The 144,179-nt window shown below is 37.8% G+C and overlaps 5 protein-coding genes across 7 annotated transcripts; 4 read left to right on the forward strand and 1 right to left on the reverse strand.

Moving 5' to 3' along the window:
- The first annotated feature begins 13,611 nt into the window (after positions 1-13,611).
- On the forward strand, positions 13,612-32,388 carry LOC134577213 (uncharacterized). 3 transcript variants are annotated; one of them, XM_063435888.1, is made up of 8 exons: positions 13,612-13,846; positions 18,003-18,226; positions 19,161-19,322; positions 21,050-21,232; positions 22,334-22,454; positions 23,851-23,943; positions 25,630-25,750; positions 32,079-32,388. In XM_063435888.1, the coding sequence occupies exons 1-8, from the start codon at positions 13,702-13,704 to the stop codon at positions 32,161-32,163; spliced, it is 1,134 nt and encodes a 377-aa protein (XP_063291958.1). In that variant the 5' UTR covers positions 13,612-13,701; the 3' UTR covers positions 32,164-32,388. The 3 variants fall into 3 exon arrangements, with proteins under 3 accessions (XP_063291958.1, XP_063291959.1, XP_063291960.1); XM_063435889.1 differs by having other exon boundaries at positions 22,352-22,454; XM_063435890.1 differs by lacking the exon at positions 32,079-32,388 and adding an exon at positions 31,772-31,883 and having other exon boundaries at positions 25,630-25,795.
- Positions 32,389-32,515: 127 nt separating this feature from the next.
- Positions 32,516-93,703, forward strand: LOC134576981 (uncharacterized). The gene is made up of 35 exons (XM_063435634.1): positions 32,516-32,783; positions 35,071-35,249; positions 35,708-35,906; positions 38,186-38,322; positions 39,312-39,449; positions 41,274-41,494; positions 43,079-43,236; positions 44,468-44,695; positions 46,407-46,742; positions 48,987-49,397; positions 50,183-50,353; positions 50,583-50,734; positions 51,256-51,396; positions 51,523-51,661; positions 53,444-53,631; positions 53,866-53,991; positions 54,591-54,771; positions 55,051-55,201; positions 56,343-56,541; positions 59,055-59,315; positions 59,604-59,753; positions 61,528-61,764; positions 62,015-62,215; positions 62,328-62,483; positions 63,303-63,434; positions 72,339-72,506; positions 74,264-74,462; positions 76,212-76,301; positions 77,405-77,539; positions 87,303-87,508; positions 89,204-89,290; positions 89,459-89,605; positions 90,030-90,197; positions 91,247-91,362; positions 93,432-93,703. The coding sequence occupies exons 2-35, from the start codon at positions 35,073-35,075 to the stop codon at positions 93,673-93,675; spliced, it is 6,150 nt and encodes a 2,049-aa protein (XP_063291704.1). The 5' UTR covers positions 32,516-32,783; positions 35,071-35,072; the 3' UTR covers positions 93,676-93,703.
- Positions 93,704-97,846: 4,143 nt separating this feature from the next.
- On the reverse strand, positions 97,847-114,538 carry LOC134576695 (zona pellucida-like domain-containing protein 1). The gene is made up of 11 exons (XM_063435405.1): positions 114,468-114,538; positions 112,512-112,613; positions 111,580-111,806; positions 109,230-109,417; positions 106,727-106,799; positions 104,483-104,580; positions 103,681-103,767; positions 102,083-102,251; positions 101,591-101,705; positions 101,277-101,312; positions 97,847-98,163 (listed from the first exon to the last, which is right to left on the reverse strand). The coding sequence occupies exons 1-11, from the start codon at positions 114,481-114,483 to the stop codon at positions 97,982-97,984; spliced, it is 1,293 nt and encodes a 430-aa protein (XP_063291475.1). The 5' UTR covers positions 114,484-114,538; the 3' UTR covers positions 97,847-97,981.
- A 2,450-nt stretch (positions 114,539-116,988) lies between these two features.
- Positions 116,989-120,474, forward strand: BTG4 (BTG anti-proliferation factor 4). Its single transcript, XM_063435992.1, has 5 exons — positions 116,989-117,010; positions 117,906-118,108; positions 119,634-119,771; positions 119,861-120,053; positions 120,240-120,474. Exons 2-5 carry the CDS (start codon positions 117,936-117,938, stop codon positions 120,432-120,434), a joined length of 699 nt encoding a protein of 232 aa, XP_063292062.1. The 5' UTR covers positions 116,989-117,010; positions 117,906-117,935; the 3' UTR covers positions 120,435-120,474.
- A 9,950-nt stretch (positions 120,475-130,424) lies between these two features.
- On the forward strand, positions 130,425-143,185 carry LOC134577156 (zona pellucida-like domain-containing protein 1). Its single transcript, XM_063435826.1, has 11 exons — positions 130,425-130,487; positions 131,779-131,920; positions 132,092-132,318; positions 134,371-134,558; positions 134,802-134,874; positions 136,233-136,330; positions 137,611-137,703; positions 138,673-138,844; positions 140,017-140,110; positions 141,627-141,662; positions 142,871-143,185. Exons 2-11 carry the CDS (start codon positions 131,833-131,835, stop codon positions 142,999-143,001), a joined length of 1,200 nt encoding a protein of 399 aa, XP_063291896.1. The 5' UTR covers positions 130,425-130,487; positions 131,779-131,832; the 3' UTR covers positions 143,002-143,185.
- Positions 143,186-144,179: the final 994 nt, after the last annotated feature.

Raw genomic sequence — 144,179 nt, forward strand, 5'->3', positions numbered from 1 at the left:
TTTTAAATTTTTTTATATTTTTTATCAATATATTATATCAATGTATATATTTTCTATATTGGTATATTTATATATGATATATTTTTTTATATATAAGTAATTTGAAAAGCTTATCCACAAATATTAAATCTGGGTCATAGTCAATTAAAAACGATATTTGGACTGCGTTTGTAATTATTTAAGTGCACATATTCTGTAACATTTTATTCTATAAATTATGATCCTCCAATTGCAGTATATTTTATTAAACATTTTGTCTTGTTAATATTCTTGCAGTGACCAAGAATATGGAATCTAAAACTGTCACATTAGCCAAGGACGACTTTAAATACCCATGTCAAATGAATTGCTTTAACCAACACAGGATCTGCTGATAACACAAACAGTACATACAAAACAATAGTGTGTATATTTTTATTGTGTGAATCTATTACAACTTTTTTGTAGCCTGAAGGTCTATCATGTCAATTATAAAATAATTTAGGAAGGGCTTACTTATATTTTAATATGCTAAATACTATAACAAACTTTACAAAAGCATTTTCATTACACCTTTCTGATGGGGGCAGGGGGGAGGCATTCTACTAAGAAATGCAGTATTGATCCAATAAGACAATTTGCTTTGAGCAGTAACCAGGACCCGGAGGAATATGGTGTTGTTTGATCCCAGTATTGTGAGACTCTAAAACTGTATGGAACCCAACTTTGAGTCCAGACTCAGGAGTTAACATTCACTGTTTTAGATTACCAGTTTCTGGAGCTTTCAGACACAAGACATCAGCTTAGATTTAGAAATCATGAACTTAGAAGAAAATCATGAACTGGTTTGCAGTTACATAAACAGAAAATGCAAATGTTTTTGGATTTTGGTACCCTGTAAGAGCTCGTCCCCAGAAATGTACTTGAAAGACCAAGTATTGTTTTAATAATTTAAGTAATATCTCTGCTCTCCTTCATGAACTTATCTTGGCACATAATGGAACTAATTCTAGAGCTAGACTATCAGCAACTTAAAAACCACTTATGCGTCCATCTATGTCCTTAATTTAATAAGCTTTCCACATGATTCAATACTGTTGGAAAAAAATTACAAATGGTTTATCTACAAATATTCCCATAGACTCTAATTGTTACTTCTGTAGATAAATCATTTGGAGAGTTTTCTAACAGTATTTAATAATTTGGAAAGCTTATTAAATGGAGGGAATTATAGCTGAGGGAAGGAGATTCTCACCCAAAATTTGACGGTACATGGCCCTGTCCATCATCCCTTTGATGCGGTGCAGTTGTCCTGTCCTGTTAGCAGGAGAAAACTCCCAAAGCATAATGTTTCCAACTCCATGTTTGACGGTGGGGATGGTGTTCTTGGAGTCATAGCAGCATTCCTCCTCCTCTAAACAAGTTGAGTTGATGCCAAAGAGCTAAATTTTGGTCTCATCTGACCACAATACTTCCTCTGAATCATTCAGATGTTCATTGGCAAACTTCAAACGGGCCTGTACATGTGCTTTCTTGAGCAGGGGACCTTGAGGGCACTGCAGTATTTCAGTCCTTCACGCCATAGTGTGTTACCAATTGTTTTCTTAGGGACTATGGTCCCAGCTGCCTTGAGATCATTAACAAGATCCTCCCGTATAGTTCTGGACTGATTCCTCCCCGTTGTCATTATCATTGAAACTCCACGAGGTGAGATCTTGCATGGAGCACCAGACTGAGGGAGACTGACAGTTATATATTTTGTGTTTCTTCCATTTGCGAATAATCACACCAACTGTTATCACCTTCTCACCAAGCTGCTTTGCCATCGCATCGCTGCTTTGCCTTCTTGTAGCCCATTCCAGCCTTGTGTATGTCTACAATCTTATCCCTGACATCTTTGGACAGATATTTGGTCTTGGCCATGGTGAGAGTTTGGAATCTGATTGATTGATTGATTGATTGTTTCTGTGGACAGGTGTCTTTTATACAGGTAAGAGTGTTCCTAATCTCAGCTCGTTACCTGTATAAAATACACCTGGGAGCCAGAAATCTTGCTGATTGATAGGGGATCAAATACTTATTTTACTCATTGACATTCAAATAAATGTATAACTTTTTTGACATGCGTTTTTCTGTTTCTTTTTTTTTTTTTGTCTCTTACTTGTTAAAAACACCTACCATTAAAATTATAGACTGGCCATTTCTTTGTCAGTGGGCAAACATTCAAAATCAGCAAGGGATCATATACATTTTTTCCCTCAATGTATATTTTATTATTAATTATGTTGCATGGATGTGCAGGTTAATTTCTGAATTGTGCATTGTATAATTATTTGACCAAATGTCACTCTCCTTAACTTGAATGCAATTCAGATAACATGTGGCTTTAGTTAATGGATTGGAATAAAATTGTACATTTTCACTATGTTTTGTTGCTGCAATGCATGTCATTCTCTCATATTAAATGTTTGAATTATGAATGCTGTTGTAGCTAAATTTATCATAAACTCATACACTAATATTATTCAATTGCATTACGGCAGATGCTCAACCTAAACTCCAGCAATATAAAGTGATATGGAGTAACATGGACCTCTTCTAATACCTGTGATGTTATTTGTAAAATAGAGAAGGGGGTTGGGAAGAAGTGGGCTGATGAATGGGATCAACGGGTGGCAGTAAATGACACAGCGCTTTGAAAATAACACTTTGTACTATAAAAACCGGCAGCTCATTATCACAGCAAATAATGGGATGAGATTATACGGATAACTAAAGAACCATGCCATAACCAAACGTAGCCAGGATTTACATTTATACTCTTTTCAAGTCGTGTGATTAAATATTGTTTGCATATTTAATATAGAATGTGGTTACAATAAGATATGATGGTTGACACCAAGCTACCATGTCACCCATTTTTAAAGCATTCAATCAAAATGATCTTTGATGCTGACTCTGGATCACAATACTGATAAAGCATTTAGCAGAGTGAGATGGGTAAATCATCCAAGCAGTGTATCAATATGTTTAATGTATTAAAGACAAGCAGGGATTGAGGACGGCTCTATACTTTTATTCCAACTTTTATCTGTGGAATACATTGAATATAAAGTTGATACTCCGCTTTTATCCAATCTCTGGTGATTGTTCATTTGTTAGTGATAGGAACTGAATTTGTTAAAATGATTAATTATGAAGTGAGCAGGTGGCAAGTGTCACTCTACAAAACTGGGTAAGGGATCATACAATGCCCTTTATAGGAAGAAGGACTTGCTGAGCTTACAAAACTTGTATTTCAATATGTGTATTAAATGTGAATCCGTGTACTCACAATGTATGCGTTTTCAATAACAAATGTCATCACTTTAAGCATTTTTAAATGAAATCTACTAATACAGAATGGTGCTATTGTATATCTCCATATCAACTCAAAAGCTTTGCAATGTATGTTAAAGGGAGTTTCCCTGGCACTATAGCTAAAAAGTTAAAACCCCTTAGTATAGTTAAAACCCCTTTTGTCACTTATTTGATTCCAGTACCGATGTCCCTTGACGCTGATTCAGACTCTGCCTCTGCCCCTCCTGCGCCGTCAGCCGGCGGGGGACCTAATGCGCATGTGCGGTGAGAGCCACGCTCACAATAGTTCTTTGATCAAAAACTGCAATAATTACCATTGCATTGTTAGGGGACCTGGGACAATGCACCCAGACCACTTCAATTATGTTTTTTTCCGACAGAAAAGTGTCTGCAAACTTTTTTGCCACAAATATTTGTCAGACTTCTAAATTGGAAAATTGTGTGATAACTGACAGATTTTCCCATTAAGAATATAGCCACATTTTAGATCACCTTAATACATTTGATCAAAATAATTGCAGAATGTAACTGCCATTTTTCAGAATACTTTGATAAGCTTCCCTCTATGTTTCTATGTTACTCATTTTTAGAACGTAAATGGTTAAACTGTTGCCATTCTTACAAAACTGGACTTGTGGCCATAAAATGTTATATATTGTGAAACATTTTTTTTTTTGGCACACATCTCAGTAACTGGTAGCTCTAGACTGGGAATTAGCCGTAACTATGTAAACATTGGTCTAGCTCAAGTGCAATGTTATGAGAAATTAACTTGAAAGTATTTAATGTGATTATGTACATTTAGGGAAGGGCTCCTCATACATATTGGTATTCCAACTTTTCATCATGTTTTTGACAATCTGTGAAAATGTGTTCCTCAAAAAGAAAAGAATTTACCATATGAACACAAGTGAGTATCTAGGACTTAAACATTCTCACGGACACACCTGGGTAATTGAGGACATAAAGATTGCCATTTTTCTTAATTCTGTAAATGATATTGTGTACACCCTCTGATAAAGTTCAATACTCAGCATGTTGCATGCCAGAACCCAGTTTCATGCCGAACACTCTTTAACCTTTCCACTGTCAAGTAAATAGTTGTAGAATTTAATAACATTTTATGATCTGTTAGCAATTTGTTTAACCTTTAACATTTGTATGCTGCTTTGTTGGTTACCATCTGTACCATTTTTATACTTACTGTGTTGTACGCTTTATTTGTGTTTTCTGTTTTAGAAAGTACACGTTACAAGCTTTGCCTAAAACTGTTCAAGACAAAAAAAAAATATCTAAGGTTATATTGCATGATGGAAAGTAATGTGTATGTATTTTTATTCCGGTATGCATAAACAGCACATTTTAAATGACGGGGAAAAAAATATGCGTCGATTTTTTTAGGGGGTCAATAAAAAAAGAAATTCAAAATACAATTGCAGAAAAATTAAGTTGGAAACATTATATTGACATCGATATCCCTGCATCAGTGTGTATCTTTCTTTCATGCACTGTCACTCCCCCCACCTTACAGAAAGGAACCTGATCAAGAATCATTCTCAAAAGATCTTCACAATTCAGGAAAAACTTTCCAAAAATCATAAAATCTCCCAACAACCTGAGCTTTCTAAAATAAAAAGTGTTTTTTTTTTTCTTCATTTTAGCAGGTAAAACAAAGACAACATAAAGGCACATACATACAAATTGCCACAGTGGGAATAATACATATAGATATTTTCATAAGCATGTAATTTCACAAACCCAATATTTATTTAGGGAGCACGAGTGATAACAATACATGAACTGGGACCCCGAGATGCAGCTATCATAATTGGAGTAATAAAGCACAGTGAGAGTAAAAGGCGCAAACAAGAATATTCGGCCCTGTTATCCATCCATATCCAGACGTGGGGTTCTATAAAGATGAGAATTACCTATAACCATGGGGGCAGAAATGGGGTAGGGGTAGGAAAGATAAACGCTTTAATGAGCTGCAATATTTAACTGGTGTCAGGTTGCAATAACTACCTAGCGAACACTAGCTAATTAATTTTAAAAAGTAAACGCCGAAATTGGCCATGCAGTAGAGTCGTATGGCTTTAAATGCTGCTTGAGGACATTTCCTGCCAATTAGGCTAGGACTAAAAAGTAAAGTAAACGTGTAAACCCACAACCTAAATCCACTGAGATCAACACAAATACAAAGGTTTGATAATATGTGCTGTGCTTGAGTTAGGTTACTGAGCTTGTGTTATCTCCAGACAGTGGTAGGAATAGTACTACTGTGTTCGGATCACATGTGTGCATAGAGGCTAGGCCTATGGGCCAAGTGGAAGTCCCCTCCAGTCCCAAGACTGTAAAAAAGAGCAGAACTTCTTCCAGAGAGGCGAGAGTATGAACAGTTTGTCTCTGGATACTGATAAGGTCCAAGGTGCTGTCCGTCTGTAGACAATGCCAGCTTTGTGCAGTCGCTGCATAACAAAATCTTCTCCATTGAAGGGTTTATTGTGGTAGAACCTGATGGAACGTAAGGTTGTTATTTTCAAGTGGATATGGTGTTCTGCCTTGTATCGCTGTCATGATACGGCTGTTGGTCTTGGAAAAGTTGTCAGCAAAGTATAACGTCTTGAGTAGTCACTGTAGGAGCATTTGGGGACACCTCATCTAATGCCATTTTCTTAGAGAGATTGGGAGAAGGTATACATGCTATGAATTGTCTAGTATAGTGTGAGAGTTCGTCAATGGAGATGTCATCAGAAATGCAACAAACTTTTATATTTTTCCGCCTGCTATGTTCCTCTAGATTGTCAAAGCGAAATGCCTTCTGAGTGGATTGTAGTTGTTGCATGGTTTCTTTGACCGAGGCCCCATTCTGACGAATATCAAGTAAATCTACTTCTATGGCCTGAAGTTGGTCCCTCATCAACATGAGGGCATGTCTGCCTTCATCAGCCCAAAATCTGCTTAAGATAGCTTCTGTAAGTCAGCAAGTAAGTTTTTAATGCTTTGTTTTGTTGCTGGAATTGTCGCTGCAGTGAACTCTGGTAGAGCAGGGCATGGTGAGTGGTCTGAGGGGAATGACATTTGAACATGCCCATTTGGGCTCTGAGCCCCATTAATCACACTTTTTTTGTGTGTCTGACATTTTGAGAGCAGAGCGGTGGTGAAAGTGCCAATATCTTGATTTTCAGCTTGGACACCTGTGTTTGGCTTCTTGTGGCCCATCTCTGCAAACCGTATCAAGTTTATTTGGTGCTGCCAACAGTGAGAATGACTCACCACTAGGTGCTCCTGCAGCCAGACACAAGGCTCCTCTTAGCTTATATGTGAGGTAGGTGCAGGGACTTCTTTGCGTTTTTTTGCATGCCGGGCCGAAGAGAAATGGCATCGGGTCAGAATTGGATGCCGCGGGGTAAGTATCCAGTCGATTTGGTGCTGTAAAGGGTGTAATGAGTTAGTGACTGAAATTTGGAGAAAAATGCAGGAGCTGTTCAGTTTGGCATCCTTTTTGCTCCGACACTAGGTCTCGCCTCAGTATATATTTTTTAATTTGTGACGCTGTATTGATACTTCATTATTAGTGATTAGTGACTAACACCTGGACTGTGGCATGCCGGAGGGGGATCCATGGCAAAACTCCCATGGAAAATTACATAGTTGATGCAGAGTCTGGTTTTAATCCATAAAGGGCATAAATCACCTAACATTCCTAAATTGTTTGGAATAACATGCTTTAAAACATCAGGTATGATGTTGTATCGATCAGGTAGTGTAAGGGTTACGCCCGCTTCACAGTGACAGACCAAACTCCCCGTTTAACGCACCGCAAACATCCGCAAACAGTCCATTTGCACAACCGCAAACTCCCCATTTGCACAAGGTTGGATACCAAGCTAGCCATGTCCCGTTCCTTGTCCTCACTGATGTCATTGAAGGTCTCTTCCTCCACCCAGCCAGTACAACACCAAGGGTCCCCGAAAGGTGACAACAAGCCCCCTGTATTTTTTTTTTTAAAATGTACACTACTGTTACACCAGATATGAGTTGCACTGGTGTGATACTGTGCCCTGGCAGGCCCTGAAACGCACACATGTGAAGGAAACTGACTGCTATTATTTCACAGTCAAATTTCTAGTTTTTTTTTTTTATGTACACTACTGTTACACCAGATATGAGCTGCACTGGTGTGACACTGTGCCCTGGCAGGCCCTGAAACGCACACGCGTGAAGGAAACTGACTGCTATTATATTACAATCAAAAAAGTTGTGTTTTTTTTTTAAATGCAAACTATTGTGACACCGGATATGAGTGGTGGCACTGGGCAAGTGGGCACAGTATACGCTGTGAGCCTGACACACACGCTGGCAGGCAGGCAACTGCAATTAGATTACACAGGAAAAAAAAAAGCAGACTGATGTTCTAGCCCTAAAAAGGGCTTTTTGGGGTGCTGTCCTTACAGCAGAGATCAGATGAGTCCTTCAGGACTGTAGTGGACACTGAATACATTAGCCTAGCTATCGATTTCCCTATTAAATCAGCAGCAGCTACACTGTCCCTCCTCTCACTAAGAATGCAGCTTCCGGGGGGCGGAGCCTAGCTGTCATGGAGGAAAGACGCACTTCGTGTGAGCTCCCTCAATATCTCCCTCAATATCTCACTTTAAGCAGCTATCAACAAGCGAATTTCACCCCAGAAGGGGATGGCCCAGCAATGTTGCTCCTACCTGACCGACCCGACATGCTTAATAGCGGTAAGGTAGATGGTAATCAGTCACACGGGCAAACAAGACAGGAAAGGGTTAAAGATAAATTCAAGAACAAAGCCATGGTCAATATCAAAATAAACAAAATAGATCAAGGAACGCATTAAAGGGTACTGACACAGAAACCACGATAGGACAAAGTTTAAATATCCTTTAACATTTGATTGGCCCACGTCATGCCTACGCCCCCAAAACGTTCGTGTGTTGGGGTGCTGGAATGACGTGGGCCAATGGGAGCCTGAATCAACTTTTGGCTCCCACTGCCCCTTTAAGAGCGAGCTTGTAACTCGAGCCGTGCTCCTAGTACCAGGTGGGCCACGTGACCGATCACTGCGGTCAGTGCACACGGCTAAGTCAGAAGAGGATATCAAGCCGCATGCGGCTCGTTTGGAGGCAGGAGTGATCCAGCCACGCGCGGCTCAAGCTTAGGAGCCAGGTCGGTCCCAGGATAAGGTAAATACAGCCACAACCACTTATCCCAATCACACACCTTTCCTAACGTCCTATCCCATTAAAAGCATATTACCGCATATTTAATAAAACAGATAGACCTCCTACTTCTTCCAGGTTACCGATCGCTGGTTCGATATTCTGAGCCCTCTCTGATTTACTGTACACGACTATTCGATATTCCCACAAATTTTATATAGCATTTTATGTTTGTTTGACACGACCTTAAAAATATTGGATATCGCTAAAAATCATGATCACTATATACTTTCTCTACAAACCTCTAAAACGAACCAAACTACTCATCCATCTGCTATACCACTTTATCCCACCTAGAACTAGTGCCCAGTTAAAATACTTGACTCTTACTTACCCACACTCAGTCATGCCACACACATTTCACAACTACTCTCACTGAATCCCTCTGACTACGGCTAAATTCATCTTCTACATCAGAACACTACTCCTAAGATTGGGTTGTATCCATGTCTCGGGTCTTTCATTTAGAATAGGGGCAGCTTCGATCTCCTTCAACACTGACACTCCAGTGCATAATAGTAAAAGATTGGGCAGATGGAAATCCTCAGTCTACAACCGATATATTCCTCATCCCGAGAAAGAAATGAGGAAAGCTTTTAAGAGTTTGGCTTTGTAAATTTGATGCAATAAGTGTGTTTTTCTTTAATACCTTTTCACCCTCTTTGCATGAGCCCGATTTACATATATTACTAATATGTTTCTGAACATATATATTATATTATTCACTCACTCACTCTCTGGGCCGGCCTAAGACATCATGCTGCCTAGGTCCAACGATAAATGACTATGGGGATAATGTATAATAAACACAGGTTACTGGCTATGGGGGGGGGGGGGGGTAATGTATAATAAACACAGGTTACTGGCTATGGGAGGGATAACGTATAATAAACACAGGTTACTGGTTGTGGGGGGGGTAATGTATAATAAACACAGGTTACTGGCTATGGGGGGGATAATGTATAATAAACACAGGTTACTGGCTATGGGAGGGATAATGTATAATAAACACAGGTTACCGGCTATGGGGGGATAATGTATAATAAACACAGGTCACTGGCTATGGGGGGATAATGTATAATAAACACAGGTCACTGGCTATGGGGGATAATGTATAATAAACACAGGTTACTGGCTATGGAGGATAATGTATAATAAACACAAACACACACAAAAAAAAAATAATAATACAAAAAAAAATGAATGCAGCTTCAGAATTAATCTAAATTGTATGCTGTCTAGGAGGTGGGAGGGTATGGGAGGGAGGGTCTGCTGCTGATTGGCTGGAATGTGTCTGCTGACTGTTAGGTACAGGGTCAAAGTTTACTCAATGATGATGAATAGGAGGCGGGCCGAACATCGCATATGTTCGCCATCCGTGACGAACGCGAACAAGCGATGTTCGCCAGGAACTATTTGCCAGCGAACCGTTCGGGACATCACTTTTCATTAATAATGCTTTCTGGTATATGTATGAAAAAAATGAACTAAATTCTCTATGTATTCTTCCTGGTAACACTTTTGTATTTATTCACGAAACTATAAATTGTAGAGAATTGATTAAGTAATTGTGCACATGTTAGGCCAAATCCCCAATCTAATATTATTATTGCGTTGGAGAATGTTTTGGGGTTTTTTTGGGTTTCAACTTGCCTTTTGTGCCTAAATTTACATTTCTCTTGTCAATTCTCTGCAACCATCTTTCCATCTCTATTTTCCATTCTATCATCTCTTCACTTTTACCATCTCTCTTGGTTTTCTTTTAGACTCATGTCTGACAGATCTTTGGCTTCGGCACAGCCCTCTTGATCTCTCCCTCAAGGGATATCATTTTCACTCCTACCAGCGAGTGGACATGCCAACTTCATGTTAAGTGTACCGTTGCCTTTTTATGTATGCTTGATTGGTGGCCGGCTGATTAATGTTGCAGAATTGTAAGGATTGTATGGCAGGGGATTGAATATATTTTATGGCATCAAACATTCAAACATGTCACGTTTCCTTTATATCAATAACGTGTTTCATTCACAATTCCTGGTTAAGCAAACAGTGCCATATCTAAATACAAAAATATGAAATAAAAATTTGATATCTAAAATTAATGTGTTTTTTGTTTGTTTTTTAAATTGCAGTACATTTACACCAGTACAGCTCTTTTACAATTTGGTAAAGCAATAAAAATTAATGGTGGGATTTAATTTTTGTGCCAAGGACATAATTGGTTTTCACAAAGGAAATTATTGAATGTCTGTGAGACCCATCTCTAAATAACACTTAGGGATAACTGCTCATTGTGAATTAACCTAGTTATAAGGTATTGCTTTTTCTATCCATCGGTTTTATCGCCTCATAAAGGTTCATTAAACTGTTTATTAGCGTTGCCAATAAATCATAATAACTGCATTATATATTTTTTATAATTCTTGATAATAGTTTCATTACTATGAGATGGGAAGTTCTGTTTAATAAAATAACTATAAAAACAAATAAAACCGACATCAGCCACAACACAGAATAAAACTATAACCCCCATAAAAGTTGTACCCTAAATTGTGTAATTGAGTGCCTTTTGAGATACCAGTATGGTTTTATTTTCTTCCTGGTTCCTGTATAAATATATGGTCAGAATAATATTAACACAATTAGACAAAAATACAAAGACAAATATTGGATTTAATTTAGTGGTACATGTTGATTCTTATTTTCTTTATCATATGTAACTAGCCCAAGGACAGTTACATAGTTACATAGTTAAATAACTGAAAAGAGACTTGCGTCCATCAAGTTCAGCCTTCCTCACATATGTTTTTGCTGTTGAACCAAAAGAAGACAAAAAACCCAGTCTGAAGCGCTTCCAATTTTGCTACAAACTAGGGGGAAAAAATAATTCTTGACCCCAAAATGGCAGTCAGGGATCAAGCAGCTATTACCCCACTAATTAGAAATTCTATCCCTGTATGTTGTGTTTTTGCAAGAATAATCCAATTTCTGTTTAAACATCTGTATGGACTCTGATAAAATCACCTCTTCAGGCAGAGAATTCCATATCCTTATAGTTCTTACGGTAAAAAAACCTTTTCTTTGCCTTAGACTAAATCTCCTTTCTCCCAGACTAAATCCGTAACCTCATGTCCTTTGTAAAGCCCTGTTAATGAATAGATTTCCAGATACTGGGACAATAGTTTCCATGTCGCATACTCCAGTGGCACATAAGCTAAAATGGAATAAAGGTTATTACAGACTCCTTATGCTGTGACCGCTCCATGCATTCGCAGTAGGAGAATTCAGCTCAGCCATATCACGAATGAAAAACAAAGGAAGGACACCATATATAAACCCCATAAACCTTGGTACTGTGGCCTATTTTGGTTCTAGTGCTATTTACCGTTTAATAATGGATTTTTGTTTCTGACAATATTCCTCTTTGGTTTTTCCAGACCCAGAACACATTTTGACTTTTGGGTATCTCTGACCTTAGGCCTGTTTCTCAAGTATACTTTTCTCTTCCTTACATTTTGCCTCTTCTGAGCTTTTTACATCAAGTCTGACCATTCTAAAGTCCATTAATATGTCTCGCTATTCTTCGGCTTTATGTTTTGTTATCATTGGTGTTAGATCTGGTTTTGGAGAGTAAGACCTTATACGAGTCAATGCAGCTTGCAGGATAAAACTAGGGTACAGAGATCCCAGAGGACAGAAAACTTTGCGTATTTGAATATTCATGCCAAATCACAGGCAATGCGAGAACGCGCATTGCCTAGTAGTATCATTTTTATAATGATACTAGGATATGTTAGGTACTTTCTGACTATTTTAGTGTTTATTCAAAACTATACACAGAGTCATTAAAATATTCATCAGTTCTTAACTTTTAATTCCATCGTTGTTTCTTTTATCATAAAAACATTAACATTTTATTGGTAGTTTTGAAATCACTATTTATTTTTATCCTTTCGGGATTTTAAGGGATTTATATATAATAAACAGATGACTTTGTTTTGTACAGTAAAACAATGAGGAATGAGAGAGAAAAATTGAAACTGAGGAAATATACAATGTTTTCCTGGCTACCCATCCACTTCATCAACTCTTTTTTTTTCTAATCAAATTCTAATTTAGCATGTTTACAAAATTACCAACCTCTTAACTCTGATTTGTGTTGGCATGTACCCAATGTGAATATCAAACATGTCCCTTTCTCTGTATAAACTCACAAATTATCACACTTGTTCTAGAGCCTAAATTAATATTCTGTCCTCAAAAATACATTATTTCAATCTTTTTGACTGCATTCCTAGAAACCATTATTATTGCAATTATTGCAATATTATTGCAATGTCTAATAAATATTTTTTCATCCTGTCTATCAGTAATCTGTAATCTGTATTATCCATCATATAAATGAATGTCATATGTTATCCTGGCTACAGAAGAGAAAAATAGTTTACCAGATTCAATATATTTTCAGCATTTACCCCTCTTTTAACAAGAGATGTATTTTATATAGTCAGTAAAGAAAAGTCTGGTGCATCTGTAGACTGGAAAGCTATTGGTCTGTGAAAGCTATTGGGGAAAATGAGTTGAACATTCAAAAAAAGCCATGAATCACATTTTTTCCATCAACCATCTTTTTAGGCGACATGGGCAGAAGTCAGAATACCGAAACAAATAGAAATGTTCACACATTACGTTGTTTGTTCGGTTATACATCCGTTTGGTGGAATTCGTCCGAACAGCCATTCGCACTAAATTCGGATAAATTGCAATTGGGCCGAAACCAAATGCACAAATCTACTGAAAAGTAAATGACATGTCTAATGCCAGTGGATCGGTAGGTTTGATCTAAATCTAATCAGTATGGCAACTGTACTTAGAGTTTATTTTATCCATTATTCATTTGCTTGCCTACTCATCTATTCTGCAGATATAGCACACAAAGAATTATTTACAAAACAATGTCTTCATCAAATGTAAACAGACAGATGAAACATCTTGGTATTCATTTCATGTCATACATATTTAAACGGGGAATATTAACTTTCACTCCCAGTTAATTATTAAGAGGAGTTTTCAGCGGACTACGTACGGTGATATTCTTCAGTGCCAGAGGAAAATGGCTCAGTTATACTACTTAGTTTCTATTTATTTAGCAATAATTTGCAACATCAGGTCTTTGCAAGCACTTCCTCGGAATTCAAGTTGCGAACATGCAGGAAATTGTGCCCGAGCTCAGGTTATCCCAACAATATGTCCAGCAGGTAGGTACTACAAGTAAATAAATGACTAACATCAATTTAATTCACATTTGTTTTCCAAAAACCCTGGAATTTATATAGCTCAGACTTTTAATTTTAATAGAGTTATTCCTTTATCAACAGGATATCTACAATATATTAACTTGGAGTTTTGAGTATAGGAGGAGGTGACTGAGACTAGAACATAGTGAAGCAACAGAGGACAATAGGATTTAGAATACTATACTTTGTTATTGTAACTTTTTTGTGATAAATATACTAAACTAATTAATGCTGCAGCTTCCAAAATCAGACAGTTATTATGATTATTATTTATATAGTCCATTTTTTTTCCAATTAATTGATCATTGTCATAAAACACTGCACATATCTTTACTGTTCTACCTTATCTCAGTATTAGGAAGGATAATTTCTATAATTTCTCTAAAGTTGGTCAAAAATGATGTGTATAATGCTGGTGCATAAGAACTGGACTTACTAATTATGGCTATTCAGTAACTTTCTAAATTTTGTAAGTTAATTCAAAACAGTTAAACTGGGGAAAAAATAACCAAGCTGTAACTCTAGTTGAGTTGGAGAATTTTCCCAGATTTTTGCCTTAGTTTTGGCTTAGTTTTGCCATTCAGAATTAATTTGCAAGGGTTTAATGAATAGCCCTCTTTGGCATAAAGAAACCAGTTCTACTAATTCTCTGCAATGTGTGTCTATTGTGTTACGGAAATGTCCATTGAAAGTTCATCTATATTAAGTCTTCAAAAATATATATTTCCTTAAATGTAGATAAATGTAATCTAGGGGCCTGGTTTAAAGGGACACTGTCGCTCATTGCAGTAGTTATGGTCAGATTTACATGTAAGGTGTCTGTAGGCACAACACTTTTAGGTGCCCCCAGATTCCCCCCCACCCCCACCCACCCCCACCCACCCCCACAAACACATACACAAAAAAGGCAGTTGAAGTGAGTTTAATGAATGTGTTAACGGTATATTGCAGGAATGCAAATGTCTAAAAACAAATATACATTTTTTTGGCAACGACATATGTCTACATATTTCTACTCCCTTTGTAATGAATTGTCTTTGAATCTGTCAGTATAGTGAGTGTGTGCAGCTGTGTAAACGCATGAAGGGTTCAAGATAATATTAGAAGTGGGATGGGTACAGGGGGTTACAGAGTTACATAGAGAGTTTACTGTTAAGAGGATTAAAAGTTTGAGAGGGCGTACAATTGTGGTATAAGTGAATGTTTATGATTATTGTGGTTATAGTAGGGTTACATTTAGTATCTGGGTACAGGGGTGTTTATGTTCTGAGTGCCGGAATTTTTAACTAAGAAAGAGGTTTCTTTAGGCCGTGGGAAGAGTTACATTTAGGTTAGGGGACAGGGTTTCTTTATGGCACATGTATGTTGATTTTAGGGGTTATTCACAAAGTACTCACCCTTTTATGATTGAAAGTACAGCTCAATTAGGTTTTATACATTATGCATCACTCAGTGCTGTCTCTACTCTTCCTGCAAGGCATTTCCTGTTTGAGAGAGTACTAGTGGGCAGCTAGGAAGAGATTCCGTCCACTTCCTGTCCAGCCTCACATACAGACACTGGAGGAGCTGGACAGCTCTATAACTGATTACACCCTCTATAACTGATTCTGCGGCTCTGTTATCAAGCATACAAGTCTGACTAAACTACTGAGGACCAAGGTCAAGGCTTCTGGTACTTATTTTTTATTTGCCCACTAGCACAATGAAGATAAAAAAGACACATTTTAAATGCTGAAAAGAGTGCCTCCTACAGGATATGCACCTGTAAGCAGATGCCTACTCTAACTAATGGGAAATAGGGACTGGTTATGGTATAAGGAGTCTGCGGACAACCACTCCTCTCCACCACTGATTTGTGACAAACCATTTTAGAGTGAAGCTTCCTAATGCCTACAATGTGGTCTTTCAACTGCTAGGTGTCCAAGGCAGGAATGAGCTTCCAGGTTAATCCATGGGATGTCTGGTAGCAATTGTAGGCTGAGAGTGTTAAGCTGATAACATTGCGCTAAGCAAAATACATCATCAGCCTTTTTAAGAATAGTTGGAAATTTAGGACACTCCTGGGCTATAATTGGATGATAATATAACATATGGTAGACAAGGTGGTGTGTTGGTCCCTATAATATATAACAAATCAAATTTCCACTGTGCATAAAGATAACGTTTTGTTCCATAAGCCAACCCATTCTGATCTTCCAATTCTTTCAAATACAGTGAACCAGTACTAGAATAAAATTGTAAATAGATCAAAGGTAAACAAACACAACCCTAGACTATATGATTATTAGCAGGTAGATCATGCAAGCATAAGCCATATGATAAAATATTAATATCTTATTATATGAGGCTCAGTGTATAAAGGACACCAATAAAGATACGTGTTAGCACACAGTTGCTTAAAGGACCATTATAGTGCCAGGTAAACAAACTCGTTTTCATGGCACTATAGGGTAATTTGGTCCCCACCACCCTCAGGGCCCCCCTCCTTCTGAGCTCCCTCAGTGCTGGGGAACTCTCCTCCCTCTGCCAACGTCAGCTCCGAACGCGCATGCGCAGCAAGAGCCGCGTGCGCATTCAAACAGCCCATACGAAAGCATTACTCAATGCTTTGCTATGGACAGCCAGCGTCTTTTCACTGTGATTTTCACAGTGAGAATCGCGGAAGTGCCTCTAGCGGCTGTCAGTGAGACAGCCACTAGAGGCTGAATTAACCCTTAGTATAAATATAGCAGTTTCTCTGAAACTGCTATGTTTTCAGCTGCAGGGTTAAAACTAGAGGGACCTGGCACCCAGACCACTTCATTGAGCCGAAGTGGTCTGGGTGCCTATAGTGGTCCTTTAAGATTATTACTCTAAAGTCTAAGGAAAGAAGAAAGTTGTACTTGGTCCCTATAGACTAAAGGCAGTTTGCTATAGACTTGGCCACTGTGTTAATGTTAAAAACTAGTCAGAAATTAGCTAGCTCACTTTGTTGATGCTCTTCACATCCCTCTTTAGTCCAGAAACCCCAACCAGGGTAGTTCATCTTTGCAGCCTCATATTTATAATAGTGCTCCAGACTAGAAAACTAACACGTTGGCGACCGGTTTTTATCCCTTGCAATATAATAAAGCAGATTATCAATACCATCAGTATTAAAAAGAAAAAAAGCTTAGCTTTTATTCAAGCAATTATGGGCCTGTCATAGGACATGAGCCTAGAAATGCTGCTGAGCCCCTATGTTGATTCAGCCCTGACTAGATCCCCTATGTACGATTTGTAATTTAATGCTACTTATACACGGACATAACCACCATCACTCAATGAAGTTTTACATTTTTCAACATAGAAAAATGGACCGAAAATGCCAATGCTATAAAACATGCTGTACTGCCATCTAGTGGGAGTAAAAAGTAACTAAACAAACATTAAATTACTACATATCTTTAATAAATTCTCACCTGCTCTTTGCTTCTCCCTTGCATTTTATATCCATCTTTTTTCATTTTTTTATTTATTTTTGGCAATAGGTGTTGCACTACACATAGGTAGCTACAGTTGTAAAAGATAATGTACATCGAGGTATGTTAAATATAATATCACAAACACGTTAAGACTTCTTACATTAAACATGTGGTAATACACTGGGAGTACAAAGAGTGTGGACCAGTAGGTGTTTTCACTCCCGTTAAGTGGGAGTTGTGTGTAGGGGTCAACGACGTCTTTGGGGTGGTGGTATGTTCTAACATTTATAATGACCAAGATATTGTGCAATTGATAGTAGGCTGTGAAGAGTTTAGAGTTGTGTATGTGGTCCAGGAAGAAATGTGTACATCCTATGTGGGGTGTGTGGTACCTTCATCCTTGCTAAAGTAGAAATAAAGTTAAACATAAAATATAATGTTATATACAAAACAAAAGAAAATAGATAACATAACAAATGGTGGAAGCTGTCCGGGATGGAACACCTTTCGGGGGATAATTATATCCATATTTTGATACAATAGGATGGAGATGTATAATATAGCACTGGGCCAGGGAAAGTTCTGTTCCCTTTACTAAACAATCACCCAATTCCATGCTTCTGAGAGCCACATCTGCTTCCCCAATATTATCTTAACTATTCTTTCTGCTACAGGTCACTTCTGCTCTGAGGATGGTGGGAAGGTTACTCCTTGCCCAGCAGGATCCTACAGGTCTGGGGAAGAATTAGGAGCACTAGACCATTGCACAAAGTGTCCTGTGAACTTCTTTAACCATCTTGTTGGACAAAAGGCTTGCTTGCCATGTGGGTCTGAAGCAATGCAACCTAAGGAGGGCCAGATCACCTGCCTCTGCCATGGTGAAGGCCGGATTTTCCAGGTAACATGCAATGGCTTTAGACCTTTTGTAACAAACTCTTACTCTTATATTTTGTACATTGTAAGGTTTTTGTGTAGTCAGTGAGGGAATTTGGCAATATAACAATTTGACTGAGAGCATATAGATTATTCGTGGATTGTATAAAACTTCCATTTCAAGTTTGCAGATATATTTCAAAATAAAGTTTCGTTCTCTACATTCTTTGTGTGTAAGGACAGCTTCTGGAAACACTTCAGCAAAAGCATCAGGTACTCCATTCTCTCGACGGTGCAGCTCTGATCAAGGTGTACATTGATTGATAGTCGCTTACTACTATGGCTACTGCCTATACAGGGTGCGGAAAAGGGCTATGGCTTTGTGGCTATGGTGTGATGAGCTATTTAGAATGACGAGGAATGGACTTTGGGCTAGTGGTAAACAGCCTAAAGTGTTACATTCAAGGAGAGATTTATAATATCTTTTTTATTAAGTTTCAAATATCACAAAAATACATATAAATACATAAATACAAAATACAAAAAAATAAGAAATGGAAGTAGATCAAACACATCTCTCCCAGATTGTACAACGTCCATACATAGATAACAAGCTTTTTTATATATATATACAAAATAATTTTTTTTTAAAAACCTAGCGCTATTCAGAAATCCCAAATATCTACTTTGCTACACTACAAGAGATTATTAGTACATGAGCTTTAGATCACAACGTACAGAACAAGACAAACATTATTGGTCTAATTAACATGTTAGTATATTATATTATCATTCAAGGAGAGATTTAAATACAGTACACCTCTTTTTCATAGAGACAGACCTACTATATACAAATATATCCTTGCATTCACGCACACTTAAACTCCACACACACCTACACACCTGCATTCAAAAAGCTATTATTTTTAAAAAATTTATATAAATATATTGTATTTTAGCCCAATGATGGTCGCTGCCCATGTGCTCCTGGATATCGACTGGCTGGTGACACAAATAACTGTGTACAAATTGTATACGACATATGTAGAGATGGAAATGCTCGCAACCAAGAGGGACAATGCCTGAGTGAAGGCGAATGGTCTGACTACTGTTCAAATCAGGTACAATAGCAGTATTAGTTGTGTTTTATGCACATGTAGGGTAGTTTTATAACTGTTTTATAAGGCGTAGTGTGGTTTTGTATATCCTTACTTGTATAAGCCCTTCACAGTTCGAACAGGGAAACTTTATGAAATATATCTCATAGACTAGAGTTTTCTTTCGGTCTCAAATGCAATTCATCTGAATTTGGAATGATCGGCTGACCATGTAAATTGCCAACTCCAAGCTGAAGTTCAGCCGAGTCACCAACCACACAAGCAATGGCCGAGTGCATTCCGCTTGATCCGTGATTCAGAATTCTGTCCACGATGTAAAAAAAAAAGCGATAATTGATGGGGAAAAAGATTATTGATGGCTAGAGGATAATAACTAAATGCTACTTTTTTCACAGATCAAGTGAAAAATAACCAAAATAGGGAAAAACAGAGGATCAGTAAAAATGATCTATCTTTCTAATATATATATATATATATAGTTAATAAGTATATGATATGTGAATATAGATAGTTTACTGGCCCTCCTGTTTTCCCTCTATTGGTTCATTTTTCTCAATTCAAATTTTCTTGATCTGTGAACCAAATTGCGGGAAAATGCTCCTATGAGTGTACTTAAAGATTTATACATATTATATGTATTTATTTTGCAGTACACTGATTGGCCCATTTCCATGCCCTTTTGGTCTGACTGGTTCAATGACCGAGTCGGTTTTCTGTTACTAAAATTTTGCCAGAATTTGGGCAAAACAAATTTGGGGGGGAAAAAATTATTTGGCAAGACCGAATTTTCTACTTATTAGTAGCAAACTGAAAATAAATTGAATGGTAAAATTACTGCTAAAATAGCCAAGCTATGTGTTGGAGAAATTTCCCAAATTTGAAATGTTTGGCCAATTGCTGTTTCGGATTTCAATTCACAATAATTCAAAGTTACGTGAACAACCACGTAAGTGTTTCTTAAAAACCTCTGACAATTGCAGTTACCTGTATTTTAGATAAACCTTGCTTCTGTTGTTCTGGGTAGTATATGTTATAAAGATTCATTAGCGCAGGGCAGTGCTTTTACTACAACCTTGACAGGGAGCATTGAAAGAACTATTGTTTGTTCTTTATATTTTCTTATTATTAGGTCAAATAAAAATTTAGAAGTGAGAATTCAAAGTGGATTCCAAATTTAATCTCAAAGTAGCAGCAAGCATAGCTGAATTTCCAGTTCAACTATTTTGTTCTTAAATTTAAGTCACTTAGATAGAATTAACTTTGAATTCTCCCTTTAGCGATTACCCCTGCTAAAAACATAATTCCTTTAGTGTCTAATTTCTAAGAGCTAATGATGGGAAATGCAATGTAGAGAAGATTACTCTATACCAGTCTCTACATTGCAACCACATGCACCTGTCCTACAGGGTTTAAGAGAGCCCAGGTGCCAGTCTTGATACCCACAGGACACCAATTGAATAGCTGTATACTATACTCTGTGCCAGGCTTTGAAGAATCTTGTGTATAATTGTGAGCCTTCCATTCCAAAGTAAGGATGTAAACATGGGGTTGTGAAATGTATTGTCTTTAGACTTGTTTTGGAAGTGTAAATTAACACCATTATTAATGCAAAACCCAAGTAAATCTTCTGAATCAGATTCTATATTAATAAATAATTACATACTGCATTTGGATATAAAGGAATTGGTAGATATTATTTATTGACACACTACAAATTTGTCCCATTGCAGATCTGTGTGCAACCAAAATATTTCCAAGGTTATGATAAGGTTCTAGGACTCTGCATTTGTCAGACAGAACATCTTGATAACCTTTGCAATGCTGAATGCCGAAGGAGGCAAAAACGCATACTGCAAATATTGTGTGTGGAAGAAACTCCTAAGATCCGTGCCATTGACTCATCGGGGGAACAGGTATACCCACTTGCACTACCAAGAATGAATATACTTGTTTGAGTCAAATTTAATTACAGGACCTGAAGGACCCTTTTAACATGGTGAAGAACATGAAATAATAGTGATATTGAGATACAAGAACTCAAATATCCCAACCACAAAAAAGAGAGAGAAGGTGACAGATTCCACATCCATACCATTATCAGCATGTTTTGATGGTACATTAGCAGTATCCTTCTGAAAATTGGTAAATCAAAGAAAGCTTGCTAATTCCTTAACGCAACTGGCATTTGAGGGTTTAGAGTTTCTCATTTGATGGAAATTCGTTTATAAAAAAAAAATATATTCCAAAATCTCTCAAACTGAACTAAAAAGTTATGTGGTTACATAGGCTGAAATAAGAGTTGTTCCTATTTCCGCTGTTGACCCAAAAGAATGAAAAGAACAGTTTTGAAGACCTTTTAAATTTTGAAACAAACTAGGAACAACATCCCCAGAATGGCAGCCATCCATATGTTATCCCATATATTAATTATTATATCCCTGTATATTGTGTTTTTGCAAGAATTCATCTAGTTGCTGTTTAAACATATGTACAGACTTTGATAAAAAATTACCGCTACCGCTCTGTAAAGAGCCCTTTCCTTTGCCTTAGACTAAATCTCTTTTTTTCCAGTCTCAATGTGTGACCTCATGGCTAGTCCTATTTATGAATAGATTTTCAGACAATGGTTTGAATTGTCCCCAAATATATTTGAATAATGCTATCATATTCCCTCGTAGATAGTTTTTCTTTACTAAACAGATTTAAATTTGTTACCTTTCTTCATAACAAAAATGTTCCTTATTCATTTTGTAGCCCGCCTCTGCACTCTTTCATAATATCCTTCTATAGAACATGTACCAAAATTGCACAGCTTATTCGTGGTGTTGTCTTGCCATTGATTTATCAAATGGAAAAATTATATTTTCCTCCTGAATGAAATGTGCATGAAAATAGCTTACTCCCCCTAGCAACTGATAATTGAATGCTATTAATATATATATATATATATATATATATACATATATATATATATATATATATATTATTTATTGTTATTATTGGTGATTTTACAGGCACTTTTCCCAACGCAGGATGTATTTGGACCTCTTGTAGTTGACCACCCTGTTGATAAGATGATATGCTCGTCCTCACAGAGAACTAGTGTCCATTCTGTCTATGTAGTTGCATCCACTGGTAAGTTTCAATCTTCCAGAAATCAGATTGTGAATTAAAGTGCTCTTTTTATTCACAGGGTTATTGAAAATTCAAGGTTAATTCCAAATTCATTTCCAATTAAGTTGCGAGTAGATGAATTGAGAACAAAGCTGACTCTGAAAAATATTCCAGTTTGGCTACTTTGACCTTAAATTTTAAAAAATACACTTTAAATTCACCTAGAATTCTCACTTTTAAAATGATCACTTCTGAATGTTATCAAAAATTAATTTATATGCTCAATGTTGAGTTTGTGTTGCCAATAGTCTCAGAGTTCATTCTCTTGTTGGGACAGGTTTGACCAATTTGGACAGCAGTGAATGGCCATGAGTGTCAGGAGCAGGTTGGCTAAGAGTGATAGTCATATTGTGGAAGTATAAATAATCAATGCAGCCAAGAAGATGATATCTCTACATAATGCTGCTCCCACCTATCTATCCTCCCTAATACACAAGTATGTCCCGTCTAGGCCCTTACGCTTTAATGAAGACTTACGTCTATCTTCTGTCCGTACTCCCACCTCTGATGCTCGCCTCGAGGGCTGCACTGTTCCTGTAGAACTTACTTTATCCTCCCTCCACCCAGTCTCCACTCCTTCAAAAAAATCATTAAAAACCCACTTCTTCATAAAAGTGTATCAATTAAACTGTTAATAGCTCCCGACTGATTCCTCTGTTGCAACTGTCACTAGTCTAATACTATCCTTACCTTTTGTGTCATTTTACCCCACTCCCTCTAGCATGTAAGCTTACTGATCAGGGCCCTCAATCCCTCTGTTCCTGTTTGTCCAACTTGTCTGGTTACAACTACAAGTCTGTTCATCCACCCACTGTAAAGCGCTGCGGAATTTGTTGGCGCTATATAAATAATAACATAATAATAATAATAATACACACACTGCACCCTTGTGGACGGACTTGGGGTGGGCCCTGTGGGCAAACTCGAGAGCAGACGTCAGTGCCCCAGATCTTGAGATGTGTAAAGGGCCCCAAAACTGCTGAAGGCAGCCCTGGTGACATCTCTTCCAAACTGTTTGACAAAAAAAAAACAGGTAAAAGAACTACACTGAGCTGTAGTTTTATGATTTTGTTCAGTGTCTCTTTAACAAAGTAAATAATCATCATATTGGAGATAATCTGTCAGGGAAGGAGGTTGCATTCCTACAAGTAGTTCCGAGTAAATTATGAATCACTGTGAATTCTGTTTTATGTTAGAACTTGATGATAATGTATATTCCCAGCAAGTTCAAAATATATATTTTTTTAATTTGTTATCTTTCTTAATAGACCAGAAATTTTCTTAGAACTCTCTTGTGTACTTGGCGTTGTCAATCACCCATGACTATATAGATTTTATCCATTTTTTTGTATTACAGGGCAAGGCTTTTTGGGAGTATATAATGCAAACCCACAATTAATTAAACAAATGAGCGAAGGTCATTTCAATATCACATTATCTAAACTCTCAGGTAAGGTGGTTTTATTGAATATTTTTTTTTAAAATACTTTATTTGTGGATAAAGCGTTTGACAAATACATAAATACAGAGTTGACGAGGTACAATGTAACAATCATGTTAATACAGTCGGAATAATAGGTATTGGTATTTGTTCAGAGTGTCCTCTGTCCTACTTGGTCTTATGTTCCGGTTTGTCTAAGTGCTCTTAGTTTGCTGTATATTTAAATTTCTATTTGTTGTAATACATCACAATATCAATAATGTTGAAACTATGTAACAAAGCTTTTCGACAATGTTTATGGAACCTTATATTGTCGTCTACCTCTCTGGTCGGGCTCTTGGCTCTCGAGGCCCCCCTCCCCCGGCTACTGCCGGGCTGGGACAGGTCCCGTCTTGCGTATATTCCCGACTTTTGGTGTCGGCCCATGGGCTTAATCCTTACCAAAAAGGCAGAGAAGAGAGAGAGAAAAAGGATAGGAAAAGGAGGAGAGAAGTCAAGAGGGGGTAGGGAGGGTTCACTGAGCCGAAGGGCGGTGCTGCCTCTGTGTGAATTGTGTGTGGTTCCTTTGGAATTGGGACCCTATATGTGCCTATCACTTGGTGGGGTGGTGTGGGGTCAGTTGCTGCCCATCTGTAAAGATGCTTCTCAGGCTAGATCGCTAGAGGTCCAGGGTTCCCATAGTTTCTCAAACCGTGACATAGTCCCCCTCACCCTTGCCGTTAGGTTGTCCATAAGGCATACGTCTTTTATGTTGGATAAAACGGCGCTCACTGGGGGCACTTCTACTTTCAGCCAGGTTTGGGCTAATGCTCTCCTAGCGGCTAATGTCACTTTGTGTACTAGTTTTTGTTCTCTTTTCGTCCAGTTCTCTAGGGGTCTATTAAGTATGTATGTCCATGGGCTTAAGTCTGGTGCTCTATGGAAGATGTGTGTGATCAGGCCGTGTATCTCCTTCCAAAATTTTGGTACCTTTGGGGCATTCCCACCACATGTGGAGGTATGTGCCTTTAAGGCCACATCCCCTCCAACAATCGTCAGTAGGGGTTTTCCCCATTTGGCGCAATCTAACTGGTGTGATGTACCACCTGAATAGTGTCTTGTAAGCCTGTTCTTGTAGAGACACACATATTGATACTGAAGTGTTCACCTCCCAAATCTCCCGCCATTCTACTCCCTCCAATACCTCTCCCAGTTCCCTCTCCCATGTATCCGTGTAGGTGAGTGTGCCCCATTCATCTGTTTCCGAGCTAATGTGTGCATATAGTTGTGATATGAGGCCTGGTGGCATGCGTTCGTTCAGGCACATTCTTTCAAAGAAGGACATATGCCCTGTTGCTGCCTGTTGTATGTGTGGGTGTTTCATGTAGTCTTTGATTTGTAGGTATCGGAAGAAGTCAGTTGGGGTAAGGTTTGTCTCCTGTCGCAGGTGGTCGAAGGTAACCAAGGAGTTGTCCTTGTACATATGGCATAACCTTTGGATACCCGCTTTTTCGAGGTTAGCGAAGTCTCTTGCTGTCATCCCGGGGGGGGGAATGCTCTGTTTCTCAATAGGGGGTGAGCGGTGATGGGCCATTGAATATTTTTTTTATTTCAAAATAGCATGGTTGTCTATGACTGTTGAGTATTGCTCTTAATGAACTTTGTATGTATTGAATTACACTGTAACATTTTGCTTTATTGTCTAATATTTTACAGGGGAAGACAGAATGTTCACGTTTTATCCCGTTTCTGGTATCCTGAACCCAACCACATGTATACATGTTAATGAAGTCATCATGTTTATTGCTTCCAAACACGACTACCCCATGTATGATGTGTAAGTATATACTATGAATAAAGTATGAGAAAGTTTGGATTATAGGTAGAGATGTCCCAAATAGTTCGCTGGCAAATAGTTCCCGGCGAACATAGCTTGTTCGCGTTCGCCACGGCGGGCGAACATATGTGATCTTCGGTCCGCCCCCTATTCGTCATCATTGAGTAAACTTTGACCCTGTACCTCACAGTCAGCAGACACATTCCAGCCAATCAGCAGCAGACCCTCCCTCCTTTTTTTTTTTTTTTTTAGACAGAAGTGCGTATATCATGGCTAGTTGCACTGAGGGTATGAGTATATAGCAGTACATTGTTGTGAAAGATGGCTGTCATGTTTAGGGTGTAGCTTGCACGTTATCAACTGTGTATTTATATCAGCAGCTCCACCACTAGTTATAAATCAAGTGTGAGTCGCCCCATGAGATGAGATAAGTGAATAACATAATACATGAACGGTTAAGGTAAAGGCATGTAAGGAACTACGACAATAAACTCTTTAGGAGGTGAAATAATGACATGTTTAAACGCTTGCTTCTTTACGATTGGTTAATGTGCAGAGAGCAGTTCATGTGATCAAAGGCATGGTGTGGAGGATCGGCTATAGTGGGACATGCTTGGCAGGCTGCTGTTTACTGCTTGTGCTCATCCGATCCCTTCTGGGTGCCAGGTGCAGACCCTGGGAGTCCCTAATACCTAGAACAACAAAGGCAAGTCTCTGGATGAATGCCGGGTTCGCGGCTTGAGGTGGTGGAAGCTTGTTTTGTCGGGTGGTCGGATCTGTCCCGGTGGTGCTTCACGTCCGGTGCGGGATTGTGGTGGCTTAAGGTGGAGGCGAGTGCTTGACGTGGGGCAGGCTCTGCATTTCTGTTTTTGCCTCTGGTCCCGTCTTTGACGCCTTTTGCGTTGGTGGATTTTAATGGGGACTGCTTTGCTTAGCTGTGGTGGAGCTTGTTGGGGCTGTGGTGGAGCTTGTTGGGGCTTCCTGCTTGTTATTTGCTTCCAGCTTAGACTCAATATCCTGCCATGCTTTTCTGGTACCAGGAGGACACGCGGCTGCCGCCATATTGGGAGAGTCGCAGATTAGTATGTCAGCCTGGGCGGCTGTGCTCTGTGTGTCCATTAGCTCCAGACAGCCTCTCAGGGGTGGACCGGGATAACCCCCACCGGTCCGAGGGGGGGTAACGGAGCTCCTGCCGGGAAGAAGCTGCTCCTGGGCATCCCAGGATCAGGAGATCGTCTGCCTCTCCCGCCCGGTGAGCACCAGGCCACACTTCCCACGCGGAGGTAAGTAAGACTCTGTCGAGTTGCTGACCGCTATTAAGCATGTCGGGTCGGTCAGGTAGGAGCAACATTGCTGGGTCATCCCCTTCTGGGGTGAAATTCGCTTGTTGATAGCTGCTTAAAGTGAGATATTGAGGGAGCTCACACGAAGTGCGTCTTTCCTCCATGACAGCTAGGCCCCGCTCCCCGGAAGCTGCATTCTTAGTGAGAGCAGGGACAGTCTAGCTGCTGCTGATTTAATAGGGAAATCGATAGCTAGGCTAGTGTATTCAGTGTCCACTACAGTCCTGAAGGACTCATCTGATCTCTGCTGTAAGGACAGCACCCCAAAAAGTCCTTTTTAGGGCTAGAACATCAGTCTGCTTTTTTTTTTTTTCTGTGTAATCTAATTGCAGTTGCCTGCCTGCCAGCGTGTGTGTCAGGCTCACAGCGTATACTGTGCCCACTTGCCCAGTGCCACCACTCATATCTGGTGTCACAATAACTTGCATTTAAAAAAAAAAAAACTTTTTTGACTGTAATATAATAGCAGTCACTTTCCTTCACACGTGTGCATTTCAGGACCTGCCAGGGCACAGTGTCACACCAGTGCAACTCATATCTGGTGTAACAGTAGTGTACATTTAAAAAAATATATATATAATTTTGACTGTCATAGATTGAATAGCAGTTAGTTGTCTGCAAGCGTGTGTGTCAGGCCTACAGCGTTAACTCTGCCAACTTCTGCCAGTGCACAGTGGCACTCATATCTGTTGTCACAGTAGCTTGCACGCATAGTACCACTAATCGAAAAAAAAAATTACAGGCAGAGGCAGGCCTCCCCGCAGGGGCTGTCGTGGTCGTGGTGCTGTGATTCCCTTTGGCCCTAGAATAATGCCCAGTGTTCAGAAGCCACGTACCCTGAACTCGAAAAGTTCTGAGGACATAGTTGACTGGCTAACACAGGACACCCAATCTTCTACAGCTTCTGCTCGGAACCTTGATGCACCATCCTCCTCCAGCTTAGCTTCGGGCACCTCTCAAGTTACCACTCGCCCGCCTGCCACCACCACCAACACTAGCACCACAGCCGCTTCACTTGATCTGTCAGAGGAGTTATTTACACATCAGTTGGAAGAAATGAGTGATGCGCAACCATTATTGCCAGAGGATGTAGATAACAGGGATATGTCTCAGTCAGGCAGCATTACACACATGGACGTACGGTGTGATGATGATGATGTTGTACCCGCTGCTGCTTCCTTTGCTGAGTTGTCAGATACAAGTGAAGCGGTTGATGATGACGATGCATCCGTGGATGTCACGTGGGTGCCCGCTAGAAGAGAAGAAGAACAGGGGGAAAGTTCAGATGGGGAGACAGAGAGGAGGAGGAGACGAGTTGGAAGCAGGGGGAGGTCGTCGCAAGGAGCTAGTGGCACAGTCAGACAGCATGCATCAGCACCCTGTGTCAGACAGACAGCACGACAATCAACGCATGCTGTTGCCACCACCAGAATGCCGTCATTGCAGAGCTCAGCAGTGTGGCATTTTTTTTTTGGTGTGTCTGCCCCTGACAACAGCGATGCCATTTGCAACCTGTGCCAAAAGAAACTGAGTCGTGGGAAGTCCAACATCCACCTAGGTACAACTGCTTTGCGAAGGCACATGATCGCACATCACAAACACCTATGGGATCAACACATGAGTACAAGCAGCACACAAACACAAAGCCGCCATCCTCCTCCTGGTCCAGCATCTTCAGCCACATCAACCACTGCTGTCCTTCTTGCCCCCTCTCAACCATCCGCCACTCGTCTCTCGCCTTGAGCAGTTCCTGCTCATCTGCCCACAGTCAGGTGTCTGTCAAGGACATGTTTGAGCATAAGAAGCCAATGTCACAAAGTCACCCCCTTGCCCAGCATCTGACAGCTGGCTTGTCTGAACTCTTAGCCCGCCAGTTTTTACCATACAAGCTGGTGGAGTCTGAGGCGTTCCAAAAATTTTTAGCTACTGGGACACCGCAGTGGAAGGTACCCGGACGAAATGTCTTTGCACAAAAGGCAATCCCCAACCTGTACTCGATTGTGCAAAAGGAAGTAATGGCATGTCTGGCACACAGTGTTGGGGCAAGGGTCCATCTGACCACTGATACCTGGTCTGCAAAGCATGGTCAGGGCAGGTATATCACCTACACCTCGCATTGGGTAAACCTGCTGACGGCTGCCAAGCATGAAATGCGTGGCTCTGCAGAGGAGTTGGTGACACCGCCACGACTTGCAGGCAGGCCTGCTGCCACCTCCTCTACTCCTCCTACTCCATCCTCTTCCATAACCTCCTCGGCTGAGTCCTCTTCTGCTGCTGCGTCTTGCTCCACATCAACGGCACCCCCCAGCTCCTCAGGTACAATTCCACATCCTGGATACGGCAGTGTCACGCCGTCTTGGGGTTGACTTGCCTGAAAGCATAGAGTCACACCGGTCCAGCACTCCTGTCTGCCCTGAACGCACAGGTGGATCAGTGGCTGACTCCGCACCAACTGGAGATCAGCAAAGTGGTTTGTGACAACGGAAGAAATTTGTTGGCAGCATTGAATTTGGGCAAGTTGACACATGTGCCGTGCATGGCACATGTGTGTAATCTAATCGTACAACGCTTTGTGCATAAGTACCCAGGCTTACAGGACGTCCTGAAACAGGCCAGGAAGGTGTGTGGCCATTTCAGGGATTCCTACATGGCCATGGCACACTTTTTAGATATCCAGCGGCGAAACAACATGCCAGTGAGGCGCTTGATTTGCGACAGCTCAACACGTTGGAATTCAACACTCCTAATGTTCGACAGCCTGCTCCAACAAGAAAAAGCTGTTTCTTGTTTCTTGTTTCGACTATTTGTATGACCGGGGTGCTAGGACAGCCTCTGCGGAGCTGAGAATTTTTTTGCCACGTTACTGGACGCTCATGCGCAATGCCTGTAGGCGCATGCGTCCTTTTGAGGAGGTGACAAACCAAGTCAGTCGCACTGAAGGCACCATCAGCGACATCATACCATTTGTTTTCTTCCTGGAGCGTGCCATGCGAAGAGTGCTGGATCAGGCCGTAGATGAGCGTGAAGAGGAAGAGTTGTGGTCACCATCACCACCAGAAACAGCCTTATCAGCATCACTAGCTGGACCTGCGGCATCCCAGGGTGCTCGTTGTCACTTATCTGGTACCCGTGGTGTTGTACGTGGCTGGGGGGAAGAACATACCTTCGTTGAGATCACTGAGGAGGAGGAACGGGAAATGAGTAGCTCGGCATCCAACCTTGTGCAAATGGGGTCTTTCATGCTGTCGTGCCTGTTGAGGGACCCTCTTATAAAAAGGCTGAAGGAGAACGACCTGTACTGGGTGTCCACGCTACTAGACCCCCGGTATAAGCAGAAAGTGCCTGAAATGTTACCGAATTACCGCAAGTCGGAAAGGATGCAGCAGTTCCAAAATAAATTAAAAAGTATGCTTTACACAGCGTATAAGGGTGATGTCACAGCACAACGGGAATCTAACAGGGGAAGAGGTGAAAGTAATACTCCTCCTTCCCACGACCACGCCGTCAAGGACAAGACGCTTTACAGACGTATTGTTGACGGAGGACATGCAGAGCTTTTTAAGTCCTACGCATCGCCACAGCCCTTCGGGATCCACCCTCAGAGAACAACTCGACCGACAGGTAGCAGACTACCTCGCCTTAACTGCAGATATCGACACTCTGAGGAGCGATGAACCCCTTGACTACTGGGTGTGCAGGCTTGACCTGTGGCCTGGGCTATCCCAATTTGCAATAGAACTTCTGGCCTGCCCCACTTCAAGTGTCCTGTCAGAAAGGACCTTCAGTGCAGCAGGAGGTATTGTCACTGAGAAGAGAAGTCGCCTAGGTCAAAAAAGTCTAGATTACCTCACCTTTATTAAGATGAATGAGGGATGGATCCCGAAGGGACTGACAGTGGGAGATACATTCGACTAAAAAAGGCCTGATGAGGGGGACGTAACAGGGATTAAACTGATAGGAATAGTACTACTTAACACACCTTATAATAACGCAGAGAGAGGCAACGCAGAGAGGAGTCTGAAGAAGAGGAGTCAGAGGAGGAAGGTGGCTTTGAGGAGGTGGAAGACCAAACACAGCAGGCGTCCCAGGGGGCTTGTTGTCACCTTTCGGGGACCCTTGGTGTTGTACGTGGCTGGGTGGAGGAAGAGACCTTCAATGACATCAGTGAGGACAAGGAACGGGACATGGCTAGCTTGGTATCCAACCTTGTGCAAATGGGGAGTTTGCGGTTGTGCAAATGGACTGTTTGCGGTTGTTTGTGGTGCGTTAAACAGGGAGTTTGGTCTGTCACTGTGAATCGGGTGTAACCCTTACACTACCTGATCGATACAACATCATACCTGATGTTTTAAAGCACGTTATTGCAAACAATTTAGGAATGTTCGGTGATTTATGCCCTTTATGGATTAAAACCAGACTCTGCATCAACTATGTAATTTTCCATGGGAGTTTTGCCATGGATCCCCCTCCGGCATGCCACAGTCTAGGTGTTAGTCCCCTTGAAACAACTTTTCCATCACTATTGTGGCCAGAAAGAGTCCCTGCGGGTTTTAAAATTTACCTGCCTATTAAAGTCAATGGCGGTTCGCCCGGTTCGCCCGTTCACGATCATTTGCGGAAATTCACGTTCGCCGTTCGCGAACGGAAAATGTTATGTTCGTGACATCTCTATTTATAGGTGATGCAAAACACGTTTTAAAGGTAGTGGAAGTGCTCAAGTTTTAATAAACCATTGAAATTTTGAAGTTTGCTTCAAACGGAAACTCAAGTGTTAATGGGGCAACATCTATGAAAGAAGACAAAGTAATGTAAACCATGTATCACTGTTAGATTCACCATGTATCACTGTTAGATTCACCAGTCACTCTGCTCTTATAGCTGAAGATTTTGTTTGTACACAGACAATTTAATGTTGCTTTCGTTTGTATTGGCTTGATTATTCTTTTTAAAGTTTTCTGGATTTTTGTTTATGTTTATTCCAACAGGGAAAAGCTGAGATGGGATTCCTCTGAATCAGAAAGATGGACTATGAGTGCTAGATTCACTTCCTGCTCTGTCACTTTGTTTTGATACTTCATTAGCACGATGCACTTGCTGGAATAATAACCACAGAAACTACAGTTCTTGTTGTTGTTGCTGTGCCAGAGAGCACGAGAGGCTCATGTAGGAGGGCTCTCTTGCTCTCCCCTGCGGCTCAGTTGATAGCATAGCCAATGCAGAGAACTGACTAACAGGAAGAGCAGGGACTACATTTCTAAACAGATTATTTTAAATGTGTATAATTTATAGCATCTCTGCTACCTCAATAAACAGATGAAGCCCAAACTTACATCTTGTTACCTGCATGTTGTATCCATCTTGCACACAATACAATCTGTCTTGCATATATTTATGTACACGAATGAATATTAGCATGGTTATTTATCTTCGTATGCTTTATCCAATTATAATTTCCTGTTAGTTTTTGTGACAATACACAAAGTACATTAATTTCCCTGTTCTTTCAATACCCCCAGGAACAATTTATACAATTCTAATCCTGGATTCGACTGGGGCAAATTCCGAAATCTAGCGGAGGAAATATGGCTTTCCTCAAGACCTTATTTTGTGTTCTTGTACCAGTTCCAAGAGCCAGGAGTTTATGTCTTTAAGCTAAGTAGTAACCATTACAAAAAAATGGTAAGTACATTGTAGATGATCCCGCTGCTAACCTATGTCTTTTGCTCCCCATGTGAGTTGCCAAATTCAATATTTGTTCAGGAAAGAATGGCAGAACATAATTCAACAAGTAAACTTGAACATTTTGTTGAGGTTCTCCAATGGTCGGCAATCTGCAATGTGTTCAGCAGTCTGCAATTTGGCCAAAATTCAGTTGGGAAACCTAAATCCAGCTGCATTGGACACCTTGCCACCACAAAGATTAATTGTGTGGTGCAACATTAAAAAAAAAAAGTAATAATAATGAAACAAGTCTGTGGGGGTCATTTTGACCCCCAACTAGTACAAGGGGGGTTTTAAACAGCCAGTGGCTGATCACAGTAATAACACACTAGTCAATAGTAACATACAGGGATGACCTGGTACCAGTCCTCCCTGTTCTTCCACCCATGGACATTGTTTTTTTTTTTTTTTTTTTTAATATTAATAGAGTCCCTCTCCAGCCTCCACCCATGGGCGATGGATGGAGGTTCTAATAATATTTCTGGGAGGGGGGCTAATGTCTGCCATTGTCCAATCCCTCAAAACAATTCTGTCTATAGCCCCTCAGTTGGCTAGGGTACCCAAGACCCTAGGCCAGGGATAGGCAACCTTCGTTACCCCAGATGTTGTGGACTACCTCTCCCTTGATGCTTTGCCAGCATTATAACTACAAAAGCATTATGGGAGATGTAGTTCGAAACATCTAGAGTGCTGAAGGCTGCCTACCCCTGCCCTAATTAAAAGTAACCTGCCTACTACCCCTCACAGTACTAATTGTAGAAAGAAAAATAAATCGCTGTAAAAAAATGATACCATCAGACACCTTTTTTCTACAAAAAAAGCCAAATGAAAAAAAACAAAGTCCCATCGCAACTAAACTAAACAATGCATTACAATTTTAATAAATAAAAATAAAAAGGTACAAATAGAAAAGAAAAAAAATACACCAGAAAAAAAAACCCACAGCATTAAAAATAGATCCTTTCTTTTATCTCCTTTTTTTCATGTGATCTATTAACGGTAAAAGACAGCAGATCTGGCAATATTATCTTCCCATCCACTTACACCTGCCGGCCGACTGATCTATTTACTAATAATGTTACATATGGATTACGGCAACTATGGTTTAACTGATCGCTCTGTCTTCCACCTGTCCATTTATTTACACTTCTAAAAAATGTATGTTTTTCTCACCTGCTCTTCATCTTACTTTTCAGGCTTCATCTTACTATTATGGCTTTATTTTCACCTCCAGAATAAAATTTAAAGTTGGGTCCCAAATTGATCAATTCCTTAATAACAATGTACCTGCTCTCTCAATGTTTTTACTAATAATAAGAAAAATAAAAAAAATACTCTAGATTGTAAGCAATCAGTCAGCAGTTACTGTCACTTTTATGTTTGTTATTAATTAAAAGTGATGCTGGTGAGCTGAAAACTGATGTGAAAATTAAAGGGACTCTCCAGGAACCAATACAAATTTAACATTTGATTTTGGCCTTGTTAATATTCTGTCATTTTCACACATGTATTAGTCCCTTGAGTATCCTTTTAAGGCAATATATCTAAACGTGAAAATTCATCTGATATTTGCTCCAACTCCAGTATTTTGGTTTATATTACACAGGTCAGCAGTCAACTTACCATTTGATGAATAAACTACTTACATAATATAATGAAGGGTTGTGTTGGATTGTTGATCCAAGGAGACATCTGACTGCTATTTTGGGGTCAAGAAGGAATTTTTTCCTAGTTTGTTGCAAAATTGGAAACGCTTCAGACTAGGTTTTTTTCCTTCTTTTGGATCAACAGCAAAAACATATGTGAGGAAGGCTGAACATGATGGACACAAGTCTCTTTTCAGCTATGTAACTATGTAACTATGTAACTATATTGTAGAAACCCTACAACAGTATACAGCATAACCATTTCAGGCCAGTTTATATTCAATCCCAGAATGCTACAGAGTATCTTTGCCCACCAAAGGAGTGAACTGCAGTTTAAATCGCAGGTAACCATAACATTGCACTAATTGTTCACTCATATCTCCTTAAAATTCTGAAATTATTCTAAACACATGATAAAATAAAGTTAAACACTTGCGTGTTCATCAATAGTTTCGTTTTTCCATCACGATTGTAATCTGCTATTGTTTTGTCTCTTCACGTTGCAACAGATATTACATTCATCAGATAACATAATCTTTAATTTATATCTCAACCCACATATTTTTCCCAGTGTTCATAATGAAAACATTTATTTTCTAGTATCTAAGAGTCATGGTAAGAGGAGGGCAATGTTATGAAGATGGTCCGTTTTTTCCTACGGCCCCTAGATATGTCGTCCGTAACGGAATTGCAAAGACTCCTCAGCTTCTTTTAAAGCCGGATTGGCCAGCCATTACTGGGATTGTAACAAGCCTTCTGTTAATTTTAATAACCTGCATCTTACTTCTTGTAAGTTAAATTTCAGTTTTTTTAGTAACATTAATTATAAATTTATAAAACTGTTATATTTGTCAGTAATGATTTCATGTAGGGCACTGTTTTGACACTGTTTATATTTGCTGGGGGTTAGTACAGAACAGAATACAGTTTACTGATGGAAGTTCTGATTTGGAACACTGCGCTAAATACTGACAGCTGTCCAGGGTTCAACCACTGCCAGAAGCCATAGATAGCACTTTTACCTGCTGCTTGGGTAAAATGACTTTTCACATAAAACTTGGGGAGCGTTGGTTATTAAACGAATATCGTGAGTTCTTTGACAGTAATCCCATAAAACTAAACAGAATTTATAAATTATTATACACTATGTGCAAGGTGTGTCATGATAAAATGTAGTATTGTGGATGATTCTGAAGATGTAGCACTTTAATAATACGATGATACTATGAATATCTTGTGTTTGCCAGGTTTGGTTTAAAGACTTGGGCTGGACTCAGAAGACTGCAGGTTTTCCAAAGTTCAGAAAACGTCATCTCAAATATAACTTTAATAGCTATTCATCCAAAGGGGCTGCTGTGTCAACAGTGAAGAAACTTCATCCGAAAACGAGGATCAAAACTCATGCTGATAAAAAGTGGGATGAGTCTGATAAAAAGAAATGTCGTAGTAAGTAGCATTAACGATTATTTTCTTCATTCTTTACAGTCAATGTGTGGGATGTCAGTCTCAATGAAGGAAAATGGCCAGAATGGATTAGAGTATATATGCATGCCCTGGCTGTCACCCTCCTCATGCACCATTAAAGGGACATTATAATCACTACAGCTTGGTGCAGTGGTTATGGTGCAACAAGTCTGTTTGGGAGAGAATGCATGCCTTACTTTCTATACTTATGGACTCATTTTAGAAAAAATGCGATTTAACATTGATTTTAAACAGTTGCAGCTTCTTGAGAAAAGAGATCTGATTCTGAGGTCGAGAAGGAATTTTTTCCCAGTTTGTTGAAAAATTGGAAAGCGCTTCAAACTAAAAACTAATGCACATGAAAGCCATTTTAGTTTAACCCCTTAAGGACATATGACATGTGTGACATGTCATGATTCCCTTTTATTCCAGAAGTTTGGTCCTTAAGGGGTTAAAGGGAAATTATAGTGCTTAGAATACAAAGTAGTATTCCTAGCACTATAGTACCCTATAGTGCCCCCTTGCGTCTGTCCCCCGACCCTGCAATGCAGAAACCCTTCTGTCACTTACCAGAATCTAGCACCGATGTCCCTTGGCTCCGGGTCAGGCTCCACCCCCATGTGCATGCGCTGCAAGCACCAGGCTAGCTTTAGGGCTACCCCAAAGGAAAGCATTGAATCAATGCTTTCCTATAGGGTTTTAGCTGACACTGGATGTCCTGGATATCCTCAGTGAGGATGTTCAGCATTAGTTAGGTGTGCAGAAGTCACATAATAACACAGACGTACCTCTAGTGGCTGTCTACCAGACCTTGCAATGTAATTAATGCAGATTATCAATTAGAGAATTATAATTGCAAGATTAAAGGGACAGGGGCACTTCGGGTGCTTACAGTGTCCGTTAGTGAAGTGGTTTGTGTGCCCAATTTGTTTATGAAGAACTAACTACACCACTCCTTGCTGTGTCTCACCCAGTCTCCATACAGACTTCTTGAAAAGAAACATTCATTCTTAGCAGAGTTTGTTTACTTTAGAAGTTTTTACATCCTGCTATTTTAATTGCTAGTGCAAAGCAAGCTCCTGCATGAGATTGGATAAAGTTAGATAAAGAAAGAAGAATTCAAAACAATAAGTCTTCTAAGCCTTTAGACTTGTCTACACTTCTAAAAAAAAACCTATTCCAGCGCATTTGAGCATTTAATTTTTCACCATATATTTTGAAAAACATCCAGTATTTAATTAACTTTATTTAATTTAATTTTTTTTACTAAAATCCATTTCCACTTAAGATTTATGGCTTGCAAATTTTAGTCTGTCCACAGCCAAGGATGAATAAGAAAGTTAGTGCTGGGCAAAACGTTTAGCGGCAGAGCTTGCAGGAAAGAATTTTAAGAGTATATAAAAAAAAAATGGAAAAAAAATTCAATTTTTTTATTTGAACAGTTTTGTTCATGCTCATTAAAATTGGATTTTTTTTTTACCTAGATGTCCCCTTTAATAATACCATTAGTGTGCTATTTATAGTAATGTGTCAGCAGGTACACTGTTACACTGTTACACTCAATGTTATAATGATGCAAGGTACCGCAGTCTAAGCCATGATAAAGGCTTAGGGTAGTTAGTGTTGGGAGGTCTTAGGGTTTGTGATATTTAGATCTGGGAGAATTTAGGATAAGAGAAGATTAAGATTAAGCTGGGCTCGGAATTAGGGAATAACTGTCTCCCTATGATTTCCAACAAGACCTTTCCATAAGATTAAGATTATGACCCAACAGTTTCCATTTTTACCCCAAACTAAAATTCTAACTTATTATGTCTCCAAAGTAGTTGGGTTAGACTGCTATACAGGTACGTATTCAGAAAATTTCCCAAATAGTTTGTTTAATATTATTTTCTCTTATTTTATGGAATGTATATTGCTTAGCTCTGCAGCCTCCGTCACAACAATTAGATAATCTGTCTAATCTGTAATAGACATAAAAATATTTAATGGTTGTAGCAGTTTAGCAGAACATTGCCTTGTCAATCCTTTTAATTATACAATCAAAACTTAAACTGTATTGATGTTTAAGGTGTTAAAATTAATTAAAATGGAAAGGTTGGAAGATGTTTACAGCAAACGTCCATGTGTTCTCCTCTAGATGACAGCTTATTCATGTTTGTAAATCTAATAGACTTCCCAAAAACTGAAATTTAAAGGGCATTTTCAGATGTGTGCTATCTTGTGACTTTCGCAAACAACCGTGTTTTGTCCTCTTTTAGGTTTCCTTGTGAATGATGAATTTTGGGACTATGATCAGCAGGTTGACATGGAATGTTTCAACACACACGTATTCTATGATATTTTATTAAAGCAATCTCTTCTAGTCACAGCTAAACTTGGCCATCTAAAAGAAGAAGTAAGTGAGTTACTTTGTTTATATTAGATTGATTCCAGGTGTACCTCCCACTACCTTATTCTTTAAAGGACCTCTATAGTTCCAGGAAAACAAACTTGTTTTCTTGGCACTATGTAGTCCTTAGGTCCCCTCTCTCCTTAGGTCACCCTCATGGCTCCCTCCCGCTGGGCTGAAGGGGTTAAAACCCCTTCTGCCACTTACCTTTCTCCCGCTTCGGGCTCCCTCTGCGCTGGTGACCTCTCCTCCTCCTGCCGACAAGAGCTGCATGCACATTCAAACAGCCCATAGGAAAGCATTACTCAATGCTTTGCTATGGACGTCCAGCATCTTCTCACTGTGATTTTTACAGTGAGAATCTCGGAAGCGGCCTCTAGCGGTTGTCAGTGAGACAGCCACTAGAGGCCGGATTAACCCTCAATGTAAACATAGAAGTGTCTCTGAAACTGCTATGTTTTCAGTTGCAGGGTTAAAACTAGAGGGACCTGGCACCTAGACCACTTCATTGAGCTGAAGTGGTCTGGGTGCCTATAGTGGTCCTTTAAATAAAAAATCTTGCATGGAAGAAAAGAAGCATCTGAATATAAGGCATCTATCATTAGACTTGTATGCTACCAGTCATGAGCCTTCTAATGAATCCCATGGACATTACACACAGATCAACTGGGACTTAAACAAGAATTTGTGGTAGCAGACTGCAGGCACTATAACATCTTCAATAAAATGAAGTTGTTAACGTGCTTACAGTGTCTGTTTAGATTTATGGATGTCTGTATGACTAAATATTTCAAAATATATTCTTATTCAACTAAGTATTGATTAAACTAATAGCAGTTTAAACAAGACCACATTGTGAGACCTAATAGAGGGGTGCAGAAATATGTTGATTAAATACGTCTTTGGGAAGTTAGAAACAGAAAATGAAAACAACGATTTTCCAAGTCATTTTGTTACCAGTGATAACAATGAACATGCTATGTTTTGCCTTTTAGGTAAAGATTTACTATGATAAACTTGTACATGAAGTGAGCACTCTGAAAGACGTTTTTGCGAAATGTCTAAGTATTTCTTACAAACAGAAGCGTTACAGCAGTTCCATATTAGAAAGCTACAAAAGAAAAAAGAAAGAGGTACTATGTTACCGAAGTATTTTCTTATATCTGTGACTTCCAAAGACACCTACTTTGTAACACATCGTCAGTAGTGCACATGATACTTTAAAAAATAGGTTTCCGTAGAGGATTTTGCTAAATTATTCTCCATTCATCTTGAAAAATGACGCTATTAAATGGGAACACTAATTACCATAACCACTATAGATCAGTGTAGTGGATATAGCGCACAGAGGATATGCTGCTCGTCCTACAGTTGTTTGCCAAAAAAAATAGGTTTTCCCTGGTACCTACAACCCGCAGCCTCTCCACCATCATTGATCATTTGGAATTACCAATATGAATTTTGTCCAAATTGGATGGTGTGGTGGGTGAGTTATTGCAGTGCATTCAGGCTATCACTGACATCCAGGTTGGGTGAAATTATTAATTACAGTGCGGAAGTGTGAGTTTCACATTTCCAATACAGCTGCAGAGAGGCACTGGGAAAACCTTAGTTCTTGTCAAACTACTCACAAAAAGGTTTGCCAACAAATCATGGCATGGAACTCATAACCTCTTTGCACCATGGGCACTACATTGATCTGTACTGTTTTTAATGTGTTTTAATCACATCTCAGCAATGTACAAAGGAGAGTTTCTGTTGTCCTTTAAATTCAACAGTCACTGACAACTGGCTGTTATGCGCACTCCAATTTAACCCTCTAATATGCTTTATAGACACATATTATCATCATCATTCTTCTGTCACCACAACCCTTAGTAAATATACCATGTCTGGTGACAGATCTCCATGACATCTTGAAATACATGTATTTTAGTTAAGTTATAAATATGAACTCATTAATTAGGTGCTTATAGCAGAGTAGCTTTGGGTGTAATGCAGTCCTTCACTATATATTTACTGGAAACAAATATCTGGTAGATACAATAGAAGATACATTTATTGCATGAATTGGTTCATTTCTGTCATTATTTTATTGTGGATTGATTAAAGGAGCACTATTCTGTCAGAAATAGAAACATGTATTCCTTACACTATTGCTATTTAGTCCCCTGGCATCCCCTTAAATAGGTGATATACTTACCTTTCTCCAGCTTAATACAGATTTGGTTGTGGCTGGTCCTACCCATGCTCCACCCCCTTGGCTGAGAGCATCAGTCTTGATGATCTCAGCCAATCCAATGCTTTCCCACAGGAGGCTATTGCACATGTGCAGCAAAACGCTGCTCTGCACCAATCTGCAACCCCTCATAAAGATGCATTAACTCAATGCATCTCTATGGGGAAAGTTCTGGGCCTCCATACGGAGTGACTGCTACTGGAGATGTCCCTAGGCAGTAACATAAACACTACATTTTCTATGAAAACATGACAATGCCTGCAGGGACATGCTATAGATACAAGAACAGCCACCTAAGCTGTAGTTGTTCTGGTGACTATATTGTCCCTTGAAGGTCACCATCTAATACAAAATATGCCTTAAAAAAAGGAAATAGTTCAATGTTGAATGGCTGTAAAAAGGTATAGCTTGTATGCATGATATGGTTTGTATTATTTAGTAATAATAATGATTATTTGGCATTTGTTAATGATAACATATTTTTCAGCACTGTATACTCTACGAGTATAATACATAATGATCCCTGAAGGAATACTTCAAGTACCATAATCACTATCACTAAAGGACACTTGTGGGAACATAACGACCGCAGTGAGCTGTAGTGATTATGGTGCTTAGCGTGATCCTTTAATAGTCAATATTCCACTGATAAAGGGTGCAGAATTTACATCCAGATTATTCATTATATTTGAACTTGTTTTCTTATTCTGTGCTTCAGGCTGAACTGGAAATCGCAAAGAGAAAGCTGTTGGCAGCGGAATACGAGGAGATTCTAAATAAGCAGCTGGGCAATTTAGAGCAGGATTCGAAGAGTTTGGAAGATCATTGCGTTGTTTTTAATGGCGCTCTGAGAGAATGTCTGAGATTGCTTGAGATGCTGAAAACAAAAAACAGTATCGGAGAGTCTGCCAGCAAGCTCTGTGTATATAATAGCCAATCGTGAGTGTTTAATTGGAATAGCTTTTTCCAGCATTCTGCTAATGTATTTAAAGACGCGGCCAAGCACTTAACTTTGTACTTTGACATTTCTTTCACTGACATTTTAAAAAAGCTTGTAAGAACACAAATACAGAAATACTAAAACAGAGAATAAACACAACAGACAAGAATTAACAGAGTAAGACGTGGGATTGGGGACGGGGAAGAAGGATAGCAGAAAATGAATAAGCAGAGAAGGATAAAAATATCAATTTACTAATCTATAACTATATTATAGCAAGTCATAGCTTTTTATGGAACAGCTATAGACCTCACTGCATATTTGTACATTAACAATAATATTAATAATAACAAAGTGTTTAACCAGGAAAGGTACATTCAGATTACTCTGGTTTCTAAGTTTATATTATATATAATTCAGCAGATGTAGAAGAATTATCAAGTTTAGGCATCGCATTAATTGCTTACAGCATCCCTGTACTTCACATGCGTCTCCAAGATCTCTGCTTCCTCTGGTCAGTCATTAGTACACCTGTTTTGTTTTTTTATACATTGGTAGGAAAATAAAAATAAAACGCCAATCACATAACGACTACTCTCTATACTGCAGGCATTGGACATGTGAGGGATACTGTGATAGGATTTCAAATAAACCAAAGACACGGGTAATGCTACTGGGAAAGGATAGGGAGATACTGAAAAAATGCAGAATAGTGATAACTATAAGGACAGAATAATATAATAAAATAGAGAGGATGGGGGAAATGTGCAGGAAATACTTTAAGGGGCACTTTGTTTCACTTTTCCTTTTCTTATGCCCCTTGTATTTGAATGATTATATTCCCTACCTTGCTACTGGCCTTTATTTATATTTATTATGTTTTTTATCCACTTCCTGGATCTCAGTATCTGGGAGCAGCCATTTTGTTCCCCTCTGTCCATGATGTCTGCCGTTTGCCCTTCTGTGCGATTTATTTTTTAACTGACGGATTGTGGGTAAATTAGTTTAGCAACTGAAATGAAACTTTGCTTGAGCTCAGCCAAGTGTCAAAAAATGGCAAAGACAATGTTCCCTATTAAAAAAGTACATCTTACGTTTTTGTTTTTTTTAATCTGTAACTGAAACAAACTATAATATATTTAAAAATAAAGAAATAAAACCAGGACTCAAGGACAGAAAATTAATTGTTTAAAAATAAAACCTGCAAAGTGACAGCTCCCCCTTAAATATTGGGTACCATTGATGATTAGAAGATAAATGTATGGCATGCGGATTTAGAATAATGGGGAATTAGAGTGGGGACATGGCTTGTGTTATAGAAGCATGGGTGAAGAAGTGAAGGTGTGTATGTTTGAGAGATAGAAGATGAATGAGACGATGATACGGAATTTCCACTATAGAAAATATATTTTGATAACAATTTTTGCAAGGTTAAATGTTGCTAGAGCCTGAGGAATTCAATGTTTATTTTAGAGAGTAATATACCATTTCAGAACCATAAAACAGGCTCAGATACCGTGATATTACTGTGTTTACACTATTTTCCTATATTTACTGAAACATGATTCGTTTACTTATTTCAGACTCATGTTACAGCTAGAAGATGCATGCAGCAGAATGCATACAGCGGTGATGAAGGAGTGTGAGAGGCTCAAAGCGTGGGGTGTTCTGGGTGAAGGAACAGGCGCCTACCTTATTAACAAGGACAGAACATGCGCTCTTACCAAAAGGGATCTTATAGGTAATATTATGTATGTCTTTATTTTTAACCAGTAACAGATTATTGAAGTTAAATAAAGAGACACGAAGCAGAGAGCTATTGGTGACAAAACCATAACGAAATATAAAGAAATCCTAACAACAACTTAATCTGGACACAAGCCCTAGTTGTCATAAGATTTGTACATTGCGAGACAATTCAGTTTGGCCAAACCTTTTTTTTCTGAAATATTTTTTTCCTTATGGGCGAATTACAGCTGTGCGTCGGTTCAACTGAGCAGAATTTCCATACCGAAAAACTGATTCGGGAAATGTAAAAATGCAAAAATGAACCAATCAGTGTACTGCAAAACATATACATAATAACACAATATAAATATTATGCATATATTTTGCAGTATATTGAAATAAAGACATATCAGTGATTGTGAAAATATAGTAAAACATATTTATTTTTGTTCCTCCTTTTTTCCCTCGATTGCTCACTCTTGCTTTGTGAATAAAGACAACATTTCGTAACAGTCCCCTAGCCATGAATCATCTTTTTTCTATCATTCTGTTTCACTTGGTTTGTGATTCAGATAAATGTTGTCTCTGAGTTTGGGAATTCAAATGATTACAGCAAAATGTAATCCGTGGAAAAGTTGTATTTGTTTGACTCTTATGATGGCCTAAGAAGGACATGAGATCAATTTTTAAAGGCAATTCTGTCTCTTCTGAGTATTTTATAACGATAAAATCTTTATGAAATACTCATACTGACTGAGCAATCAATTCATATAAAACAATCTAAGAACTAAGAAATAAAATCTTAGCTGGACAAAACTTTCGAAAAGGGTGAGCTTCCACCATCAAGTTTTGTCGCTATCGCTAGTGGAGGCTGTGAGATGAGGCCCCTTCTCAAACATCGAGGACCTTTTAAGGTGAGTCAAACGGGATACTAAAGGATTAAGCACCAGTGAGAAACATGGAGAACTTCAAGTAACTATATCTTCCTTTCACTTCTCCTGCCAACTACCATACATCATCAGGCATTTTGTCTTCCCTCTTATTATTTTGATAAACACTGCTTTAAGCTCTTATATCTGTCTCATTTAAAAAATGACTGAATGATAGATTAAACAAACATGCATTTGTGTTTGTATCATTTATATGCACGGTTCTGACAGATTATGTGGTATTATACATTTTCACCTTATTTTGATGTTTATGGTTTTTATTTTTTTTTATGTTTTTTGTTGTATCTATTGCAGCGTTAGATGGCTCGGTACGGGACGGCAATCTTGTAAGTGTGAATAGCACACATGGGCTTCTAAGTCCAGCTTCACATTCTGTTATGCTTCTATCCAGTCATTATTTAATGCCAGCTCCAGATGACTATTTTGTGCACAGTGAAACTGGCAAAGTCCTTCCAATTGCTGGGAATGTTGTGTATGATCCCACTACCTCCCAGCTAATTACTACTGTGGACTCAGCGTTCGGTAAGTAAAGAAACCATTTAAAAAAAATCAAATAGGTCTTTGGAGCCATTCTCATCAATAGGGTCACTTAGGCTATTGCACTTCAGGAGAAAATGCAAGTACAAGCTTTCATTTTCAATAGCATTAAAAAAAAACAACTATATTTCCCATGTCATCAAAACCAATATTTTCCTCTCTTGAGCACAATTAGACCTCTTTTATAGCTTAATTTAATGTTCTTTCACAGAGGAATGACCTGACATGAATTATTTGGAAAGAGGAATGCACATTTAGATCATTGTTTTATTTGAACCCAACACTAATGTAACTGAGGTCAATGTTAATAAAACTAACAAGATTGCCAAGTCTATTTGGGTTTATAAATAAATCATTGTACACAATAATCCTTGTATTTAAACCTCGTTTAGCCCAGAGTGCTGAAACATTTATTTTGATGCAATCTACGTATCAAACATTATCTTTGATTTAATGTATTTATGTATATATCGAAAGAAAAAAGAATAAAAGAAAGGGCTGCGCCAAAGAAAGTCAATAGTCCAAATAAAAAAGAGTCTTATCTAAAAGTGGACTTATGGGAGACGCAGAGTTTGTAGGTATTTGGTCAGGACTGGTATCCTCGCTGTTCTCCTTCTTGTAAATTCACTTGTATGTAGGAAGTATAATAACGTATCTAATAAGTGGGGTCGTTGTTTTATGGCCAATTCATGTGTTTTATTCTCAGCAATTAAAATATGTCCTATAATTATTTTGTCGATTTTATTTATGGAGCGAGGAAACTTTTTAAACAAGCCTAATTCTGAAGTAAAATAAATAAAAGATAGGTTAATGTTTTGAATGAATGCAAATATATTTCTCCAAAATGCTTTTAATTTGGATACTCATTCATTTCATTTGACTTTTCTTCTTTTTCATTTATTCTCTGGTCTTATTCTTACACTACTACTGGCATGCCCAAACTAAGGTCTGGTCCCTTTTTTATTTATCTGTTGGCTCCTTTATTTAGTTAATTAAAGGAACACTATAGGGTCAGGAACACAAACATGCCCCCATAGCCCTGTTAGAAAAGGTGAAAACTTTCCTTATTTCTAGCGCAGCGCGGGTCAGCGCTACACTCCTGTGCAGCACTGCGCCAGGAAGCACCTCCAGTGGCCATCTGAGGAGTGGCCCCTTGGAGGTGTACCTATGGAAAGACAGTGTGAAAATGCCTGAAGGTAATGATAATACTCACCAGAACAACTATATTAAGCTGTAGTTGTTCTTTTGACTATAGTGTCCCTTTAAATTATGTCATACTCAACTGATCACATATACATTTCTTGAAAGGCTTTGAACTGTACTCGCTTTTTAAAGTAGACATGGACAATTAATTTTGTTCTGAATCAAATTTTTCCTGAATTTGGTGATTCAGCAATTTGGAAGCGTCCAAATTCCAGAATCAACTTAAACCATAAACAAATTAAAATAAATAGATCTCTGAAAAATCTAATCGATAACTCAATTCTCCCAATAATTAATCAAATCAATAACTCACTACATTGATACTTTGTAACTTTGTGACTGACACCTTCTTTCATTCCCCATAGGGAATAATGGGCATTAGTATTTTAGAAATTAGCAACATTTTTCGGATTAATTTTGGTTCACCCAAATCCATATCTGTTTACTTGAGTTTTATGTATTTTATTTATTTATTTGTTTTGTAAATAACAAGGAGAAATTACGACAACAGAAACACTTCTATTCCCATTTATTCCTTATCCCCTGTGTCCGAGATCTGGGCTACCAGTGGAATGCAATCTTCCAAGTATTAATCATCACAAAAAATATGAGGGGCTGATACTAATGTTGGATCATGCATCTGGAATGGAAGTGCCAATTCTTGCTGTAACTATTCATCCACAAACACGGCAATGGATGGCACTGGGGGGTACATATGCCCATCCTCTCACTGGCATGATTTCACCAATTGAAATAGGAGGCCCTATGATTGACCCCAAAACAGGAAAGATTTTTCCGATTCTAGGCATTGAATTGGACAGCAACACAGGTCAGTGGCGTGTATGTTTGTCTTTATGGGTTTTACATGTGTTGTGTTTGTGTGTGACACAGAATTGCTTTACATAACTGTATATACTAAATGTATAAAAAATATTGTAAAATACTGTAAAATCAATTTGTAAGGATTAGGAAAACAGAGACGCACACCACATGTAGAGGAAGAGGTTCTAATAAACCAAAATAAATAACATAACATATAATGGATTTTTTTTTTTTTTTAGAAAAACATAAGTCGATACTGAGATCATTGTGGAAAGTCAGTGCAAAACACACTCATATCACAAATATGTTAAAAGAAAAGATGTTTTGTGTTGCAGTTTATGTTAGGTAGATCAAAACTCCTGTCTAACGGATGTACAAAATTGTACCCAACTTAGGTAAAGCAACTTGTTTTCATAGTTGATACAGCATGAGACAAAAACATAGCATGCAATGTTAAAGAGATAAAAGATAAACGTTAAAGGCACCGTCTAAGCACCAAAATATATTTAGCTTAATAAAGCAGCTTTAGTGTATAGATCAGGGGTAGGCAACCTTTGGCAGTCCAGATGTTGTGGACTACATCTCCCCTGATGCCTTGCCAGCATTATGGTTTTAAGAGCATTATGGGGGATGTAGTCCACAACATCTGGATTGCCCAAGGTTGCTTACTCGTGGGGTGGATCATATCTCTGCAGTCTTAATACTCAATTCTCTGCCATTGAGGGGTTAAACCACTTTTGTTTTTGTTTATGCAGCCCTAGCCACACCTCCCCTGGCTGGGACTCACACAGCCAGCATGAAAAAAAATAATAATTTTCAAACAGATCGTGCAGCACAGTGGCTACTTTATACGTTTTTTGCTCCTGTTCTGTCCATTGGTCTTTAATCACACATGGGAGTCTTCTGCGGGATCTAGCAGGCATCGAACAGAGAAGAAGGCAAGAACTGCTACATTAAACACAATGTGCAAAAAAGTAAAATTGAAAACATTGAGCTCTATTTCAGAATGCTTGTAGTGACGCTGCATACATACAGCCAGGAGAGGTGTTAATAAAACGGAATTACTCCTAATTTAACTCCTAAATGGCAGAAAATTGTCCAGTGAGGCTGCAGGGTTTAATCTACATATCAAAACCACTTAATTCAGCTAAAGTTATTTTGGTGCTTAAAGTGTCGAGTTATCTTTATATGTAATATGCATAAGTAATGTTTGATATCATTATTATGATTCATTGTTAGAGATAATGACTAACATGACATATGACATTAATGTATTTGGCAAGGTTTCATTTCTTCTATTAATATAATTAGCTTTTCAGGAATTTTGTAATGTTATCGTAGAAGTTATTATTGATTTTCCAAAGCAGAGTTCAGTATGAATTTTGTCTGCTCAGTAAATCTGCAGATATAAAATTTCTGGTTCCAAAATGTGAATACTTTTTTTTTTTTTTGCAATATGAATGTATCACTGTTTGAAATCATGTGCAGCAGGTACGATTTCTGGATCTGAGCATCTCTAAAACCCAATACATTTAGGATTGAGTTCTTTAGAGTCAGAACATTTAACTCCTAAATGGCAGAGAATTGAGCAGTGAGACTTAGGAGACATGATCCGTGCACCAAAACTGCTTCATTAAGCTAAAGTTGCTTTCATGCCTATAATGTCCCTTGAAGCATTTTTGGAGATGTGCAAATAATAAAAAATTGCTAATCATTCTGACCCTAAGATTTAGTCGCTTTTGTGATTTATTTTAACATTATTTCCCATACAAGCACAAGTGAAATATGAAATTTGTTCAATAAATTTGGGGGGATTTTCATAAAAAAACAGTATTTCAAAAAATCCTGGAATAATTAATAATCGAGATCAGGAAGGAGGTTCAGGGCTGATAGGAAAACAGGGAATATGACAACAAGGCAGCACACCTATAGAAAAGGGGAATCCCCTCTGAACCCCTTAGAATACAATGGAGAGAAAAGAAGGAATAAGGGTGCGCCTAAAACAAGTGGAAAATAAAATAAAATAGAAAATGTTGAAAAATACTAGAGAGTAATAGCAGCGGTACCTAATAGTCCAAATATAAATAGTCCAAATATACAGGTGGTAGTCCTAGTAGTACATAAAATGGTATGTAAAATGTGTTTTCATCTGTAGTACTTGAATAACAGTACTCAAAATAACCTAGATATATATTTTTTTTCAAAAGTTCTTAATTATTAATTTTACTTTGTTGAATCTCTTTCTTCATAGGTCACGTTATTCCAGTCGGAGGGTTAATGTCTACATCTGGTGAGATTTCTGTGTTTGGAGATGAATTCTGTGAGCCATTGAGTGGGAAAAAAGTCCGACTTCAAGGTGCTGTTTTCAATCAAGGAAAAGTGGTGCCCCATTCTGGAGGTTACCAAGCGCTCTTAGAGTCCAATTTACTGATGGCTGAGATCAATGTGATTGACGCTCTGAAAGCCCTTAAAGACACAATCCCTGGAGATGATTTTATAGTGAAAGATGACTTTGAACAAGTTTACAGAGCTTTGGATAAAGCCATGGAAAATATGAAGAGATCCATTGCAATAAGGCAGCAACACTTAATGTATAGAACGCACAATTTGAAGTGGCAAAAGTCAATGGCTATGGATTTTAAATGCTATGGTGGAAATTTAGGTGAGTGGGCCTTTAAATCCATATATATGGAGTTATTCTACACATTAACCACCCTTATTTTATGGTCAGTTTTGTTTATCATGGTCAATTTCGTACTTTATGCTAATTACAGTAGACGATATAGTTCAATGAACAAAAAATAAAAATAATAAAAAAATAAACACGTGAGAATATTAGTTTATTTTTTACTTATCTGTTTTATATTGTAATTAAAAACTTGCTATTAGCTTCAATATAATAATAATAATAATAATAATAATAATAATAATCTATTTTATTACAATAATTTATATTAAAATCTCAAACACAACTCTTTTATTTCTTTTTTTTGTTTTTTGTTTTGTTGTTCTGACATTTTTTTCTCATTTCCTAGGGCATGGTGTTACTCTACTTTTTAAATTAATTTATAAAGATTGTTTACCGTCTTAAAATGTAATAGCATTTTTATTGTCCACCTCACAGCATTTTTTGATGTAAGGGGTACTTTACCAAATTTGAAAATCAGTATAGTTTACGTTACTGTGTTTATGTGTTATTATCGGATCATGATAATATGACTACTTTAGGCACGTCAGTTCATGAGTTGTTCTTGTTAAAAAAATCAACATTAACGAAGGACGAAAAACAACAATACAAACCGTATTAAGCTGACTACATTACTACATAAAATAATAATATTCATGATCTCAGTTGTTTAATATATAGAGACATACTCATATCCGATATGTTTTGTATATTTGCCATATTGAAGTCAAAGCAATATTTTATCTTAAAAAATGCACCAGGTATGATATTCTATCCCAGGACAGAGCTGTGGCTTCCTGCAGTATTAGGAATGGAAATCCATGACCCCGGACCTTCAGATATAATGGTGCCAATTCTTGGAGTAGAATATGATTTTATTAAAGGCCATTTAATTCCGCTGGCAGGAACAATGGAGGATGCCGAAGGGAAAGGTATAGTTACCATTGATTACAAAATAAATCTGCCATACGTTCAAAACTGTACATGTGTGTGTGTATGCGTGTATCTACAGTACTGTTACTGCATATTTTTATTATAAGTACTTGGACTCCAAAAAAAACACATTTTCGCCCTCCGTCCCAACCTGATGTGTTCTCTTTTTGCTCCAAAAACAAATATCTAAGTGAATATAGGTAACATTTATTTCTACATTTCCTTAAGGACTTATTCCAATCGAATTGGGAGCTAGAACAATTGATCCAATCACAGGTGACAGTGGATCAGTGGTAGGTGCTCAAACCAGCCCATTAACAGGAATTATTATGCCAGTTGTACAGTCAGGCACATCGTCGAAAGGAAAGGATTATTATCTGGTAAGTATTATATTTTGTGGTCAGTACATTCATTTTGCAAATGTTTTCTACGACCAACGTCATTTTGTAAATAGACAAAATATAATGATGCGTTCAGATACAGTGTATCTAAGAAGATATTTTGCTTAGTTCCAAGGGAACACTGCATCCCTAATATTCTGGCCATCCAATAAGGAGATTTACAATAAAAAGACGATTCCAGGGAGACAATGTAATTGTATTTTTAAATTGTAAAATGGTCTAGTGGAAAAGCATTTTAAACTATGCCTTCGATGGCACTATACAATCTGTCGTCCTCACAGCCATACTTACCTCTGGAGGCCAATATTTTCTTCCCCTTCTAGGTCAGCTTGGCTTGTATTAGTAACTTACAATCTTACTCAACCAAATTAATGCTGATGTGTAATGAAAGATGAGATGATCAGTTATGGAATATGGTGCCCCTTCATTTCATTACTGTGAACTGGTAATTACGCATATTGATGTCTACGTAAATGTATCACAAATATTTATGGTTTTAGTTGGAATCACTTGGAAGAGAATTAAAATCAAGAGAGCGATTTTGGCAAAACCAAAAGAACAAGGAAGGAGAACTTTTGAAAGATTTGAAACTTCTTCTACTTTATATCGCTGATGCCGCGAGAGAAGACAAGATACACAAGGTCCGATGATCTCTGCCAGATTTGATATAAATGTTTGGTTAAGTATTTACATGGCTCCTTTTGATGATGTTTTGTAAAATGAACTAAATTAATGATGTTGCTGTTTAATTTTGTATTTAACTTTAGAGTAGATTCAAAGACAAGATTGTATCACTAGAGGAACTTTGTCAATCGGTCGAAGAATCAACCCTTCGTGAAACTCAAAGAAGATCCAAACAGAATTTAAACAGCTTATCCATCAAGATCAGTCAACTGCCTTTTATGAGTAAGATGTATTTCTATTCTACAAATAAAACAATAAACATGCCAAACAAAACTATAACATGCCTTCTAACTAAAGAGGAATGTATTGATTTGTTTTAAGTTTGTGGCTTTGAATTAAAATAGACATTTGACATATATAAATATATTACGGTTATATATATATATATGACGGTTTAATAATAAGTATATGACGGTTTAATAATATTCAATGATTAGGTAAAGGTGTTGGTATTACATTTCCAGTAGCTAAGTAATAAATCAGGCACATTGTTGTTATTTATTCAGTTATCATTTACAGAAATGTTGGATCAGTAAATAATTTTTTAATTATTTAGAACAAATTTCAAACAGTACAAATTTTCAAAAAGGGCATGAAAGGGACACTTGTATTCCTTAGTTTTGTTCAAGTCTGCAGCTGCTGGGTCTGCCCGTGATTTGTCTGTTTGGCTGACATCATCAGAAGTGTTGTTCTCAGCCAATCACAATGCTTTCCCATAGGATTAGCTGAGACTGGCAACAGAGCCAAACACAGCCCTGGCCAATCAGCATCTCCTCATAGAGATGTATTGAATCAATCAAGTTCAGTGTCTCCATGCAGAGGGTGGAGACACTGAATGGCAGTGCTGCACAGTGTGCAGCACTGCCCCAGGAAGCACCACTAGCAGCCATTTGATGAGTGACCAGTGGAGTTATCCCTAGGCTGTGATGTAAACACTGCATTTTCTCTGAAAACACAGTGTTAACTACTAAAAGCCGTAAGGGGATGATTATATGCACCAGAACAAATACAATAAGCTGTAGCTGTTCTGGTGACTATATAGTGTCTCTTCAAATAATATAATCATTAGTATTTGAAAATAATCTGAAATTAGCTTGGGAGTTTTTGAGGTTCTCAAAATAATAGAATTGAAATATACTGGATATTTAATTCCTAAATTTCTGCAAAAAGAGCTGATTTTGAAACAATCTCCAACTATGACTTTAGCTATTTAAGTTCACTTCTAATGTGTTGTTTAGTAAATAAACCACACCATACATTTTTATTATTACTATTTATAAAGAGGCAACTTATTCAGCAGTGCTTTACAATATTATAAAAGGGGGGAAATATTACAATAAATGAGACAATTACAAAATGTTACAGGAATAAAATGTTGATGATGACCCTGCTCAAACAAGCTTACAATCTAGAGTACACCAACAAATGGCATTGTGGACTGCTATTGCAGCCTGTCAATATGCCCTGATATATTCAATGAGCTACTCCTCATTTTTTATGTAAAGACATTTGGTCCTTGGCCACCTGCGTTCCTGTCTCCCATGGCTGCTTAACACCTCCCTGCTTTAAGCTTGTTTGACAAAAGCCATTCAACCTACACATCAATTATTAACATGAACATGATTCCGTACTCCTCTCTGCACGTTCCAATGTAGCTGCTCCTGTTCAATGGCACAAGCCACTGATAAATTGTCTTGGCTTTTCAACTGCCTCTCATTTTTACACAAGGAAAGGGCCTCTTATAGCATGTCTTCCATCTACACTGCGCTGTTTTGTGGTTTATTTCTGTATAAGTGTGCCATTTCATAATTAAAATTCAGTTCAAATGTGCATGTTTTTTTTCTATTTCCCTTTCGTTATAAAAGACATATGGTTAAAATATTGAAGTGCCTGAATACACGTCAAAAGAACCCTGGTATATACGAGGAATGCAATTCATTTTTCTGTGAATGTCTTTTACCTTTAATGTTAGAATCTGACTTTACTAGCATTGTTTGCCACTAGGTGACAATACAGAGGAGATGGAACGGCAACTGATGCTTTTAATGGTTGTCAGGAAAACTATGGAAAAATTGGTTCAATTCTCTCACAAGTTAGAGCATGAATCGGAAAGACTTCGATCCCAAACGAGAGAGTGGCAGAAAAGCAGGGAACAAATTCGTGAAGAAATAGTTGGGACTAAGCAAAACATGGTAAATGGTGATTGATGCCAGACAATGTAATTTAGTGATTATCGGGTCCTGCTTCGAATCTCAGAGTAATTTTCTTCTAATGTAATTTTTTTTACTTTTTTTGGAATAAATGATTAAATTAATAGTGTATGGGTTTTCTATTAACAATTAAGGCGGTTCATTCATCATTGAAATATAATGATATTTTAATCCAAAAACATCCTTCGATTTTAATATATAGGATTTTTTTTGTAGGTTAGATTGAGCTTGATTGACGAGTTTGAGGACCACATGATGAAAAGATTAATTGGTGTGGACACTGCATATTCAAAACTAGAATATGTCAGAGAATATATTAAACTACAAGGACTTCAAGCAAAGGTGCGTGCTTAGCAATGTACCCTGTACTACAGTAATGGGGATGGCTCTATTTCCGGACAACTGATTCACAAACAAGAAATGCAACATTCTGAACAAGATTCCCACCAACGTGTATATGTTACAATATTTTATCCAAATTATTCAAATATCCATTCATAGTAGTAACCAATGTTTTAGGGCTATCCGGAAAACGTGGAGAAGACAGTTCAGAGAAGGTTAGATCAGAGCATCAGAAATAAACTGTTTCATTAGAATACCATTCTAGTACCTTTTAATTACATTTAAATTTAAGGACATGTTTAAACCAAAGCTTAATTCCCATTCTTCTCTTGAATCTAGTGAGATGCACGCAAGCATAGATGCAGATACATTACAGCTCATGCTAATATTTTCACACATTTTATCTAACAATTCAGAGGAGTTGTGCATGTATGTTAATACATTGTTTCAGTTCTTCATAAAGATTTGATTTCAAAGAACACACAAAAAAGTTGCAGTATTCCACAGTAGTGTTTACCACATTAAGGTTACACAATAATGTGCAAAATAAAATAATGGTGATTAAAAACTTTTTTCTTTTTTTCCTATTTTTTTTATAGTTATTTCTATTAGGTAGGGCACCCCAGTATCTTAATTCCCAAACATCGTATTGGAATGTTGTTGGAAAAGAGGTCCAGGATCTTGGTCGAACACTTACTCCAATGTTAAAATATCTGATTCAGATCATGGAAGAAAAGAAGAATTATAAGTTATTAGCTGAACCACGAGCACCAGCATCAGGTAAGAGAAAGGCTACGTGTGGTTATAGGTTAGGGTTTAGAGTATCTGATGCATAAGGAGGTTTCAGGTTTAGGTTGGCTTAGTGTTAGGACTGGGATGGCTTAGGCTCATGGAGGACTTGGGTTTGGAGATACCTGCATTCAAGACGCAATGGGCTGTAATACCTACAATTCTTCAAAAGATGAAGTTAAGTATTTCGACAATTCCTGTTGTGAGTTTAAGTCAAATTATAAATAAATGTATTTTTTTAACTACTAATGGGCTTTCATTTTTCTTTAGGTTATTCCTCACGTAGCACACTTAAAGCATCTGCAGCAAACTCCGACAGTTTTCAAGTGGTACCTATTGGGGACACAGAAAAGTTGTCATCAAACGTGCCTTGGTTTACCAACGCCGACATTGTTTCCAGACATCAAGACTACCTGTTCAGGTATGTCTACCAATTACAATGTCAATATACTCTAATCTGTAACAAAATTTGGTCTAAAGAGTATATTATATAACAAATGTTTGCCCAACTGGGAGGTCCATGATTGTTTCTGGAACTTACATAAATTAATCCACAGGTACTAACATTCCGTGTAAGATTTTTGCACTCTGAGGTTTGTCTCTGGTCTTGAGTTTTGTAATTCTTACTCACACACTAAGCTACATTAGTCACACACTCACACTTAATTAATTAAGACAAAAATAGCTCAATTAATTCTCATTAGATTTGTGCATGTAACGAAAATTCAGCTTAGCTGAACTATTTTTTTTTTTTTTTTTTTAAACAGAACATGTTTCGGGACTCACAATTATAGGACAAATGTCAGTATGGCTCTGCAGAATTTCAGAACTGAGTATCCAATTTGGAAAAACAAAATCATAAGAATAAAAAAATGCATGAAAGTGGACCGACAGTGTGCTGCAAAATATATACATAATATAATAAAATGTATATATTTTGCAGTACACTGAGGAGCATTTTCTGGCCAAATTGAAATGATTGGACCATTCATTTGCTCTTCTGATTCTGTTGCTGTTATCATCATTCTATAATTCTGCTGAATTGAACCAACGTTTATCCAAAATTCGGGTATTCAGAAATATTCTATTTTCAGAAAAAATGGCTGAGTCAAAACGTGTGCCTTGCTCAACTCTATTGAAAACTACATACACCATACTTACAGATAGGTTTTAGTGTTTAAATACACTTAACTATGAAATAAATGTTTTTTTCTCCAATTAGGACTTATTGGGATTTTACAGTTGCTAATTTGTCAAATTTAGGACAAGCAGAAGCAAGTTTTAAGTTCACTGAGTTAACGATTTCAAATGACCAGTTGGTAATTTTTTATTGTGTACCATCCAGATGTTTATTAGTTTAATTTATTATCTGATGGGATGTAAAAAACTATCAGTCACCACTAAAAGTGTAATTCTATGGTATGGAAACAGCTGTGAATTACTAGCTTCTAACTGCCGAGACCCATTTTAAATATGACCTGCTAGTTGGTAACTGGTGAGATTTATTTTTTTTAAGATTAAATCCAGCAATACATAATTTAACCCAATATTTAATGTTTCAGGTTTCTTACAGAGAAACAAGCCAGTGAACTGGTCAATTTTGAAAGGCTGCTACTCACTGAAGAAATTAACAAGATATGGAACTTTTACGAAACATATAATGTCAAAGCACATGGAAAAATCAACACAAACCTCTCACAATTGCTTTTTAGTTTCAAAGATAAAGAAAGGATGAATATTGAACAATGTAACCCTGGAAAGGTGATCTTTTCTAACGAGTGCCTCCTCTAACGTTTTATTCCTTAATGATCGTGCCATTACCTTTTAGAAAGATTTAACATAATACGGCAGTGAATAATGCCTATTTAGAGCCATTAGCTAAAGAATTCTGGTAAAAAAAAATCAATAAAAGTTTTCTAAAAGAGAAAGAGAGAAAACTGTTGCAATTCAATGTGTTTGAGAAAATAAAGCTCCGGGGCCTGTCAGTATCCACCCACGAGTACTTAAGGAGCTAAGTGGGGAAATAAGTGAACCTCTGTATTTAATTTTTCAAGATTCTTTTGTTTCAGGTATTGTACCGGAGGATTGGAGGAAGGCAGATGTTGTTCCTATATTTAAAAAGGGTTCAAAATCCTTGCCTGGAAATTATAGACCTGTGAGCTTAACTTCTGTGACTGGGAAATTATTTGAACGGCTATTAAGGGATAATATTCAGGAATTCATTGGGAAGAACTGTGATATTAGCAATAATCAGCATGGTTTTATGAAACATAGGTCATGTCAAACTAACCTAATTGCATTCTACGAAGAAGTAAGTAGAAATATAGATCAGGGTGTTGCAGTGGATGTGATCTACTTGGATTTTGCCAAGGCATTTGATACGGTTCCTCACAATAGGTTAGTCTTCAAACTAAAAGAAATTGGTCTAGATGAATATTCTTGTTCTTCCATTGGCTTAAGGATAGTTGTCGTAAATGGTACATTTTCAAGCTGGACAAAAGTGGTAAGTGGTGTCCCTCAGGATTCTGTTTTGGGACCGCTTCTATTTAACATATTTATAAATGATCTTGAAATGGGCATTGAAAGCCATGTATCAGTGTTTACAGATGACACAAAACTATGTAAAGTAATAAAATGTGAGCAGGATATTGCCTTGCTGCAGAGGGATTTGGATAGATTGGAGGACTGGGCACTAAAATGGCAGAGGAAATTTAACGTAGAAAAATGCAAAGTTATGCACTTCGGGGTTAAGAATGCACAAGCAATTTACACCCTAAATGGTAGTGAACTAGGGATAACCACACACATGGTAGTGAACTAGGGATAACCACACACAAGAAGGATTTGGGAATTGTTATAGACAACAAATTAGGTAGCAATATGCAATGTCAATCTGCCGTTGCTAAGGCCAGTAAGGTTTTGTCATGTATAAATAGGGGCATAAATTCTCGAGATAAAAATATAATTTTGCCTCTTTATAAATCGCTGGTAAGACCACACCATGAATATGCTGTGCAATTTTGGGCACCTGTTCTAAAGAAAGATATCATGGCACTAGAAAAAGTGCAGAGACGAGCTACAAAATTGATAAAAGGAATGGAGCATTTTAGTTATGAAGAAAGGTTAAAAAATTTAAATCTCTTCAGTTTGGAAAAACGGCGCCTGAGCGGGGATATGATAACATTATACAAATATATTCGGGGCCAGTACAAACCATTATCTGGAAATCTATTCATAAACAGGGCTATACATTGGACATGAGGTAACACATTTAGGCTTGAAGAAAGGAGATTTAATCTAAGGCAAAGAAAAGGTTTTTTTACAGTAAGAGCAATAAGGATATGGAATGCTCTGCCTGAAGAGGTGGTTTTGTCAGAGTCTATACAGATGTTTAAACTGCAATTGGATAAATACTTGCAAAAACAAAACATACAGGGATATAATTTCTAATTAGTGGGGTAATAGCTGCTTGATCCAAGGAGACATCTGACTGCTATTTTGGGGTCAAGAAGGATTTTTTTCCTAGTTTGTTGCAATTTTGGAAGCACTTCAGACTGGGTTTGTTGCCTTCTTTTGGATCAACAGCAACAGCATATGTGAGGAAGGCTGCTATGTAACTATGTAACTATGTAAACTGTTCTTTCAAAATTGGCAATGTTAGTGATAACTCTGCACTAATACAGGAAAAAAGACAGTATTTAGCTAATATTTTAAATACAAACTAAAGTGGTGATTCCATAAATCATTATGAAATATTAATATTAATACTAATTATATGAGGAGATGAATTGTGCTTTGTTTCTTTCAGGATAATTATAAATAACAAAAGAGCATAATGCTTTTCAAACAAACAATATATACATGGGTATTGAATATAACTGATATGTAATTGACGTTTATAGAACCTCTATGGCTAAGTGTCACATTTATGATATATGCAGTAAATGAGAGATGAAATGCATATATTTAAGGTTAAATGTACCAGCACATAGATGCTCTGTTTTGAGCAATACAGACAGACAGACAAACAGACAGATGATAAAACAAACAAGTAGATAGAGAAAGAGAGAGAGAGAGAAAGAAAGTGATAGGCAGACAGACTCAAAGCAATGAAATTAAGTCTAACATGCACATATAGAGCCTCAAACACCTTCTCTAAAGACAAAAGATACCCCATGGAATCTACCTTAGGAGGGTGTTGGAAGAGCAACCGCAAGGGATCAGCATTTAACATTTTATGTCAAATAATATTTCATGCAGTTTTCTCTTTGCAGTTGCTGGGAACTAGTCAAGAAAGTGAAATGTATGCTGAGTGGCAAAGACTTCTAGAGGAGTTAACTGAAGTCCACAGAACCGCTCGCCAGGCATTACACCAAAAGCACCTGGAAGAAGTAAAAAGTATGGGGTTAAACCCAGCCAGCATTATCCCTGAAGATTATTTCGGCATTGATGTTCGAGCCTCAATACAGCATCTTGCCAAAAATATACTACCAGTCTGCGGTCAATGGCAGTATGACGCCATGCAGGAGATGCAGGTAAATACGATGTGCAGTGGATAAAGGCATTTGATATGGTTCCATACAAAAAGTTACAATCAGATCTAAAAGCAAATTGTTAAGGTGAAAATCCTAATTTTTGGATTCAGAACTGGAATATCTGCTATTATTATGAAGTGGCGTACATTAACATGCTGCAAACTACAGTATTTTCACCGCTAGAGCCCATTTAAGGCAGCAGCAGGTTTAGAATGGTCTAGGGAAAATGTTATTTGAAAGCAGTTCTGCAAGCATAATCAAATATTTCATGCTTTCTGTATCCGACAGGGTATGTCTTCTGTTGATGCTAAATTGCTAGTGGGGGATACAAGGTCTCATAATGAACTTCTAAGAAGTATAGCAACCAAGTTTGTGAAACATGAGCTGGTAACGCAAGCCCACGTGTACAAAATTCTAGATTTCTACAACAAGCTCCAGGTAAATGCATTGTTTAATATTGTGTTCATTAGATCCTATTCATTGAAATGAAAAAATGCTGTGTATGTAAATCAGTGTGCATTCTGTGTGCACTCATTGCAGCCTCTCTGACACATTACCAAAGCAGTGATATAGGGGCAGCCAGCTGAGGGAGAGTTTGAAGAAAATGTATCTTTATTTTTACAACTAAATGATTCTAGACTATACGCCCACATGAATGACAGCACATGGGCGTCATTTCATTCCATAGCACATCAAAGGGGCACTCTAAGCATCAAAACGATTGCACCATAGCCGTCCACATTATAAAGTGTCAATCAGTCCTCCAGTGAATGGCAATAATAAGATGAGAGTCTATTGTTTCTGTCCAACTTTGAATGGATTTGCACTTGATATATGTGTGCTTTGCTGCACTGGTGTCAGGATAGGGTTGCTGGCGAATTGTTAGAATTTTTTTATCAAGCCATTCCAAAATGTTTTTTTTTTTTTTTTTAAAGAGAACTGGGAAATGATGCCCATATACTGAGCACACCATCACTTATGCAATTAGCCATAGCGCTAATGGTGATTAGATTGGCTCTTTAATATAGACTTAGCCCTGATCCTACTGCTATCACAGTCTCCACTTTTATGTGAAACGTGACAACGATCCAGTGGAAATCACTGCGCCCCATTCACAGGCAATTCTGCTGATACTGTTTGTGTATGTGAACTGCATGGATATGTGCTAGGTCAAGGTAGATCACTAGATGTTTTAAAACTACAGCTTCCACGATGCTTTGTCAATCTAAAAGTATTCTAACTGCATGCAAAGCATCATGGGAGCTGTTGTTCTACAGCATCTGGGGATCTTCCTTTTGGGCACCCCTGTGTTAGATCACATGTAGCTATCAGCAATGAACATGGCTCAGACAGCAGAATGTAATTATTAAGAAGACTGATTACATTCTATTGTCTATGCGGAGTATACAATAGTGTCATCTTTATCTGAGCCTTTTGTCTAGCCTTTATCACTCCTTTAAAGGAGCACTATAGGGTCAAGAAACAAACATGTATTCCTGACCCTATAGGGTTAAAACCACCATTAAGCCCCGCTGGTCCCCTCATGCCTCCCCAAATATAGCAAAATCTTACTTGTATTCAAGTCTGGAGCTGCTAGCTCTTGCTCTGTTTCCTTTAGACCTGCCCACTGCCTGCTGACATCATCAGAAGTGGTAGCCTGATCCAATCACAATGCTTTCCCATAGGATTGGCTGAGACTGACAAGGAGGCAGATCAGGGGCAGAGACAGCACAATTCAAACACAGCCCTGGTCAATCAGCATCTCCTCATAGAGATGAATTGGATCAATGAATCTCTATCAGGAAAGTTCAGTGTCTGCATGCAGAGGGTGGAGACACTGAATGTTTGGATTCATTTTAGGCAGCCATGACCCAGGAAGGATTGCTAACAGCTATCTGAGGAGTGGACAGTGGAGTTATCACTAGGCTGTAATGTAAACACTGCATTTTCTCTGAAAAGACGGTGTTTACAGCAAAAAGCCTGAAGGTAATGATTCTACTCACCAGAACAAATTCAATAAGTTGTAGTTGTTTTGGTGACTATAGTGTACCTTTAAGTTTGCAAGCTTGTGGTTAAGGCTCTCATAACCTATTATATCAGTTTCAGTGTTTATACTCCATGTATTCAGCACTAAAAATTAGCTGCAATTCTTTAAATAAATGACATTAGTAAATAAAGCCGAAATTACCATTCTAGCGAATTGCCATTACAGATTAATAATTGCCCTGGGGATGTCCAGAAAATTGTAAGCAGTTTGTGCTGTACGTCATTATCAGGACAACAAGCTGCAGAAGAGGCAGCACACACCATTGAAGATTCACAGGTTGAAAATCTAATCGCGTTTTTAAGGAAATACTACAAGGAAGAGCAGCTACTACATATTCAATATCCGCTGAGTGAAATGCAAACTCAGCTTAAAGAGGAGCATTGTTTATTAACAGAACAAATGGTAACGCTACAAAAATTACAAAAAAAGAAATCTATCATTGATTGTTTTCTTACTACATTATTAATTTATAGCTGCATTGATTGATGTCTTGCATATTGAGTAATTAAAAGTACATGGCCCTAAATGAGTCATCGAACCAATTTATTTTGTCCATTTTATCAGCAAACCTTATCCAATCTATATTTTCTCCATTGTGTCTTCCTTTTTTCCTCCCATTCTACCAGTTTATGTTCTATTGTCTTTATTTTAGTTGCAGGAAAGGGATAAATTACTATTTGAAGAACTGGCAAATTCGGAAAATCGAAGTTACACGGAGCACGTAGTGTGCTGTGTGCTGTCTCAAAGGCACTTCCGTCAGATAATTCTTCTGCAAGAGGGAGTGAATGCATCAAAAAATGACCAGGCAAAGCTGGCAAGAAAACTGATCACTTCTGAAGATGATACCATGACAGTAATTATTATTATTAATTATTTTTCATTTTTATAGCATAGGTATTGGGGAAGTTTTTTTTTTATTACTCAAATGAATGGATCAGGTTATTTGTTTGTCATTTTTCTTAAAGGGACATTGTCAAGAAGATATTTTCAGTCTATTTAACAATAAAACCGAGACAGGCTTGTTACTAGTGGAGTTACAACATCTGGTAAAACGGATACAAATGAGAGAGCATTATATTGAACAAATAGCTGATTGCCTTAAAGAATATTGCTCTGACAAGGTAACTATTTACATAAACAATGTAATTATGAATTTTATACCTATTGTAATATGACCATAAGTTTAGTGACACTTTTTGGGGGGCTATCTACTAAGTTACTGTTTAGAAGATATACCCCAATGAAAAATATTAATGCATTTGAATATGCATTTTTTTCATTGGGGGTATATATAAAAACAGCTTGCAACAGAACTCTTGTATGAAGCCTTTTAAGCCCTCCCCTTCTAAACCGCCGATACTTTCAGAGATTATCCAATCACAGACTTCACCATTGAAGCTCAATGGGAAGTCTTTGCAAGGCAGGTGCTCTGTGCAGTTTCTGCCACTTCAGTTTAACTCCACTGAGCTAACCAAACCAGGAAGTAACACGAGCAGCTGTCTGATTGACAGCCAAGGGGGTGTCAAAAGGTTAATTTATAAAAGTGCCTGTTTCTGTTGTAATTTGTACTTTTTGTAAAATGAAAAAAGAGAACACACCCTTTACACATAAAGCACTTAAGCAAACAAAGGTAATTTAATGGTCTTGAGTGTGCCTTGAAGTTGAGAAGACCCCCTGCGCAAAACTAAAATCTAGGGTTTCACATTAACAACATGTCTGTTAATACACTACTCTTTCCATTTTCTATGACTGTACTACTTGTCAAGGCTCATTATCTCATTGTTCTATTCTGCATTTTCATGGTGCCGTTTGTAGTCCTACAGAAAAGAGAATTATATTAATACAACCCACGAACGAAGCCCTCTGATACTTAAATGAGCTTAGGGATAAAGGATGGTGCACAAGTAACTTTTTTGGTTTATGTTGTGCTAACGTTTTAGGTGCACATTCTTACTTTTGTTGAAGAAGCGTACTATTTGGCCAATGAAGTTAAAAGTTTCAGAGAACAAAAGTTGAAGAAGCTACAGGAAGAACTGCAGGAGATATCTGATCAATCAACAGCCAACGAGAAGGTAAAATATAAAAAAATAAATGAATTCCCATGACTTGTTTAATGCATATTTGTCTTACTAAAATTGAGGAGCCAGAATTATCCACGTAAATGTAATACAAACAGATCATTTCATCAGTGTGTGGTTCGGGCTTTTGGCAGGTAGACCTTTGACCGTGCATGAAGAGATTTGCTAATCCACGTTACATCATTTGCAAATATAAAACATTTAGGCCTTGTGGAAGTAAACGTTGGAAAGGCAACGGTGTTTAAAGGACAATGTAATGCTTCTTTAATTCTATATTATTTAGTATTATGTTTACTTATCCTCTTGACTTAACAAATGTCTGATTGTAAGGTCTGAAAACCAGAATCAAGCGTAGAAATCCATAAACCCTATGTTCCACCCTGTCCTAGATCTGTGTGCCTCCATCGTGGCTCCCTCTCATTCGTTGTTGTTGACACTGATTTGTGATGTCAACTGCTGAATAATTTCACACACATTTAAAGAGAAACAGAACATCACATGACATCACATGTAATTCCACTCTATAATTTCCAGAAAAGTTACAATAGTTTTTATGATTGTAATGTGAAACAGTGCAATACTTAGAAATAGACTCCAACCCAGGTATATCCCGCAGTTATTACTCGATCTGTTGTTCAACTACGACCCCTATGTTCCTTGTCAAGAACAGACAAATAGCTCAAAGTAGTCTACTGTGTAGTTCGGGTAAAGTGCTCCTTCTTCGATTTCTCTGGTCAGGTTTTTGTTATGTGTGAGTTATTGGCCTGAGAGTTAAAATACACAATAGATCTTTAAGACTTATTTATACCCATCTGCACAAATTCTCAGAATGCTAGCCTTTATCATTTATTATTTCTGGTTAAAATAGTTCATTTCCAGCTAGTATTTTGATTTATTCTCCTCGGCAATATTTTATCAGCTTTTGCTTCAGGCAACAGCACCAATAAATAAAGTGTGACGTTGTGCCATGACAGGGATTTCTAAGGATTATTTGCAGCTTTGTAGTTTGGCTGCAGATATTACTCAGTGTGCATTGACTTAGTGTTCCTCAATGTTTGTAAACTGTCAGTCATCTCATTATTTCATTTCCAGCCTCTTTGACACAAACTGTGCATTTTCTATTGACGGGAAACCACGAGACACAAGATTTTCCTCTTTTTTTTTCCAAATTTTTTTTCCAAAATTGTAAAGACACTTGGCATCATAACCCCCCAACTTTTTACCCTTCCACAACAACGTCATGAAGGTTCTAAAGGCATGCAAAAATATGAACACATCCAATAGAAACCTAATGCAAGACTAGGATTAGCTGGGAGATGTCAACTTTTTCCGAGTTAAAGAGGATGTTCTTAAGGAAGGATTAACCCCTTCCTTCCCAAGACAATGAATATATATATACCCATGGTACAGCGCTACAGAATTTGCTGGCGCTATATAAATAATAAAATAATATCACTAACTTTTTTTGTATTGCAACATATAACACGTTACTTTGTAGGTCAAACTTCATGACTCAATTCTAACAGACAGGCAGAGATGAGGAGGAAGGGTGTTATGAACATGTTGAGTGCAGCTAAATAAATTATTTAGAGTTTGTTATAAGCCCCTTTAAATTCCTGTAGAGTAAAGATGCTTGACATAACTGTACTTATTGTATTTATTCATTGTTGTTTACATGTTTGTGTCATTTTGGTTTTAGTCCCAGAAATGTCACTAGGGTTTTTAACCCCTTAAGGACCAAACTTCTGGAATAAAATGGAATCATGACATGTCACACACGTCATGTGTCCTTAAGGGGTTAAACTGCCCAAACACTGGGTATGTGACAATTTTCATAAGATTCATTTAGGTTTCTGCATCTGTGTCTGACATTTGATAAGATTAGACTTGCCATATCATCTCTAATTTATCCCTTAATATTTGTATAAAGAATTAATAAATACTCAGGAAAATAACACAGTGCAGTTTGTACACTTTGCATTATTTTTTAAGGTATCTCTTACGACACTCACCGCCAAATAGATGAAGCCGCCGTTTAGTCAATAATCCCCTTTTCCAATAATGCAGGTTCTGCACGGCTGACCGCCAAACTCCCGAATGGAGTTTAAGGGAACGCGGTAACTCCCGACCATAAAATCAGCCGAACTCCTTTCACGGCTAAAATAAACGAAATGCGCTTTCCAAGTAATAATTCCCCCCACAAACTGTCAGGGTACCTGAGGTCTCTACCTCCGAGAGAGGTAGAGACTTAGACGTTTATCCGTCCGGACGCCATGTTTCTCCTGTTCCTCGCGGTCGACCCGTTCACATAAACGCCGGCCGCGAGGGATTTACTTCCTTATGTAGCATGGTGCCCGGAGACCGACGTCATGACGCCAATCCGGAACGACCTGTCACTCAATCCGTTGGAGACCAATCAGGACTCGTCGGAGGCGTGTCTATCCTCTCTAGCCAGGATATTTAAACATACTTCGCCCTGTTGCTCATTGCCCTGTCGTGGTTCTAGCCTGTCTAGTCACACAGTGCTCTGGTGTTTTTCAGTTATCCTTTTGGTTTCGACCCGGCTTGTTTGACTTACTCTGTTTACCTCTGTTATCCTTGACCCGGCTTGTTACTCGCTTACCTGTCCTCTCGTTTCCTCGACCTCGGCTTGTCTCTGACCATTCTCTATACTCTCTGTACGTTAGTCCGGCCATTCTAAGGTCCGGTATACGTACCCTGTACCTGTTTGTACTTTGCGTGTTGGATCCCTGACCCGATCCTGACATTACGACAGGGCCAATGGATCCTGCAGGTACAAACAGTCAGGTTTGTCCCTCTGATTCCAGGTTTGATGCCATGGAACACAGAATGGACCAAATGGCCTTAGCACTACAGGCGTTGTTATCTCGTGCTAATAACCCACCAGAGGAGACGCGTACTACTCCAATTTCCTCTGTAAATTCAGGCCTAGAGGTAGCCACTGTAGGTGCCTCTTCCCGTATTACCCCACCAGTACGTTATGGTGGTTCACCGGAGAAGTGTCGTGGTTTTTTAAACCAGATCAGTATTCATTTTGAATTGCAACCTCGCTCCTATCCTACCGATAGGGCAAAGGTTGGATTTATTATCACCTTACTCATTGAGAAAGCTCTGAAATGGGCCAACCCATTATGGGAGAACGATAACCCGTTGGTATATAATTATAATGCCTTTGTAGCTGCCTTTAGAAGAACTTTTGACCCGCCTGGTAGGAAGGTCAATGCAGCCAGATTACTGTTGCGCCTGAGACAGGAGAACCGAACACTTGTGGATTATGCACTAGAGTTCAGGTCTCTGGCGGCAGAAGTCAAGTGGAATGAGCAGGCTTATATAGATGTATTTTTGAACGGGTTATCAGATGTTATCCTTGACGAAGTTGCTACTAGGGAGTTGCCTGAGAATTTAGAGGACTTAATTTCGTTCATTTCTCGCATTGATGAGCGTTTAAGAGAGAGACAGAACACTCGAGAGAGGAATCTTAGACCTACCTTTAAGTTAGCACCCGCATTTCAAAGTCCTGATTCCAATACCTCACTGTTTCCTGAACCTATGCAGATAGGCAATACTCGCCTTTCAGAGGAGGAGAAACAGTACAGGAGAAGGGAGGGATTATGTATGTATTGTGGAGTCAGAGGTCACTTGCGCCTGAATTGTCCTATTCGCTCGGGAAACGCCCGCACCTAAGTTTCTCTAGAGGACAGGCCTTGGGTGTTTCTATTTTGTCCTCTACTCATGATTATAAAAATCACAGGTTGCTGTTACCAGTTTCTTTAACGTGGGAGAAGGGAGTGCTAAAGACCATGGCCATGATAGATTCCGGTGCTGCTGAGAATTTTATCGACCAAGCCTTTGCTACTAAACACACTATCCCATCCCAGTTAAGAAAGATACCTTTGGCCGTTGAGGCCATAGATGGTAGACCGCTACTCGAGCCTGTTATCTCGCGTGAGACTATACCTATTAACTTAACTGTTGGTATCTTACACGAGGAGAACTTATCACTTATGCTCATTTCGTCTCCTTCTGTTCCCATAGTTCTGGGGTACCCATGGTTAAGGAGACATAATCCTATTATCGATTGGGAGTTAGGGGAAATACTCTCATGGGGTCAGGGTTGTCAGGAGAGGTGTCTACGCAGGGTATCCCCATTGGCTGTAATTAACACACCAGACAGTTCTACCCAGTCTAAGGGGATACAGATACCTCCTCTATACCTGGATTTAAAAGCAGTGTTCGACAAGAAGAACGCTGATACGCTACCCCCACACAGGACATTTGATTGTAAAATTAATCTATTGCCTGGTACCATGCCGCCCAGGGATCATGTATACCCTCTATCCACTAAAGAGAATGCTGTTTTAGAGGAATATATTCAGGAGAATTTAGACAAGGGATTCATTAGGAGATCTTCCTCTCCTGCCGGGGCTGGATTTTTTTTTGTTAAAAAGAAGGATGGTTCACTCAGACCTTGCATCGATTACCGAGGTTTGAATAAAATAACCATCAGAAATGCCTATCCTATTCCCCTGATTACCGAGCTCTTTGACCGGCTAAAGGATTCTAACATTTTCACCAAGTTGGATCTCAGAGGGGCATATAACTTGGTGAGAATTCAGCAAGGCCACGAGTGGAAGACAGCGTTTAATACCCGCTATGGTCATTATGAGTACACGGTCATGCCCTTTGGTCTTTGCAACGCACCTGCAGTTTTTCAAGATTTGATTAACGAAGTTCTTAGGGAATTCCAACATGATTGTGTTATTGTCTACCTGGATGACATACTCATACACTCTAGAGAGATTGAGACTCACCATAGACAAGTCAGAAAGGTGTTACACAAACTTCTGCAACACGGTTTATACTGTAAGTTGGAGAAATGCAGTTTTGACCAGACCCAGATAGACTTTCTGGGATACGTGATTTCTGGGGAAGGCTTTAAGATGGATCCTGACAAACTCCAGTCTATTCTAGATTGGCCATTGCCTAAGGGACTCAAGGCTATTCAGAGGTTTATTGGGTTCTCCAATTATTATAGGCGCTTCATTAAGGGTTACTCGTCTATTATTGCGCCCATTACCAATATGACCAAACAGGGGGCGGATACTAAGACGTGGTCTACTGAAGCTCTCGTTGCTTTCAAGAATCTCAAAGAACTTTTTGCCTCTGCTCCAATTTTAGTCCATCCTGATACGACTTTGCCGTTTCTACTCGAGGTCGATGCCTCTGAGACAGGAGTAGGTGCGGTTCTGTCACAAAGGTTAGGGGTGGATAAACCACTACACCCGTGTGGTTTTTTTTCCAAGAAACTTTCTGGGCCTGAGAGCAGATATGACATCGGAGACAGGGAACTGTTAGCGGTCATTAAAGCCTTAAAGGAGTGGAGACATTTATTGGAGGGGACCTTACACCCTATTACTATTTTGACGGACCACAAAAACTTGTCCTATATTGGGGAGGCCAAGCGTCTGTCTTCTAGGCAAGCGCGTTGGTCCTTATTCCTGACTCACTTCAATTATGTGCTGACTTACAGACCTGGTTCTAAGAACTCTAAAGCCGATGCTTTATCTCGCCAATATGAACCTTCTACTATACCGGAACCGGTTCTTTCTTCTATAGTTCCGAAATGCAATATTGTTGCTAATACGAATCTCAGGATTCACTCCCCGTTACTGGCCAAGATCATTAAGCTGCAACATCTAGCACCTAAACAGACTCCTGCGGGTCGACATTTCGTTCCTCCTGCTCTTCAACTGGAACTGTTGCAGTATCTCCATAACAGCAAGATGGCGGGACATCCTGGTATTCGCAAAACATTTGCTTTGATCTCCAAAGACTTCTGGTGGCCTGCTTTACGTAAAGATACTAAAGATTTCATCGCTGCTTGTGAGGTTTGTACTAAAACCAAACAACCCCATACACTCCCTTGTGGATTCCTGCATCCCTTAGAGGTTCCAGAGAAACCATGGTCCTGTTTGGCCATGGACTTTATTGTCGATCTACCTATCTCTAAAAAACAGACTGTTATTCTCACCGTGGTTGACAGATTCACTAAGATGGCTCACTTCATTCCTCTGCCTAAACTACTGTCTTCTCCCGAATTGGCAGAGATATTCGCTAGGGAGATTTTTCGTCTACATGGGATACCCTCCCAAATTGTATCTGACAGAGTCTCTCAATTTATTTCCCGATTTTGGAGGGCCTTCTGTTCACAACTAGGTATCAAGTTGAACTTTTCTTCTGCCTATCATCCTCAGTCTAACGGAGCTGCTGAACGTACCAACCAGAAAATTGAACAATATTTACGATGTTTTGTTTCCGAACACCAGGACGATTGGGTCGGTTTGATTCCTTGGGCGGAGTTTGCACACAACAATCTCGTCTGCGATTCTACTCATTCAAGCCCCTTCTTCATGAATTATGGCTTTCATCCGTCTATTCTTCCTTCGGCTTCTCCTTCCCAGGGGGTGCCGTCGGTTGATGTTCATGTGGCCAATTTGAGGAAGTTGTGGGACCAAACTCGACAAATCCTTATGCACAACTCTATGCTGGTTAAGAAACACGCTGATAAACGTAGAAGGGCGGCTCCGGTCTTTGTTCCAGGTGATAGGGTATGGCTGAGCACAAGGAACATCCGTTTAAAAGTGCCCTCCATGAAGTTCGCTCCCCGTTATATTGGTCCTTACAGGGTACTGACTCGAATCAATCCAGTTGCGTACCGTCTAGCTCTTCCTACTACCTAACTCGTTTCATGTTTCATTGCTGAAACCACTTATATGCAACAGATTTTCCTCCACAACAGCCCCGCCTCGCTCTGTTCAGGTGGAGGGTCAGGAGGAGTATGAGGTTAACTCTATTATTGATTCTCGAATCTCACGGGGGAAGGTTCAATATCTGGTCGATTGGAAGGGTTATGGTCCTGAAGAGAGGAGTTGGGTACCTCAAGAGGATGTTCATGCTCCTCGTCTCCGCAGGGCGTATCACTCCCGCTTCCCATCTCGTCCCGGTTCCTTCCGCCCGGTGGGCGTATCTGAGAGGGGGGGTACTGTCAGGGTACCTGAGGTCTCTACCTCCGAGAGAGGTAGAGACTTAGACGTTTATCCGTCCGGATGCCATGTTTCTCCTGTTCCTCGCGGTCGACCCGTTCACATAAACGCCGGCCGCGAGGGATTTACTTCCTTATGTAGCATGGTGCCCGGAGACCGACGTCATGACGCCAATCCGGAACGACCTGTCACTCAATCCGTTGGAGACCAATCAGGACTCGTCGGAGGCGTGTCTATCTTCTCTAGCCAGGGTATTTAAACATACTTCGCCCTGTTGCTCATTGCCCTGTCGTGGTTCTAGCCTGTCTAGTCACACAGTGCACTGGTGTTTTTCAGTTATCCTTTTGGTTTCGACCCGGCTTGTTTGACTTACTCTGTTTACCTCTGTTATCCTTGACCCGGCTTGTTACTCGCTTACCTGTCCTCTCGTTTCCTCGACCTCGGCTTGTCTCTGACCATTCTCTATACTCTCTGTACGTTAGTCCGGCCATTCTAAGGTCCGGTATACGTACCCTGTACCTGTTTGTACTTTGCGTGTTGGATCCCTGACCCGATCCTGACACAAACGAGACCAAGCTGCGTCTTGAGGGTCAAACAGGATTCTGCTTTAATGAGGGCTACCTGCCCGGTATTTATGCAGGTCTCCCACAAGGTGGACACTCCCCTAGGGGACCTTGTTGAAGACTGTAACACATTTAGGACAGTAGCAAATCGCAGTGGCTTAAATGTAAACCCTCCCCATTTTACCCATATTCCTTCCTCTCTATCCTGGAGATAATTGGGAAGAAACCTAATTATCTCCAAGGATAGAGGCAAATCGCCATTTTAAATGCAATATGAAAAATACATTAAAATACATAAATGAGGAAATACCGAATAAATATGGTTCGTGTAACGTATCCCCAGATAGCCTGGATCTGAGTGCATATTTCTACCAAATAGCGCTCAGATCCGATGTACACAGTTCAATCGCCATGGAGTCAAAGTCTCTCACAAGTCTTTCGGTATACGATTGACTCCACGGGACGGCTATCTGGGTGAAGTCCATATGTACGTTACAAAACTCCCGAACGGACCAGTGTTCGTATGCCTCGATGAAATAGAAGGCAGGCGGCAGCTTCCAGCGGTGTTCGGTAGATAAAGTGTCCGCTTTTAGTTCCATAGAATCGACACTGAACACCGCTGATCTTCCTCGTGTCCCAAAATGGCCGCTGCCTCGTGGTCGGCATACGAACGACGACCACCCATACGACGACCACCCAACATTCTAATTGGTACCAAGAGGTTAACCAGCAGCACACTCCTCTCCTGGGTGGCCGTCCGTTCAGTAGTTTCAATCGGTATTCTGGAACCACACGAACAGGGGCATACGGACAGGAAATACAACGAAATAAAGGCAAACAGACGAACCAGCAATACTAGTCTGTACAGATGGATCTGTCACAGTATCCCTATGCAGCAATCTACAAATAAATTTGTTACAAACAGCTGTTTTCCCTGCAAGAAGAGAAATTAATATTGATGGTGTAAAATTGGGGAATTTGCTGTAAAAAAAGAGGTGCATTATTAAATATTATTACATAGCAGCGTAATCTCACGCATAATGGCTGTCCAGTACAGAAGTGAGAGACAGTCGAAAAATATAATTATTACCATTTTTATTTTTTATCCAGAGGGTTGTGGAGAGATGATATTGCTTCAGAAAAACTGAAGCCAAATAAATTAATTTAGCAATTTTCCAAATAAGCTACTTTTTATGAAATGTTACAATTTATGAATGCATTTATAAACGAAGTTCCTTTCATCGCTTTGATAATTATTGAAAATGTTTAAGACTTCAGGCAGAGGAGAAGAGAAAATCCGACCAGAGAAGATATTGCTAAACAGCTTACAAGAGAAACAAACAGCTTTGGAGAACTTACACAGGAAACAGATATCTGAAGAACAGCTAAAACTCCAGGACCAGTTAGAGCGAGGGGAACTGAATGTTTTATTAAAGCAGGTAAAAGGTCACCAGTGTAATATAATCCTAAAATGCCGATTCAGACAGTTTTTGGTCAATTAATCACTTAATTTGTATTTATTTTTATATGATTTTTTGTTTATTTAAGTAGTCTTTTGTCTGAGCTGCCCACTTTACCAAATGAGCAGAGAAAATCTTGTAGTTAGGACCGAGTCACAGTGATTAATGGTATTTAGTTGACGAGGCAATTGTGATCATTACACAAGGACACACCTCCCATCAGACCTGGAGTATAGACCAAGGTTAGGCAACCTTCAGCACTCCAAATGCTGTGGACTACATCCCCCATAATGCTTACAGTCGTAATCCTGGCAAAGCATCAGGGGAAATGTAGTACACAACATCTGGAATGCCAAGGGTTGCCCAACAGTTCACTTAAAGGGTTTCTATAGTGTTAGAAATACAAAGCTGTATTCCTAACGCTATAGTGCTCTTTGGTCCTTCCCCTCTTTTGCGGCCCTCCTTAGCAGTACGTAAATGGTTAAAAGAAAACTTTATTTAATCAACTGATCCAAAGCACCAATGTCCCTGGGCCTCCTCCAACGTTATCTGATAGGTGGGGGGCCTAAAGCACTTGCACGATAAGCAACACAAGCACAAAAGAAAGCATTGACTCGATGCTTTACTGAGGGGCTTTCACTGACAATGGATGTCCTCAAGCAGAGCATAAGGACTTCAAGCATCAGTTAGATTGTAAATTCTTGGAATGTCTCTGGAACTGCAATGTTTCACATTGAAGGACTTAGAGGGACAGGGACAACACACCCAGACTACTTCAATGAGATGAAGTGGTCAGGGTGCCTATTGTGTCCCATTAAATATGTCATCGAAGTAAACTATTTAGAAGATATATAATAGAAACAAACACTCAGCCCATGATAACTATCTCAAAACCCTTGTGTTGGGTGCTTTGGTAATGTGTGAGAGCCCAATTAATCGAATTTGATATTTACAATGAGTGCTAGGCCATTTGTTTTTATGGCACCAAACAAGGTCCTTATGTTCATACATGTTATTGTAAGAGGCTGCAAAGTAGAGGTTTCTGGGGATTGTAGTTCAACATTCAGAACCCATAAACCAGAAAGCCTTGTGATAAACTGCAATATAAAGTCATCAGAGCGTCGTAACTGGCAGTAAAAACTCACTGCACAACTCTGTGAGTATCTTTTATATGCTGAAGATATGTTTTGTTTGTTTTTACATATGTTTTGTAATAACCTGGAGTGACCTTTTAAATTGAAGAAGTGAATTACATTTTTTAGCGTAAAATAGTGTATTAGTTGTTTTCTACAGAATGTGTTGTTAAAACTGTAGCTTTTCACCAGTAGTATCCATGTTTAATAAATTATTATTGTTCTTTAAATTTAGTAAATATTATGCCTATTTGTTTCCCAGAGCTGGGGGAAAAAATTATTTTGCTTTTAAATTGAACTGTAACCCCCCCCCCCCCCCCCCATCCCCCACACACACACACACACACCCCAACAGGTTATAAACTTGGATCCATAAAAGATTAAATTCATACGTGAACATAACTGCCACAAAATTACTAATTATTCCTAATTCTCACAATTATCGTATATAACACATCACTCTTTTGCTAAGTTTTTATCTTATAAGGTTTCTTGTGATTTTTTTATTTAATATTGAGAATTTTAGAGCAAACATGCAGTATGTTGACTCGATTTCGTAGAAAGACAGACCTCTGATCTCCTTCATCTATTTTCCACCCATAGAAACTCATCAAGGAGCACGACGAAACTGTAACTTTCTTAGAAAAGACCTTTGAAAGGGACCTTGAGATATTAAAAATGAAACTGGAGGCGGAAGTGAAGAAGAGAGAAGAGGGAATCCATAATGTAAATACCAACACGTCGTCCGGAAAAAAAGGCACACAGAATGATGATCAAAGTATCCTGACGTTGCTAGCAGAGAGTGGGTATTAATTATGTATGGTGTTTGTACCTAAATGATAGGAGGCGCCGTTATATACTATAATGATGTGCTTAAATTATGTATTTTCCAACCAGAAGATATTGACTACTTCATTTAATTTGAATTATACTTTGTAACGTTCCTTGGTGCATTTCTACTCTACATATCACGTCGTCTACACGACCGTGTTAATTTCAATTTGTTCTTAGTTAATACATGCTATGACCCTCAAGCACAATTATCACATTTAATACCATCTGCGTGCATTAATGTGTTGGTGTTTTTATTGAGTTGCATTTTACAATCAGCATCTTGGTATATGCACCCATGTCCAATGATACATTGAACAGGTCAGTGTAAAGATTGCCTTTATTTTTCTTTTGCCATATCATCATATGTCCAATATGCACCACGGCGTCTAAATATTAGAAGTTTACAAAGTAATGAATCAATTATTGTTATTATGCAATTTAATTAATTACACACCATAGATAACACTAGGTGGCAGTAAGTGTTCTTAGAATGCAAAAACAGATCGTTGTTTTATGTACTGATTTTTATACACCTTTGCTCCTCTGATATTCTGCGTGCTCCTATCTGTATTATGCACATTGCTAATGGTTTGTTTTATGTACAATTCCATTTGACAAGGTGCATTCAATAAATGATCCAAAAAATATATTTTCAGTCTTTTCAAAATATTTTTTTAACAGAAATTGCTGAAGGAATTTTAGAGTTGGATTTTATTAGACAATGGTGATCATTAATTGGACTAACTTTACAACTGTTCACTGATAGAGAACCAGAAATTAATAAATGAAAGCCTAATATAACAGACAGACCTGTAATAATGTACCTGCACATTCAGGCACATTTTTCGACGCCTGTTCCTGCACATATCCTTAGACAGGGATTGTTCCGTCCATGCGCTGAAACAGCTCAATTAAATGTGAGTGTAATCACATTAGATCATTTATCACGCACTTACTGTACATATTATATTGCTCTATTATTGTTCCTTCTGTTTTATTTGAGGTCCAATACGTGTATAAACCCAAAAGACCTGTGTACGTATTAAGTTTTGTACATACTTTCTTTTTTCTTCATACATGTTAGTAGGACAAAACTAAATTGGGGAACTGATATTTCTTATGAACCTTCACACATCGAGTTATTACAAAATGACTATATTTACTAAATATACATTTTATTATTATTCCAAAGGCTTGCTGAGTAAAAGGCTGGATAAAAATAACGTAAACTGGTTAGATAGCTCCACTGGTTAATGCACTGACCTGTTCAAGCCTCGGGGCTGTAGGTTTGCTTTTCGACACAGTTTTCTTTGGATTCCATTGTTCCAAAGTTAATAATATTAATTCAATTATGTTTGGTAGCAACTGCAACTATTTAACACCTGTTTATTCGGTTAATTCATAGACTGTACACTCATTATTTTGAATCTCCTTTGGGAAACTTATACTGTAAAAGTAAAGTAGATGTTATAACTGTAAATTAGATAAAAAGTTCCCAAATCATAATGAAATAAGCTGGTTTTAATAGCGCTTGGGCCGTCCCCATCTCATTTGTGGAGATCAAATTTGCTTGATTTATAAATAACAGAAGTATCTTAGACAATCTTACAAGCAAAATATTTGACTTTAATGTAATCTCCATTCACCTACATAAAGATTTATAGAAAGAATATTAGATTGTTTAACAGATTGTAACTTGCTCTTACTGTCTATCCAGATATCAACATATTTCAACAAGCAGAACAAATCATGGCTTCAAGAATATCTCTTCTTGTTCCTCAGATTTATTCTTCCAATCTACGGCCAGGTATCTTGAGAAACGCACAATGATCATACTTTATTGCATTGTCTTTTTTTAGGAGTCAATCCTTTTTACACATCGCATGACGTCAAGGCATCTAAAAAGATATGGATGTTTAACTTCTTGTGTTTACCATGTGCTTCTACATTTGTGCCTTGTTTACCATTGTACAGCTCTTCAAACCTTAATGATATCTTTAAAAAAATGGATAGCAATCTGTATTTAAAGGAATACAGGCTGTAGTGGTTATGGTGTCGGGAGATCCCTGTCACAGCCTGACAATGAACTATTCAACCATTTAAGAAATGTTTAACTTACCTGGTACTATTTAGCCCCCGAGCTGATTTTAGATCTGAGATAGTATCGTAAAGTAGGAGTTTGTATCATATCAATTAATTCCAAGATGAGCCATCAACTAAACTAAAGAAAAAAGGAATTTAAACTTACGCCATTTACTTTCCATTCCTTGTGTCCATCAAATTACAAAAATACTCAAGTCCCCTTCTGCAAGATTGATTATGGCTTCAAAACATATTCCTTACATGGAGAAAATCAGAGTGGCCTTTCCCCCTAAAACATTTTATACATGTCATAAAACCGTTAGTGAACAGCACAATGGTGGCAGACTATCTATTAGTGAAATTGAAGCTAAGATGTTATAACATATAGAACTGAGATAATGATCAACATAAAATGTTGATATGGAACTGGGAAAAAAATGTTGCAGTCTAAAAGTGTAAAATGTCCAAAATTCTAACAAAAACCGCCATCAATCCACCAGTTCGCATGGTTCAATGACCTACAACGACAAAGCATTTTCACTTTCAATTTTATTGAGATAGAGCAATACAATGTTTCACATATTTCAACTTTTCCATTAAAATCCTTTCTATATACATCCATACATCATCAGGATTTGACTTACACATCCATATCTTTTGATAATAGTCATGTGTTTTCAATTCTCGATTGTAATTGTTTGCCCTTTTTGAGATTGTCAAACTTAGTTATTTTCAATATCTGTGACCTCAGGATTAGATTGTATTTAATGCATAATACTTCCTATTGATCCTAACTCTGCTGTCTTCAATTTTCTTTTAATCAAACAGATGGGAATGCAACAAAATTACATAAAATATCAGAATCTTCTCCTGTTCTGGCACTACTCAAGGAAGTGGATACTCAACTGAGAGTCAATGCCCAGTCTGCTCTTATCATTCAGGACAGCAATGAGTTACATAAAGGTTCTTCACATTGTCTCTTTTCATTTATAACCATGCATAACTGCCTACAATTCCTACAAACAAATACAAATGTTATTTCAAATGCCCACTTGGCCAATATACTTCCCCTGGTTCTGTACCCAGATCTGTTTGATTACATCTACTCAGCTGCCTTAAAATTCTACATAGGCTTGATATTTTTAATGCATTATAAACATTTTAGTTAAAGATGCACCCATGTATCAGTGTAATTGACCCCTAGGCAATAGCCTGGTGGATTTACTAAGATATGGAATGTTTAAGAGTACACAAACTAGTGAATAGAGTTCTGTTTCAACATATGTTATCTATTCATAAAAACAAGCACAATTGTTTTAATTAATATGATCAATATGTTAGAATTCCATTAAACTAATATCAGCGATGTAATTATCTCAGGAATGAAAAGAGGTGACATTTAAAGGTATCGCACAAGTAACCACTTAGAATATTCTTAGTCAATATAGACGAGTAATACAATATAACAGAAGGTGATATATAGTAGACGAATTGAAGAAGTACTGGTTCTCCAAATGCTAGTGTGTGTGTGTGTGTGTGTGTGTCTGTGTGTGTGTGTGTGTTTAAATTCACATTAGCAGCAATGGCTTTTTCATTGCCAAATATCCAACACGTCCAGACTGTAGTATTTCAAAATGTGGATATGAGTATAATCACAATATACCATTTCATAAGCTAAATTGGAAAGTAATGCAAAGACAGCAGCTAAGTGGAATATGCAGATTTTTATGATAACCGTATAGAGAAAATACACAATGAAACCTGATGATCAATAGGCCTGCTTTACAATGTTATACATAATGTTAATTAGGATTCTAAAATTACTTTTGTAATTTCAAACCTGCATTTTTTTTTATAAAAATGACTAATGTAATTATTCTTCACAGTGCAGTTTGTGTATGATATTCACTTAATTTTTATTAGTGACTGATTAACATACATTAATGTTGGCACTCCCCGTTGTAGTAATTATATGGATTGCAGGGGCTAGCATTTCAGTGCTGATCGCTGGACGAATTTTGTAAACTGACTACTCAGCAAGTCTGACAGTATTTACACAGTATTTTATTGTGTGCCTCTATTGATATTGTATATCTTAGCCATGCTGTGCTACAGTACAAACGTGCTGTTAGACAGTGTTTTAAGTGCATTTCTTCAGCAGTAATGTAAGAATCTGAGACAGGTGCACTCATTTAGTTACTGGGAGTTCAATACTTGAATTCCAAATGTTTGTTGTTTCTGTCATTGTATATAACATTTATCTTGACAAAGGAAACATTCAGTTACTGAAACTGTATGAACATTATGTTACCCGTTTTGATGCAATAAAAGTGCTAACCTTTTGTAAACTTTGTGATTTCCCCTGCCTTACATTGAAAAGCAGATTTTACCCAAGTAAAACTACCGGGAAAACTTTTATCCAGTTGACAGATTATGTTGACCAATCAAAGGGATATATATATATTATATATAGAGATAGAGATAGAGATGTAAATTGGGGAGTCTAGCCAGCTCCTTGGTTTTGCACCCCTCCCTGTCACAGGTGCCTCATCCCAGGACCTTATATATATATATATACATATATATATATATATATATATATATACACGTTATTACTTTTTCTGTCTGTTTATCGTGACTACAGCTCAGACTGCCTCATGTTCCGAATGTGAATTTTGATGAATTTCGGGCAATTCGGACATTCGGAATATTCCAAATGTCCGAAGTGCCGAATTTTGGAAGTGCCAAACCGAACTGCCGAAGTCACGGATTTCGGAAGTGCCAAACCGAACCGAATTGCCAAAGTGGTTATGGGGTAGGGTTAGGGGCTGGGGTTAGGGGTAGGGTTAGGGTTAGTGGTAGGGTTGGGGTTAGGAGGTAAGGTTAGTCCTGAATTGCCAAAATCCCAAATTGGCGTAGTGCCAAACCAAACTGAAATGTTTTGCCCATGCACATCCCTAGTGGGAACTGGTAATATGTATAGCATGCGCATCATGCGTACGCACGACACACATATATATATACAGGGGTATTTACTAAAGTGAGAATTCAAAGTGAAAAGTCAGACTAGCTGAACTGAATGTAAAACCGGCTTAGAGAATTTTCCAGTTCGCCTATTTCTTCCTTAATTTATTTCCACTTAGCAAATATATCCAGATGATTTTGATTTGTGTATTTTGTTCAAATTGTTGTCGAACACGTTGCAATATATAAAGGGGATCTGTCATAGCGTGTGTGTGATCTATTTTTAATACTTTCTTATTGGTTACACCAGAACCTCAATTATTTAGTTAAATTATATCAAAAGGAATACCTTTGGACCATGATTCAACCACTGTAAGGATGGTGCAATGGGCGCCGGGCAATATTGGAGCAAAATGATTGATCAATATTTACCAAATACATTTTTTTATAGGAAACACAATAAGTTACATTTAATTTTTTTTTTTTTTTTTATATATTTTTATTTCTTCAAAAAATTTTATATTACAATTATCAAGACATACAATAACCTCAATTTCTATTCTTTGTATCGATGGGTATGTTTCCCTACAAACAATTTACTAAAAAAACGTAGTAATAGGATAAAACGAACAAAATTTAGCAGTTTTACCATTGTTAAACTAGTTTGGGAAACCATGTCCCCATTTAACACCAAAATAAAGATTGAAGTTAATAAAAACTCATCCCATGCTCATCCACACCGCCGGAGGAATCAGGCAAATGCCTTTCGGTTGTTCTCAACCCTCTTTATTAAGTACGGTAAAGCTGGTATTCCTCCGGGAACATACACACACTTCGGGGCAGGTTTAGAAGACTCTGCGTTATACCTTATCCTTACTAGCAGTAAACTTCTCAACTAACTTTTCCCATTTGCTGGGTTCCTTCAGACCTACAGAATTACCTTGAATTATCCCCGTTTCCATTTTGCATTGGTATATAGCTTGTGTTTTAATTTCTCTCCACTCTAATACCTTATTTCTTTTCCAATATCTGGCTATTGTTATCTTGACTGCCAGTAAAATGTGCGTTATCAGCTTACTTAACTCATTTGGCATAGCAGGCCATCCCAAATGCAACAGAAAACTTTGTGGTGTAAAGGGTATATCTTTCTGACCCATACTTTGAATCTGATGGGATACACACTTCCATATGTTACTTAAAGATTTACAGTTCCACCAGATATGGAGATAATCTCCCAAGCCTTCCTCACATCGCCAACATACCGATTTCTGATCTTTATACATTTTAGCCAATTTTACTGGGACCATATACCATCTGTTTAGGAGTTTATAAAAGTTTTCTACTATATTTAAGCAATGTACCGATTTGTTAACTTTAACTATGGCATTTATCATGTCTTGTTCAGGGATCCCAATATGTAGATCTTTTTCCCACTTAATCCTAGCTTTCCAGTCCGAGGATTTCTGTAAATCCCTTAAAAATTCATAGCATCTGGAGATGTGACCTTTAATGCTATAGTTTTCCATAATCTTTTTAAGGGAACTAATATTTCTACTGTGCTGGAAATCCAAAAATTTCGCCAGATAATACTTAATTCTTAGATATGTAAATATCTCCTTGTTGTCTATCCCAAACTCTGATTGTAACTGGTTAAATGGCTTTATTTCCTTTGTGTCAATAAGCTCTTGTATATACTTAATTCCCTTTTGTGTCCATCCATTAATATTAATGTCATCAATGTTACTTTTAATCACCTCTATAGGTAAAAATGGGAATAATCTATATTCTATTTTGCATTTTTTCTTAGTTTTATTCCAGAATCTCCAAATGCTATCAATAATCTTTGAGTTTTCTGGACGGACTAATTTTTTTTTTTCCCCCTTTTTCCTAGTTGACCAGAACAGAGCAGACAGACTACTTATCTCTACTAATGATTGCTCAATTTGGTACCAAGCTTGATCCTTTTGGTCTGTACTTAGGGTATTAACCGTGTGTGCCAACATACAGGCGTTATGATAATCTATTATATTTGGGGCAGCTAGACCCCCATCTTTTCTTTTCTTGGATAGTAGCTGGAGGCTTATTCTCGGTTTTTTTCCCTTCCAAATAAATTTCGAAAAAGCTGCCTGTATCATTTTTAACCAAGGATTTGGAACCTGTATTGGTACCATTCTAAATAGATAATTCCACTTAGGCAAAATATATGAACGGATGGTATTTATACGCCCGATCCAGGAAATCTCTCTGCTAACCCATTCTTTTAGAATCTTATTAGTATTTTTTATGAGAGGGAGAAAATTGACCTCTATAACTTTATTTATGTTTCTTGGTATTTTAATGCCAAGAAACGAAATATATCTCTTTGTCCAGATGAAATCATAAGATGTTTTTATATATTCCTTGTCCTCTTTTACTAGATTTGTTGCCATTATTGTAGTCTTATTAGTGTTAATTTTATAGTTTGAATATTTACTGTATTGGTCTAATATTTTTATCAATTCCGGGACTGATGTTCTAGGGTTCTGCAACATAAGCAGAACATCGTCCGCATATAGGTTAATCTTATGCTCTATATTGTTAAACAAAAAACCCTTAATCTGCGCGTTCTGCCTTATATCTTCTGCCAGAGGCTCAATGGTTAAGACATAGAGTAGCGGGGACAGAGGGCAGCCCTGCCTAGTACCATTCTTAATGTTAAACCAGTCTGCTTCTATTCCTGGACCTATTGTCCTGGCAGAGGGAGCTGCATATAACGCCATTATGGCGTCGTATACTGCCCCAACTATACCAAACGACTTCAGTGTATCTCCCAGAAAATCCCATCTGACCCTGTCAAACGCTTTTTCAGCATCCAATGACAGGGTCAGGAGGGAGACCTTCTTCTTGATCGCTACTTCATGCACATCCAAGATTCTCCTAAGTCCGCCTGAGGCTGCTCTGCCGGAGATAAATCCAGCCTGGTCTTGGTGAATCAAAGCAGGAATGCAGATTTTTAAACGGTCTGCTATGATTGAGGCATAGATTTTTACATCCCCATTCAGAAGAGATATAGGTCGATAGTTCTCTAATTTGGCTGGATCTTTATCTGGCTTCAGAATTGGGACTATATTGGCTTGAAGCATCTCACTGGGAAAAGCCCGATTTTCCACTATCGAATTAAATACCCCTGCGAGGCGTACCGATAAAGTGTCCCTAAATATCTTATAAAATTTATTTGAATAGCCATCAGGGCCAGGGGCTTTATTCATCTGTAACTTATTTATTGCTACTATAATGTCCTCTGAGGTTATTGGTTTATTTATCTCATTCAGATGTTCTCTAGTTATTTTTGGCATTTTCCTTTTTATAAAGTATTCTGATGAGGGGAGTTGTTGTCCCACCGGGTCTAAGTTATATAATCGGCTATAATAATTATTAAAGGCTAACCCTATCTTTTTGGGGCATAATAACGTTTCTTTACCCGTCTCGATTTTATAAATCCTCCTCATTATTTTTTTATTTTTTAATTTATTTGTAAGCAGCCTGTCTGCCCTATTGCTCTTATAATACCAATCTATCTTTAAGGAATGTAAAGTTTTTGTTTTCTCCTCCCATAATAGTTCATTTATACGGCTTTGCACTGACAGCATTTTTACACTGATCTCTTGTGTTGGAGAGATTTTATTTTCACTGGATAGTTTATAGTAATCCACATAAAGATCCCTCAGAGGTTTCCCCTTTTTTTTTTTTTCGATTGTACCTAGTTTAATTAAGTACCCTCTTATGACACATTTATATGTGTTCCATATCACTGGGGTCGACACCTCTCCAGTCTCATTTTCGAGAAAAAACTTATCTGACATCTCCTCAATATATTTTCTATTTTCTTTACTAGAGAGAATGTTGTCATTTAATCTCCAGTTTGTTCTTCTTTCCCTGTTATTCCCTATATCCACCTCCAAAATCATAGCGTTATGGTCTGACCATGTAACTTCGTCTATAAGGACTTTATTAGTGCTATTGGCCAGGGCGTCATTGCCCAATATTAGATCAATTCTCGAATATGAGAGATATGATCTGGAGAAGCATGTATAATCCCTCTCGAGTGGATGGAACACCCGCCAAATATCCAGTAGGCCATATTTTTTAATTATCTTTTGGAATTGTGCTGCCTGAGCTATTGCAGCTTTATTTTGCCCAGCGGGATTTAATGATTTCCTGTCAAGATTTACATCTAATATACGGTTAAAATCCCCCGATAGAAGTAATTTTCCCTGTTTTATTTTTTCTACTTTGTCCAGAAGATCATAAAAGTACTTATTTGAGGGGTTATTAGGCGCATAAACATTAACTAGTGTATAGATTTCTGTTTGAATTTTAATTATCATTATAATAAATCTGGCTTCCTCATCTTTTTCTTGGTAAATAATTTTAGCATCAATATCCTCAGTTAACATAATGGCTACCCCTCTTTTCCTCTGCTTGTCTAATGAGGCACATGCCACTATTGGAAACCCTTGAGGGATAAATCTTATCCAATCCTCTCTTCTCCAATGCGTCTCCTGTAAGAAAATTATTTGAGCTTTTTCTTTCTTAATATAGTCGAACAAGATCGCTCTCTTATTGGGAGAATTTAAACCCTGAGCATTTAACGATAAAAATTTAACCATTCTCTCTTTTTATCCTCTTGTACACTGCCCCAAGTCCATTGTTTATATTCTTATTGGAGCTGAATTTAATAACAATCCTTATCTGATAACAAGCCCCTGCCCCTACCACACATACAGCACCATTCATACCTCTTCCCCTCATATCTGAGGGGCATTCATACTGATAACCCTGGGTAATAACCTCTGGGTTTAGAACCAAAAAGGAAAAAAAACCTGAATGGAATCTAGTCCTCATCAGGATGACTCCTAGACAAGGAAAAATTAAGAGCTGAACTGTAATCGTCCCCGTATACTACTTCGTTTTCCCACCTTCTAAAATGCTTCAACAGTGACCCCAACTTCCCTCTAATAGACAAACTTTACACGATTTTTAGTTCTTCCCGATTGGGATTCCCCATCTATAAGTCAGTCTCTCCCGCACTTTAGTCTCCACCCTCTGTCGTGTTCCCTACCACCCTTAACAAAAAGTACTATTACTACTATCTAGATATAATTACGATTCTAATTTATCTTCTTGTGGACCCCTTGTCTATATTTGTACTCTAAATTTTATTTTTAATATTATTCAATAATAAATTCTTGTGGATAGCCTCTTCCTCTTTTAAATTAGCCCAGTGTTACGTGAGTGTCTCTTCCATTTAATTCATATTAATTTTACCCCCCTTGTTCTCACGTCAAAAATTAATCCTCTTGTGTAAATGTGATTTTATCTATTACTCTACCTATCCCTAGTTACTCTCTCTTAGTTTTTTTTTTTTTTTTTTTTTTTTTCCCCTCCCTTTCCCTTTCCTTTCCTTCCTTTCCCCCCCCCTTATTCCCCTTTTTTGTTAAAGTGCAACTCCGTCCTACAAAATTAACCATTCCTAAATACTTTAATATATTCTCCGTGAGGAATAAGTGTCATTATTAATGTGTCTTTTAACTTAATTTCCACTTAATTTTCCCCCATATTGTGTTCTTTTTCCCCCATACCCTATGCACTCTTTTCCCATTGTGATTCACAAAAACCATTTCAAACTCCATCCTGAATTGACCTTGTCGACCAACTGATTTCAATTCTCTCCCTAATTAAACTATATTTTCCAACCAATTAGTTGCATTTTCAAGTGAATCAAATGTATGCGTGATCCCGTCTTTGGAGACTATAAGTTTGGTGGGAAATCCCCATCTATATTTTAAATTTTTTTCTCTTAAACGTAAAGTAGCTGGAAAAAAGAGTTTCCTCGCTTTCCTTGTCTGGAAAGAGAGATCTGGGAAAACCTTTATGTCCTTAAATTTTCCTTGTTCTCTTTCTGTTTGTCTTGCTGCTTTTAGAATTTTTTCTCTGAAGGAGTAAGAATGACAGGCGATAATTATGTCTCTTGGAAGATCATCCGGAAGTGTTCTTGGTTTATATAGGCGATGTGATCTCTCAAGGAAATCCATTTTATCATCAATATGAATTTTAAGAGCTTTAAAAAACTCCATAAGGTAATTTCCCAAATTTTCTTGTGAAATAGATTCCGAGATATTTCTTATTCTTAGATTGTTTCTTCTTCCTCTATCCTCCAAGTTAGTAGATCTCTCCTGTAGATCGTTTAACATCGCTTGTTGTTTCTCAATGGTCTCTTTTTGCTTCTGAAGGAGGAATTCCAGGTTTTCTATTTTTTGTTCGTTGACTGTGACCTTTTGACCCATTGATGCTATGTCTTGCTTTAAGTTTGCAAAACTCCCCTGCATTTCTAGTTTTATTTGTTCCAACTGTAGATTTAAACACTCTTTTAAATACGCTGGGGTTATCATTTGTTCTTCTGAGCATTCCTGTGGGTCTTTCTCATTAGGGTCTCCCATTGGCTTACTTAATATCATTTTGCTTGGCGTTGATACCGAGGAGTTTTCTATTGAGCTTTTGTCTCCTGTTGCATTGAAAAAATGTGAAAGTCTCCTTTCTTGCTTTTCCTTCTTTTCACGGTCTTTTTTTGGGGGAAGCTTTGGGTCTTGTCTTTGCTCTGCCGTTTTCCTTGTCGTCATTTCTCTAGTCCTTTTTTCCCCTCAGTTAAGTGGGACACTTTTCTCTTCTTTTCCCTTTTTTTATTCTTATCAGGATTTCCTTCCTTCCTTCCCCCCTGCAAGTGCTGCAACTCCCTTCTCAGTCTTATTTCCCTTCAGGGAGGGTACTGGGCCGATGTTATAATGCCTTCTCATCCAAAGAAAAAAAAAAAAAAAACAAAGTCAGTCGGCTGTCTTTTACCAGTCAGATAGTATTGCCACTTCTCGAGTATAGGCTTACATTCAAATCAATGCCTAGTTCTTAATATTTAGGCTAACCTGATTTTAACAGTAGCTTCCTTGCATACACCGTTTAAGGGCTGCCCTGAGAGATTGTACTTAATTCAAGTTCGTTCACAATTCTGATTAAATTCTCATAGCTCTCAACCTGGCTTCTCATCTTCCCCCAGGGGGGATAAGCAGGGAGAGCAGGGAGAGAAAAAAAAAAGGGAAAAGGTCCTTTCGGCCTACCCTCCACTTCACAACAATTCGTTCCAAAAGTAATTATTAAGCCATTAATAAAGTTGCTCCCACCTCCATCTACCGGAGCGTTTCCACCCCCCCTTTATAGATTTTTTTTTCTTTTGGTTATTAAATTCTTGCCTCCCCAATGTCAGATACCCCGAGGGGTTTTCACCTGAGTTGTCTTGGAAGTAAAAGCGGAGGGAGATAGGTGGTGGTAGGCTTAGGAGATTGATAGTAGGAGCCTGGCGTCAAAAAGCATCATCGGCTGTCTCTCCGGTATTACGGGTCGGGGCGGCATACTCATCTGGCAGTCAATAACGGGATCTGTCGGGGTAAACACTCGTCGTGCTCGTCGAGGTAAGCAGCCACACTCTCATACGGACGGTGTCTCCCTCATACCCTCGTGGGACTCCAGCTCAGCTCATCGCGGCGGCGTGCACGCTACACTCCCTGCGTGACGTCACGTCGTCATCCCCGCCCCCAAGTTACATTTAATTTGATTGTTATATATGTAGATTATTTTTGTTGAATTACCTTTTACCTTTTTATCATAAATAATATATACAATATTTACCAAATTACAAAATTATCCATGTATACGTTCTCTTTTCAAAATCTAGGAAATGCGTTTAGAGACATCCAGGATTTGCAGTTAACACCCAAAGGGGAATTAATCGTTATGAATCAAGAAGATCTCAATCCAAGAGAGATTGTGATATATCAGTATGGTTTATACATCTTGGAATTACTGGAGAACCATCTCAATGCAAGTATTGATTTCCTATTTCTCGATTCAGTTACCTTAATTGACAACTTATCAATAATCGTAAATTAAACGGAGAATCAATGATTTTCTTATCAATTCCCTTTAAGTGCCAGTATATTAATTTAATTTGTAACACATCTAACATAAAATGTTCACACAATTTTTTTTTAATTAGGATTGTAAAGTTTATGTGAAATTTAAAAGAACCAAGTAATTGCTATTTTATACTAATACTTCGGCAATGTTTCTGATATTCCAGAGGGTATAATTTCTAGACACTGGTTAAATGTATGACCTATGTGAATACATGTCTGCACACAGTCTACTTACTCAATGGAACGACCCCCACTTTCTTCTAGAAGCAGATAATCTAGGCTTTTTAACTTTGAAACTAATTTAAATTTTGGCTGTATATGAATAGTTATAAAAGTTAAATACAAATTTTAGGATTTGTTTACTTTATTCCAGTGGAAACATTTACATTGGACTGAAGGAGGAATCTAAACCATTTATAAATGGTCTTTAAAGGGTTACTCCAAGCACCATGACCACTTTACTGATTTGATCATGGGGGATCATGGGGCTTAGTGTTGGTATATGCAGCATTTCATTTAAAAAAAAATCATTTTAAAAAAATTCACATACAGTGCTAAATCCTACAGTGCTAAATTTACTGCGGGAGCTTCAGCATCATTGTGCGTCATTAACCAACCAAGAACAAGAGGTCTCATGTGAATTCTGTGCAAATTTGGTGTCTGATGCCAGCAAATATAGCATGGCATGGAAGAGTGACGTCAGTTGAGGGGGATCGAGCTGCAGGGGGAAATTGGCCTCAATGGTGAAACTGAGGCAATTTTGGGTATGGTAGAAAGAGGGGGTAGTGCTTTGGTGTGATCTCAGAGGTAGAAATAGTCTCAGTGGTAGTTGAATATATAAAATGAGAACGAATACAACAATATATAGTGTACTGTTTACACTTACTGAGTGTAGCTCTACTATGTAGCTCCTGGGTGGCTGGTCTCTTCTTCAATAAGGTGCTTAGGTGCATGGTGACCTCAGGTAGGCAGGTTAGCTGGTGCCCACTAGAAGACCTTTGCATAAACCATCACAGCATTTGTAATTTGAAAAGAAAAATAAATATATAGTGTACACAGCTAAAAAAAACGTAAAATATTAAAACAAGATAGGAGCAGTACTCACAGAGGGAGAGCAAAATGGGGTTTTGCTCAATCCATGGCACTTGTATGGTCCCCACCAAGGAGAAATATATCCAAACTCCAACAGAAAAGAGGTCATTTTAACTTTATTCATAATTGACTTTTAGCTTTTTCTTGGTGGGCGGAGGGACAAGTATAGGACTGATTAATCTGAACAAAACTGTTTTGAATTTAAAATCTGTTTATTGGTTGGCATAACGCTTTAATAGCATACATGGTTTTAGTGGATTGGTAGTTCAGACTCAATAACTGTGTTGTATTTAAATGTATGGGATGATAACCTCGTGTGTCACACATAGACAATTTTGAAGGTATATATACGGCAAACAGGCCCTGTACTCTGTTAAATTTAGAAATGTTGAGAGTATGTCAGTTAGATTAGGCACAATGTCTGGCGAAATAAACTATATATAGCCCTGGGACTATGCTTGCTTTTTATCTGGAGTTACGTTTATTATAGTAGCCTGCCATTGAAATATACCAAAAACATAGATTTCTCAATATTTAAGTTGATACATTCTATCTTGAATATCAACAGGTTGGTAAAATCTATTTACATGTTGCCTCTAGCTTACCTGCAAACACCTACAAAGGAAATGCTTTCGTCAACTCATTTTATTACCAGGTAAGCCAATTAGAGGTAGGTTTGCCATTGAGATTTTTCTCTATCAAGAAAGAGGAATAGGGAATGAGAACCATGCCATACGTGTCTAATTATTACTTACATAAAGTCTTACTGAAGCGTTGTAAATATTCTTTATGTACTTTACTGTTTGTACTGTTTCATTTACAGACCTCGGAAAGCAAACTTTATGTTGCCCACGAATATCTAAAGTCAATCGGGAGTTTCATTTTATTGATTGTTCATTGCATATCCCACATTGCTTGTGAGGACTTCGGCGATGACTCCCACACCTCCTTCCTAAGGGTTTATTACCAGGTATATCACAAAGGTTATTTGGGTTGAGTGTTATCACTTAATATTGGGAACTCTTATCCACATTACCATACATTGTTAATACATTACCTTGTGAACACAAAGATTCAATGACAAATATTTGTCCAACCAAATACCCCGTAGCTAAGTATCTTCAGTTGGAATAGCGTAAATAGAGAATTCACTGGTATCTGAAGTTGCAAGTGAGTTCATGTATATCTACTTTTATAACAGTGTAAACGATATTAATTTAGAAATTATCATTATTTTTTTTTAATTTGTTTCTTTTTAAGTGCCAAGTTAGTTACTAGATTACGCAAGTGCATAGTTCGCATGGACTGTCTTCTACAACTCCCTTATATATGACCTTCGATGTGTACCACAGCTTGGCGACCAAGTATATATTGACTTCTGATCCTCTCTGTAGGCAATAAAGATCTGCTTTAGTGATGGCTTCTTCAGCAGAATCCTGTCATTACCTTCTGAACAAGACAATATGACAGCTTCACAAGTTCATGAAGGAATGCACACAGATCTCCTTTTTAATCCATGTTTCTCAAGATTAAAAACTAAAGGAAAGCCTGGTTTTAAAAAGGTATGTAAGAATATAAGGAAAGTAACCTTGTTATCTTAAAGGGACACTATAGTCACCAAAACGACGTTAGCTTAATGAAACAGTTTTGGTGTATAGAACATGCCCCTGCAGCCTCGCTGTTCAATTCTCTGCCATTTAGGAGTTAAATCACTTTGTTTATGAACCCTAGTCACACCTCTTTGCATGGGACTTGCACAGCCTTCATAAACACTTCCTGTAAAGAGTCATCTAATGTTTATCCTTCCTTTATTTCAAGTTCTATTTAATTTAGATTTTCTTATCCCCTGCTATGTTAATAGCTTGTTAGACCCTGCAAGAGTATCCTGTATGTGATTAAAGTTCAAGAGCAAGAGATAAAATAGTTTAAGGTAAATTACATCTGATTGAAAGTGAAACTAGTTTTTTTCATGCAGGCTCTGTCAATCATAGCCAGGGGAGGTGTGGCAAGGGCTGCATAAACAGAAAAAAAGTGATTTAACTCCTAAATGGCAGTGAATTGAGCAGTGAAACCTGAGAGGCATGATCTATACACTAAAACTGCTTCATTAAGCTAGAGTTGTTTAGGTGACTATAGTGTTCTTTTAAACGAAACTTTTCTTTTCATCGCTCACGTTCAAACTGACTAGAAAAACGAGTAAATGTAATTACAGCTTATAGACATCTATCTGCAGTTTGTGCATATCCTCTGTCCACCAAACATAACAGTTCCCAGGCTACACAACTTGAAGGGACACTCAAGACCACTTCAATTTGAAATTTACTTTGAATTCCCAACAATTCTAAAGCCCGTATCATCATATAGTAAAATATATTTTAGGATTTTCAGACAGGTCCACAATCAGTTAGATAATTACCAGATTTAACTAATTACATGACGTAAAGTCATGATTTTATTATGGACACGGAGGCGAGTATTATGCTTTATCTCTTTCTTTATTCCTATAATAAATACATAAATAAATAAAGAGATAAAACCTAATACTCGCCTCCGTGTCCCTTAATAAAATTGTGTGATCATCCATATGTAAATCTATTTTTTTTCCAAACAGGCTTTTGATAAGAGTGATGAATTGTTGAATACATGCAAAATTGAAATATTACTCAGAAATATGCTGGGTGAGAGAAAGAGACGCTTCTTCAATAAGAACTTTAAAGATATTCCCAGGTATTCTTTTTTATTTTTTTAAATAAGGAAAATTTAATCATTCAAGTATAATAAGGCAGTTTTTAACGTTATTCCATTATCAACAAAAGGTGCAGCCACAATTATCTCTATATGTGTTTACCGTGCTTGTATATGTGCTACCTTGTTTGCCATTTGATACAAGATATTTTGAAATCATTGCCATCGTTACCATCGATATAATTATTTTTGCTGTTCTTATTGGATGGATGGATAGATTTATGGAAGGATGGAAGGATGGATGGATGGATTGATGGATTGATGGATGGATGGATCGATAGATTTATGGAAGGATGGAAGGATGGATGGATGGATGGATAGATGGATTAATGGATAGATGGATGGATGGATGGATAGATAGATTTATGGAAGGGTGGATGGATGGATTGATAGATAGATTTATGGAAGGATGGGTGGATGGATAAATGGATAGATTTATGGAAGGATGGATGGATAGATAGATTTATGGAAGGATGGATGGATAGGTAGATTTATGGAAGGATGGATGGATAGATAGATTTATGGAAGGATGGATGGATAGATAGATTTATGGAAGGATGGATGGATAGATAGATTTATGGAAGGATGGATGGATAGATAGATTTATGGAAGGATGGATAGGTAGATTTATGGAAGGATGGATGGATGGATGGATAGATAGATTTATGGAAAGATGGAAGGATGGATAGATATAGTTACATAGTTACATAGTTGAAAAGAGACTTGCGTCCATCAAGTTCAGCCTTCCTCACATATGTTTTTTGCTGTTGATACAAAAGAAGGCAAAAAACCCAGTTTGAAGCACTTCCAATTTTGCAACAAGCTAGGAAAAAAATTCCTTCTTGACCCCAGAATGGTAGTCAGATTTATCCTTGGATCAAGCAGTAATTACCCTACATTGAAAGATTATATCCTTGAATATTCTGTTTTTGCAAGTATGCATCTAGTAGCTGTTTGAACATCTGTATGGACTCTGATAAAACCACTTCTTCAGGCAGAGAATTCCACATCCTGATTGTTCTTACAGTAAAAAAAACTTTCCTTTGCCATAGACGAAATCTTCTTTCTTCTAGTCTAAACGCATGACCTCGTGTCCTATGTAAAGTCCGGTTTGTGAATAGATTTCAACACAATGGTTTGTATTGGCCCCGAATATATTTGTATAATGTTATCATATCCCCTCTCAGGCGACGTTTTTCTAAACTAAATAGGTTTAAATTTGTTAACCTTTCTTCATAGCTGATATGTTCCATTCCTTTTATTAATGTAGTAACCCGCCTCTGCACTTTTTCTAGTGCCATAATATCCTTCTTTAGAACAGGTGCCCAAAATTGCACAGCATATTCAATGTGTGGTCTTACCAGTGATTTATAAAGAGACAAAATGATATTCTCGTCCCGAGAATGTATGCCCTTTTTCATGCATGACAATACCTTACTGGCCTTGGCCACTGCTGATTGACATTGCACATTGTTGCATAGTTTTTTGTCTATAACAATTCCCAAGTCCTTTTCGTGTGTTGTTATCCCTAATTCGCTTCCATTAAGGGTATACGTTGCTTGTGTATTATTTACGCCGAAGTGCATAACTTTGCATTTTTCAACATTAAATTTCATCTGCCATTTGAGTGCCCAGTCCTCCAGTCTATCTAAATCCCTCTGCAGCAAAGTAATATCTTGCTCACATTGTATCATTTTACAAAGTTTTGTGTCATCTGCATACACTGAAACATGACTTTCAATGCTGTCTTCAAGATCATTTATAAACATGTTAAATAGAAGGGGTCCCAGAACAGACCCCTGAGGGATACCACTTGCCACCTCTGTCCAGCTTGAAAATTTACCATTAACGACAACTCTTTGTACTCTGTTTTTAAGCCAATGTTCTACCCAAGAACAAGCATTTTCATCTAGACCGATTTCCTTGAGTTTGAACACTAATCTTCTGTGTGGAAGGATGGATGGATGGATAGATTGATTTATGGATGGATGGACGGACAGACAGATAAATACACTATTCTGCCCATTTTACATGTTTTGTGCTCCAATTAGTGTTCCTGAAAATGAAGAAAGATTCACTGAGAATTTTACTAAACAACACATTGAGGAGGAGTTGGACCGGCTGAATTTCGAACTAATGAAAATAATGGAAAAAGAAGTTGATTTACGCAGAGAGCATAAAGAAGAAGACGAGATGCTTTGCTATTTTCAAATGATTTCACTTGAAAAGGAATGCACAAGGAAAAAAATAGAGCGTTTAGAAAATGAAATTGATAAACAGACAAACCTTGTATAACATCCTGTAAAAAGGATTATATTGCTGTGAAAAGTTATTAAAAAGTTCTATTGCTGTCTAATGGAGAACTAAAGTCAAATCCTAAAATATATATATATTTAAAGCACCTTAACATAGTTGTTCGAATAAAAGGTTTTCATTTCTTGGTTTTTTTAATTGGTCTAGTTTCTTCCTTTGACGTTTCGGCTTTGGCTTTTTTTATTCTAGTGTTCTTTAAAGGGACACTATAGTCACCAGAACAACTACAGATTATTGTATTTGTTCTGGTGAGAATAATCATTCCCTGGAGACATTTTGCTGTAAAGACTGTGTTGTCAGAGAAATTGCAGGGCTTACATTACAGCCTTGGGATAACTCCACTGGCCGCTCCTCAGATGACTGCTAGAGGGGCTTCCTGGGGCAGTGCTGCACAGTGTGACTGACATTCAGTGTCTCCACCCTCTGCATTGAGACACTGAACTTTTCTCATAGAAATGCATTGATTCACTCCTGCGCTGAACAAAATTAAAACTCTAATTGTCTTTAAAAAATAAGCCATATACCCTCGATACGCCAACAAAGCGCTGGGGAACCGCGATTGCACCACAGGCTGATCCCAAGTTCAACACTGTATGCTTATGCTTCCACCACCAACCCTACAAATGATTATGCAGCCCACGCAGCTGTTGATTCACCCGCCCCAACTCTCCTTCTTTATCTTTATTGCCCCAAAAAGCTTGCCCCCTAATGTCCGCCTACTGGTGTTGGAGAAATACTAATGTATTAATGCCTATTGATAATGTTATCTTGTACTTGCGTTTCTCAATCTACATGTACTACGGAAAACGAAAAATAAAGATTGGAAAAAGAAAAAAAAAAGAAATGCATTGATTTAAAGTCTTGAATTGTTCAGTTCTTTACACAGGAGAGAACGTTATGCCCCTTATGGATACTTTTAGCAGCAAAACAACTTTTTCTTAATGAAGTGGTGTCCAGATCATGTCCCTGCAGTCTCACTGGTCATTAGTATGGATTTTAGATGTTAAATCACTTTCCTTCAGCACTAGCCACACCTCCCATGTCTGTGACATACAAAGTCTGACTATACACTTCCTGTAAGGAGAGGTCTAATTTTTAAACTTTCTTTATTGCACAGTGTGTTTAATTTAGAATGTCTAAACTCCTGTTTAGTTCATTTCCTGCAGCCTGCAGGAACCTCCTGTGTCTTATTAACGTTGAATTAACAAAACAAGAATGAAAACATCCAAAGTAAACCTACCTGATACGTTTCAAGATTGAATGCACATGACAATGAATCCTCACCCTTCGAGCATTTTTGTTTATCCCAGTAACAAACTATAAGTTAGCCATCAGTTAAAGGGAACCTGTCATCCAGAAAATAACAATATTTGTTTTACACTAGCAGTTACTGTTCAACTACTTTACTAGGTACATTTTAAGATAATGAAATTTACTAATCTCATGTCAGTACCGACATTCCTCCACTACAGCAGCCCACATCTACTGCAAAGACACCAGCGTGCCTGCTCATGTCTTCCGCTATCTCATCCCATCCGGTGCTTCTCATTGAGAAGCATTGGATTGGAGAAATGCATGTGCGGCTAAATGCTGCTCTCCTTCAATTAATTGCTGCTATCAACAGTGTTTGATTGAAATACTGAGATTGACTCTGTTCTGGAGGATTAAGCACCTCTAATGGCTGTCAGGAAGATTTGACTTGTCACGGCGCTTTCTATTACTGTGTAGCTTTTTTTGTTTGTTTCTTTGTATTGTAACCTTTAGGTGCCTGTGCCTCTGTGTCTGCTACTTTGTTGTAAGGTAAAATTGTATTTGTTGTGTTTGTTGTGAAAGTACTCCTTACAACCTTTACATAAAACTGTTCCAAACAAACAAACAGCGTTCTATCCACAACTCTCAGCACAGACTCTAGTAAATCCCTGGCATTGCTTTTGTTGGTAACTTTGTAAATATCTATGTGCAAAATTTCAGTTTTCTATCAGTAACTGAGCTTGTCAACAGTCCTTTGGATAAGGGAGTACTTTCTCACAGCCTCACATTGTACTCAGAACAAAAGATGTTTCCTCTGGCATAATGTCCTATTGTAAAGCAGCGTTTGGCCACTTAGTTTTCATACAGATAGGGCACATCTTATATCAAGGTAATATCTACCACTTCACTACAAAGAATGGACATTGGACGTTTTCCAAACTTATTTAGGAGAACACGGGGGGCAGCAATCCATGATTACTTACCGTTAAATTTATCACAAAGTCAGCCATCACCAGTTCTATCAGATGTCGAATTAACTAATAATCGAACAGTTATTCACTAAAGTGAGACTTGTTAGGAATTAAAAGTGAATTTCAAATGGGAGTATTCTCCAGGTCAGCCAGTTTGGTTAAAAAAAAAATGAAATTCCAATTAAATTAACTTAGAATTGCTAACTATTTCTACATTTGTGAATAACCCATTAAGGATTTGAAGTTCACTTAGAAATTATAAACTGCAGACTGTGAAGTTATTGTTTGCGTGGACTCAGGTCATCTGTTTTAGATAAGAAAATGTCAGAATTCTTTAAAGGCAAGCTATAGGGTGAGAAATACAAACATATTCCTGACCCTTAGTGTTTATATAGTGTTTTTTTTTTTTTTTTTTAAATAAATACTTTATTTATGTTATTTCCAGTTTTACGGAAAGGAAAAAAGAGAAAACAAGAAAAAAAAAAATAGCCTTACAGTTGTATTAATGTTTGTTGTACAGAAAGTAAAAAACGATACATCTCACAACATTGCATATCTTTCTTGTGCCATGTAGTTAAACCACCGGTGGTTCCTTGTGGGTCTTTGTGTGGGGCTGGGGGGGAGGGTTCTTTTCGCCCCCTGAAGTTGTCTGTGTTCGGCTATTTGGTATAAGCCCCCCGGCTATACCAGTAGGTAGCCTACCTTTTCCCCCACGGATCTGATCGAGCAGTGCATGATGTGACAGGTGTTTTTTGCTGTTTTTGCGTAGGGCCTCCGGGATATTGTGTTGGTTTGTGTGCTCAGTGGTTGCTTATTTGTTTGCGTTGTGGTAGATTTTGACCAAAGGGATTGGGGAGAAGCAGGGGGGTGGGGCTAGTGCTGTATACGCCTTCTCCTTGTCGGGATTGTGTACTGTGTGTTTCTCCCACTAGGGGCTAGGAAGGATGGGTTGGGCTGACCCTGTAGTTTTAAACACACATTTTAGCTTTATTGAGTAAAAAGTCTATTTGACTCAATGCATCTATATAGGGAAAGTTCATTGTCTCTGTGCAGAGTGTGGAGGCGCTGAACATTAGTAATGCACACTGTGCAACACTGTCCCAGGAACCACCTCAAGAGGCCCTCTGAGTGACTGCCACTGGAAGTGTCTCTAGGCAGCAAAGTAAACACTGCCTTTTCTCTGGGAAAAAAAAGCCTGCAGGGACTCACTATACTAACCAGAACAACTGCGTTAAGCTGTATTTGTTCTGGCGACTACAGTTTCCCTTTAAGTATTTCCAAACATATACAGTTCAAGTCATGTTGTGGCACTACTATTCTACTGTTTATTTTATAAGTAAATGTCAAGCACTATAAGTGCATATGTTCATTGCGTCATTTTTCCTTAATTCTATTCAATTTAATATAGCAATAAACTAGCTCACTCCTGCTCTTTGCTGCCTTGTTATTGTGTGAAGAAGCAGAGCTTGCCCTAGACCCGAAACACAGCCTGTGCATGTAGTATTGCCTTCCTCATAGCTTTCTAGTTAAATGTTTTCTATTGAAAAGATTTGAAAAAAAATGTTATTTTTGCATTATTAATATATTATCGCCATTTTTTATTTTTTTTTAAATGCACAACTCCAGTTTCTTGTTTCTCTTGAATTTAAAATGGATTTATAGATAGAATTGGAAATATATACATAGAAATGACATAAATAGTAATGTTTGTATTAACTCTGCTTTTCACTATTGCTTATGCTCTAAAGGCTTATTCACACCTCAAATTTTTTTTTTTAGGTTATTAATAAAATTAAGACACCATTAATTGCCTGTTCTTTATTTTTGATTTCATGAGAAAATAAACAGAATCATAATCTTGGAATTTTTATAAAATTGCATTTTTTAAACAATTACCGTATATATTTACAATCTATCAACAGATACAGATTAGTTTACCATTTTATATATTAAATACTATATTATTTTTAAAGTGCAGATCAAGTAAGTATTTTTCTGATTAAAATACTCAGTAAGAATGATTAAGTAAAAATATATCACTTTATGATTTTTATTGCAGTGGAATTCTATTTTCCATTGAATGCAAAGTTGTCAACGCCATTCTTCTGATCCTTGGATGCTTTCAGACGATACATTTTAAACAGTAGCACACTGGCAAACATGAGAGCGGCTCCCAATATAGCAGCGATGATTATTCCAACAATTAGTCCAGTCAGGGTACCCTCAAGCTGTTTTGCTCCTTCCAAACCTGAAAGAAACAATTATCATCAGTTACAGTAAAGTAACCCAGGCAGTACAAAGTAAAAACTCACAGGGGCATTCATTAAAGTTAGAATGGTCAAGAACTTAAAGGGAATTCCAAAATGAATTTTAAATTTAAGGTCAAAATAGCCAAAAATTGAAAAATTCTCCAAGTCATCTATGCATTGAGATTGGCTACTTTGGGCTAAAACTTGAAGCCATTCTCTCTATGACTCCTTGAAGTATTTCAGACTATGTTGTGAGGTTGGTATGATCCTCAAAATATAAGAGGATACAGGCAACAGTGATCTGATACTTAGAGGTAACAGTGATCTGATAGTTAGAGGTAACAGTGATCTGATACTTAGAGGTAACAGTGATCTGATACTTAGAGGCAACAGTGATCTGATACTTAGAGGTAACAGTGATCTGATAGTTAGAGGTAACAGTGATCTGATACTTAGAAGTAACAGTGATCTGATACTTAGAGGCAACAGTGATCTGATACTTAGAGGTAACAGTGATCTGATACTTAGAGGTAACAGTGATCTGATACTTAGAGGCAACAGTGATCTGATACTTAGAGGCAACAGTGATCTGATACTTACAGGTAACAGTGATCTGATACTTAGAGGTAAAAGTGATCTGATACTTAGAGGTAACAGTGATCTGATACTTAGAGGTAACAGTGATCTGATACTTAGAGGTAACAGTGATCTGATACTTAGAGGTAACAGTGATCTGATACTTAGAGGTAACAGTGATCTGATACTTAGAGGCAACAGTGATCTGATACTTAGAGGTAACAGTGATCTGATACTTAGAGGTAACAGTGATCTGATACTTAGAGGCAACAGTGATCTGATACTTAGAGGTAACAGTGATCTGACACTTAGAGGCAACAGTGATCTGATAGTTAAAGGTAACAGTGATCTGAGACTTAGTGGCAACAGTGATCTGATACTTAGAGGCAACAGTGATCTTATAGTTAGAGGCAACAGTGATCTGATACTTAGAGGCAACAGTGATCTGATACTTAGAGGCAACAGTGATCTGATACTTAGAGGTAACAGTGATCTGATACTTAGAGGTAACAGTGATCTGATACTTAGAGGTAACAGTGATCTGATACTTAGAGGTAACAGTGATCTGATACTTAGAGGTAACAGTGATCTGATACTTAGAGGTAACAGTGATCTGATACTTGGAGGTAACAGTGATCTGATACTTAGAGTTAACAGTGATCTGATACTTAGAGGTAACAGTGATCTGATACTTGGAGGTAACAGTGATCTGATACTTAGAGTTAACAGTGATCTGATACTTAGAGGTAACAGTGATCTGATACTTAGAGGTAACAGTGATCTGATACTTAGAGGTAACAGTGATCTGATACTTAGAGGTAACAGTGATCTGATACTTAGAGGTAACAGTGATCTGATACTTAGAGGTAACAGTGATCTGATACTTAGAGGCAACAGTGATCTGATACTTAGAGGTAACAGTGATCTGATACTTAGAGGCAACAGTGATCTGATAGTTAAAGGTAACAGTGATCTGATACTTAGAGGCAAAATTGATCTGATACTTAGAGGTAACAGTGATCTGATACTTAGAGGTAACAGTGATCTGATACTTAGAGGTAACAGTGATCTGATACTTAGAGGTAACAGTGATCTGATACTTAGAGGTAACAGTGATCTGATAGTTAGAGGTAACAGTGATCTGATACTTAGAGGTAACAGTGATCTGATACTTAGAGGTAACAGTGATCTGATACTTAGAGGTAACAGTGATCTGATACTTAGAGGCAACAGTGATCTGATACAGGTAACAGTGATCTGATACTTAGAGGTAAAAGTGATCTGATACAGGTAACAGTGATCTGATACTTAGAGGTAACAGTGATCTGATTCTTAGAGGTAAAAGTGATCTGATACTTACAGGTAACAGTGATCTGATACTTAGAGGTAACAGTGATCTGATACTTAGAGGTAACAGTGATCTGATACTTAGAGGCAAAAGTGATCTGATACTTAAAGGTAACAGTGATCTGATACTTAGAGGCAAAATTGATCTGATACTTAGAGGTAACAGTGATCTGATACTTAGAGGTAACAGTGATCTGATACTTAGAGGTAACAGTGATCTGATACTTAGAGGTAACAGTGATCTGATACTTAGAGGTAACAGTGATCTGATACTTAGAGGTAACAGTGATCTGATACTTAGAGGCAACAGTGATCTGATAGTTAGAAGTAACAGTGATCTGATACTTAGAGGCAACAGTGATCTGATACTTAGAGGTAACAGTGATCTGATACTTAGAGGCAACAGTGATCTGATACTTAGAGGCAACAGTGATCTGATACTTAGAGGTAACAGTGATCTGATACTTAGAGGTAACAGTGATCTGATACTTAGAGGCAACAGTGATCTGATACTTAGAGGCAACAATGATCTGATACTTAGAGGTAACAGTGATCTGATACTTAGAGGTAACAGTGATCTGATACTTAGAGGCAACAGTGATCTGATACTTAGAGGTAACAGTGATCTGATACTTAGAGGTAACAGTGATCTGATACTTAGAGGTAACAGTGATCTGATACTTAGAGGTAACAGTGATCTGATACTTAGAGGTAACAGTGATCTGATACTTAGAGGTAACAGTGATCTGATACTTAGAGGTAACAGTGATCTGATAGTTAGAGGTAACAGTGATCTGATAGTTAGAGGTAACAGTGATCTGATACTTAGAGGTAACAGTGATCTGATACTTAGAGGTAACAGTGATCTGATACTTAGAGGTAACAGTGATCTGATACTTAGAGGTAACAGTGATCTGATACTTAGAGGTAACAGTGATCTGATAGTTAGAGGTAACAGTGATCTGATAGTTAGAGGTAACAGTGATCTGATACTTAGAGGTAACAGTGATCTGATACTTAGAGGTAACAGTGATCTGATACTTAGAGGTAACAGTGATCTGATACTTAGAGGTAACAGTGATCTGATACTTAGAGGTAACAGTGATCTGATACTTAGAGGTAACAGTGATCTGATACTTAGAGGTAACAGTGATCTGATACGTAGAGGTAACAGTGATATGATACTTACTGCCAGACTGACTTGAACTCAGTGGAGAAACTGCCACTGAAAGATAACAACACAAGGTTAGTAAGTGAAGAAAGCTGAAGATGTTTTCCTAATTATGATTATTTTCATTGGAGTTATATCTAAAAACAGCTGCAGTTCTCTTGTCTGCAGCTTTTGCAATCCCTCCCCTTGTAACCGTTATTTTATTTATAGTTTATAGCATTGCATTCTCGATGAATCTGGTGTGTATTATATATGTATGAAACCCTGAGGGCTGCACTCACCTGAACATGCATTAAACAAGTAAATTAGGTAAATATGACTCATGCCCTTACCTGTATCAGTCGTATATATGGGACCAGCAGACACTGTGACTGGGTCAGTAGTTCCTTGAGCAGTGGCAACTCTTGTATCTGCTGCTCTTTTGCGTCTTGATGAGCTTCCACAAGTCTATTTGTTAAAAGAGTGACGTATTTATGTTTTTAATGGCTACACCCAGGAAAACCTAATAACATCAATACACAACTATCTACGTAGACGCACAGAGTGCACTGGCCGACGCTCAGGTCAGTTCCCTGTGAATTGCTAAGCACATTCAATCAAACAATAGAGGGGAGCAACACAAAATGGGCTAAAAATATCAATAAAAAAATCAATATATCTCTTTTAAAAACATATTAACTTTCATTAAATAAAGAAAACTTTTTTAAAAAAAACAAGAAAAGAAAATTTTGTGACAGCTGTTTTAACGACTTTAACGACTGGTGTAAATAGATAATCTGCTAGTAATCAAACTTTATATCTTTTAACTTATTTCAAACACTCACCGCGTACTCTGCACACTCGTCAGGTGAACACAGCCTTATGATGCAATGTAGATAAATTGTGGATGTTTTTTGATTACTAGTCTGCACAAAGCGGAATGCCTCAAAGCTGAACTGAGCTACACTTCCTGCCCCGTTTGAAAGGATAGTAGTTTTGTTCGGAACAGTACATCTGGAGTGGTAGATACAAAACAAGTTAGTTTACCAAATACACAGTAGCACCCCAAAGAAAACACGCTCTGTACGCCAGCCAGTTGATGATAGATTTTGCATGTCGAAGGTTAGGTATTGCTGATAGAGATTTTAACCATGTGTAATATGCAATGGTTTACAACTAAAAATCAAACAAATGTGAAAATGAAACACTAGAATTATGGAGATTCATGTCTCAGTGTCCACCATAAATGCCCTCTTCCCTGACGTAGAGATCTTTACAGCCATTTGTAGACATCTTGTTTGGGCCTGTTACCAGGTTGACTGTATTCACAAAACGTCAAGTTTTCAGACATTTCTTGAAGGTAACTCTGTTGACAACTCTTAGTTCAACAAGGTTCACTGAAATATTACCCAAGGTGATACCAAAAACATAATCAAGATATACTATACCTTCTAAAGTCTGGAGAGTACAGACCCTGTGACCATTTACCTTCCTAAAATTAATCTCAGAACTTGCTGGATGGCTGAAGCAGTAAGGAGTAATAATATTGCCCCAATTAATAACATTATGCTATCATCTCCTGATAAGGTAAAATGGCAAAGGATCATTGGCCAATGGGAAATTAAAAAATTAAAGAATGTGGTTATTTTTCCACGTACCACGTCAATTTACAGTTTAAATTTATACACTGGTTAATTTTCAACAGAATAAACTCATGTATAGCTAGCAAGTAAAGAAGTAGACTACCAATAGAAATGAAAATAACAGCAAGATATTTTTAAATACATACCCTATAATTAAAAAAAATGTGTGTCACTTTAAATCCTGCTGAGAGAGGGACTCTGACCACTCTGCGTACCATAACAACTTTATCACAATGGAATTGCAGTGACAGAGTGATGGAGCTCAAACGTGCTGACTTCATAAATGTTTTAACCTCTTCTGGTTATGATCTCCTTGCATCATAAAAAACTACATTGCAATTAAGTTGTTATGGTGTTTAGAGTTTTCCTTTAAACCTCTTCTCAAAACATCACCTGGCTAGTGCTGAGATTGTGTAAAAAGTACAACATCATATATTACAACTATTCATTTTAAAATTTGGTTTAAAAAATGTCTAAATTATTTGAGACTCCGATCATATGTCTTGTTGATTTCTCTTTTTATAACAAGTTTAATTACTCTATTTCCTGGCTATTGATTTTAAATGGAAAGAGGCTCACAGTGATGAGTGATTTCTTTGCCGAATTAATACATTTAGCTTCTTTTTCTGGAAGGCATAGACAATGATTTATTTAGGTTTAATGTTCAATTACTAGAACTGTACTATCTTTTTATCTTGTGGCTTAAGTATGTATATTTTAATTGGGATATCTGAAAATGTACATTCATTGCTTCAGTTAAATTCATGAGAAAAAAAATGTAAAAGGTTAATCCATCATACCCTACGAACAGATCGTATTTTTCACTAATCAGAGTTGTTACCAATGGAGACGGCGTAGCAAAGCAATGGTCCAGAAGCACATTGAAACTGGAAAAATACAGAAAACAAATTAGTTATTCCAACATTCATTCTATGGGTAACACAGATTTTTTTTCAACTGTGCTCTTGTATATAACTTAAATTAAAGCCATACTGTTCTGTAAAGTTAACTTATAGCTCAGTAGCTATGACACTATTTGATTTAAACAATGATGCTGTCATGCATATTATATTGATACATTAAAGGACCACTCTAGTGCCAGGAAAACATACTCGTTTTCCTGGCACTAGAGTGCCCTGAGGGTATCCCCACCCTCAGGGTCCCCCTCCCGCCCGGCTCTGGAAAGGGGAAAAGGGTTAAAACTTACCTTTTTCCAGCGCTGGGCGGGGAGCTCTTCTCTCCGCCTCCGTTCCGCCCCGTCGGCTGAATGCGCACGCGCGGCAAGAGCTGCGCGCGCATTCAGCCGGTCGCATAGGAAAGCATTTACAATGCTTTCCTATGGACGCTTGCGTGCTCTCACTGTGATTTTCACAGTGAGAATCACGCAAGCGCCTCTAGCGGCTGTCAATGAGACAGCCACTAGAGGCTTTGGGGGAAGGCTTAACCAATTTATAAACATAGCAGTTTCTCTGAAACTGCTATGTTTATAAAAAATTGGGTTAACCCTATCTGGACCTGGCACCCAGACCACTTCATTAAGCTGAAGTGGTCTGGGTGCCTAGAGTGGTCCTTTAACTAAATGTGCATATTTGAGAAGCTTACTTTGTGGTTAGGTTGGTGGCTTTTACTTGAACATATACTGGCTTTTTCAGCTGAAGAGCAGGTCCATTAGCCTGCAGAGGAGTTGTGAATCCACTATCCTGTAATGAAAAATATAAGTATATATATTACTGGCTAAAAGTTACAGGTCAAAGTGCTGCCTTCACCAACAGCTACATTAAATCCCGCAGGACATGAATGACCATTTGGCAGAGGGCACAGCAGTTATCAAATGTCGAATTCACAAACATAACCATTTACCAGCTGCTGTGTTCATAGCTGCCACAATGTACCAACTGAAATACCTGTACAAGGCTACAGATCACATACCATCATCTATCATGATTCCACCTGATCTGTGCCTACGTTATTTTCATAATGGACGTAACATAATTACTAAGGTTTGGAAAGTGTCTGGAATATGAGGGTTATATAAAATAAATACATCATAGAGAATTATCATAGATATTATAATTTCACGTACTTTGTTTAGCAGCAATTTTCTATTCTGTGTGTTAGAGTAATATGTAACAGTGTGTGTCATAGATGTTTCTGTTCAATAAATTGCTCAGTGATATTAATGGAAATTCACTGATAGAATGACAGTATTTGATTTCATTAATCAACTTGGATTACAAACTGGATTTTGCAATAGGAGAGTGAAGCCGAGTCTTTTTATATTATATTATAAAATATTTACATTCTCACTAGGTGAATGGGCCTCCTTCTAGAGCAGGGATTCTCAACCCAGTCCTCAAGGACCCCCTACCAGTCCAGGATTTTGGGGTTACCTTGGTGTGTCTAAGGTGTTTTGTTTTCTTGTTCTAAACACCTAAGACACACCAATGTAACCCCAAAATCCTGGACTGGTAGGGGGTCCTTGATGACTGGGTTGAGAACCCCTGTTTTAGAGGCTCTTGTGAATAAGGGGACCTTTATTCAGGGACTGATTAACATAGGGGCTGATGGAGCTGCAGCTCCAGGCTCATGTCTAAGGAATAGGCCCATTGATTGAAAAAAAAAAAAGAAAAAAAAATATACATATATATTATTATTATTTTTTACTACTCTTCACATGCTCTTGTGTAAGTATGGAAACTTAAGAGGGGTGTAGGGGAACAAACCTGGTGTGGACTGGCTGACAATGAAATTAGTTATGGTAAAACTGACTTTGTGCACTATGCAAATGCTCTTGCTGCTCCAGTCTCTCTAACACTGTGGCATGTTCCCTTTCTTCTACACTCCCTGCATACACTTGCTGAAGTGGTAAATGAATACTTCCTGATATTATTTTTAAATCTTTGCCCCTCTAATTTAACACCATGTCCTCTTGTGGTAGCTCTACACTTGTTAACTAAGTGTGGATCCACTGAGACCATGACTACATAAATACCTTGTCATCTGAATTTCTGATATATTACAGCTCCATAATAACAGTATAGGTTTAGGAGTAAATAGTTGTAAATGTGAACAAAAACATATGATATTATTATATATTATTATTATTATTATTATTGTATAGATATTCAAGTATCCCTGAAAGGTGTCAGATTGGATATGCTGGCCTAGGGTTTTAAAATCACTTTGAAAGGAATAAGAATTCCTGAAAGTTTACACGAAAAACAATTAATTGGAGAAAGCAACAACAACAACAAAAAATCCACCACAGGACTCGATTTAATATTATTTCTAATAAGCTTTTCAAATAATTCTTTACCTTTGGAAAAACTTTTAAAATAATTTAATATTTAAAAAATATATATGTTATATATTATATAATATATATTTTAGTATATATATAGCGAGATAGAGATTTTAATATTTAAAAAAAAATTAAGTTTATTCAAATATACTAAATCATTTGAAAGGCTTATCTTAAAATAGTAAATTTATTAGCCATATAATATAATGTAAATTTGGTCGAGTTTTACTGTTACGAGGAATTGTGAGTTTAAGTTCTTAAAATAGAATATTTGAATGGTTTCCATGGAGATTGTTCAATATTTAGAATTTTGCTCCATACTATTTTTTTTTATAAATAATGACATGTAAAATATTGTTGCTTAATGACGAGTATGCCAATTAGTCCTGTGCTGAGCTATTAGCAGAGCACTCTGTAGTTTTGCTCTACAACATGCTATGTGCAACTTAAGTAAAGTGATTAAAAAGAAAAATACTGTTTCAGAACAATGTTGTATAGTGCAGTATAAAATAAAAATGACTTAAAAATACAGATATGAAACTTACAGTGAATACTTGCATATTCAAGATGCTGATGAAGCTACCATTATTTGTATTTACCGCTACATTTGCGGAAGACCTGGAAAAGTAAGATGACAAAAAAAAATAATGAATTATCCTCAGTTTGTGCATAAAAGGATCTCAATCTTAACTGTAGAAATATTTTAAGATTTGTGTTAGTGTAATTTAGGGATTAATGGTTAGTGTCGGAGGCTAATGTGTAGCATAACGGTTAATGTTTTGTGATAGTGTAGTGTTAAAGTAATTGTAGGGGTTAATGCATAGTGTAGTCCCAGTGCTGCTCAAATCAGAGTTACAGCCCCAGCTGGTAGTTTTTTCAGATGCCATTATAAAAATGTCAGCAGGTAAAGTGTCCTAACTTTGTACGAGATTAGGTCCCCAAACTGCAAGGAGGCGATCCGATGCATCATTCCCTATTCTTTATAGGAAATAATTGCACTGATGCTGTCACCAATTGTCAATTCTAAACCTGCCCATTAAAACAGCAACACAAAAATGACATATTTATATGATATATATATATATATATATATATATATATATATATCATGTATGACATTATATGTTTCTGATTTCTAGCATTTAATAAAGATGCATAAACAGCGTTTATTGTTTGCATATTGTTTCGGAGGGAAGAATGAATCCCACAGCCCTTAGTAGACAGAATCTCACTAGACCCCTTCAAATGTAAAGTAGTTGGCAAATAGGGTAGCTAACACACGTTTATGTGTGCTTGTCTGCCAGGATGAAGGTGTGCTTGTCTGACAGAATGAAGGTGTGCTTGTCTGCCAGTACATATCTATCTGGCAGTGTATGTGTATCTGTATCTGTTAGTGTTTGTGTTTCTAGCAGTGTGTATCTGGCAGTGTATGTGTATCTGTTAGTGTTTGTGTTTCTAGCAGTGTGTATCTGGCAGTGTATCTGTATCTGTTCGTGTTTGTGTTTCTAGCAGTGTGTATCTGGCAGTGTATGTGTATCTGTTAGTGTTTGTGTTTCTAGCAGTGTGTATCTGGCAGTGTATCTGTATCTGTTAGTGTTTGTGTTTCTAGCAGTGTGTATCTGGCAGTGTATGTGTATCTGTTAGTGTTTGTGTTTCTAGCAGTGTGTATCTGGCAGTGTATGTGTATATGTTAGTGTTTGTGTTTCTAGCAGTGTGTATCTGGCAGTGTATGTGTATCTGTTAGTGTTTGTGTTTCTAGCAGTGTGTATCTGGCAGTGTATGTGTATCTGTTAATGTTTGTGTTTCTAGCAGTGTGTATCTGGCAGTGTATGTGTATCTGTTAGTGTTTGTGTTTCTAGCAGTGTGTATCTAGCAGTGTATGTGTATCTGTTAGTGTTTGTGTTTCTAGCAGTGTGTATCTGGCAGTGTATGTGTATCTGTTAGTGTTTGTGTTTCTAGCAGTGTGTATCTGGCACTGTATGTGTATCTGTGAGTGTTTGTGTTTCTAGCAGTGTGTATCTGGCAGTGTATGTGTATCTGTTAGTGTGTGTGTTTCTAACAGTCTGATTTGGCAGTGTATGTGTATCTGTTAGTGTTTGTGTTTCTAGCAGTGTGTAACTGACAGTGTATGTGTATCTGTTAGTGTTTGTGTTTCTAGCAGTGTGTATCTGACAGTGGATGTGTATCTGTTAGTGTTTGTGTTTCTAGCAGTGTGTATCTGGCAGTGTATGTTTATCTGTTAATGTTTGTGTTTCTAGCAGTGTGTATCTGGCAGTGTATGTGTATCTGTTAGTGTTTGTGTTTCTAGCAGTGTGTATCTAGCAGTGTATGTGTATCTGTTAGTGTTTGTGTTTCTAGCAGTGTGTATCTGGCACTGTATGTGTATCTGTTAGTGTTTGTGTTTCTAGCAGTGTGTATCTGGCACTGTATGTGTATCTGTTAGTGTTTGTGTTTCTAGCAGTGTTTATCTGGCAGTGCATGTGTATCTGTGAGTGTTTGTGTTTCTAGCAGTGTGTATTTAGCAGTGTATGTGTACCTGTGAGTGTTTGTGTTTCTAGCAGTGTGTATCTGGCGGTGTATGTGTATCTGTTAATGTTTGTGTTTCTAGCAGTGTGTATCTGGCACTGTATGTGTATCTGTTAGTGTTTGTGTTTCTAGCAGTGTGTATCTGGCAGTGTAATTGTATCTGTATCTATTAGTGTTTGTGTTTCTAGCAGTGTGTATCTTGCAGTGTGTCGCTATCTGGTATGTGTTTGGCACGGTGTATTTCAAGCAGTTTATGTGTGTTTCTGGCATTGCCTGTGTGTGTGCATGAGTGTTCGTGTATGTTTATCTGTGTGTGTTTGTATGTGTCTGGCAGTGAGTATTCTTGTCTGTGTCTGGGTGTAGTAGTGTGTGTCTGTGTTTGTGCATGAGTGCCTGTGTGTGTCTAGCATTATAGTGTTATATGTTACTATGTAAAACAAAAATATGGATAAATAAACATCCAGCACCAAATAATTAAAGTCATTCTTCAGTTTCCTTACTGTCATAATACTGTGTACTCACGTGAAAAGTTCGGTGTTATTAAGCAAATACTGGAGTGGATAGCTGCATGAGAAGTCATACACCAAATTAGTACTGTAACTAATGAGTCCAGTTTCATTAGATGGTGGTGTTGATACAGAGCCTGAGATGATTACAGTTTGGACTGCCAAATAATCATTGAAGATTCCAGTTCCAGGATTGTCTGTAATCTGGAAAATTATAAAAACAATCATTAAGTAGTCACTCATTTTATACAAAATACTGGCATAAGAATTAAATATCTAGTTTCCTGTGCACTTTAAACCCTGAAATGTCTTTGTCAAGCTTGACAAAGACCCTTTCAGGGGTCGAAACGTTGCAGTGTCTCACTTGTCCAAATAAATAAATTTGAAGATACTTGGAGTGCCTGGATCCTCTTTCTACCATGGTTGCTGGAGTAAACATTTAATACAAAAACTGCATTGTACCAATTAAATTGAAATTAAATTTCTACACTTTTGAAGAAATATAGATTAGAGTTAGTTTGGTTTAATATATATTGTATTATAGTCCAAGATGCAGTCACGAGTTCCATTCCAGTCAAGTCATCTTTGTCTCAATAAAATACTATTGAAGAAACACAATAATTACCAGAACAACTACAACTTATTGCAGTGGTTCTGGTGTCTATAGCCTGTCCCTGCAGGCCAGTCCTCAGAAGGCTACTAGAGGTGCTTCATGGGGCAGTTTTGCACAATGTGCAGCACTGACGTTCAGTGTCTCCACCCTCTGCATGGAGATGCTGAACTTTCCTCAAAGAGATGCATTTATTCAATGCATTTCTATAAGGAAATGCTGATTGGCCACGCACCTGCAACGTTTCCTTGAGGATCTCAACTAATCCAATCCTATGGGGAAGCATTGGATTGGCTGAGATCATCAATTCTAATTATGTCCGCCAAATAGGCGGACTGGGGTGGGGCCAGCGCCATCGGACATATGTGGCAGTGGTGGCACTGGAAATAAGGTTAGTTTTAATCCTTTGTAAGGGGGCTAAGAGGGGCAAGTCACCTAAATGGTGGTTTTAACACTATAGGATCAGGAATACATGTTTGCGTTCCTGACCCTATAGTGTTCCTTTAAGTTGAGTAATAATGCTATCTAGATCCCAGAACATATTTGGAAATCAGTGACAACGTAAATATAACTCTCTGGGTTACTTAATAATAATAATAATAATAATAATAATAATAGTAATAATAATAGTAATAATAATTAGTAGTAGTAGTTTAAGTAGTAGTACTAATACCTGCCTCTGAAATTATATTTAACGGGATACAACTTTAGCTTGACAATGCAGTTTTACTGTATATATCATGCCCCATGCAGTCACACTGCTCAATCCTCTGCCATTTAGGAGTTATATCATTTTATTTCTGTGTATTGAGCCCTATCCACACCTCCCATGGCTGTAACACACAGTCAACATGAACAGTTTATTTATGTTCAATCGGATCTTACAGTGCAGTGTGTTTAGTTTAGAAGTTATTTTCTCCTGCTCTGTTAATTGAACTTTAATCACACATAGGAGGCTCCTGCATGTTATAGCAGGCTATTAACACAGTAGGTGATATGAAATTCTAATTTAAACTGAAGAAAGTTTAAAAATTAGATCTCTCTTTACAGCATGGGTGCCCAAAAGGTAGAACCCCAGATGTTGTAGAACTACAACTCCCATGATGCTTTACATGGCTTTAGAATGACAAAGTATTGTGTAAGCTGTAGATTTAAAACCTCTAGAGATCTTTACAGGAAGGGAGTAGGGAGTCTGAGTGAGACTCCACCATGGGAGGGAAGGTGAGGCTCAGGCTGCATTTACAAAGAGATTTATCTTTGTGAATTCAATATTGAGGCTGCAAGGGCTATACACCAAAACCACTTTATTAAGTGAACGTTGTTTTGGTATTTAGAGTGCTCCTTTAGTTATCTTTTATTTTACATTGTGACTTTTGGTATTTTGACACACTATTACCTAAGCATTTTCTAACTGGAAAGTATGTTTTAAATTGATTAGGTTGTGTCCTACTGTTCTGAAGCTAAGGGAGGTGAATCCAAGTTTAACAGATGTTAACAATATCTGCGAGGCTCATGAAATCATCCTTAAAGATTAACCATAAATAATGGGAGATGGAAATAATAGAACCTGAAGGGATGTTTTTGCCAATCCAAAGACTGGGTTGTACCATACCCATCATAATGTGCCAGTAATTTGGATGCATTGTGGGAAATGAGGCCACAGCCTACCCAGCAAAGCACACAGTATCTGGAATGTAGAGAAAGTAGTTCACCGGACATGTAATGTGAATCCCTAAGGTAGGTTGCACATACTTACTTGGATACTGTTTCCACAGCTGTTGGCGGTGGTATCATTTAATGGGAATGAATATCTCACTACTGGAGGGTTAACAGTTGTATCCAGAGTTGCCAAGCAGTTACTCAAGTTGTATTTGCTATTCAGTGCCAGCTGATCCGGATTAAACATGGCATACTGAACTGGGCAGGCAATTATCACCAGTTCAATCGTAGATGGACCACAGTTTACAGTGATGTCACTATTGTCTGTAAAAAAAATATTATGGAAAACATACAAATCAATTAAACATCAACTTGTAAAGATAATGCTTAGTTAGCATTTAATTATGCCGAAATTAATTAATTATTTGGATGAAAATATAATTTTGCCTCTTTATAAATCACTGGAGGGGATATGATAGCAGTATACAAATATATGTGGTGCCATACAAACCATTGTCTGGAAAACTATTCATAAACATGACCATACATAGGACACGAGGTCACACATTCAGACTAGAAAAAAGGAGATTTAGTCTAAGGTAAAGGAAAGGTTTTTTTTTGTTTTTTTTTACAGTAAGAACAATAAAGATGTGGAATTCTCTACCTTACAATGTGGTTTTATCAGAGTCTATACAAATGTTTAAACATCAACTGGATGCATATTTGCAAAAATATAATATACAGTGATGCAATTTAGTTTTTTTTGTGGGGTAATAGCTTCTTGATCCAAGGGAATATCTAACTGCCATTATGGGGTCAAGAATGAATTTTCCTAGTTTGTTGTTGTTTTTTTTTTTACTTCTTTTCGATCAACTTAATGGATTAATAGCAGATGTGAGAAAGGCTGTCTCTTTTCAGCCATGTAACTATGTATCACTGCTGTGGCGTCAGTTATAATAGTACAGCCCCACACCATTTGATGTTTACCCCAATTTGATAAGCAGCAAAAAGATAATGTGAAATACAAACTTGGATATCTGTTGTACTCAGATGAGCAATTCAAGGCTTGTCCAACACATTGCTGTGCAGCTAAACCAATGACAACCAGAACTGCAACAAAATTCAAAGAACCTAAAAAAGATCCATTGCAGAATGTTAACAATGTTAAAGATTTAAAAACAATCAGAATTAACTAAAAAGTAACAAAACACTTACACATACATTGTGTGCTGGATTCTGCATGGGGTGCTGCATTTTCCTAAAGGAACACTATAGTGTCAGAAATGCAGCATTAGCCCCCACCCACCCACACCTCAAGGAGATTAAAAGTGTTTATACTCACCTTTTCTCCCGCGCCACTCTAGTCTTGACACAGCTCGATTGGTCCCACCTCCATGGCTGAGATCATCAGTTTTAATGATCTCACTCCATCCAATGCTTTGTCATAGGAAAGCATTGGGAGGCTATTGGGTATGCATGGAAAATGCTGTGCTTTGCCAATCAGCATCTCTTCATAGAGATGCATTGAATCAATGCATCTCTAAGGGGAATGTTCAGGACCTCCATGCAGAGATTTGAGATGCTGAATGTAGGTGCTGCACAATGTGCAACATTGACACAGGAAGCACCTCTAGTGGCTGTCTGAGTGACTGCACATAGAGGTTTTAGTAGGCAGCAATGTAAACCCTGCATTATCTCTGAACAGAGTTTAGAGTTCTAAGGCTGCAGGGAATATCTACTGATAACAGAACAACTGCATTAAGTTGTAGTGGTTCTGGTGACTATAACGTCCCTTTAAATAGCAATTTAACCATGGACTTCAGTGGAGGTATTGCTATTCAATAAGCGGAGTTATATCTCTAGTAACAGAATCCATCCCTGTGACTGTAATTGCTACCCGGTTGGGCAACAGTTGTATTTTTCAGACTGCAAGTTCTCAAGAGGGTTTGTTCACTAAACACTGAAATGTGGTGAAATAAAATTCAAATAACAAAAATTTGCAAATATGCTGATTTAAAAAAAAAAAGCTGCAACATAATTATAGTCACAGTTTCTGCATTCATTTTGCTATTCGATTTTTACAATCTACAATTTGGCGCTTAGTGAAAAACGCCCAACGTTTCTTCTCTGTTATTTTACAAGAGGGTTGAAATCCTTTAAACCCTACCCAGTTCTGTGTTGTTTGCTATAATCGAGAATATATAAGGGATTAAACATAACGATAAGATACATTTACATTTACTATAATATACTATAAAGGTAAACTACAACATTGCTATGTGTCATCTCATCATGGGCAATATCACCTAAAAATAAAACTCTCTCAATCATGTTGTGTTTCATCATAAAGACCGCTTTGAAAGGACCGGTGGACTATTAATGGTCTACAGAACAGAATTTGTTAATGTTCCTATATTACCAAAACAATGAGGCATGTTTATGCAAATTTAATCGACTGAATACACTACATACAAAAAGAAATTAACTTGCAACAACTCAGTGATTACAATCTACAATCTACAGAAATTTTTGAATTTGTCCACTGGAACCCAGAATAAAAAGCATAACAATTAGCTTGGCAAAAGTTTCCCTTATAACTAAGCAGATATGTTTGTTTGAGAAAGAGATGTCATCAACCAGCAGCTATAGGGGAAATTCGTTGATCTCAGTCACTACCAGACTTGTTTGGGAAAAAACTAAATGGCAACTTTTCTACCAAGAAAATGAAAGCAGGATGTTGTTTGATCATTCATTTTATTTCCTAAAATGTACCAAATGAAAGATCCCCATGGGTTTATAGGACTGATCGTGAGAAGATACCACAGTGACAATGTACCTAGTAGACTTCAGTTTGTTCAAAACAAGACAGGATCGTTTATCCTATAAGAGCGCAGAGCTAAATTGTCAATGTGTTTTCTTTATCGAAAAATACGTAGTTCTTGAAATTTACCAAATTAAAGAGGGTTATGCATTTATTGAACTCACCCGGAGAAGACAGCATGGTGACAATGTATCTTGTAGATGTCTGCTTGGCCAAAACAAAGCAGGAGCATTTATACCAAGAAAGGGAGCAAGTATGGCTTCAAGACTAAGAATTCAATTCTCACTTGAGGGCTGGGAGACGATTTGGGTTTCAACGTTTGCATATTTTCATATTTGTTTTGAAACATATAACACTCAAAGCACATATGAATTTCATGACAAAAAAAAAAGATTCATATCATTTTAAAAAGCAATGTAACTTAAGTCATGTTAATTTGTAAATATACCATTTCACATTTACATATTGTACTGCGAACACTGTGTGAATCATAAGCAACTATCAGATTTAGGCTGATACTTGATATTTTTTTATAGACAGATTGAATATGTAATTTTGAACGTGTATGTCATGTAATAGATAGCTGACGACAAATGGTGATACATACAATGTGCGTTTTGTTAGCACTGAGTACTTTACCCTGTATAATTGCTTGGAGTCAGAAATTTAAGATATTTAGGTGGATATTTGAGCCATTTTTATGCACTTTAACTCAACGCAGATAATTAGAGAAGTCTTTACATTGGATCCCTGGAAACTACACAACTTAATAAACCATTGAAAATCACCTATAACTTGTGTTCATTTTTTAATGTGATGCTGTCTTTTGTTTTTTTTAACCCCTTAAGGACACAACTTCTGGAAGAAAAGGGAATCATGACGGAATATTTCCGTCATGTGTCCTTAAGGGGTTAAGAACTAAAAAAAAGAAAACAACCATATACATTCATTTTAAACTCAACTTGTAAATGCAAAATAATCATGTGAATACACAGAAAATATACACATTTCATATTTAATGGGATTTACGTGTCCAAAAGACAATACAAATTGTGCATCATAGGGGATCCCAAGTGGCGCCTTCATTCTCTAAATCTGTTACTTTATTATAGGAATTATTCAAGGAATCATAATTGGAAACAGGCACATGCTGCACATAAGTGTTAGACCCTGTCTTAACAGTTCCCCAGGGGGCGCTCTCTCTTACCCCTCTGTAGCCTGTTCCAGAACTATCCTACTAATATTTCATTTTATAATGGGTTGCTGCCTGTGTAAAAAAAAAAAAAATGTAAATACTAAAATGCTCCTGAGAGCTAATATGTATTATTCATAGATTAAATTAAACCATAATATAGAAATATAACCATTGTCTTATAGGCTGGACTGCATTATTTACATTTGAGGCTACCAGGAATTCCATGTATTACTTAATCGGTTACTCTAACCAGCATGACCACTTCTGGTTTTAGAAGTGGTTATGGTGGTAGGAGTCTGTATATGCAGCATCTGAGGGGTCATATGTCACCTAGGTGCATCCCTGGAATATGTGACGTAGGCATCCCAGAACTGTGTTCCAGGCTGCCTAACATCATTTCTGAGCAAAAATGATGTATGTCGTCAGCACACAGTGTGCGTTGGCAATAGATGTAATGACTCCGTTGCAGGCAGTGAGCATTCAAGGTGAAGTTTCAGGATCCCCTCCCTATATGAGCTCCTTCCATTTTCAATAATTGATCCCTCCTTCGGTCCTCCTGCCCCTCACTGGCCCACAGAGCGCTAATGTGCTTTAAGTCGATGCTCTATAACCAGCATTGGATTGGGCCATGGATGATAGGCAGGGGGTGAAGATGAAGTGAGAAGACCCTCAGCCGGCGCTGGTTTTTATGTAACTTAATCTATGTAATAGGGACTTTTTTTAATTACTAAATAAACAGGTGTACAAGATCAATAGTGCCCAATATCCCAGAATAAAGATTTAAAAAAGAGAGAGTGAAGAAAAGGGGTATAGTAACCATCTAATACAGCACTTATTTGCACTGTTGGGCAGTACATGAAAAGTGCTTCATTGGGGTATGTATAATTCCTATGCTGCTGGAACATGGAGAAATGAATACATGAAGGAGGGATTCACAAGGAAATGCATTACTTAGTTAATAGAAATTCTTTATAATAGCTGCATATTATCACAAGAAAGAGGGATGTGATCAGTGGAAGGTTCTGGCGATCCTATTTATCCTATTTTCACCCCTATAGAGCTGACATTGTGGGGGAGTGGTTATAGTGTTATTCATTAAACTGTGAATCGTCCTAATTTAAAACGAAATATCAGATCAAAACCAGATCAGAAAATGTAGCTAGCAGAGATTATTTTCCAATTTGTTGCCAGTTTTTGTTCACAGATCAAACACCCAAAGATGCTCATTAAACTATTAATTGTAGTAAAATAAAATTTAAATGGCAAAATGAATGGCTAAAATAGCCAAGATAAACCTATTACAAACATATCGACCATGTGTAGCTACATTTGATTTTAAATTTAGTGACAGTAAATAACCTCAAAGTTCCATTTGTAGAACACTTGTTTGATGAACTGGTCTCTAATCAAAGTGATGGATTGCACCTGATGTGGGATGCGTGGATTAGATTGCTTCCTATTTAATTCAGAACCAGAGTGAGTTTCTTTACAATAGAGGAAGCTTGCACTCAGGTTAGTAGGAAGAGACTGTGTAACCAAGTGAGAGCAGAAGTGGGCTAAGCTTTTATTAGTTGGATTTGAATTGCTTTGTGGAGTATTTATTATGACAGTCTCACTGGCTAGCTGATTTAGCACTGAGCTGGAATGAGAAGAGACAGGAGCATTTGGGTTGGTATTTAACACTTGTTAAAGGTATAGTCTAGGTGTTATGTCTACTGCAGTGAGCTGGAGCAACTATGGTTACAAGAGTTCCCTGAAGATATTCCCATGGTCAGTAGCTATCCAGTCTTTCAATGGCTTGACACTTGCCTTGGTCCTATAAGCCCCTGTTGTCTATTCTCCATTAATGGTAACCAGAAAGAAATGTCCTATTTCTGCCTGTGTTGGTGACTTTTAATATCTTAACAGGGTGGATGGGGGAGTCTGGTAACTGTCAAGCTGTCAGCAAATTATTTGGCTACTTTATTAAGGTGGTAAGTGTCCCCCTGGCATCATCCCATAACTGAAATCTGTTGTGATGGCTATGGTGCTTAGACTGACCTTGGAAGTGCCATAACTTGTACACTTTCCCTCGGTGAGGAAGGAAAGCATTTCTCTAATCTGTGATCTAAATGAATATCCTACAAGGGAGCAGGTCATATTAATGTCTCCCATACTCCATTTGTGAAGGCAAGTGTTCCTTCCTTCCCCCTGCCCTAATCAGACAGCTGAACAAATCAGTAGCTCCAATAGTGAGGGCATAATTAATGTGTTTACTGGTTCTTTTTTAGTCCATGTGTTTGAGATGGGGATAATCTGCCAAATTTGAGTCTCGGATATTGAATAAGAATCTTGGTTGGCAATGTACTTTTTTTTTTTTTTTTTTTTTTTGTTAAATCTCCACTAGTAAAAACTCTGCTCTCTGCAGCTGTTCCATCTCCTGTGCCTAAATTAAAGAATGAAGGAAGAGATTGCCGCCACAGTTGTGTTTATCACAATGCTGGTCAAGAAGCACAGGAAGCTGAGCAAGCTGGAGACAGAAAGGTTTGCGGCCAAACTGACGAACATTTTATTTGCAAAATATAAATCCCATTGGTATGAAGAGAATCCAGCAAAAGGACAAGCTTTCAGGTAACTTGACAAACGCGCCTTCTAAAGAGACCACATAATGGAGATCGTTCTAGCTGAAACCACTTAAATCCACCATGAGGTTAACTTGATATAAAACCTCCCATATACTATTGCATTGGAGCTGAGCCTCTTTCAGATGTGCAAATTGCATATTAAAAGTCTTTATTCTGACTAGTGTTGCCGCATGGCCCTGCTCCACAGCCTATCAATGACTGTCTGGACTAGACATGTGTGGCAGGGGAGTTCAGTTTTGGTTTTCAATGATTCAGAATTTCATGACTTCAATGACCCAAAATTTGCCCAACATTCTTGGAAATGCGGATGTTATTCCCCATAGGGTGCTGTTTGGTAGATGGCTCACAGATTGGTACTCTGTTGGTTCCCCTACTTAAGATACCAAATTTGGGTTGCAGGGCATGAAAAGTGCTGCCCTTGGTGACTTTCTTAAAGCTGCTGTAGTGTTGGGCAGCAACTATTTATGGATTTTATTTTTAAAATTGGAGAAGACACATGTATAGAGACAGGACCATGACTTTCTTTATACAAAAGCATTGTCTACAAAGATTTGTTTGTCCTCCTGAAGAATATAATACTTTATTTATATATATATATATATATATATATATATATATATATATATATATATATATATATATATATATATATATATATATATATATATATATATATATATATATTTTATTTTTTTTAAACGTACTATGTTTGAAAAGTGCTGCCATACAAAGCTTTGTTTTTGGTATTTTTTTTTACTTGCTGGGGCCAGCACTCTTCACAGCTTAAGCAAAATAATGAATAGGGGAACCCCACATCAGGGTACTAAATTAAGAAGTGATCTTTTAAAATGCTGAAATTTCAATATTAAGAAAGCACTCTTGTGTTTTTTTTTTTTTTTTATGAAAACTAATGGATCTGACAATTTTTGGCTCTGTTCGTTAAAACATTGCAGTAATTGCCTGCTGCAGAATTTACATGTTTTGACTTGTAAAATAACATGTCTGGCATGTACCAAAAAAGACGACTTGATGGGATCCTACATGGTTCTTGTTTCAGAGGTAGCTTTGAGGGGATGTTTTACCTTCTGTTCATCCTTCCCATCTTGTACTCTTGGCAACATGACTAAAGTAACCAATGTTTTTGGCTGAATTATGGTAAATGTGTCTGCCCTTGTACCATAATTGCAAAAGATGAAAATGGCAGCACAGCCCCCCCAGTCCTCTCTAACCTTTCTCCCTCCCCTGCAGTGAGGGGAGTAACATCAGTAGAGCAGGATTGGGCTGGCAGAAAAACCTGGTTTGGGCTTCTAACATACTTAAACCCTTACCCCCTTCGGTTATATAGGTCTAGCAGTGAGGGAAGATGACACGGCTTGGTTGACACATAAATGCTTTGCTTGTCTTTTATTTAAAGCGGTCAGTGCACAGCTGTAACACTTAAATCCAGGCATACTGAACTATAGCACGTTGTGTTAATGTGATCAATATACTATTCTTAATTCCTTTTCCAGATGCATAAGGATAAATATGTTCCAATCCAACGACACCGTATTGCAACAAGCATGTCAGGACAGTGATGTGGACTTCAGTGACCTTGGTCTGCCAAAAGAAATGACTATCTGGGTAGATCCATTTGAAGTGTGCTGCAGGTATATTATAGATACACAATCTGGCTTGACTGCAACAGCTGGTTCTTGTGTTTAATCTCCATCTAACACTTCTTATACTTGTTCTACAGATATGGAGAGAAAAATAGCCCCTTTACAATAGCCAGCTTTAAAGGTAAAGAAGACCCTTATGTGTCAAAGCGCATTAGCAGTGCTGTTGAAAAGGCAACATCTGATTATCACTCTGGAACATCTTCTGATGAAGAGACTAGCAAGGAACCAAAGACCATTCCTACTGTCAGCAATCCGAACAGTATTTATCAGGTAAAACAAATCTGTCCAATGTACTTGAAGAAATGCTACTCACTTGCCTTTTGTATATCATGTTTGGCATTGGCAAGTAATATTTTAAAAAGCCACAAAGTATAAATGTTCCCTCTTGGCATTTGATCTGTGGTCCAGTGACAGGTCAAGCTTCAATTAGTACTTATTAGTATCTTTATCCCCCAGTGCAAAGACTACAGCCAGCCAATTCAGTCTTGGTCTCAATTTCCTCGTCGAAAGAATTTAACAAGTGATGTACCCCGTCATAATCAACAGACTGGATTCTACCTTCCAAACAAGGGTTTTAAATCCTTCAGACAACCTATCTCGTTCCCAGGTCCTCGGGTTGATCGATACCACTGGGTGAACACAAGGCGATAACATTAAGATATCTGTCTTGGCACAATACAGAAAAAGAAAAGATGGCTTCCTCTTTTAATCTATGAAATAAGCTTTTATAAACAGATTTTATATATTTTAAATATATATGTTGTGATGTGAATTGTATATTGACATGTTTTATAAAAATGAATAAATTAACATTTTTTTATTAGAATTTATTTTTTCTTTCTTGAAAGATACATCTCATGGACTAGTTCTGCCTACAACTGTCCCAGACCACAAACTGTCCTGACATAACATATAACTTCAGTCAATGGGTTCCCCTAAAACTTCCCCAGATGTGGCAAACCTTTCCCACAATGCTGGCAAAGAATCAGTTCTTTTAGTCTACACCCAGTGAGCCAAAGGGTTCCTGCTCTAGGATGTAGTTGGCCGTTTAATGTTATGGTCATGTTTTAGAAGCATGTGAAACTGTCTTTTTATAATGGTATAGTGAGGGGAAACCTAGAATAAACAAAACATGCCGTTAGGGTTGTCTATATTTATAGTTGGGAGACATGCCAGTTTATAGAATAAAAGTTCTTACTCTACACCACTATAAATGGTAAAACAAGAGAAACTGATCCTTTTTGTAGTGGACTCTCCATTCCAGAGTGGTATGTTAGAGGGGGAAAAAAAGTGGCCCTTATCACAAAGGTTTGACAGCACGGCCCTTCTGAATAAATGAAGTTATAGTTCCATTGTAATAGACTCTTGAACACACAATGAAATATAGATCACAATGTTCTCTGAATAAAGATCTGAACCATGCAAACACTTAACCTGTTCCACAGACCACTGTCTAATCATCACAGTTGAGTGACACTTTTCCCTAGAGAATATAAAGGTCTTCTCAAAATAAGGGGAATTATCAAACGAAACAATTTGGTTACGCTGCAAAACTGTCTCCCATATAAGACAGATTCTTGAACTATATTTGCTTAATGAAAAAATAGGCAATGTGTGCATTTCAATATCTTGGTATTTATATAGCACCAACATATTCTGTCAATTTACAATATTAAAAGGGGAAATTAAACAAATGAGACAAATACAAAATGTGAGACCGTAAATGAGGGCCCTGCTTAAACAAGCTTAGTCTAGAAGAGGTGGGGTAAAAACGGTGAAGCCTTTTAGAAAAGATCAAGGGACAGGTATGTAGGGTAATGTTTACTTTGGGAGGCCGTAAGCCATCCTAAAGAAATGGGTTTTGGGACTCTTTAAATTGATTAAGACAATGGGAGTCTGCTGGAGGCAGGCAGGCTGTTCCACAGGAAAGGAGCCAGTCATGAAAGGTTCTGCAAGTGCTAGTTAGCTGTATAGGTGTAGACAGGTGTCACTATGCTGATGGCAAAGAATTGCATGTATTCTGAGTGGTAAACTTCCAAAACAACTTCAAACTGAAGTATCATATTAAAGGAGTCCCATGAACTGCTCTGCCAGAAAAAGGTAGAGGTCCCTGGGTCATGAGACCTGGGTGAGGTCCCTCGCACTGTGTTCTAAACAATTGGTGGTCTCATGAAAATAAGTTTAAATATTCATTATTGAAGGTTAACAAAATGGGCAATATTGTTCCCACATGAGCCTATTTCAAGCGCAAGCCTCTTATAAATGGGGTACAGCAAGTGGAGAGAACTAGTAAAAGCGTCACTGTGTACGAAGCAATGCTTTGCCCCTACACACTCCCACAATGCGGTACTCTGAAAACACCTGTCTTGTAAATCACTTGGGTGCAAACAGGTAATTGTAACATTATTACAACGGTTATATTACTAATTATATTTTCCTACATGTGTAAAAAGAACATGCCATAGAATGGAGTACTTTCTGTATAGTGACCATGTCAGGAACAATCTTCAATTGCCTAAGTTATGACAATGGCTGAATTGGAACTTTAACAAACACATTTTTTGCAGGCATAATGGCCACTTCAAATCACTGAGAAGGTCTCATGGTGCTTGCCATAACACAGCAGAAACCTGCAAGCAAAGTTATGGTAGGAGAAGGTAAACTGGAAATTGTGGCCATGTCCTGTAGGACATATAGATAATGGACTAAGGCCCGAAACTGTTTTGTTTTTATGTTCTTCTGAATAAATGGGGTTACACTAGCTGCATAAACCATTTGCACTCTTGTTCCACAAGAAATGGGCGTAAGACAAAAGCTAGAAAGAAAACCAAAAATTCACAATCTCTGGGAAATAATACACAATATACAAATCCCAAGTTGACCTGGGAAGTCTAAAATGAGGATATAAACAAGAAAATACATGGAGAAAATATCTACTTTTATAGGTTTTTTTGAGAGTAATGAAAAATATTTTCTATTCTGCCATAAATTGTTCATCTATAACAGTGATGCATACAAAGTAAACTTGGCTAAATGTAAGAGGTTCTAAATGGGTGAAATCTGCTAGAATTCAGCATATGTAAAGTAAAGAAGTCATTTAATATCTTGAGAATATTATATATAACTTAAGAAAGAATTGTTTTCAGAACACAGTGAGCCTTATTGCTTTAGGGGGAAACACGATATTGATGGGGACGGTGTGCACCATGTGAATCTTTTTCTTGGGATACATACTGTATCACAAATTGTACAATGTTTTGTTCAGTGAAGGAACTCTAGGAGGTCTATAATAATAAATAATAGTTTTAGAATGATTGTGTCACGGGTTCCAGGGTCTCTTAGTGTCCCTTGGTCACCGCTTCTCTAATCCACCGCTGCTCCTGCATTCAGCTACAGCGTACAGTGATTCTAGCCCTCTGGAACTTTGTAAAATTCCCCAATGTAGTGAACAAGACCAGTCGTATTGGGTAAAACAAGAAAACTGTTTATTTCAGAGAAATACACATGCATTTATCCCCCTACACACAACAAGGGTCTTCAGCCAGCACAATGCAAACTACTCCCAGGTGTCTTGGTGTCTGGGACATAATTGGGTCAAGACATGATCACTTAATTTCCTGCTGGACACCAAGACACATAGCACAATAGCTTTTACATAATACAATTAACACAATAGCTTTCATCAAGCTCAACATTTTACATAACTCACCATTAACACAATGTACCCCCGTATCCTATATATCATTTTAAAGTCTGTGACCAGGCCCATAGTCTGAGGGCAGGAAGCTAGATGTTATGCCTCTCCAGCAGGCTGTGGCACGGGAGATGCCCGTGACAGGTGGCAACATGTTTGTAACAGTTACTAAGGACAACATTTGGGACTGCCTAGTAAGTGACTGGGCACTGGAAGAGAAACGAAAAATAGGCTTAAAGAGACATAAAGGTAAGAAATAAAGTAAGCTCAATAGCTACAAGTGGAATGAAGAACCCAACTATACAGTATCTTAATATTACAGGGGGGACAAGATATGGCCAAAGGTCGACCCCTAGCTTTAGCACCTTATGATGGCAATGCCTCATTACTGGTTGTGTTTTCTGGGTCTACAAATGGATCATAGTCTTCAGTTGTCATTAAACCAACCATCCTGTAACCTGATTATTATAGTCAATCCCAGGTGCACCAGCAGTTAGATTCTAGCGTAGAGGTTAGCCAGCAACTGCAGGAAACCTCTAAGCAGTAATCACAAGTGAAGAGGTGTATCATAGACGGTGTCGTGTAAATCAACAGGCACAGCTGTGGCCATAGTTTCCAGGTCCATAAATAGAAACACTATTAATGCATCTTTAGCCAAGCTTGGTTCAAGATCCCCAATTACAGTTTGACTGTGGTATCTTCTAAGGTTTAGTTCTTCTAAATTAGGAAATTAACTTTTGACATGGCTATAGGTACAGGGAAAGAAAGTAACTGGGGTCATGAGATAAGAAATGACCGAGGAGAAGAAAACGAAACTAGGTAAAATAAAGAAAAAGGAACATGAAATAGTAAAGAAAAACCATCTGGAAACCACAAGAAAATGGATAGAAAACTGATAGCCAGGAATTGGAAAGTAACTGGAAGCTGGGAATAGTAAAATAATGAAAGCAGTAAGCTGGATTAGTAGAGCATCAATCCCTCAGTCTACAATGATTACTGAACACATAGATACTCTAGAGCAGGGGTAGGCACTCAGGATGTTGTGGACTACATCTCCCTTGATGCTTCGCCAGCATTATGACTGTAAAAGCATCATGGCAGATGTAGTCCAAAACATCTGGAGTGCCGAAGATTGCCTACCCTTGTTCTAGAGGAACCTGTGTTATGCTATCTGTGCCTAGCAATGAATGGGTCATTCTGGGATATTTTGCGTATCCACAATTCCTTTTCGTGTGTGCTACACGTGCGAGCTTCTGGCCTAAACCAAGGAGCCCACAGTAAATAAATAATGTTACCTTTACTATGCCTATGTTTAAACTGCACAGGGAAAAAGAAGGAATTGGGGACAGTGGTGCTGCTGTAAAGATCAGAATATATATAAGGTACAGCTTAAGGAACAGCGCACACAAAAAATAGTTTTAAGATGCAAGACTATTTAATATCCCCTATCTTAGCAAACAAATATGGGTATTTGGTTACACCATACGGCCACATTGTGTTAAGTCCACCACTATGTCACTGTACGTCAATATCGGTGGGTCCTATGTTAATTTTAACATGGGAGAAAACCATGCTAACTCTAATACTTACTGCTAAAACATCTTCCAGGGTGCAGGATTTTTATAATTATTCGCAAGTGAATAGAACCAATGTGCAGCTTTTATTCTAGTCCTCAATGACCTTTTACTAAGATGTGTGTTCCAATGAATAGGCTGTGTGGCACTGATAATGGTGTGAATAGGATACATGAGATGTACACATGCTGCTGATAGTCTCGAACACTTGGTTGTCACTTTAGGATAGGGTTTGGTAACAATACGAAACACACCCTTCTCGGTACTGTGGTTGGAAAGGTTAGACTCATGTAATACTATGTAGCTTTGTTCAAAAACAAATAAACCATACCATATTACAGTAAATATGAGCAAACAACTAGAGGCAAAGTACATCATCTGTACATATTCCAAAATAATTAATGGATCGATTTCAATTTGTCCACTATGATTTCTTGAAATAATCCAGAAGTTGGTTAAAGAAAAGCCTACTCATTCCATTATTAAATCTAAGGGTTTTTTTTCCTTCTTTAGAGCAAATAAGTCGGAAAATCCCTAATCAACCACTATGAATTTTAAATACCCTATGGTTAATATTTACTTATAACCATATCAAACATGTTTTATATAATATATCATTTGCTTGTGTGTCTTTCTTATTTTTTTTTTTTACATTATATGCACTATATGCACAGCACACACAAAAAAAATACATGTCTGGTTAACTCTGCTACATTGCTGTTTTGCAGGAACGGCAATATTTGCATTGCAGGGTTAACATGCTTCTAGTGACTGTATTCCTGACTGTCAATAGAGATGCTTCTTTAACAGAGTTAAATTCAGCTACTCAATTAGTTGCCATAACACAGATACCATTTAAAGGGAGACTCCAGGCACCCAGACCACTTCTGCCCATTGGAGTGGTCTGGGTGCCAACTCCCACTACCCTTAACCCTGCAAGTGTAATTATTCTAGTTTTCATAAACTGCAATATTTACCTTGAAGGGTTAAGTTCTCCTCTAGTGGCTGTCTATCAGACAGCCACTAGAGGGACTTCCGTGTTCTTAGAACACGAAAAGCGTTTTAAGCGACGCTGGACGTCCTCACGCTATGTGAGGACCTCCAGCGTCACTGAAATCCCCATAGGAAAGCATTAAAAAAAGTTTTCCTATGGGGAGGTTTAATGCGTGTGCGCGGCCATTGCCGCACATGAACATTAGGTCTCCCCCGCCGACGTCAGCAGGAGAGTAGGCGGAGAGTAGGCACAGCCTGACCAGCGCCGAGGGACATCGCCCTGGACTCCGGTAAGTCACTGAAGGGGTTTTAACCCCTTCAGCAACTTGGGATGGGGGAGGGAGGGAGAGGGGCACTCCAGGGTCCTGCAGTGCCAGGAAAACAAATATGTTTTCCTGGCACTGGAGAATCCCTTTAATTGGCACCAAGCAGTGTTTTCCCTATGGAGAAGCATTAGATTGGCTCAGACCATCCACACTGGTCAGTACACTAGCATTAGGAAGTGGTCTGGGTTCCTATAGTGTCCCTTTAACTCCATGAAACTATAGTGGATGTCATCAGCAGCTTAGCAGGATGTCCAAAATCTTCAAAATCCTTGTAGGAAAGCATTGAGTCAATTCTTTCCTACGGGGAAGGTCTAATGTGTGCACTGGAATTAAGGTGAGTGAAAAAAAGTGTTGTTTTTTTTTAACTCTTTCAATGTAGCAGGGAACAGGGAAATACTATACCATTAGGAATATAGTTTTGCTAAGTATACATTTGCTGTATACTTATTGTTTGGTACTCTCTTTTAGTTTTTTTTTTTTGTTTTTTTTTAGAGTTGAAGGATATTTGGCATCACTTGACATCCTTTTCATTTATTTACACATTCATTGCATATAAACCAGCTATCAAGCATACACTATCAGGGGTATTCACTAACGTAAGAATTCAATGTGAATTTCAAATTATAGGCCATAAAACCTTAACTGAAAGCATGGCTAACTGACAGACGCAAAGGGCAGAACTATATCGGTGATTGATAGAAGATAAAGTGCTCAGTCCAAGAGAAGAGTGGTGTGGATTTCTACATAAAATTTTATTTCTCAGAATTCCCAAACAAATTTTTGTTCAATTCAGAGATCAGTAAACCTTATATTAAAAATCTGTACCCCTTTAGGCATGATTTTAGGTAAGTCTTTGGGACAGTTTTTCAGCCAATTAAACACAGTCCCAATATGTTTTATCAGACTAAGTGGTTTTAAGTATATTGCAATATAGTTAACAATATTCTTGCTACCCTAGCATATACCTAATTGATTAGGCAGAAAAGTATTACGATTTTGCTAAGATGAGATGTTATATTAATTTATATACAGTGGCTCTTGCCAAAAAGTATTGGATTAGAAAATGCTTCCTTAGCATATTTGCTAGTTACGTTTTTAATCCAAAAATTATCTGAACGGAGGGCCAATATTTTAGCACATAAAAGGCTTACCATGCAACAAATACAGATACATAACTTGATTTTCTTAACACAGATCTTGTTTATGCTTGTTCTGCACATCTGTAGCACCAAATTATTATTATTTTAATGTTAATATCTAGTACAAGGAAACGTGCAGATTAATTCAGGATTACTATATAACAATTTATTTCATGAACATTGACAAATTATTTAAAAGCATCACTTATTATTTCAGTAATATTACATAGTTAATGTTATTGCCAGGTCCTTCTAGGGTTAAGTGGATCAGTAACAACAGAATTATATTATTCTGTTATTCTGTTAATATTATAATTCTGTTGTTACTGATTCACTAAGTCCCTGAGGAAGTCCGGTTTTAGGACGAAACGCGTAGGACGCCCAGTGGTGATATGAGATTTGTTTTAAGCTTATATTTAAGTTATTACATTTCTTTTTTACTACATTCTGGAAGTGCACTACATTTTTTGTATATTTCTTTTTCTGAGCTACATATTCCAACCCTATGATGGGAATGTGAAGATGAGAAAGTACAGTGACCATTGAAGAAAGGATTTCACTTAAGGCTGTTTGCCATCTGAAAATTTGTGAGTGGCCAATTGTAATCAACATAGTGTCACTCACTCTCACACAGTTAAACGCTATGTTTTTCCATTTTATCTGTATTTAGCAGATTATCCCCTATTCTATTTGTATATATTTGCTGAAGACAGGAGGAAGTCTTTGGGGACCTATCTGGATACTTCACCTAACACAGGGAACTTCCGGTTTGTTTTAAATCATACACTTTTTTCACTGGGGTTGTGTTCACATATTCTGTTTGCATACCTTCTAGGGTTAACCCTGCCTGCTGTAAACATAGCAGTTTCAGAGAAACTGCTGTGTTTACATTAGGGTTAATCCAGCCTCTAGTGGCTGTCTCATTGACAGTCGCTAGAGGCGCTTCCGCGCTTTTCACTGTGATTTTCACAGTGAGAAGACGCCAGCGTCCATAGGAAAGCATTGAGAATGCTTTCCTATGGACGGACTGAATTCGTGCGCGGCTCTTGCCGCGCATGCGCATTCAGCCAATGACATCGGAAGGAGGAGGAGAGTCCCCAGCACCGAGGGAGCCCAGCGCTGGAGAAGGTATTAGTTTAACCCCTTCCTCCCCCTAGAGCCCGGCGGGAGGGGGGCCATGAGGGTGGTGGGGGACCTATTAACACTATAGTGCCAAGAAAATGAGTTTCTTTTCCTGGCACTATAGTGGTCCTTTAAGTATACCGGCCTCACATCTACAACCCTGGTCAATAACCAGAATCCCATAGATGCAATGTACTCCAACAATGCCATGCAGCTACGATATATCTTTAAAAACATTGCTAAACTGATCATTTCAGGCAAATTATTGCAGGTATGGGGCAAGAGAATGAGGAACAAATATTACTTTCTTATCCATCTCATTACAAACTTTAGAACATCTTCACTGAATATGTATTTTTTGTTCATAGGATAACAAATAATGACATAATAACAATAATAATAACAGTTTAGCTTTTTAACCAAGGAGAACATTCTTCAATTGATTTCTTTCGTAAATTTATATTGTGTTCATCCAGTTCTGCATTTTACTCCTGCATGCCTTTGTTTGATAGGAATTCCATGAGCCCATGAAGAGGATTTTAAATAAAAAATTATGAAAACAAAAGCATCCAACTCAAGTAATTGATCTGGGATCTATTTTGATTGATATGTTTTGTTATATAACATTAAAGGACCACTATAGGCACCCAGACCACTTCAGCTCAAGTGCCAGGTCCCTCTAGTGTTAACCCTGCAGCTGAAAACATAGCAGTTTCAGAGAAACTGCTATGTTGAAACTGCATGGTTTATCCTGCCTCTAGTGGCTGTCACACTGACAGCAGCTAGAGGCACTTCCGCGATTCTCACTGTGAAAATCACATTGAGCATGCAGAAGGTCCATAGGAAAGCATTGAGTAATGCTTTCCTATGGGCGTTTTTAATGCGCGTGTGGCTCTGGCCGCGTATGCGCATTTGGATCCACTCGGGAGCCAACGTCAGAGGGGGAGGAGAGGTCACCAGCGCTGAGGAAGCCCAGCGCTGGATAAAGGTAAGCGGCTGAAGGGGTTTTAACCCCTTCAACCCAGCAGGAGGGGGGCCATGAGGGTGGGGGGGGACTAAGGACGAGTTTGTTTTCCTGGCACTATAGTGATCCTTTAAACAAAGCATAATCAAAAGGTTCCATGCATACTATCCCAAACCCAAATGCACACATAAGGTTTCTGGTACTGCTGCATGGCCACAAAGTGACCTGCTCATGTCAAAGCAAACCTCAAGTATGTGAGTCCTACCCTAACAGTTCAAGTGACTGCTTTCACATTAAAAACACGATATCTAACAAGATGGGGTATTGGGGTATTCTTACATCAACTTAATTGTATGAATTTCAAGCATGAATATTTTTCTCATCATTTACAATATAGAAGATAGAAAAAACAGCATTTACTTTAAAAATAAGTCTAGTTGCAGATTTGTTATTTTCTTTCTGATGTTTATCGTACCTTATTCTATTTTAATTGTATTAGCTTAGTGGGTAAAACGTTTGACACTAATTTCAGTTCAAACTCTATTTTTAAAACGTTGGTGTTGATGAAAAAGCTTCAACCATCCAGACTGATATTCCGTTATATTTTGTTGGTGTTATTCAATATAATTGTCTGCCATATTTTGTATAATATATCCCTAGTATTGTTTAAGTTTCTATATATCTTTAATATAATGGCCATTCTACTCTTTATTGTTATGAGAAAGAATGCAAAGATATTATGAGCATTCAAAACCACACCCTGCCCGCCAGTTAGAATTCAGCTTAAACTTCTGAAATTACTTTTCTTTCATTAGCCCTTTATAAGTGTTTGGAATGTTGAAAGTGTCTCCACAACTCAGTCGAGCACGAAGTCACAAGTCAACATTAAACGGTATGTAAATAATAAAATAATGGTGTTAATATATATTAATTTATTTTATATATATATATATATATATATATATATATACATTGTAGTAGCTTGCACTCCAAGAAGACTTTTGTAGTGCCCGGTGCTGGTTGTGGCAAAGGTAGATATGGGTGTAGAAACAATCGCACTCCTGGGACTTGGTTGAAGTAGTAAAATTTGTGTTACCTGTCCTGATGAAAGCTCCATGTTGGAGCTGAAACGTTGATATTTTATATGGAATAAATAAAAGCTAAATTTTACTACTTCAACCAAGTCCCAGGAGTGCGATTGTTTCTACACCCATATATATATATACAAAACAAGTAGCAAAGCAAAGGAGTAGTCGATGAGAAAAATGAATTCTCACTGTTTGACCCTTTTACTGCATAATTCTTTTTTTTTTTTTAAGTGTTGTGCTTATCTTAAATGTGTAATACGAACAAAACTGCGAATTTGTGTTTGATTGTTACTGTTTAGCTAAAAAAAAAAAAATCACCTTTAGATAAAAATGCTTATTTATGCATCATCAAGAGAATAGTAAGGGGTATAACCTATTGGGTTCTTATTTATCTTGCAATGCTTACAAGTTCAGAATAAATATTGCAGAAGGACAAATATATCATATACTCAATTATCATGCTCAGCGGTATTTTTAGAGAATGTTCTGATTATAATGTTTGTAGAATGCAGACACTTTAGGAATGCAGATTCCTAAGGTGTCTGCATTCTACAAACATTATAACAGTGTATGGTCACATAACATTTTTATGTTGCCTGATTGAAATCATGTTTTTGTATTTCACAGCTTATTATGCCCTAATATCTGCCCAATACCATAGCTACATTTAAACCAAAGGTATGTGTATTCTTTGCTGTGTACCAGTAATCCTCACTTGTTCCAGTATATATAAGGAAGTAGCGATGATATCATATAATGCTCTTTTGTATGAAAATATGAACTGATCAGGACAGCAGTTTGTTTATTTATCAGGTGTGGACTAAATCAGGAGCATCAGGTATAACAATCTCAAGAATTAACTAAATGAAACATTCATGTATGTACAGAGAGTTGGAAAGAAAGGGGTTATATGCCATGAAAATTGTCACGTTACAGGATTGAATGGCTTTCTTGTGTTTTAGGTAATGTGTTTTACAAAGGAACAACAAATGGCATATTTTATGTCCAGATTTGTGTGTGTACGTGTCTGTCTCTATGTATATGTATATGTATATATATATAACAATTTAACAATTGATTCATTTTATTTTGCAGATAATTTATCATTGATAAAGCACGCTCTAGTATATTAATCCCAGGATAAGGAAAATGGGATTTCCACTGTTTTTTCTGCTTATAATATCTGCACACAGATGCATTGGATACTCTTGTCCAAATGAGCTTAATAGACTTCCAGGTAAAATTACTGTACTTTCTATAATTCACTTTTAGCATAAAACATTATTGCCAAACTGTTTAGTGACCTGTATGTTTATGTTATTGAGATCTTATCTGATCTCAGACATAATACCTGGGGAATATATCACTCATTGTGCTGTCTCTTATTTTACTTATGCTTTTCATACAGATAACAGTGATATTGTAGTAACCTGCGGGCCGACAGATATTATGCTATCAATAAACGCCTGCCCAGTGTGGTTTTCTGGCTTTGAGCCACTTGAGTTGGCTCTCAATGGAAAGCATAATCTGTCTCAATGTCTGGGCACCTTCGATAACTCTACTGAAAATCCAGTCATGAGATTCTCCCTTCCTGTTGATGACACCAATGGAAATCCATGTGGCAACCTAATCGAGGCGAGTACTCTTTGTATTTTACTAGAATATACTTAGTCTATTGTACTATCCCCACAACAGTGAAGTATAATAACAGTAAGTAGGATTGTCTTAAACTGTACGTATTATTCAGTCAACTCTTTCTTAAAATCAGTAACATTCCAACAATACATGAACTCTGTTTCATAGAAAGACTTTGACTAATTAAACTCTTGCTGAGCACCAATGAAATTTTAACAATGCCTTATCTTAATATGAATTGTTTTCATATGAACAAGAACACAATGTCAGATTAGCATGTGAATGTTACGGCGTTATACCGTTTACTGCTGTGGAAACTATGCATTTTAGAGAAGGATGCAAAGAGAAACAAGAATAACCACATCCTTTTCAATCTGTCATTTTAATGGATGCTTGATATTTTCAGAATACATCTGAAATTCACATTAAAGGACCACTCTAGTGCCAGGAAAACATACTCGTTTTCCTGGCACTAGAGTGCCCTGAGGGTGCCCCCACCCTCAGGGTCCCCCTCCCGCCCGGCTCTGGAAAGGGGAAAAGGGGTAAAACTTACCTTTTTCCAGCGCTGGGTGGGGAGCTCTCTGCCTCCGATCCTCCTCCGTTCCGCCCCGTCGGCTGAATGCGCACGCGCGGCAAGAGCTGCACGCGCATTCAGCCGGTCGCATAGGAAAGCATTTACAATGCTTTCCTATGGACGCTTGCGTGCTCTCACTGTGATTTTCACAGTGAGAATCACGCAAGCGCCTCTAGCGGCTGTCAATGAGACAGCCACTAGAGGATTTGGGGGAAGGCTTAACCCATTAATAAACATAGCAGTTTCTCTGAAACTGCTATGTTTATTAAAAAAATGGGTTAACCCTAGCTGGACCTGGCACCCAGACCACTTCATTAAGCTGAAGTGGTCTGGGTGCCTAGAGTGGTCCTTTAACCCCTTAAGGACACATGACATGTGTGACACGTCATGATTCCCTTTTATTCCAGAAGTTTGGTCCTTAAGGGGTTAATGACCATGGCTAACTGATTGCAGCACACGGCTGTAAAATGTAGTCATCAGGTGATTAAAGTAAAAACAGTTGAAACAAAGTCTAAACGACATCATTTTAATACAGTGATTTTTAGGGCTTCAATACTGCATCGTGGCCCTGAAAAAAAAAAAAAAAATTTCGGAGAAATGTCTAGGAATCCGCACTGTGTATATTTCACAATCCTCACACCTGCAAGTGACAGACAGCTACAAGGGGCTGTAGACTAGCATAGGTTCAATAACGTTTTAGCAGATCTGAAGCATTACCATTGTTGGTGAAGAATAAACCATTACTGTTTATTTGTATTTACTGTTAACTTGTATTTAGAGAGATATGTTTTTGATTATCTACTACATTATATAGAATCTCGGAAACACATATTGTGTTTGGCCCTAGATATAGGGACGCTGTGAGTAAATTTCCTATACCATTATACATATGTGAGTCTATATCAGGTACCCTGATCATCATACAGTGTCATTTTGGATGTGTATTAAATAGTAAAGCTGTGGGACATTTTGATAAAGGAGTACGATTCATGCAAATATCAGAGCACCCATGCTGCCAACTGTGAGCAATGAAGGGTCTTCCAAACATGGAAGAGAGAATGTGAAATGGAGAAAAGGGAAGTGGAGAGGTGAAGGGGCCAGAAGAACATAATTAAAAATAAGCACAAAAGAAAAACTATGCTTAAGTCGATGAGAAAGAATGAAGATAGCTGAGAACTGGTGAGGGGATAATGAGTAAGAAAGAATTTAAAAAGATAAGGGAAAATAATGAGAACAGGGGGATTCGTATGCGGAGGCTCTTAAAATATTGAATATAATAAGGATTATTTAATATCTTCCTTCGGCAAAACTCTGAGGAATCCAGCTATCATGGTTCTGTTTGAACAGTTGCAACATAAACATAAACAAAATCATAACTTGTAATGTTTTCTTGATGTTTTACATATATATATATATACATATATATATGTAAAGTATATTGTTTAGATCTTTATTAAAGAATCTGTTTCCTGATACAGATTATACAGGGATCTGGGAGTGGTGCCTTCAGTGACTACTCAAACGTCCAAACTGTGGGCATCTCTGGATTTGTGGATTCCCCATCACTCTCAGAAAATGGAATTGTCACATATAGTACAAACCTGTACTATAACTTTTCCTGCTATTACCCTCTACAATACATATTAAACAATACTCAGCTTCTAACGTAAGTATTGTTACCTAGTCCAAGTCATAACTAACACTCAGTACTGTTGTTGGCTGATCAGTATCTCATACGAGTTCAGATACCGTTGTATAGATATGCGTGCATGTGATCTACATTAGCTTGTAAGAAAAAAATAAATGTTGTCCCTAATAAATTGTGGGAGCTGATCACAATAGATACAGTGATTGCAGCCATGTGTTGAATATGGTTTAAATATCGATATTATTCCTTATTTTTATACAGATCATTTGGAGCAGTGGCTGTCAATTCCAACAATGGCAGTTTCATTAGTACTCTGAGTATGCAGCTATTCACAGTGAGTACTCACACAACTGATACTTCACAAGGAGGGTGTGATGCCTTTATTTGGAATACATTCTAATATTATTTATCATTTAGTATTTCTGAATCTTCCTCTAAATATATCAATAACCTCTGCCTGCCAAGCACACAGTGCAAATTCATTCTTAGGTCTATTGTCAAAGGGCCAGTTGGACCCCTAAGTATAGATTCTAACAGAACATTGTAATATTGTTGATATCATAGTATTCACTAATTAATAAAATGTGCACTTAGCCAAACTTAAAGAGGAGATTTCTCACGTTTCAATCATAATTTTGGATATCAGTGAACTGATACGTGAAGTATGTTCAGTCAATCCAACATTCATCAAATATCTTCACACCTCCCTGGATATAACTACAAGAATGTTCATTTGACAACCCAAGAGAATTAAATCAGTCTATCAATGCAGGGAAATCTCATTCAGTCATAGTTGGTGGCGGTAACATTCTAAATTAGCTGAAATATTATTCAAATTGCTCAGCTCAACCAAACTTCCAATTTACTCAGCTGACTGTTCATTAAAGTGAATGTAGGCTCAACTCAGGAAAAATGTTCCTTGAGATGGCTAGCTGAAGTAGAAACAGATTATCTAGAGAAGTTTTCCAGTTTGATTATTTGAATAATGTGCCATGTGACACAATAAAGTCCCTTTTTGTCACACTGCGCCTTGACTGTATTTCTCCATCACAAATTGTGTAATTTTCACTTTTATTTTCATTTTAACACTACCATTCTCCATCTATAAATATAGAAGTAGAATAAAATAATATTAAAGGGACAATTCAGCTTATTGAATTTGTTCTGGTGAGTAGAATCATTACCTTCAGGCTTTTTGCTGTAAACACTGTCTTTTCAGATAAAATGCAGTATTTACATTACAGCCTAGTGATAACTTCACTGGCAACTTCTCAGATGGCTACTATAGAAGCTTCCTGGGGCAGCCTGCCATTTAGTGTCTCCTCCCCCTGCATGGAGACACTGAACTTTCCTCATAGAAATGCATTGATTGGCCAGGGCTGTGTTTGGCTTATGCTGGCTCTGCCTCTGATCTGCCACATTGACAGTCTCAGACAATTCTCTGGGAAAGCATTGTTATTGACTCAGATAATCATTTCTGATTATGTCAGTAAAGCAGGCAGATCGGGGAAGAGGCAGCAGCTGCAGACTTGAATACAAGTAAGATTTTACTATATGCATGGAGGCAAGGTTGGGGATAGGGGGACTAGAGGATGGTTTTAACACTATAGGGTCAAGAATATATGTGTGTGCTCCTGTCTCTATAGTGTTCATTTAATAGCAAATAATAATTATATATCTATTTGTTTTAAGGATCAAGGGTTCTCCAAGGCACTGGTGTTAGAGGGAACAGTTTTGCCTTTAAAGCAAACCGTCTATGTTCAAGTCGCTATCAACAATTCAGCAACAAGGTAAATATCAAAATAATAAACCAGAGTAATCTTTGACGTTCTTCATAACTAAGGATCACACCATGGCGATGCCTACGAGCAGTGTGATTGCATGTATTTCATTTTCCATAAATCTGTTTAATTTACAAAATTTGAAAACAATGCGACATCTTAATCACATTAAGTTTGTTTAAGACCAGATTATAAAGATGTCAGCACTGTAAGTGGAAATTTGTCATACATGACACAATTGGCAATATAAGTAAGTTGAGCATGAATTGGGGCCTAACATAATTTTTATTTTACGATAAACTGTTCAGTATACTTTTCATGGCAAACTATTTACAGGTGTTGCTCTAAGACTGGAATAATTGTTTACACCTTTTTAAATTTTTCGCAATTAATGTACTGATCATTCAAATTAGCCAGTTTCTAATCAAAACTCAGTTCACAAGACTAGATTTCATGTTGCATTTGTATGCAAAACAAAACCCAGATTGAAAGAATTCCATATTCCTCTGTTTTTGCTCTGGAGTCCATTCAGCAGAAAAGCAAGGGCTGCGTTTCAGTGGCAAAATAGGGAAGGATAAGGTAAGAGTTCAGGGTACACCCTAGAGCAGTGGTAGACAGCCTTCAGCACTCCAAATGTTGTGGAGTACATCTTCCATAATACTTACAGCCATAAAGTTAGCAAAGCACCAGTGGAGATATTGTCCACATCCACAATATCTGGAGAGGTGAGCATTGCCTATCTCTGCTCTAGGACATACTTGCAGACTGTAATAACAGCCTGTAGTGTTCTATAGTTTGCAAATATATTTTTTAGCAACAAAAAACCCTGTGAATGTAGAAATCAACATGGCATACAGACATTTGTTTTACATTATATTGCCATATTTTGAAATATGTATTTCTAAATATGCACATTTTTGTTACAAAAACCCCAAACCCATATGCTGTATATTTGCCTTTTTCTTCTTTGAAATCTTTGGCACACCTCTAGCTCTTGAACATGTCAAAAATTACGTTCCTCTGCTAATATTTTAGAAGCTGCGTGAACTGACATAGGATTATTTTTAGGTATCACTGTGCAGGAATATATGAATGCCTTTTCAGCTTTGAGTTAAGTTCATGTGATAATTAATTTAAAAAAAAAATAATAATTAAAAAAACATTTTCAATGTGTGTGGGAGTTATACGATTTGATAAAACAGATCATTAGTAGAGGTGTACTAATTATCTTTATATGGAAAACAAATATAAACAATATTACAAAACTGACAATATATTTTCCTTTTTAGTTTCAATATTATTCTGGACCAGTGCTTTGCTACTCCAACTCCTATTGTCACACAGACAGCTCTTCCAAATGAGAAGTACAGCTTCTTTACCGGGTAAACATCAAATGCAAATTATTACTCTACCAACAATTGAAAATATTCTATAAATCTGACGATAAACTCAAACCCTTCTCGTATTACCAGTTCCAAAGTGCAAGCTAAATCTGCCGCAGCCATCACAGTATAATATGTAGGCAATTTGTCACATTTTTTCAGCTAATATAAAATTATAAGCATTGTATAGACCAGGCATAGGCAACCTTCGGCACTCCAGTTGTTTTGGACTACACCTCCCATGATTCTTTCTCAACATTATGCGTGGAAGAGCATTATGGGGGATGTAGTCCACAACATCTGGAGTATAGGCCATATGTCGATTTTTCTTCAGATTAAGATTCAACTTTATTATCACTGTGCAGTGTACATACAAAGACACAGTTGGCCTTTGATCAAAAATAAAGTAGCAATTAATAAAATATATTATAAAATAAATAATGTACTCTCAGTGTAAAATTTACCTAATGCAGTCCTTACCTAATGCCATAATACACCTAATACCTAAGAAACATAATCCCTCAATTATTAATAAAAAAAACTTTAACAGCCTAATAATACGTATAGACATTACACAATAGTGCTATCAATAAAAACCAAGTCAACTATAGAGCTATAACACCCAATCCAAACTAGAAACCGCTATTCAATATAAAACAGTCATAACTTCTTCTCATAAACAATTTGTCTTTACGATAAATAGTTGTATATATATGGAAATAGTGGATATAGAAGGTTACACAGTGTGACAGGGTTCTCTTGTCCAAGAAATACAATCAAAAATCTGTTTTTAAATAGAGAATACATGAACTTAGAAGGTTAACTTGGTTTAAAAATCTATGTTACTATATTCATCTGTTCCAACCTTTCTTTTGTATTTTATGGGTAATTGCATGCCTGTCAGGAATTTCCAATCAGAACCTGGGTTTCATTTGTGAGCAAACTAAAACAACCCTGTTTTTATTGTAGATGTGATGTGAACAACAAGACTAAGGTTATTTCAAATGGAGAAAGTATAACTGCAAGGTTTAGCTTTGAAACATTCCGCTTCCTGCAGTATAGTCTTCAAAAAACATCATCAATGTACCTACATTGTATCACCAGACTGTGCCAGCCTAACGACTGCCTTGCATTTCTTCAAGTGAGTAATTACTGCCATTCATATACTGGAAAAGTGCAATCTTGCACTGAGGGGCTGGGGGGAGGAAGAGGTATAAAAGGGGGGGGGGGAAACTATAGTAATCACACAACACACCCATGGGGCAAAAATCAGCCGACAACAATGTCGGACAACAAATTCATATATCCATCCCTGTGAAAACACAGGGTAGACACCACAGTTACAGTAGAATAAGTCAGTATGATATACTAGGCTCCGAGCACCGGAACGGGTAACCAAACCTTGCCTAAACCTCCGGAAGCCTTGAATCCACACCGCCTGACTTCTCTATCCAAAAATAGAAACACACCCATCCAAACAGAGTATTCCACAGGGGTGAAACATCAGTCGGATCATGGTCTCTCCTTCTCCACCCAATTACCGCAAAGATATCGCCCTCCTGATGTCTTGGGGGAGACGCGTGGCATAAGAGTGAGACATATATGACCTCCGATTGTAAAGGGTGGAAGGAACTAGTGCCTTGGGTGATTATTGGGTCAGGCAAGTGCTCGCTGATCACACTGAATATCAACTAGGGAACTACAGGATATTCTTATACTCCATAATTGAATCCTTGACTACTGCTACATTACTAACCACCAAGAGGCTGACACCAACCTCGATCCAGTGGTCATAGGCGATAGCTCCTTTAGGGGTGTACATAAGCTGGCTGCAAAAGCCCTCGGGCAACAACTGACCTCTCTTCCCTTTTTGCTGTCCTTTTCTCTCCCTTCGTCTCCCTCTCAGGGGGCCAGCGACAGCTTATAATAAGGTCCAAAGTATCTGAACCAAATTTTATGTTATTGTTCATGGTTCCACTTCATTTGTTGCATAAACCTTTGTCGTCAGACTACACGTTGGTCAGGATGGTAACAGAGAGCGCATACAACATCAATAGCGGTGTTACTTAAAGCTGAATGTTCAAAATCATAACTATAACATGTGATGTATGGCTACTGTATAAATTCTGTAAGGTCACAACTGTAAAATTTATGACGGCTAAACAAAAATAAAGAAATAAAAAAAATGAAAAAAAGTACAACCTTGCACTTTTGTTTCAAAAACATCTACATTTGGTAAACAATTAATTATTTCTAGATTATATGGGAAAGTGATTGCTGTTCATACATACATTACCCTTTTTTTTAACACAGGGATGCACTTATTCTAGAAGGAAAAGATCAATGACTTTTGATGGGAGTACAGAGAAATCTGTGACTGTTTCTTCAGGACCCATCTATACGTCCGGTGAGGATAAAATATTGTCTGTTGTTCTGAAGCGAGATTGTGCTAATTTAACCTTTTTTTTCTGAACTTTATACTTCCTGTTGGTCATGGAAAAATCCAGGAATACACAACAAATGTTAACAGTTAATTTAATACAATATATTATTTTACGAAACTCCACATGGCATTGCCAAAGTATGATATCTTCTCCTGTAGGTAGTTATTATGAAAATAGTTGAAAAAATATTATTAAAATAAAATGGAAACGTAGTTATTAATACAATTTTAAATAATATCCGAATTACTCAATTTAAATGGTTACCAGGTACGGTGGCTACTTTAGTGATTTGAAGTGGCCGTGGTGCCTGAAGTACGTATGTGCAGCGTTTATGAAACGATGGACATACAAAAACAGCATCTCCTAAAATAAATAAAACTAAAGATACTGCTCGACTGACTCAAATAGAGACCATTTAATATTATAGCTTAGAAATAAAGTTTAGATGGGGTACATTTACTAAAGATCTAAAAGCAGATCAGTGGACAGAGACACTTTAAAGAGACCATAGTGAACTGCATATTCAGATTCTAACCACTCTGCTGTATAACTCCACCACCAGCAGAGTCATTGGGGTATCATTACGGAGCCTGGAACAAACGTTCCCTGGTGGCATCAGTGACATCCGTGGAGGAAGATCAGGATGAGGAAGAATTTGGCCTTGGAGCAGGAGCTAGCAAAGTGTTCTAACTTTTTGTTTTTAATTTAGGGGATACAGACCAGTACAACACAACAAGGATCACTTTAGCAAAAAAGAGGGTTTATGAAAACACTGGTTTTTGGAATAACATTAAAGGAACTCTGTAGCATTTGTGAATATAAACCTGCACTTCTAACACTATTGTGTCACTGTCCCTATTACTGTATTGAAGTCCCCCCCCCACCCTCTGTGTGCCATTAAAATCAATTTTAAAAAATATTTACTCAACTTTCCAGCAGTAGGGCTCCCTCAGCATTTGGAGCCTTTCAGCCTCCTGCAAGACCATCGAGGAGGTGTGCCCTCCACCACAATGGTCCAATCCAACGATCCCCATAGAGGCGAATGCTGCAAACGCACATCCAAGCTTCCCCATAGGAAAGCATGTATTCAGTGCTTTCCTACAGGCTTCCGTGTCACGTGACCAATTTTTACTCGGTCACTGCCGAGGAAGTGCCTGTAGTGAGATGAAGTCGTCCAGGTGACTCTGGTGTCCCTTTACGTTTTATGACAATATTTTTAGTTGCACTACTAGCAATCAACTGGTTTGACTATTTATCCAGTTTATGAGCTAGTGAGGAAGCAAAATTAATAGATACTTTGTTGCAACAAATATAGTGTACACATTCTACCATAATCACTGGATTGCTAAAATAGTTTTTGATATAAGCAATCTAGGCAATGCTATAGTTAAAATATTTCAATTCTAAAAACCTCTCTGGAAAATCTATTTTCTATTTTCCATTTATTTCTAACAATATATCACATTTTCCATTCCACAGATACAGCAAGTGATTCTTCCAGCTCAGTAGAAAATGGTAAGCATTGCCCGGAAAAGTATATGCATATAATTCTAAAATGAGTAGCACTTTATATTGTTGTTAAATTGTTCTAATGATCAGCATTTAGGCTCTATAGTTGGAATTTCTTTCAAGCGTAATGTATATTACGTAAGCTTCTTGATTCAATGAGATATCTGACTGCTATTTTGGGGTCAAGAAGGATTTTTTTTCTAGTTTGTTGCAAAATTGGAAGCGCTTCAGACTAGGTTGTTTTGCCTTCTTTTGGATCAACAGCAAAAACAAATGTGAGAAAGGCCGAACTTGATGGATGCATGCAACTATGTAATAAGGTGACAGCTGTAAAAACTGTATCCCAGGAGTGTAATTCTCACTAAATTCAGTCGACACTAGAAGAAGTATGTCCAAGTGTCACTCTAACAGAAAACATAATTCCTTAACCCCAACATTACCCTACTACACTACCCTTGTCCTAATCCTAATCCTAACCCTGCCACTTACCCAAACTCTGAGTCTAGCATACTAACCCAAGCCGAAACACGTCATGTAATGTATAGGTCAGAAATACTACTTGATCCAGCACATAGAATTGTGTCACACAGAGGACTAATAGGTAACGTATTAACGGGCCTTAGAATGGCCGGACTAACATACCAAAGAATAGTCAGGATACTTGCCGAGGTCAGGGGACACTGAAAGGGAAACAACGATAAAGGAAAGCCAGAAGTTAGGGATACCAGAATACAGGGAAGTCAAAAACAAAGCCAAAGTAAAAAAACAGAATATAACGTTTCAGGAAACAACTCTCGGACAACCACTAGGGAAACCACGACAGGGCAATGAGGAAAGGTAATTTTGAGTTTAAATACATGTTTTACCTTTCTGATTGGCCGAGATAGATCTTTGACCCCAAAACGTGCGCGCGAGGCTCCCGCGTGACATCACACGCATGCCAACGTTGTTAACAACGTGGGTGGACGTGGGGGTCTAATTTGCCGTGGATCCGCAGCGGCCGGCGTCCATTAACATGCTGCAAGTGTCAATCATGCAGACGCACGGCCACTGGGTGCAGAGACCGCAAGGTGAGGAAGAGTATGTTACAGTATATATATGATGCATAAGGTGATGCTCTTATTAGGGGAAAATGATGCCATTTGAGATTAATGGCGAAGTTTAACAACACGACCATTTACATTTACACTTTCTATTTTAATACTTTTTTCCAGAATCACAAAAGCTGTCTGGGACCCTCACTGGACTTATCGTTGGTCTTGTCCTTGCTGCTATCATGGGAACTGCTATTATCATTGGCAGTCTAAAGTTGTATAACACCTATCGCAACAAGTCGGCAGCCTAATACTGTATAAAACTTATCATGCCAATTTAGATACATACAAAGCATAGCGGCACTTTAAAAGGGCAGTAAAATCAGCAGATATTAGATACACAGGGGAAAGATGTATCAATGTGTTCTTTTCTAAAATGTGATGTAAAAATGCAAAAGGGGTGGAGTTACCAACAGAAAGTGTTTGGTGGTTCCATCTGTTGCACCACTTTTCCATAGCAATTGCACCACTTTCAGTACTTTAGACCACTTTTTAGAACTGAACATTTGATAAATTGTTCCCAGGGTAACGGTAATTTTTGGTAGTAACTCATAGCAACATATGTCTAATGCTTTAAAGTCATGTATATTAGATTTTTTTTTAAATTGCCTTTATTTCGTCCAGTAATAGTACCGTAATAATATATTTGTGTCTCTTTTCTATTCCTTAACAGTTAAATGTTGATCCTATAGAATGTAAGCTCATTTGAGCAGGGCCCTCTTCAACCTATCGTTCCTGTAAATTTTCTTGTAATTGTCCTATTTATAGTTAAACCCCCCTCTCATAATATTGTAAAGCACTACGGATTCTGTTGACGCTATATAAATGGCAATAATAATAATAATAATAATAATAATAATAATAATATCTTTAATTCAGAATGTATATGAAAACATGAGAATATCCAAGTTTGGTTTTTTTTTAACTCTTTGTTTTTTTACATTTTTTTATTTGATTTTTTTTCATTATTAATGTATGGAGAACACATAGAATGTCTCAATCAATTTGATGTTACAATCACATTCCTTAATCTTTCTTATCCCAAGCATAATTAAATATTTAGATGGGTGATAGAAAAGCAATGTAAACATATGTGTATTCTACTTTCAAAGATGTTATTAAATCATGAGTTATTAATAAATACCTCACCTCCCGTCTGGTCCATATGGAGGCTCAGTTGTCCCATCTTGTTTACACCATTTTGTTTTAACTCACAGTCACCATGATGTTATTTGGGAATGATTAGTGTAATGTCACAGAGTCACTAAAAAACTTTCAAGAGAGGATATCAATTTAACACAGTCACTTACAGCCTCAGTGAGTGCCAGTGGGAGTACTTGTTCCCACAGTGTACTCATGTGCCAGCGAGAATATATACCTGTTTTCCTGTACAATAGACGCTAAGTTACTTTAACCTTTTTTTTTTATT

The sequence above is a fragment of the Pelobates fuscus genome, chromosome 11 (assembly GCF_036172605.1).
Source record: "Pelobates fuscus isolate aPelFus1 chromosome 11, aPelFus1.pri, whole genome shotgun sequence".
In the NCBI taxonomy this organism is placed as follows: Eukaryota; Metazoa; Chordata; class Amphibia; order Anura; family Pelobatidae; genus Pelobates; species Pelobates fuscus.

Bases quoted from the DNA above. Each gene is read 5' to 3' on its own strand.
- LOC134576695 (XM_063435405.1), bottom strand. The intron at 102,252-103,680 runs GTATGATGGATT...CTACCACTCCAG, and splicing joins AAATACGATCTGTTCGTAGG to ATGTACTGTTCCGAACAAAA. The intron at 101,313-101,590 runs GTAAGGGCATGA...GTTATCTTTCAG, and splicing joins CATATATACGACTGATACAG to TGGCAGTTTCTCCACTGAGT.
- LOC134577156 (XM_063435826.1), top strand. From the start codon at position 131,833: ATGGGATTTCCACTGTTTTTTCTGCTTATAATATCTGCACACAGATGC. The intron at 134,559-134,801 runs GTAAGTATTGTT...ATTTTTATACAG, and splicing joins AACAATACTCAGCTTCTAAC to ATCATTTGGAGCAGTGGCTG. The intron at 140,111-141,626 runs GTGAGGATAAAA...TCCATTCCACAG, and splicing joins AGGACCCATCTATACGTCCG to ATACAGCAAGTGATTCTTCC.
- LOC134576981 (XM_063435634.1), top strand. From the start codon at position 35,073: ATGGTAAGAGGAGGGCAATGTTATGAAGATGGTCCGTTTTTTCCTACG. The intron at 41,495-43,078 runs GTGAGTGTTTAA...TACTTATTTCAG, and splicing joins TGTGTATATAATAGCCAATC to ACTCATGTTACAGCTAGAAG. The intron at 90,198-91,246 runs GTATGTAAGAAT...TTTTCCAAACAG, and splicing joins GAAAGCCTGGTTTTAAAAAG to GCTTTTGATAAGAGTGATGA.
- BTG4 (XM_063435992.1), top strand. From the start codon at position 117,936: ATGAAGGAAGAGATTGCCGCCACAGTTGTGTTTATCACAATGCTGGTC. The intron at 118,109-119,633 runs GTAACTTGACAA...TTCCTTTTCCAG, and splicing joins GCAAAAGGACAAGCTTTCAG to ATGCATAAGGATAAATATGT. The intron at 120,054-120,239 runs GTAAAACAAATC...TTTATCCCCCAG, and splicing joins ATCCGAACAGTATTTATCAG to TGCAAAGACTACAGCCAGCC.
- LOC134577213 (XM_063435888.1), top strand. From the start codon at position 13,702: ATGGCTCAGTTATACTACTTAGTTTCTATTTATTTAGCAATAATTTGC. The intron at 23,944-25,629 runs GTAAGGTGGTTT...AATATTTTACAG, and splicing joins CACATTATCTAAACTCTCAG to GGGAAGACAGAATGTTCACG. The intron at 25,751-32,078 runs GTAAGTATATAC...TTATTCCAACAG, and splicing joins GACTACCCCATGTATGATGT to GGAAAAGCTGAGATGGGATT.